Here is a 123,139-nt window from a genome sequence, read left to right as displayed (position 1 = left end):
CTTGTATTCATAAACCGCCAACCTAGGTCTCCAAAACTGTTGCCATAGATGTTTTGCAAAAGTGCTTTTATAAAAGTAATTTCGTAAAAGTGTTTTTGTAAAAAGTACTTCCATAAAAGTGATTTCATAAAAGTACTTTTATTAAAGTGTTTTCACAAAAGTACATTTATATAAGTACTTTTCTAAAATTTATAAAAGAGCTTTTGTAAAAATGCTTTCACAAAAGTACTTTTATATAAGTACTTTTATAAAAGTGCTTTTATAAAAATGCTTTCACAAAAGTGATTTAATGTAAAAATGCTTTCGTAAAAGTAATTTTTAAAAGTGCTTTTGTAAAAGTACTTTACTTTCACAAAAGTACTTTTCATAAATTTACTTTTATAAAAATGACTTCGTAAATGCTCTTTCATATAAAAGTACTTTTATAAAAGTGATTCCATAAAAATACTTTTGTGGAAGTACTTTTGTAAAAGTGCTTTCGTAAAAGTAAATATCTATGGCAGCAGTTTTGTGGGCAGAGTTCCCTCAAAGAATGAAAATGAGCAAAATGGGGCATGATTATTTTTCATATTGCATGCTACTCAATTTTTGTGCTATGGGGCTGATTTTTTATTCTAAAATGAATGTGACCCATGACAGGAATTTTATAATCAAACACTCTAATATTATTCATTCTTGCCCGTTCTTATTTAGAATGAACAAAAATTAAAAAAAAAAAAATGAAGCCCACAACAGTAAACAAAACATGGCCTAATCTCCGTGGGACAAATACACTCTGGTATATCATTTAAGAAGGGCTTGATTATATTAACCAGAATTGTTGCAATGATTTTGTAAATGATATTGTACAAAATAATAGATCTGTAATTTCCCACCTCTAGCATCGGTCTTCGGTCTTCGGGATTAGAGCCAGGAAAGTAGGATTGTTTTATTTGAATGCCTTGTCGTTCTCCCAAAATAAAAAATAAAAAAATAAAAAAAAATAAGTTTTTACCGTCTCTTCGACCAATTGGCCATGGCCAATGATTTCTTTGTACTTCTAAAAAAACATTTGACCCATTTGATCCAAGGGCTTCTAAGTCCCCCTATTGAATTTAGTGCTTCCCATATTTCCTCCAAGGAGACCTCTTTAATTTTCATTTTGTTCCTCTAATATAGTACCCCTTTATCCCCTCCAGAGACTTGTCAATATTAGCAGTTTCCCCCCTTCGTAAATCTATCTTCAAATTTTTCTCACAAAAAAAATCGTTGATTTCTCTTACACCCGTAATCCACCTCCCATTATCATCTTTTGTTTTGATTCCTTCTAATTTTGTATTTTTATTACCCAAATTTAGCCAATTTATTCTCATTTTTTGTCCAATGGATTTCTTCCCCTTTTGTAGTTTTTTTGGATTGTCATCTCCTCATTATTAACTATCACTATCTTGTCTAGATTTAGAATTCATTCCTCCTCGGTGCTTTTTAATAATTCCATCAGATTTTTCTTTTTTCCATTATATTTCCAAAAATCTTTATACAGGTTTTAATATTATTAGCTACTCTGTTTCTTTTTTTTTTTTTTTTGTTAATTGTTAGACCTTTCGAGCCATCATCTCTTTTGATCCAAGCAACTGTTATTATTCCCTCCAGGTCCTGGTTGTTACCCCATATAACTTCAAATCTGAAAGGCTTTGGGCCAAAGTCAACGTTTTGACCTGTACTCATCATCATGGGTATAATCAGAACTTAAGAAAGGCAGATTTTCAGTATTCTCCATAGAATATTAACTAATGCTAGATTAATTTTTTCAAAAATTAATTTATTTCTCCATGTGAATTAATTTACTCCCCATAGTTTCTAATTCTAACAGATTACAGTCGTTTCTATTCTCCAAGTTTATCATCTTTTGATCTAGCTGCATTGAAGTCACCAAGACCAACCATGACAGAAGATTAGGAAGGGGGAAGTACACAAATGTACACATCCAAATTAAATTAAGGGCACAAATGTTATTGGACGAACATAAGAAAGACTCGCGAGAGTCTCGGCTTGAAAGTCTTTATCCGAATCTATACCTGTTTTAGAAAGTCTCTTTTCTTTATGGATTAGGAATTTTGTTTTAGAAAGTTTTGGGAGCAAGGAACTCCTCCACCTTATGTATATAAATACCATAAGGATCAATGGAACGAGCATCGTTTTTGGGCTTCCGAAATTTTTCATGGTATCAAAGCAAGGTTCTGTTTCATGGAGACATGATCTCTCTCCAGGTCGGTCAGCCTCATTCTCATTCGAGCTACTCCGAGCCTCAGCTCCCTGTTCTCTCTTCTGACAGAGGCGTAGTTATCTCTTGGGGAGATCGTCCCGCTGCCGGCGCCACTGCTTGAGCGTTGGGGGAATTGGCCGTTGACTGAACCGAAGAAGAAATGATTGTGGCCTCCATTCATTGCATTTCGAAGTCTGATCTACTCGAAGTACAGCATCTGGACGGCCATTTGCACAGGCAGTCTTTCATTCTGAGCTGCATGGCTGCAGGCTTCCTGAGATAGCTTTTGACAATCAATGGTTTTACACAGTCGGTAGCATTCAGAATCCTTGATGCCATCGAAGTTCATCGTTCTAGAAGAGCAACTCCCAGATCATGCCCGCATCGTGAATGATGGGTTATACAGATCTGTTGATATCTGTTGATATCATACAGTGGATGGTAGTTGTTGTCGTGTGAGTTTGCATGTATAAGGATGTCTTCAAGGATAGCTTGATCCAGCTGCAGACCAATCCGCCTCTCTAAATCAGCTCTGCAAGTTGCAGAAGCCGACCCCATTATTCTAGTTTTCAACAGACTGGAAAGGAAGGTTATCGATACTGAACTCTTTCTTGACTGAGTTGGTAGAAAACTTACGATTGCTTCTACAATCACTTTTTGTTTCTTCTGCAACTCTGTATCCAACGAGCTTCCTTTAATTGATTGAGGGTCTTTGACCACGACACCCTGAAGAGAGTTATGTGTGTGGTTTATCAAGATCCTGCTGATTATGTCCTGCTTAAGGCCCTTCGACTTCACTGCAGACAGAACCCGTTGGAAGAAATCCAGGCTCAGAATTGTGATTGATTTTCCCCACCAGTCCAATGGTGAAAATTTTCGGGTACTTGGCGATCCCAGCGACCAAGCAGTGACCGTAGGGATGATCTCGGGTGCCCTCGTCGAAGGATCGGATGATGATGGCTTTCCTTCCGGCGTAACGCCCCTGCAAGATTATTAGCAGGGACTTCACCCTTCTTTTCTTGGTCCTTCCGCTTCACCTGGTTCTCGCTCGGTGTTGTGGGATCTGAGGAAACCAGGCAGGAGCTCGGGTTTGACTCAGAATCGGTGGGGTCACTTGTTCTGATTTCTTCGTGAGCCTCATCCATCTTCCTCTTAGAATCAAACTCGACGTGTTTTAATCAACTCAGACGAATCTTGTTGATCGGTCATCATGGCTGCCAACAATGACAGGAACGGTAAGAGCTCGAATAAGTCTATTGGACCCTCTGACGGACGTGGCTAAGGTACGGCAAAGGCTCATACTGCTCAGTCATCAGCGGTGCGTGAGGTGACTGCTAATGCAGTTGTGACTGACGAAGATAGGGCCGGACTGAACAGGCTTAATGACGAGCAATGGCAAACTCTTGTAAGCATGCTTAATGCTTACAAAACCAGGACTAATGAAAAACTCTCTGTTAAGAATTACTCCACTAAATGAATTGTTGACTCTGGGGCGTCACATCACATGACAGGGAATTTGAATGTGCTCGTTGACACCTATGATGTTGCACCTTGTCCTGTTAGCTTACCCAATGGTGCGCACACCAAGGCCGTGAAAGAAGGCACTATTGAACTTGGAAATAATTTTAAATTGCTGCACGTATTATATGTCCCAAAACTCAATTATAATTTATTATCAGTAGGCAGGTTACTTCATGACATAGATTGTATTGTGACGTTTACTAATAAGTTGTGTGTGATACAGGACCGCATCTCAAGGACTCTGATTGGTGCAGGTGAACAGCTTGATGGGGTCTACGTCTTCAAGGGTGTGGCGTCGGTTCGTGCTTATAAGATAGATGGAATTGGATCATGTGATTTGTGGCATCGAAGATTGGGACACCCTTCTTATCAAACGGTTAGTTTGCTTCTTAATACCAGTAATAGTAAGAACAAAACTTGTGATGTTTGTTTGAAGGCGAAGCAAACTAGAGATGTTTTTATTCAAAGTGGCAATAAAATAATTGATTGTATTGCATTGATTCATTGTGACTTATGGGGTGCTTATAGAGTACCTGCATCTTGTGGTGCTGTATATTTTTTGACAATTGTTGATGATTATTCTCGAGCGATTTGGATTTATTTGCTAGCTGAAAAAAGTGAAGTTGGTATAACACTCAAAAATTTCTGTGTCATGATTGAACGACAATTTAATAAGAAGGTTAAGGTGGTAAGAAGTGATAATGGAACAGAGTTTAAATCCTTGAAGCCATATTTTGACGAGCAAGGAATTTTATTTCAAACTTCCTGCGTTGGGACACCACAACAAAATGGTCATGTGGAGAGAAAGCATCGTCACATTTTGAATGTAGCCAGAGCACTCAGGTTTCAAGCACATCTTCTGATTGATTTTTGGGGTGAGTGTGTTTTGACTGCAGGATACTTGATTAACCAGACACCTTCGACCCTTCTTGGTGGTAAAACACCTTACGAGATGCTATTTGGACAAAGTCCTTCTTATAAACATCTGAGTTTTTGGTTGCTTATGTTTCTCGCATACTAGGGACTGTGACAAGTTTGCCGCTAGGAGTAGGAAATGTGTCTTTGTTGGGTACCCTTTTGGGAAAAAGGGGTAGAAATTGTACGACCTTGAGTCTGGTGATTACTTCATCTCACGAGACGTGGTGTTTAGTGAGGCCGAGTTTCCCTTTGCCACTCCAGAACATCAACCATCTATAACCAGTTCTCCCGTAGTCAAAGAAAATATTGGGTTGCCTTGGGCCACTCCTCCTGACATGGTATCTGAGTCACCTCATATAGAAGTTAGGGGAAGCAACACGATCAACGAAGAAGGACATCCGAACACAGGTAATGATGAGGAGGCAGGTCCCCTTGATGAGAAAGGGAGCCATACAGATTACAGAGATAATGAAACTCCAATTGCTCCTCAGCCCAGTCCTCAGGTACTCCTTATCCCATAACTAATTATGTGACGTATGATAATTTTTCTATGAAACACAGATATTTCTTGGCAGTTGTTACTACATGGCGAAAACCTACTCGTTTCTTTGAAGCAATGACTGATGCTCGGTGGCGTGAGGCTATGCGCCAAGAGATACAGGCTTTGGAAGACAATGGGACATGGACCTTGGAAGACCTCCCACCTAGAAAAAAGGCAATCGGGTGTAAATGGGTCTACAAAATCAAGTACAACTCTGATGAATCCATTGAAAGATTTAAAGCACAGTTGGTAGTCCTGGGCAACACTCAAGTTGAAGGTCTTGATTACAACGAGACCTTTGCCCCTGTGGCTAAAATAGTCACAGTTCGAACCTTCCTAGCAGTTGTTGTGGCCCAACATTGGGAATTGCATCAGATGGATGTCAACAATGCTTTTCTGCACGGTGATCTCCATGAGGAGGTCTATATGAAACCTCCTCCAGGTTTTTCGGCCTCCGGGACTGGAAAGTTATGCAAACTCCGAAAATCTTTGTATGGTCTGCGGCAAGCCCCCCGGAACTGGTTCTCTAAGTTAGGTGTTGCCTTGAAAACTTTTGGGTTTGAACAGTCCTGGTCCGATTATTCCTTATTTACATATCGCAAGAATGGGCTTGTCTTGCACGTCCTGGTTTATGTTGATGACTTAATCATTGGTGGGAATGACCCAGCATTCATCCACAAATTTAAGCAATATATGAACCGGTGCTTTCACATGAAGGACTTGGGTGCTCTTAAATACTTTTTGGGCATCGAAGTAACTCGCGGATCATCGGGGATATTCCTTTGCCAAAGAAAGTATGCCCTTGATATTATTGTCGAAACTAGCTTGTTAGGGTCCAAACCTGCTCACTTTCCTATTACTCAGAATCATAAACTTGCCCTTGCCGACGACAAGCTCCTGAATGACCCAGAACGAAATCGACGTCTTGTGGGCCGTTTGATTTATTTAACCATTACACGGTCGGAGCTCAGTTATTGCGTCCATGTCCTAGCTCAATTTATGCAGAGTCATCGAGTTGATCATTGGGATGCGGCCTTACGTGTGGTTCGTTATCTGAAAGGACGTCCTAGCCAAGGAATATTTTTGCGCTCTGATAGTGATCTGCAATTATATTGCCTACTGTGATTCTGTCTGCGCAAGTTGCCCTCTCACTCGTCGCTCTCTTACTGGGTATTTTATCATGTTCGGACATTCCCCCATCTCCTAGAAAACCAAGAAACAACATACTGTCTCTCGTTCCTCTGTCGAGGCTGAATACCGGTCAATGGCTACTGCTAGTTGTGAGTTGAAGTGGCTAAAAGGTCTGCTATCATCTTTGGGTATATCTCATCCTCAACCTATACGCCTGTTTTGTGACAATCAGGTTGCTCTGCACATTGCCGCGAACCCTGTTTTTCATGAGCGGACCAAACATATTGAAGTTGATTGTCATTTCATTCGCAATGAACTCCAAGCCGGCACTATTGCACCTGCCTATGTCCGTACCGGTCAACTACTTGCCGACATTTTCACCAAGGCCCTCGGACAACAACAATTTGATTCCTTCCTTCCCAAGTTGGGCATTCGCAATCCTCATGCACCACCTTGAGGGGGAGTGCTGGACGAAGATAAGAAAGACTCGCGAGAGTCCCGACTTGAAAGTCTTTATCCGAATCTGTACCTGTACTGATCTGTATAGAAAGTCTCTTTCCTTTCTGGATTAGAAACTTTGTTTTAGAAAGTCTTAGGGAGCAAGGAACTCCTCCACCGTATGTATATAAATACCATAAGGATCAATGGAACGAGCATCATTTTTGAGCTTCCGAAATTTTTCAAATATACTAACCGAGGGCTGACTCGTTGGTGTTTCAATTGGTTTGTTTTAACGATGACGTAGAATCAAATCCCACAACCAGTATTTTGGACAAAAAGGGTCAAGAAAGTTATTAATGGTGCATAGCACCGATTACCAAAAAATATAATAATAAGTCAATTCTCCGCCAACTGAGTGGTGGCTTGGTTGATATGTAAACTGGGTAGTTCCGGGTGAGATGCGGTTTTAAACAATTATAGAAACATCCCCTCAATTTTTACTTTAACAAAAACCTCTTCTGAACTTTTGAAAAACTCTACACATACCTCCCATCTATCATTGAACCAGACGGAATGTGTTCAATTGATGCATAACCATCCTAACCTTTTAAAGGATTATCGAGCCCTGTTGTCATTCCCGCTAATTGAAGGATTCTCAAGCTCTATTAGTGTGTTGTAGATTCTATTTTTCACATATAATTTTATTAAAATAATACTGATTTTAACTTGAAATAACCCATGTATCGTCCTTTTTTCTTTTCAGTCTCCTATAGTCAAGAAGAGAGGTAGCATTCAGCCACCACAGATTCTTTTACCCCTCAAGTTTTACGTCTCTAGTTTCATCTTGATAACGTGAAACCTGATCTACAACATGATAATGTAACCGCTTCTTTGTTTCTCCCTCAGCCTCACCCACTTCCACCCTCATCGGCCGCACAACAGTAAAATCTCCTTGGTCTCTCTCTCTCTCTCATACCCACACACTCTCTGGTGCCGCTGCCACCATTGCAACCTCCTCCGACACTGCTGCAACCGGTCATTCTAGAAAACATAAACTTGCATTTCAAAATTGAAATTTTATTGATACTTTGAGGAAACTATACAGTAACCATGGCTTACGATGTTAGAAAAAAAAAAGCACCTTCTGACAATTGAAACAACAAAGAAATAATAAAAATAATAAAATAATCATAAGACAATAAAGAGAGATAGTAAAAATAATTCGGCTAACCTTGCAGGTTATGGCCGATTGATGCTCTATTTATAATGGTAGAATTTGGACTACACTGGGATTTACAAGAGATAAGAACAAGGAGTCCATAGAGTCCACAAGATTTGGTATCTTGCACAAGAATTAGGTGAGGGTTATCTAGCATAGAATCTATCTTGCACAAGAATTAGAATTATCCTAGATAATACTAGATAGGGTAGCTATCTAGAAGAGTCCACAAGATTTGGTATCTTGAGAGAGATGGGCCTAGAGTCCATAGAGTCCATCGAGCTCGTGCATGGGCCATGCATGGGCCCATGATCTTGTACGTTAACATCCCCCCGCAAGTTGAACGAAACAACGTGAAGCTTGGATCGAAGGTGAGCAAATCATGTGGACGAGAGTGGTTTTGTGAAGACATCGACTATTTGATCTGTAGTAGGTATGTACCGAATGCGAAGCTTCTTCTGAGTGGTGAGATCCCGAAGAAAATGAAAATCCACTTCGACATGTTTGGTTCAGGCATGAAAGATAGGGTTTTCAGCCAAGTGAGTGGCTCCCATATTGTCGCACCAAAGGATTGGCGTGTGAGTGGAGTAGCCAATATCCTTGAGACGAGACTGAATCCATAGCAATTCTGTTATTGTATTTTGCAAGAGCCCGAAATTCAAATTTAGTGTTGGAGCGAGCTATTGTCTATTGCTTCTTGGAGCTCCAAGCAATGAGATTTGAGCCAAGATATATAGCATACCCGCCAGTTGATCACCGATCGTCTAGATAACTGGCCTAGTCAACATCAGTGTAAGCAACTAATTGGCGAAGAATCCTCTTAACTACTGTCCAGTGCTCATCAGTGGGAGAGTGAAGAAACTGGCACACCTTATTAACAACGAAGGAGATATCCGGCCAAGTGATTGTGACATACTAGAGAGCTCCAACTATGCTGTGATACTACTCTATGGGAGTAGGCAATGGATTCCCAGAATCCTGAGAGACGACTAGAGGTAGCCATCAACGAACTTTCTGGTTTGACACCTTCTAAGTTGGTCCTTTGTAATAAGTCCAGGATGTATCTCTGTTGAGAAAGGTACAAACTGCCAAAGGAGCAGTTTACCTCGATGCCAAAAAAATAGTGAAGAGGGCCTAAATCCTTCAGTGGAAAAACCGAAGATAGAGAACGTAGGAAGCCATTAATGGATTCAGAGGAGTTGCCAGTTAGAATGATGTCATCAACATATACCAAAAGCATCGATATGGTCTTGTCGAAGGTGAAAATAAAAAGAGATGGATCAGCCGTAGAGTTACAAAACCCCATCCGTTTAAGGACGGAGCTCAAACGCAAATACCATGCTCGAGGAGCCTATTTCAGTCCATAAAGAGCCCTGCACAGTTTGTAGACATGAGTGGGACAACTGGGATCGACAAACCCTTTGGGTTGATGCACATAAATGTCTTCATCAAGAAGGCCATGTAGGAAGGCATTATCTATATTCAACTGGTGCACCGGCTAGTTGTGAGAGAGAGCAATAGAGAGAATTGTTCGTATAGTTACCAGTTTGACAACCAGACCGAAGGTGTCAAAATAATCAAGTCCTAGAACCTGATGAAAGCCTTGGGCAACGAGCCTGGCTTTGTAACGATCAATGGTGCCATCATCCTTTTTCTTTATTTTGTAGATCCACTTAGTTCCGACAATGTTCATGGAAAGATCATATGGAACTAAGCGCCATGCGTCATTTTTAATTAGAGCCTGGTATTCCTTTTGCATAGCTAATTGCCAATTTTCTAATTTAGCTGCTTGGATGAAATTTTTGGGTTCTTGTTCCTCATTAGAGAGAAGAGTAAGAAGTGCTGAAGGAATAGGATACCTTGTGGCAAGTTGAGATCGAGGAAGAGTATCATCCATAGATCTGGTATGCATGGAGTGGGATCAAACAGGTGGGGGAACCGGATTGGTGTGATCCAACAACTCTTGAATGTTGTGGTATCGTTGTGGTTGATTAGATGAAGGCTGCTCCGGAGAGGGTGTAGTCGAACCGGAGCTTGTCGCAGGAGGAGTAGGAGAGGACTGCTGCTGTAATGGTGGCGGATATGAACTCTGTGAGATGGGTGCAGAAATGTAAACACCAAAGGGAGCGGTGGAGATGCTAGAAGCTGGTCCATCAATTCCTGGAAATGTGCTTTCATCAAATACAACATGGCGAGCAATAAACACATGCCCTGAAGGAACATGGAGACATTTGTACCCTTTGTGAGAGCTACTGTAGCCGATGAATATACATCTGAGGGAGCGAAACTATAGTTTGTTCTTGTTGTACAACTGCAAAAAATAAAAAAAAAATAGCAAACACACCCAAAACAACGAAGCAAAGAATAATCAGGTGTAGTCTGAAAGAGTTTCTCATAGGGGGACATACCATTTAGGATGGCGATTGGCAGTCAATTGATCAAGAAAATTACAGTTTCAGTCACATCAGCCCAGAAGGAGAAGGGGAGATTAGAGGAGGCCAGTAGAGACAAGGCAGATTCAATCACATGGCAGTGCTTCCGTTCAACAGAGCCATTCTGCTCATGCGTGTGAGGGCAAGCCAGTTAATGTGTGATGCCTTGAGAGTCGAGATACTTGGATATGGAACGATATTTGCCACTCCAATCAAATTGAAATGCTTTTATCTTTGCATCAAATAGAACTTGTGCATGTCTCTTGAACTTAAGAAATAATTCAAATTCATCTGATTTTCAAGCCGTAGGATATATCCAAGAAAATTTGGAAAAATCATCCATAAAAATGACATAATAAGAAAATCCACTATTTGACTTTACGGGAGAAGGTACCCATACATCAAAAAAAATTAAATCTAAAGGATGCTTGGACTGAGAACTAGAAGAATGCAAAGTTAACCTATGACTCCTACCCATCTGACACAACTCACAAACCAACTAACTAATAGTAGACCTATCAAACGAAAGACCAAATTTCTAAATAACCTGTCGTTCGATGTGCATAGCTGCATGACCAAATCAAAGATGCCATCCATGAACAGATATTCGTTCTCCAACAAGAGCTTCTGGAGTAATTTGGACTGAAGACGAGAAATTATATAAGCCTTCTCTACTGACCCCTTGAAGCAAGATTCTCTCCGAATAATCCTTCACATAGCAACAGTCACGGTGAAACTCAAAAAATAGATCATTGTCCTTTGTAAATCGACTGATAGATAATAAGTTTTTGTAGATAGATGGAACATGGCAGATATCTTTCAAAGAAAAAGCATACTGATTAAACAACATAGAAAATAATCTAATGTGTTGGATGTTCAAACCTTGACCATTTCTAACCTTAACCTAACCTGACTCGGTATGTTCAGTACAATTCTACAGATTATCTAGGTCTGGAGTCATGTGATGCGTGGCTCCTGAGTCCGGATACCAGTTGGGATCAAAACTACTATCACTGTACAAGTTCTAATACTAAGGAGTACTGACGCCTCCATGGAAGGCAGATGGCTCATTGTATGTGTTATCATTGGCAAAACTAAACACATATTTTGCTTTATGACATTGTAGAACACTATGTCCAACTTTATTACAGATTTGGCAAATTATATTACTCTTACCTCCACGACCACCAGAGAACTGTTGAGGCTAATTTGGGAAAGATTGATGATTATACTGTGGAGATCCATGACCACGTCCCCTCCCTCTATTATTACTAAAATTCGGTGAGAATTGTTGAGGCTTCTAAGAGTTACCTTTCTTGGGAGGTACACCAGCCAAATTTGCACTTAAAGGGTTAGAGACGTGTGAAAGTTCTTCAAGCCAGCTTTCATGATTAAGGAGGGCTCCCATAATGTCAGCAATGCCAAGATCTGTTGCATCTGGTCTATTGGTGAGAGTAGTGACTACTGATTCATATTCACTCCCTAGGCCAACAAGAATGTAAAATACTAGTTCTGATTTGAGAACAGGTTCAGCAATTGTAAATAGGCTATCAGCAATGGACTTAGCACGTTGAATATATGTAGAAATGGAAAGATACCCATTTTTGAGGCTTTGTAGTTGGCGGTGAAACTTCAGTATTCTAGAACGGGAGTGAGTAGAGTAACTATGTGCGAGTGAAGTCCATACCTCAGCTACTGTAGACAAACCTACCACTTGCGCCATAACTCCTTTTGTGAGAGAGGAGATCAACTAGCTCAACACAAGTTGGTCTATGTCTGTCCATTTTTCAAATTCTGGGTTGATAATTGTTCCCGTACTGTCTAGATTTAGAATAACTTTAGGCGGTGGTTTCTTCTTCCCCTCAACAAAGTCCATGAGATGATGATGTCGCAGAATAGGAAGGAACTGGGCACGCCATAACAAGTAGTTGTCACTTCCAAGCTTGATGGGTAGGTAGTGAGTGACGTTTTGGATTGAAGGGAGCGAGCTGCTTGTTGTCGACCCACTGTTGGATGGTGCAAGACTGCTACCGTGAGTTCCTATTTCTATTGACATGGCTCTGATACCAAGTTGAAACAGCAAATAAACAATAAAAATAATAAAATAATCACAAGACAATAAAAAGAGATAGTAAAAAAAATTCAGCTAACCTCGTAGGTTATGGCCAATTGATGCTTTATTTATAATGGTAGAGTTTGGATTACATTGGGAATTACAAGAGATAAGAACAAGGAAGATGTACATTATCTAGGTTAGATATATATCTTGCACAAGGATTAGAATTATCCTAAATAATCCCAAATAGGGTAGCTATCTAGAAGAGTCCACAAGATTTGGTGTCTTGAGAGAGATGGGCCTCGAGTCGACAGAGTCCATCGAGCTCGTGCTGAGCTAGTTGTACGTTAACACTGACTATAAATAATGGCTACAAAATAAAATTGTGTAGATCTGAACATGTCATTTCTCACCAAACTTTTGAAATTAGAGAATTCTAAGGAAAATAACCATGGACTAGCTTGATCTTGAGATTCCACTGACGTTTTGCCACCAAATCAGATCACATGCCTTATCAGAACCACTTCCTCAACATGAAAACCATAGATTTCGATGTTTCCATTTGCCGAGAGATCATCTCTTTGATTTTATAAGTAATCGTGAAGCAGGTCATTTTCTTCTTATTGATTTTGTCCGATAGCCGGTTTCTCATTCTCCTTTCTTTCTAAAATTGTTTTAGTTCGTTGGGCACAGTTCTCCTGCAACTTTGATCCGTTCATATACCATATCTCAGTCAATTATCTTGGTCGTTCCGATAAGCAAGATAAAAGTTCGTCAAGTTTCAGCTGACGAAGATGAAGAAAACAGACTTTTTATTGCCTGATTTTCAAGTATAAAATAAAAACGCTATCTTTTCTATATTATATCACAGATATGATACAATGAGCATAATTGGTCCAGAATACAAACTCACATCCTCTGCATAAAGTTCGCATATGGGTTGCCGAGAATCCTTTAAAAGGGTAGGATGGTTATTTTGAAAAAAAATAATGCATCAATTGAATGTAGATTTTCTAAAAGTTCAGGGGAAATTTTGTTAAATGTTAAGAGGAGGTTTTTATGATTGTCAGAAACTTTAAAAAAGGTTTTTGCATATTAACCAAAAAAAACCCTCAGCTTGCCCCGATCTTAATCATTTAACTTTTGGTCCTTATGTTGGTGGTGATAAGTCACTTAACCCCAGACCGAAAGGGGTGATTAGTTAAATAGTTAGATTAGAAGGATTATCTTCGCATTTGATCAAAATCTTAGGGATGTACAAGTAATTTATCTACTCAATAATTCTCCAAAGAAAGGGAGCGGTAGAGCGGCCCCCTACGTGGAAAACACTGAGACACTACACTCTCCGTAGACCAACGTACATCTCTCTCTCTCTCTCTCTCTCTCTCTCTCTGAGAGTAACAGTTCGGAGTAGGTAAGAGTTACTGGATAAGGAGTTGTTTGATCACCTGCTGACAAACTGGAAGACCATCACAAAGCAAGTCTGCAAATTCAAGTTCATATCTCCATAAGTTCATTAGCTATGTTTCTCCAAAAGGTAGTCTTTATCTTCTAAATCACTTTCCTTTGGTTTCATAATTTCCTGAAAATTTGTATCCTCTTCCGAGTTTTGGGGTTTCCGGAATTTGCCACAGTGGGTTTTCATTTGGTATGGCAGGCATGGAGATCGACGGCTTTCGGTGTTTGGGGATACTTTAGCTTCACAAAATCTGGCTTCATGTGAGTTGGAGTGAAATTGTTCTGTTCTTTTCATACTTATCACTTGTAAACTTCCGTGTGCTTAATTGATTGTTGAATTGAAAGCTGTCTGTTTATTGTTTAAGTGGAGATACATGTTTGCACTTCATCTTTTATTTTTTCTGGACTATATCTTGGTGGTTAACTCTTCTTTGACCAAGAATATTTCATTGATGTTACTAATAACCACATTTGTCAACCCATCAGCATTTGCCGTCATACACGACTACTAAAGGATGTAAGCATAGAAGTAATGATTTGATGGCTGGTTTAGAAACCCAAAATTGTGATTATAAAGAAAAAAACATAGCAAAGAAATGAGATAGCTGGCATGGAGGAAGAGAAGTGGAGTATAGAATTCTAATTACGCAGCAAATTAAGTACATAATAGGCAATGGGAATTCAACCTATTTATGGTTCAATAACTGGAACCCTTAATGGATAGATGTGGTGACCATATAAGATATAATGCAGGATTAATACAATGACTAAATTGAGTTTGGTTTTGAATGATAGCGAATGGAATCCATGTCCGGCCTCCTCTCCTTATATCCTTCAAGCTTGGGGTGTTCTCACCTCTATCTCTCATAGACACCAAACTGAAGACCTTATTTCATGGATGACTGTACTAATGGGGAATCTCCACTCGTCCTGATTTGTACCATATAAGAAGCCACATAAATAAAGTGCCTTGGATTGACTTAGTTTCATTCAAATATTACATTCACCTGAATACTTTTGCCCCCTGTTTGTCCTCAATTCTCATGCAAAACATACAAGTTCATTTCAACATGTCTTCTTCTAGCTGCACTTTTGCTTTAATCACAAGGACATTTGAATTACCCAATTAACTGATGAGAAGGAAATGGTAAGGAGAGGCAACTTAATATGAATTCAAAAAATAACTGGGTGCTCTCTTTGATTCCCATATTGGCTTTCTGTTGCGTGGTCTGCCATATATGGTTAGAGTACAACTCACAATCATTCTCCTAATGAACAAATACAAGTGATTCCATCTTCTTCAAAGTCGAATTTTAGGACAGACAGAGAAACATCTAGTTGAATAACCTTGTCCAAGTTTTTCTCTATTGCAATATATTGTTGGTGCATGGAACATTTGAAGATGCATTAACCAAGGAATCTCCAATAACTAGGTGTAAACATTTAAATGCCTCTATTTACTTACTTTTTTATTTGTCTAGGTTCCATGTTCTTCATTTTGCATGACTCCTTTTGATTGTTTGAATGATTTGGATCATTTTGGAGCTTCCTTAATAGCCATGATGACTTTGCTTTGTGATTACCCCTTGGTTTTTATTTATCTTCTAGGCATCTCTTGTATTCTTCTTTGTAATATAAATTGGTTAATACACCAAAAGAGAAAAGAACAAGGAAGGAAAAAGCTGGCATAGTTTCTCTTGTTACATTTATGGTCAGCATGTGTTGTGCCAAATAATGATCCAATCAGACCACTATTAGTTGAGCTGTTGACATCTTTATTCTTTTATGTGCCATGCATAACAGCTTCATTGACCTTTCTAGTTCTTCACCTAAGCTTTATTGTTGTTGTTATCCTTCCTGCTGTTACTGAGGGGCCTTTACTTGGTGTAATGGTAAAATTTTGGGCTGTCAAACATGAGAACACAGGTTCAGTGTGAGAATGGCCACTTTTGTGTGGAAAAAAAATGCCAAAGGCTAGGATCATATCCAGTCCATCCCTCCCAATACCCCGGATAACTGGGACAACATTGGATAATGGCCTTTTTGGCCTTCATGCTGTTAACAAATGACTATGTAGCTGGTTCCCACTTCCCAAATCTCCACTTTGGGGTGTTCATGAATCTACCCATGTATAGTTGTTGAGAATGATATCCTGCTTCTGGATTTTTTTGTTTTTCAATTGATAACAGTACAATTTTATTCATTGATATGAAAGAATGTTATATGTATATAATACATTTCATTGATGTTAGGCTAGCCCTCTCTACGTAACTCCCATTGATTCAGCAAAGCAAAAATAATTACATTAGTAATTCCATACAAACTTTCCCTGTTGACCCCTTGCCATGCAAGTGAATCCACTACATTGTTTGCGGATCCATGTAACCGTGCTCTGTGACTAGTAAACGTCTGAGTTGAAAATGGATGCCATCAAGGGAATCATCTAATCATCTAGTATTTTCTTGTGTTATAACTATTTTCCAGGGAACACTCAAAAAAATTTAAAGCAGAAGATATGCAAACACATATAGAAGGGAAAAACTGCATAGTTACAGGAGCAAATTCTGGGATTGGCTATGCAACTGCTGAGGCTCTTTCTTCACGGTATTGATTTTTTATGTGAATTCCAAATTATTCTCTTCTGTCAAACATATTTTTCTAATAAACATATATTCATCCTTCTCAGTGGAGCAACTGTCTATATGGTATGCCGTAATAAGGATAGGGGAGAAAATGCTCTATCTAAAATTCAGTCAACAACAGGCAACCCAAATGTATACCTGGAGGTATTTTGATTCCTTTCATTCTTGTGGATGTTCTTTCAGGAGCTTTGTGGAACCTAGATCTGTTATTATAGTTTTGGATATAACTGAACTTTTCTTGTCCCTAATACTTAATGATCTTTAACATGATGACCAGGTAATAATATTCTTTTTATTGCATTTTAAGTTTAAATTATTGTTTCCATTTTGTTATTATAGGTATGTGATCTTTCATCTGTCAATGATATCAAGTCATTTGCATCCAGATTTTCATCAAAGGATCAACCAATTCATGTCTTGGTAAGATTTTACAATATTATTCTGTCATTTATATTCCTTATGCATGATTTTTTTTGTAGTATGCACATTTTGATGAACATATGATATTCTAAATAAATTATCCTGGTAATTGAGATGTAATGTTTGATACTATGGCATTGACTGATTCAAATTGAGCATTGGCTTTGAATTGAGAAACCATATGTGGTGGAAGGTTTGTGCTAATGGACAGGTTATTGTCAAAAACATTTCTATATTGCAATTATTAGAATTTAGAAACCAGGTTAGGCAGTCTCAAATTAAAGGAGTTAATGGTACACCTCGAAGAGTGGAACCTTTTGAATGGTTGTTGTAATGTGTAATAGATCTGAGGAAGACCTTAGGAACTTACTCAGCACAAGGTGGTCTTTGATCTCTTTAAGCATCCAAAATTCTGTCCTATGCATCCTTATGAGATTATTTTCTCCACGGTTATCTTCCAATGGTGGAAAGAGATCAAAATTTTGTGTTGTACCATTGTCTTTGAATTCTTCTGTGGTATTTGAAATTAAAGAAATAGGAAATTTTTTGAAGGAAAACATCACAACAAAATGTTAGTGATTTATATAATTATATATGCTTAATGGAAGTAGATTGTTTGTTCATGCACCACAAAGTTGAAGACTTATCAGGGGTTCATTCAGATATGATTTTTGAGCTACACTTCAAATTGTGTCAGATGATGTTTAAGATTTGATTGTAGTGCATTTCTCGTTTTGTATCTAGTTGAGTCGCGTATCTTTCTGTTATGATTCGGCCTGCCTTGGAGTTCTATTTGTCTGAGATCGGTTATGTAGAAAGAGGTAGAAAGGTGGAAGAAAGAGAGAAAGAGAAAAGGAGAAAGTCTGGTTCGAACTAGAAGTCTCAAGAACATAACTCCCATTCGGCCAGACAATGCTTTATATTATTAAATAATTGAAAAGACATATGTGCCCTTATTTAAGGAAGGAGCACTGGTTCTAACACAACATTACAGATCAACAACCATAATATGGGTATAAGGACAGAAATACCCCTACGCTAACACTCCCCCTCAAGCTGGTGAGTATATATCATATACTCCCAGCTATACTCCCAGCTTGTTACATATGTAGTCCACTCTTCCCTGACTCAAGCCTTTTGTAAATAAGTCAGCCCACTGGTTTCCTGTATTAACATATGTAGTGTCTAGCTCTCCATTCAGCACCTTCACCCTCACAAAGTGACAGTCAACTTCAATGTGCTTGGTTCTTTCATGAAACACCGGATTAGAGGAAATATGAACTGCAGCCTGATTGTCACAATAGAGCTTCATTGAAGTATTGATGTTGTACCCTACTTCCTGTAGAAGGTTCCTTAGCCACACTAATTCACAAGCAGTGTGCGCCATAGCCCTATATTCTGCTTCTTACTTTTCCATGTCACCAGGTTACCTCCCAGGAAAGTGCAATAGCCTATGGTAGACCGCCTATCAGACATAGAACCGGCCCAATTAGCATTAGAATACCCTTCTATTTCAAGTTTTCCGCCACTCTTGTATATCAGACCGCGACCCGGAGCCCCTTTTAAATACCTCACAATTCTCAGAACTGCATTCCAATGAGGAATCAGAGGTTTCTGCATGAACTGGCTTACCACACTAACCGCAAATGAGATGTCTGGTCTAGTAATGGTTAGGTAGTTCAGTTTACCCACAAGTCGTCGATATCTGCCAGGGTCTTCAAACACTTCACCCATATCACTACTTAGCCTGGTATTTGTGTCCATAGGTGTTTCAGTTGGTTTAGCACCCAACAAGCCTGTTTCTTCCAGCAAATCAAGAACATATTTCCTCTGGCACAGATTAATACCATACTTGGGTCTTGCTACCTCTATCCCCAAGAAATATTTCAGTTTACCAAGATCCTTTGTCTGAAAATGATCCTGTAGAAAAGTCTTCAACCTGTCAATGCCCATTTTATCATTCCCGGTAATAACAATATCATCTACATACACCACCAATAGTATTTTTCCTGCCAAAGAGTCATGACTGAAGACTGAATGATCAACTTTGCACTGTTTCATACCAAACTTCTTTACTACCTCACTGAACCTACCAAACAATGCTTGAGGAGACTGTTTAAGCCCATATATAGCCTTCCTTAGTCTGCACACCTTACCATCCTCCCCCTGAGCAACAAATCCTGGAGGTTGCTCCATGTAGACCTCCTCGAGTAAGTCACCATGCAAAAAGGCATTCTTGATATCAAGCTGATATAGCGGCCAACCATACATGGCTGAAGAGAGATCACAACACGAACTGACCCTATCTTAGCAACCGGTGAGAAGGTCTCTATGTAGTCAATACCATAGGTTTGGGAGTACCTTTTTGCAACCAATCGCGCTTTCAGGTGTTCAACACTACCATCAGGCAGATACTTAACCGTATAAACCCATTTACAACCAACAACTTGCTTCCCAGGAGGAAGAGCGGTGAGGTCCCAAGTGTGATTATGATGAAGGGTAGAGAGTTCTTCCATCGCTCGGCACCACCCTGAAGAGGCAAGGGCTTCCTGGACATCCTTAGGGACAACAACTGATGATAACAAGGTGACAAACTGGCGATGGGAGGCGGAAAGGTGAGTAAGTGAAACATAATTAGAAATAGGATGAAGGGTGCAAGTACGTTTACCTTTCCGCAAGGCAATGGGGAGATCAAGCTCAGATGCTGAGTGCGGGTCTGGTGCCGGATCTGTCGACGGAGATGTAGCCGGAGTAGTAGTAGTTGGTACGCGTAGGCGATGTGTGTACACATGACAGATAGGTGGGCGTTCAACAAGTGATGGCACCGGCGGCAAGGGTTTGGTCACGGCTGGAACAAGGGGAAGAGGGTCGGCAACGGGAAGTGGAAGAGGATGAGGTGATGAGGAGGAGGAAGAAGCATCACCGGACCCCAAAAAGAACGGAGTAGACTCAAAGAAGGTGATATCAGCACACACAAAGGACCGTCGAGAGCTAGGATGGTAACACCTATACCCTTTCTGGGTCCGAGAATAGCCAAGGAAGATGCACTTGAGAGAACGGGCATCGAACTTGTCATTCCCGGGACCTAGATTATGGACAAAGCAGACACACCCAAATACCCTAGGCGTAAGAGGAAACAGAGACAAAGCGGGAAACAAGACCGTAAACGGAGAATGACCATCAAGGATGAACGTGAGCATCCGATTAATCAGAAAGCAAGAGGTAAGCACTGCATCACTCCAAAAGGGTTTGGGAACATTCATGTGATGCATTAGGGATCGTGTTGTTTCCAGGAGATGGCGATTATTTCTCTCAGCCACCCCATTTTGTTGTGGGGTGTAGGTACATGAGGTCTGATGTATAATGCCGTGTTGGTCCAGGTATTCTTGAAATGATGAGGATAAATATTCACGGCCATTATCAGAACGGAAAACTTTAATGTGGGTACCAAATTGATTACGAATCTCAGCATAAAATTTCTGAAAAATGGTAAACAATCACTTCTTTCTTTCATTAGATAGAGCCATGTCATCCTTGAAAAATCATCTACAAAAATGACAATATCTATATCCATTATATGACATCACTTTATAAGGACCCCAAACATCGGAATGAATCAAAGAAAAAGGACTCGACACATGGTTATCAACCCTAGAACTAAAGGGAACACGATGGTGTTTCCCAAACTGACACGACTCACAATCCAAAACAGAAAGTTGACTCAAAGACGGAACCAAAGACTTCAAAACTTTTAGCGACGGATGACCAAATCGGCAGTGCCACTGGAGAGGAGAAAGGGATGAATGGAGAGTTGTTGAAGTTCTGCCACCACCGTCAAGATAATACAGTCCACCAGCTTCATGCCCTCCACCAATCTTCATCCCCGTCTTGAGACCCTGAAAAACACACATAGAAGGATAAAAGGTAATGGAGCAGTTAAGTGATTTGGTCATCTTACTAACAGACATAAGATTAAAAGGAAATTTAGGAATATACAAAACTGAGGAGAGGGATACAGGGTCTAGGTCAACATTACCAACATCACAAATTGAGGATGTGGAACCATTAGCAAGGGTGACAAATTGTGATGTTGAGCAATGAGATAAGGAAGAAAACACACCTGGAGTTCTAGTCATGTGACCGGAGGCTCCAGAGTCAATGATCCAAGGATTGGGTGTGGATGCCAGACAAGCCATACCTGAGTGAGCGAAAGTCGACGTGTTCTACTGTGATTGGATAAACCTCTCATTCATCACGGGGAACACTCACCATCTCCTTCACGGGACCATCTGTGGATGTAGGAGGTATCTGATCAGATGAATGATTCTCCTATCTAAAGCTGGAACTGGAGTCACTAGTCGCGACATGATTGGCCCAGGTTGAGGGTGGACCATGTAGATCATAACAATAGTTAATGGTATGTCCATCCATACCATAATGAGTGCACTTCCTTGGGCCAGAGCCACGTCCTCTACCACGGGCTCCCCCTGAATCTCTGCCCCCAGTACGACCACCACCATGATTATAAGTAGGCCTACTATTGCCACTTCGGCCATACACAGGACCACTACTACCACCACGGCCAGACTGAACTCCCCGAGCTCCACCTCTAGCACCACTGCCTCTCGATACAGCAAAGGCAGATCTATCGGAGATATTAGAGTTCTCAGTAGATCCGATAGAAATCCTCCAGAGTCGAGCAAATACCTCTTCTAAAGAGGGGAGAGCTGATCCTCCTAATATCTGAGCCCGTACTGGTTCATATTCAGACTTCAGTCCCACCAAAAATCTAGTCACATCAAGCTGTTCTCTCTGTTGTTGCTGAATCTTGACATCAAAAGTGAGAGGGTGATAGACATTCAACTCATTTCGTATGTTTCTCATGCTGGCATAGTACTCCTCAAGACTCTGATTGCCCTGTTGTAGATTAAAGTACTCCTGATACAGCTGATATACTCTGGTTGTATTGTCCTGTCCCGAATACAATTTCTTTGCATGGTCCCACACATCTTTGGCAATGTCAAGAAACATGAAGTTTACAATAATCCTAGGTTCCATACTATTCCACAACCATGTGATGATCTGAGCATCCTCTTGCTCCCAGTCTTCATATTCGTGAGAGTCAGCGGAGGGTTTCTCCTCTCTTATGTGTTTTACCTTCTTCTTTGCCTTCAGAAAGACTTCGACGGATTTAGCCCAAGGCACATAATTCTCTCCATTTAGTTTAATGAAGGTCATCTGAACATTCAGGTAGTTAGGCACCATCACATTAGGTTTACAATCACTGTTATCTCCCATTCTGTTATCACCGATTCTGCACACTTGCTGAATTCTATTACCACTGAATTCTGCACACTGCACATGACTAGATCACACTCGTCACACTGATTTCAACACTTGTTGTTGCTGAAAAGTGTGCTCTTTACACCACAAACCCTACTCCTACGGCTACCTGAAATCTCACCACTATATGATCACAACTCTCCTTCGAAATATACAAAAACAGCATAAACCCTAGCACGCTACTGTCTGAAACCCCAGCATATGATCTGAAACACACTTCCTATTTGATCTATAACAGATATCATGCACAGAAATCTCTTACCTTATCACTGAAGGAACAACCACACGAGCAGGAAATCAGTCCACACAAGACAGCCACTGCACCACACAGATCGGCCCTCTATTCTTCATCGATTAGGGGAGGGTGATCTTAGAAACCACAGCAACCGACCATACAAGACCCGAATGGAGGCATAGAAACCTCAAGGGAAGAGGGCGATCACTCCTTTTCAGCCCTTTCTCTTATCTCCAGTTGAATGCAGAAAAATCAAGAGAAACTCTAGATAGGGTGCGCAGAGAATAGAAATCTAGGCAGACAGAAATCTAGGAAGATTCAAGTTGCTCTGATACCATGTTATGATTCGGCCTACCTTGGAGTTCTATTTGTCTGAGATCGGTTATGTAGAAAGAGGTAGAAAGGTGGAAGAAAGAGAGAAAGAGAAAAGGAGAAAGTCTGGTTCGAACTGGAAGTCTCAAGAACATAACTCCCATTCGGCCAGACAGTGCTTTATATTATTAAATAATTGAAAAGACATATGTGCCCTTATTTAAGGAAGGAGCACTGGTTCTAACACAACTTACAGATCAGCAACCATAATCTGGGTATAAGGACAGAAATACCCCTACACTAACACTTTCTTTGCAATTTAGATAACAAAAGCATGCCTGATTTCATTTCAACTACATTATCAAATTCACATGCTTGTGTAGGGTTGGGTAACTATAACTATGTCAATTCTGACAAGTCTCCCAAGCAAAGTTTTTACTTGCCTCTTTATTTCAAATTACTATTTTCTGTATGGAAACTTTGGTTTCTTTACATCCTTTCTTTTTTTCCTTCTATATTTTTGCAGTGTATTTCAATACTTTCCTCAGTATGATATTCACTCGGTACAATGAATCTTTAAATCTAGTGAACTGATATTTTGCTACATACTTGATGAGAAGTCTAATATTGACATACTTTGTTTCATTTAGGTTAACAACGCCGGTTTACTAGAGAATGACCGTATTACTACCCCAGAAGGGTGCATCCTTCTTCAAATAATCACCTTTGTTTTATGCATTTTCCCCACAATATGAAGTTGAGAAATGATCAAATGTTGCTTATATTTGCAGCTAGATTGATACCTTGCCTTAATTTTGTTTTTCCTGTTGACTGTATTTTCCCAGACTGGAGTTAAATTTTGCTGTAAATGTGATGGGTACGTATGCCATGACAGAATTGATGTTGCCAATGCTGGAGAAGGCATCTCCTGATGCTCGAGTCATAACAGTCTCCTCAGGTGGCATGTACACAACGCCTTTAACCAAAGATTTACAGGTAACTCATGTAGTGTATATTATGAGTTATCAGAACTCTGCCTCCCATTGCAATTAACTCAGGTTTTATGCTTCTATTGTGCAGTTTAGTGAAAGCAAATTTGATGGGATCCTACAGTATTCTCGAAACAAACGGGTTCAGGTCAGTAGAACTAATATTCACTAGATAGCATGACTGCAAGAGCAGGACAATTTTCTTTTTTTTTTTTTGAGAAATTGATTCTCTACTCTGATTATTATTAAATTTTTTTAATTGCTTTTTTACAATGGTACATTAGCACTTCCTTATATGTGGAGTAGAAGTACCCTTAAAAAAATTATTTATCTAAGAAAAACTCATGCACCCAGGCTGGAGGGTTACTAAATAATCCAACTAATAAGTTCGATTCCTTACCCCTGTATGCCTAAGAGAGGAAAACACTTGAAACTTTCTGATCCAATGACTGAACATCGGATGCATAAGTAAACAATTATCAAATTTATGATTCTTATTGTCTGGACCCAATATTCTTGTTGATTAAAATTAAAAATACCAAAAATCATAAAAGAGAAAAATAGAAAAGAAATCCATTTTGCCAAGTTTTTTCACTTCCCAAATCATATGAAGTTTAAAATAAAAATACGGATTATTTTCTTGACAAGCTCATCCTTCACGAATTATCATTTCTTTTGTAGGTAGCATTAACGGAAAAATGGGCAGAAATGTACAGTAAAACAGGTGTTGGGTTCTACTCAATGCATCCAGGTTGGGCCGAGACACCTGGTGTAGCGAAAAGTATGCCTAGTTTTGACAAAATGTAAGGAAAATCTCTTCGGTATATTATTTTCCTAGAATCACATTCTCCCTAATTTCAACATTTCATATTAATTCTCCCCTTTTAAATCCTCCCGGTGTATTGCAAAATAAAATTACATCATTTTTCCCAACCAATTCCATGCTTTGAAATTGCTTCCAGGTTATCGGGAAAACTTAGAACAAGTGAGGAAGGTGCTGACACAGTTATTTGGCTAGCTTTACAGCCTAAAGAAAAATTGGTTTCAGGTGCACTATATTTTGATAGGGCTGAAGCGCCCAAGCACTTGCTATTTGCAGGGACAGAGGGTTCCCATGCTGCTATCGATTTCATTATGGACAATCTTCGTTCCTTGTGTAGTCTTCCTTCATGAATTAAATTTTACTTAAGGAAAGAAAATAATGAAACATGTTTTTTTTCTTCGAACTTTGGAATCATGTATAAGTTAGAGTTGGGCATTTTTATGCTATTCAATATAACAACCGAGTTATGTATCTATTATATGAAAAGATCAAGGGATAGTTTGGGTGAAAGCTCATTTTCATTTCGGTAAATGATTTATCTAGGTAAATGCACTTGTTCGGGCAAGTGTTTGTTGGGAAACGCTTATCTGGATAAGAGCATTTAATAGTATTCTTTTATTCTCCAATTAAAGGTGTATAGTGATTGATTTATGATTTATCCAAAAAAGTGGTATTATTTAAAGGATAATATTGTCACGTGCATCAACAAGTAATTTATCCTCTGACGAGAGGATATAATTTGCAGTAAGAATGTTGTCACGTCTTTTTTCTGTAACTGAGCTATGAGTTCATTATGTGACAATTACCAGTTGTGCAGATTATATAATTTGCAGTAAGAATGTTTTCAAATTAAATCATGGTTAAACGTCAGTTGGGTAACGTGATATAGTATACTATACAACAGGTTCATACTCAGGCATGTCAGGCATTATAATAATGAATTTTTGGACTGAGGATCTTATTCATGGGTGATTGCCTGTATGAAAAAGCATCCCATGTAAATGCGATGATTGAATAAACCTTTGCGATGATCACCTAGTATGTACCTGGCTCATTCAGTTGTTGAGACATGGAAGGACTGAACTATGAATGTTACTATTGCCGTCAGCTTTCCTCAATGTGCAAAAAGGTCTATTATCACCCAAGGTTCAAAATATTGATTACGCCAATAGAGGCCCATCGGTAGTTTTTTTTCAAATTCGGTTCAGAGAGGCCAGTTTAAGGTCCATCCACCCCCTGAATCAGTCAAAACCCCAATACACCCTAAATAGTCCTAGATACAATACGTATTGACCGATACTTATCAATATTTTGAACCTTGTTATCACCTAAATAGTCCTAGATAAAGGCATTCTCTCCTACTTGAAAATAAACCCAAAGCTCGCATACATTGTGAATTGATACAAATCATCGAGTTGACAAATGAACATTCAATGACCAACATTTATAGAAGAAATTATTAACCACATAATTTTATAGATAAACTAGGATAAAAGAAAAGTTCAAGCGTACGATAGTTACAAAATTTGTACAGAAACTTTCACACAATTGCCTGCTCACTTGTGAAAAAGGCAACCAAGGATGCTCGGCTGCATATTCCAAAAGCCTCGATTTTACCTGTATTACACAAACTTCAGAGTATCTCAGTATGATTTTCAACCTCATTCACATTTCTGCGCTCTCCTGCCTGTGAGCCAAATATGTGGATTGTCAGCAGAAATTTCATACACAAACAAAGGTACACAGTTAGAAATCCATTCCTGTCAGTTGAAAAGGAATCAATTGGCATCAAGAACCCCAGTGGTGAAAATATGAAATATATTTATGATATATATCTTATATTTATATTACATAATATTGTTTATCAACAGAGGATGGGCCTAGGCACAACTGTTGGGTTGCTCTATTGCGACCAAGGTTCAAAGTATCGATACGGTACACCCCATATCGGGCGTATCGTATCGTATTGTATCTTTTGGTCTTGATACACCTATTTACAGGTGTTTTGGGACCCCCATTTATTTCAGTAAAAAAACACTTAAAGATCATCTCCAGAAATCAAGTTTTGAAAAAAAAAAAAAACTAAAAATAAGCATTGAGCGGTGAGTTTTTAGTACTGATACTCCCCTGCCAATACACAGGGGTGTATCAATACTTTGAACCATGATTGCGACCTGGGTGATCAGGGTTAAAATCTTGGAAACAGCTTCTGTATGTACAGGGGTAAGGCTGCATATAGCCCTCCCCAGACCCCACATTGGTGGGAGCCTCGTGCACTGGCCTGCCCTTAAATATTGTTTATCAGCAACAGTAAAATATGACTATTGAGATTTGAGACTTAGAGAGTGAGAAGAATGAGACAAAGCGAGAGACACCTGATATCATAAAACCAATGGCAGGCAACTAAACCCACAAACTCATAGGCACTTCACATCACCCACCATGGATGCCTGTATAACCTTAAAATTTTATGCTACAGAAAACAAGAATTGATTGTAAGGGATAGAAAGTAACCTTTTCTTCAGAATTGCTCCTTTAGAAAACATTGCTGGTGGCATGTTGTAGTTGATACCAACTTGTAGAGAATTGTACTCAAAAGATGCTTGGATGCTTCGAAAGGTTACAGCTAAGGATGCTTGGATGCAAATCCCAAAAGCTTGACCCAATTATATCACAATGTTCCACAATCACTTTCTCCAAATATCCTTCAACAGGATGTCCACCATTTTCCTCCATGCTCTCTTCCACCTGTGAGTTAATGCATGGAACATAATTAGATATCCCTTTTTCAGCTTGGCAAGCTACCAGCAGAAATATACAGGGAATTAAAATTTATCTTTGTCAATAGGAGAGCAATCAGTTTAGAATAATGAATTTATAGGGAGATGTAAACAAAATTATGTAAGATTATCAATTAAATGTGACAAGATGCATCCTATAATGGAACTTCAGGTTTCCCCTCCTAGACATGAGTTGCACCAAACACGATGAGATTCAGACTTTAATACATGACATTCTTATGGGTATGGCAACACATTATCTTGTGTTAATTTATAAGCCCAGTTGAAGAAATTGACCACCTAAAATTTTGGGAAAAGGAAGAACAATTAAAATAGTGATTTTTTGTGTCAAATGTGGTAGATGATTACTAAAACTGTAAGACTCAATCCATCCAAAAAACAGAAAACTGTTTAAGAGATCCATTGAATCATGGGTCTTACTACTCTGCAAGCCTGCCTGTATAAAATTTGGATCCTACCCTACAGGATAAAAGAATCCATTTGATGAAATAGGAAATAACCTTGTCGCTGAAGACACATGATCCTTTACGGAACATCACTGGCAGTGTATTGTAGACGATGCCAAACTGTTGCAGAAGCAGATCCTCTTTCTCTTGTGTTTGAGTACCCTGGAGTATTGGGGAATACAAGGATTAGGAATTATTAAGGCATACATTGTATAATTTAGGGTTAGGAAATAATGTGCAATCCTGAGTAAAACATCTGCTGAAGGTGGCTAGTTATTTATGGTAAGCCCACTTGGGGGCTAAGCCACTCAGCTAATGAGGATGCAAAGAGTGGGAAAGATGGCTGAACCAACATGCAAAGATTCAAACAAGTCCCACTGGCCATACCATGGAGTAATCAAATCTGCTACTCAACATGTTTTAACCCAGTTCTGCACAGGGTATTCCCCTGATGACTATCAGCATCATAGTTTAGAAAATTGGGATTTGAACAAAGTTCAGCTGCAAATCTTTAAATAGCAGAAACAATAACAACCTAATTTGAAATTCCAAATTAACATATTAAAAGAAAGAAATAATTTTGGTTGCAAAGAGTTTCTGAGCCTACTATTACTACTACTACCAACATTTTTATTAGCTGAAAAGAAAAGAATCATAAGTCTTCTGAACGTATAGGAGAAGACAAGTAGCCCCAAATAAATACAATACAAAGCTGAAAGGGAAAAATAATCAAAAGAAATAACTGGAAAGAGAGGGACCAAAATACAATCGAGACCATCCAACCCCTCCTCTCATAAGAATCAGCCAAAGAAATCGACAGGACTTGGCACTGATCTGAACAATACCTATTTTATTATTTTGAGTTTTAAATATGGCATTCATACTTTGGAAGTTACAATCAAGGTTCTAAATATCGGTACAGGCTGATATGCCCGGATGGGGTGTATCGGCCTGTATCTTTATCCGCTTTTACATTTTTTAGTTTTTTTTTCAAACCGGTTCAGGGGGATCGGTATAAAGTCTGTCTACCCCCTGAAACAGGTCAGACCATGAAACACTTACTGTAGGGGTGTATTGGCCGATACGCCCTGATACGTTGTGAAATTTTAATCCTTTGTTACATTTATTTCATCAAGTGAAATTTTAAACTAGATCACCTTGACGAGACTATTAAGTGGCAGTATCCGCTGCATGAAACCCATAACATGAATGTTCCTCTCAAGGAAATTTATTGACAAAAGTTACTCATGAACTACAAATGATGTCTATGGGATGTCATAATGGTAACAAAAAAGAACATGAAGATTGTAGAATATAACAAAGAAATATTGAAAATAATGGAATAAAATTGAAACAATGAATTTTTACAACTTAAGTAAAAGATTGCAGCGAAACTAGATTTCAATATGGAAAATTCAAAACTCCATACGGAAAACCTTCTTAAACAAGTAGAAATAACATCTTTTACACCTTTAAAATATGCTGAGCTTCACTTTTGGCCTTTCCTGACTTAACCAGCATCCAGAAACAAGTATTGTACTGATTGTTGATATGACCTACAGAGCAGGAAAACAAAATGGCAGTACATGTCATTACAGATCAGTTGCTGGGATGGAGGTGAAAATTTCGACATGCCAGACAAAAAACAGAATGCATGTGCAAGTGTCTTCACATGTCAAGTGAACTGAATACTCACAATCTACTTGTCTCCATGCCAGATAATCTTGAAGGATCTCAGCTGATGGGTAGCATATAGCCCGTCCATCAAAAGAAGGTGCATACTTCAATTCCTTTTGCAGGAAGAACTCTTTCCATTTCATTACATACATAGAAGAGAAGAATGATACAACACGGGAAACTATTTGGCTGCAAGGATGATTTGGCAGAAAGGCAGAGTTTCCATGACTAATTGCAACAGAATACTTCTCTAGGACTAGGAGGTATACTCGTAGGGATGGGAGGACCAGAAAATGTCTCTTGTTACAATGTGAAAAACATCCATTCATTTTAGACCCACAAATTGATGAGCTATAGTCAAAGAGATAGCCTATATCTCAGAGAGAGAGAGAGAGAGAGAGAGAGACTATATCAAAATTCATCCTCTGATCAACATAATTATTAGATCCTTAGGCATGCTATAAAAGTCTTAATTCAATTTCCAATTTCTGGTATCTTAACAAAAGATCACAAAACTAGGATCATATCCTCTGCTTTGATTTTGGTGCCAAAGAGCTCCAATATGTCTACAAGGAGACGAACTGAATGGTAGGGTCCAACTTCTCTGTGCACACCATGTGTAGTATGTACAAAGAATGGAGGAGGGTTGCTTCTTCTGGTCCTTCCAGCTTACCTTGAGCTGGTATTCCTAGATAATTACATTCACAAATACCCGGAGATTATAGAAGCCTTGGTTAAGAAATTGAAAGACAAACCTGGAATATCTTTCACAGAACTGAGATCCATCCTTGAAAACAAAGCTGAAAGAAAAAGTATCAACAATTTAAGAAGACCCAAATGCTGAAAGAAACCACTTGAATATTAATAACAGGAATATAAAACTTTGTGAGTTTGGTAGACAGGTATTCAATAAGGCCAACCAAAAATCATGGTAGAACGATATACTATAATATTCTTTTTTTTATTGGTAAAAGAAGATGTATATTAAAACTGAGCATATGTAGAAGATCATGGAACAGTGTTTTAAAAAGAAAACAAGGCTGAAGCCTTGAGGCTTACCTTGAGGTGAAGCTCAAGGAACATGCCTCAAGGCTCAGGCAGAAAGTATATAGCACATTCCTCACACCATAAAATGACCTTTGTACGTATTTGCAAGTGCATACACATATGCACATGAATATGTACTATGTATGGCTTTAAGTATGTGTATCTGTGCTTTAACATGTTTAAAGCCATTTGGAGTAATTATTTAACAGTTAGAATATTTGTAATATTTTATTAAATGATTTGTAAGAATGTGATAGCTTTCTCTACATAAACCAATAACCCATGAGGCTTAAGCCTTGTACCTAAGGCTCATGCCTCACACATCAAAAGGTCCTGGCTCCTTATCCCATGCCTCCATATTCTTAAAAATTGCTTAGAAGTGACACAGGGAGCCAATGGCAACCCAAGGCCATATAAATTGGCTCCCTATCTTATGATATGAAATAAATGCAATCTAACTCCGTTAAGTATTGGCCCAACATCAGATCATTCCTTGTTGCACCCCCTATTCCTGAGACAAAGGGATTCAATCTAGCTGATCTATGACCCTGTCCTTTTTGATCTACCCCTAGCTCTTCCAGTCCCTTCAACTTGCAACAGATTACAGGTGCTGTTGATGGTCTTCTATGCACATGACCAAACTATCCTAGTCTACTTTCTCTCATTCTATCACCTATTAGAGCTACTCCTAGGTTCCTTCCAATGACTTCATTTTTTATCCTACCCTTTCTAGTTTTTCCACTCATCCATCTCAGCATGCACATTTCTGCCACTCTATTTTTTTTTGACATGTTGCTTTTTGATTGCCAAACACTCCGCTCCATACAGCATTGGCCTTACAATTGTTTTATAGAATTTTCCTTTTAATCTAAGTGGTATCTGCTTATGTCATAAGACTTCCAGATGCACTCTCCATTTTGCCCATACTACTCTAATTTTTATGGGCGACATCCTCCTCAATCTCTCCCCTGTTATGAATTTTCGAACAAAAGTACCAGAAAAGGTCACATTGAGTTCTCCTGGTCGACAATCCTAATTGTATGATGATTTGCACTCATATTATTGTTAATAAATTTGCAATGAATATATTCTATTTTAAAACCGCTTGTTTTTAAGGTATTTGTGCATTGACTTAACTTTGCATTTAATCATAGTTGTCAAGGCGACGCCTAGGCGACAAGGTGCCTTTTGAGGCTCGCCTCGCCTAATCGCCAAGCAGTTTTGTACTATGCATTGTAAAATATTTTTTTATTCTTTATTTTTTGACATTATAATTATAAAATAGGCACTATTAAACTAAAATATTCATTTTTTGTGTTTATATACTAATTTGTTTTTATTATTTTCTTATTTGTTAGGATTTAATCAATACAAACATTGTTAAATGCTGTATTGAACCCTCAAAGACTTTAAAACCTGAACCAATAAGTAAGGAAGAACTTATAATTTTGTCTAATCAACACATTTTCCACTACTACTACTACTTTTTCTTTTATTCTTTTCCTATAACAAAAATAAGGGTTCAGCCCCTATATTTTTTGAATTTTCTTCTTTTTTTTTCTTCTCATGAATATGTTGATTTTCTATACTTTAACATGAACTCTATACTTTTCTTATGAAAATTATGAATAATTAGTAAGGAAATATGGCTATGGTACCTAGGGAACTACCCTAGGATCTATGTTTTCTATATAAAGAAATCCATCGCCTAGGCGACGCCTAGGCGCTCGCCTAAGTGACTAGGCGACAAGACGCCCCCCTGACACCCAGCCTCGCCTTGGAGCCTTGAAAACTATGCATTTAATCCTTCCTTAGTTTCATCAATTAAAACAATGACATTAGCAAACAACATGCACCATGGTACCTGAATAATTTTAGTCATTTTACCTATGATCAGCAAATAAATAAGGGCCACATGTTGAACCTTGGCAAAGAAAATCCGATGGCTCTCCCATAGGTGCTTTAACATTGGTTGTTGCACCCTCATGCATATCCTTGATTAGGTTTATATACCTTTTTGAAACCCTTTTCTTTTCAAAGACCAATCATATTTTCTCTCTAGGGATTCTATCATATGCTTTCTCTAGATCAATGAACACCAATGAAGATCTTTCTTCTTCTCTCTAAACTTTTCTATAATTGTCTCAAAAGAAAGATAGCTTCCATGGTTGATTTCCCTAGCATAAACCCAAATTGGTTTTCTGATATACTTGTTTTATGTCATAACCTTTGCTCAATTATTCTCTCCAAAAGTTTCATAGTGCAGATCATGAGTTTAATTCCCCAATATTTATTACTTATTATTAATTTTGTGTATCACCTTTTTTTTTAATATAGGCACTTATCCAACCTCTCCCGACTCCTCACATACTAAACACTTGCACACTAGATTGATGCTTTTTATTGGTAACCAGAATACACACTAGATTGATGTTTGTTTATTAGTAACCAGAATTCATGCTAGATTGATGTTCTAAGATTTCAATCAACTTTGTGTAAGAATTTTCTCTATAGCCAGAAAAAGCTTCCACTCTAGGCAGGTCTTAACTACCTCAGATCTTGGCTAAACCTCAAGTGTTCACCCACCGCTCTCAGCTTATCATAGAAAATTTTGAATGAGAATTCACCATTAGGATCATACACTGAAACATTTTGATCCTCACGAGCTAGTTGAATTGGTTCATCTTCCAAGATCCATAATAACCCCACACAGTAGCTCCTAATTAAGCAAAGGCATGCAAAAGGAGGAATTCCATACAATTTTTCAATCTCTTGGGTGTGAACGTTCTTAGCCTGGGCCTACAAATTTCCGGGCTAGGGCCTAGATTGAGTGCAGGGTCAGTATGGCCCAGAATATATATTATAATATGATATAAATAATATATAAGCCCTATTGTATACTATTCAATATTATATAACATATATTATATTTTTCTGATTGATTACATATCATATATTATAATTTATAATATATAAGCTTGTAAGCCAAGCCCATGATTGCCCCTAAAATCACTCATTCCATAACTTGTAATGTCTAAATATGGATATTGACATGGAAATAGATGCAAGAAATGGGCGTGACCCTCCATTTCGTAAGACAATAGATAAGGACACAAATATGGGTATCCCATCTAATATGCTTATTACTTCTAAATTGACCTTTGAAGCTAAGTGTCATTTTTCAACACTATAATAATATCTTGTAAATTTTAACTAAACTTCTAACCAGTGTTAAGTGCAAGGCGCAAAAAAGGCATAGTGGTCAATTTGCGCCTGAGGCACAATGTGCAAGGCAAGGCGCACGCCTTTTTGAAGCAAGGCGCAAAAATACAAAAAAAAAATGCCTACAAATTCAAAAAAAATCAAAAAATATTAAACATGATATTAATAAAAAATATAAACTTAAATTTTAAAATAATGTTTTAAAAAACCTATTATCTAAAATTAGAATACATAAACATAAGATGTAAAGCATATTCAAATGAGAATTTAAAAATAAAATCAAACATATAAAACATTTTCAAGCATGTAAAACCCCTAATCTCTTCTTTCACTCAATTGCATTACTTCAAGTAGCTAATGTAATGTAAAACATATTATATTCCTGATTCTACGAGCCACCTTTGTGCCACGCCCCTCGAGGCAAGCCCAAACAAGTGCACGTTAGGTCTTAAGTTCTTAGTTTTCACACAAAAAATAATGATTTTATTGTTTTAATTGCTTTTTAAGAAGACATTTTATTAGGATGAATGAATGAACAACATTACCAAATTGGGGGTTCTCGGAGCTTCGGTGAGCGAGCGAACTGGAGTGGAGTCCCTGGCCCAACCGCTATGTTCAAAAAAAGCAAAAAAGAGTCAAATTTTCAAAAGGTGCATGCCTTTTGAAAGGGTTGTGCCTAGGACCTAGGTGAGGCGCATACCCTGAAATGTGCCTCACCTGTGCGCCTAGGCGCGCCTTTTAAATCGCTGCTTCTAACATACAGGCCTTTCTAGTAAAAATTGTTAAATTAACCCAATTTAATATTTTAAAAGTGTTAACATGATAAATCATAATATATAAGTGTTAATCCAATATCCATAGTCATATCCAATGCTTACATTAAATAAGCATGAGAAAGCACTACAAAAATTCTTGCTGGCCTCTTTCCAAAATCTGATCCAGGCATCTGCCCCCACTTCAGATGTACAACCTATTATAAAATTTGAAAGCATCCTTTGTAATTGCTTCCCATATAGTAAAATTGAGGTTGCTGACCTTAAATCCCACCCAATAGCATGCCCCATTATTTTCCTCTACCACCCTCTTCCATAAGGCATTATGTTCTCTCCCAAACCTCCACAAGCATAACAAAGCTGCCAAGGGCCTCAAGACCAATCAAAATCTCTACCACCCTCTCCCAATCCAATCATTTACAATCTAAGGGTTTTCCTCTACAATAAGCCTCTAAAATCTCATGGCTATTGATAGGCATAGGCCTCACAACAAAAACAAAAGCTTATCACAATTGATAACATTATAGGCTTCACACCAAAGACAAAAGCTTGACTCTCATTGAGTCACCTGACCCACCAGCCCAAATTAGATGATAAGATAACCCGATAACCATAAATATCTGAAGGATTTGGGTTTCCCAAGGACAACCTATCAAAGATCAACTTTATATATGCAAAACATTAAAGAAAAGCCACTTCTCACAAAACCTTAATTACAACTACTCTAGTATATGTGTCAGGCCACTCTTCATTTGGTTGGTGGGGGGAGGCATTTTAACCTAACATTGAAGGCATAAAATGGTCATATTATCCTTATGAATCCACAATGGTTGATCTTATCAGGCCTTTCTATGTGTTAATCTTTGAAAAAGATTACTGTCAAGGACACATGTCAAGGTTCGCAATTACAACCCCCTTTCTAGGGTGGCATTGAAGAGCAAAATACATCCATGAGCACATAGAGACAGGCAATTCTTTATCTTGACAAGTTTGCTTTTGTATTGGCATTACACATCATAATTTCAAACAAAATTAGTTTCCAGGTAGCAGAAAGACACACAAACAGAAAATGATGACAATGATAATAGTTATATATTACTATCACTGTATCACATGAAAGGCATCAAGGTAATTAAAACTTTTTATAGTAAAAATACAATTTATTCAACAAGAATGCAAGGTGCACACGGAATGATATCCCTTAAAAGAGAAAAAGAAAGAAATGAACAGCATGGAAAAAAAAAAACAATCCTGCACAGAAATGAATATATCAGCCATTGTATGAATGATGCTTGTGCCCAAAAACAAAACAGAAAAAGCACACCAAAACCAAGATCACTACCATAAGACGCACTCACACGTCAAAAACAAGTTCTGATTTTCTTGAAATGTTTATTTAATTTGTGGTGTTTTGAGTTTATAATAACAAAATGAAAGTCCTATGCTAAAAGCAACCTATGGAAGAAATATACTACCTGTATTCATCACTGACCCCATAAGAGAAGACAACATCAGGAAACTCTTCTAGGACTGCTGCTGCACATGAGTTCATCAAATTCAAAGCTTTCTCATCATTTGGTTTCTCAAATTCATGGGCCTCAGAAAATCTACCAAAAGCAACAAAACAAAGGTTTATGCCCCTGGCGAAGCATCAAGCCAACCAAGCAATAAAACTCCACTTCATTAAAGATTTACTACTCTACAAAATCTGAACTTAAATACGTATGTAGGTAATAAAGACTTTTTTTTTGTTGCTATTATTTCCATTTTTAATCACCACATTAAGTGAAGATGATTGTGATATGATTGTCAACTGTCAAATTAGTCCATGAATTGGCCATTCTCCACAATCCAGGTACGTCATAGATGCACTTATGCATAGACTAAGGTCCTTGTTTTTTTTAATTTGTAACTGCTGTTAGTTTTTTTCTGTTAATATATACTTGATGTTACCAATCAAAGAAAATGGAAGAGAATGTTTCTTGAATTCTACCAATCTCCTTATCCAATCTGATTAAAAATAATATTTATTATGCAAAATGTTAAGGATGAAGATATAACATTCCAATAGAATGTTGTTCTATAGCACAGTCAACATTAACTGTCAGTGAAATATAAATGTTCCACCATGCAAAGAGGTTACTACGGATCAAGGTGTTGCATGTGCTACTGACAAGGTTTCCAGAAAGAAGAAATGCTACAAAATCCAGTAGCCAGTTGTAGTTTCAGAAAGCAGGAGACTGTTTTACAACCATGGTTGGTAAAATTGACTATGTCCTGAAATTTAAGGTATATAAAAGAGCATTTTTAAAGGTCCATGATACAAGATGGATCATAAATGCCATCATTCCACAGTCAAGGATGTGTAAGCCATGCTGAAAAGTGATTGAAGAGCATCTAACTGTGCAGAGGTTACAAGGGTGCAAGAGGTTGATTAGAGGGTGGATGGATGACTTTGATGGTTGATTGTAGGGTGGAAAAATGGTGATAGGAATTAGGGAGGTGAAGATGTGAGGGTGATGGATGGTGTGACCTAATCTAATGATCAGGATCCAACAGCCAGAAAAAACAAAAACATCTAGGTTTTCATTCTTTTTATTTTTTTGGGAATGGGGACCTATTTTTGGGCCATGTTTTGGTATCCCCTTTCACTTTTTCCTTTATGGTTAATGAAGAGTTTGTAATACCAGATAAAAAATTAAAATCTAGATTGTCTTTACCCGAAAAAAAAAATCAATGCACATTTGAATAAGATAATAGGAAAGAATCTTGTAGAACATGACAGATTGGTAAGGTAAATCCAATTCTTTTAACCATAATGAAGATTATTTAATGATCAAAAGGTAGATTATAAAGAAAGAGCACCCAATACAGAAGGGGTCCCATAAAAAGGGAAGGAAAACAAGTGCAAGAAGCAAAAGAAAGGACAAAACGCACTACATTGGAAGCACATTTCTACTAACACCCTCTTGAGTAAGCAAGTTCTCCATAGAGTTGGCAGATCTCGGGCCCAATAAAATAAGGGATTCAGCCTAGCCACCAATGATATTGCCTCTTTCATCAGATGTCTCAGCAGTCAGCACCTTTTAAGGCTGGAAGAACAACCAATCACCCACTTAAAATAACCTGACAATTACCCCCCCCTTCAAATAACCAATCCTCTAAGCTCATAGAAGAGAAAATTTTGAGATGTTAAGAAGGAAAGGAGCTCAGCTCTTGTGAAATCAGCCACTGTCATTGGTCCACAATAATCATAAGGATGGTTTAGAAAAATTCTCTATAAACCCCACTAGTGCCAGAGTTTGCTGCACATAAGTCCACCACAGGGTTAGACATCTCAGGAGAAACCAGAGTTTTCTAAACTGAAGGACATTTCCAATAAAAAAAAAATCAAAATTTGTTCTACTGTCGTAAGTGAAGAAAAAGGTTCCTTAGTCAGAGATACTTTGTACAGAATATTATCTTTCAACTTAAGGTCCTAATCTAGATGTTAGTATTTTCAATATATGGAAGATGGGGAGTGTGAGTGAATGTGATACAAACAAAATTTAAGCATATATATGTGATACAACTTAGGTGTGTATCATATATATATATATATATATGGAAGATGGGGGTGTGAGTGAATGTGATACAAACAAAATTTAAGCATATATATGTGATACAACTTAGGTGTGTATCATATATATACATGGAAGATGGGGGGTGTGAGTGAATGTGATACAAACAAAATTTAAGCATATATATGTGATACAACTTAGGTTTGTATCATATAACTAATCAAAAATAAGCACTTGCACAAACAAAATTTAAACAAATACCAGTGATAATATTCCTCATAATAACAGAATAATGCTAAATCTCTTTTTTTTATCAATAGCAAAGGCAATAATATTATTAAAACAAATATTAAGTACTAGAATAGAGTGAAAGGGGAAGGGATAAACTATCTTAGCCCCTCCCCAAATGAATTACATCATAGCCCTTCCCACCCCTTGTTTGGCAAGTGTATCAGCAAAAGCATTTGCATCTCTATTGACCCACTTATAAGTCACCTCTATCCCTTGTAGCCAATTAACAATTGTTGAAGTTTGACCTGCCATAGAATTCTGTCTTGTTCGTTGACTGTAGAGTAAAGTAGACAGCAAGAAGTAGGAGAGGAAAGAAGAAAAGAGAGAAGAGAGAAAAGAGAGAAAGGCTGGTTCGAATTAGGGAAAAAAGTTAAAACCCTTGATTCGGCCAGACCTATTATTATATTATTGACTTATTGAAAAAGACTTGAGTGCCCTTCTTTAAGTAAGAGGCACTCGAACTAACATAACAGTACACATCAGCACACTCAACAAGTACAAAGACTGAAATACCCCTTCACTAACACCACTAACACTCCCCCTCAAGCTGGTGAGTATATATCATATAATCCCAGCTTGTTACATATGTAGTCCACTCTCCCCCGACTCAAGCCTTTTGTAAACAAGTCTGCCCACTGGTTTCCCGTACTAACATATGCAGTTTCTATCACCCCATTCAGCACCTTCTCTCTCACAAAATGACAGTCAACTTCGATGTGCTTGGTTCTTTCATGAAACACTGGATTGGAAGAGATATGAACCGCTGTCTGATTGTCACAGTAGAGCTTCATTGGAGTACTGATGTCATATCCTATCTCCTGTAGAAGGTTCCTCAGCCACACTAGTTCACAAGCAGTATGTGCCATGGCCCTATATTCCGCTTCTGCACTGCTTCTTGCCACAACTGTTTGCTTCTTACTTTTCCATGTTACCAGGTTACCCCCCAGAAAGGTGCAATAGCCTGTGGTAGATCGTCTATCAGACATAGAACCTGCCCAATCAGCATCGGTGTATCCTTCTACTACCAGTTTTCCACCACTTCTGTACAGCAAACCACGACCAGGAGCTCCTTTCAGATACCTCACAATCCTTAGCACTGCATTCCAATGTGGGACCAAAGGTTTCTGCATGAACTGACTCACCACACTAACCGCAAATGAAATATCTGGCCGAGTAATGGTTAGATAGTTTAGTTTGCCTACAAGTCGTCGGTATCTGCCAGGCTCTTCAAACACTTCACCTATATCACTGCTCAGCCTCGTATTTGTTTCCATAGGTGTCTCAGCCGGTTTAGTACCCAACAATCCTGTTTCTTCCAGTAGATCAAGCACATATTTCCTCTGGCACAAATTAATGCCATGCTTAGATCTTGCTACCTCTATGCCCAAAAAGTATTTCAACTTGCCAAGGTCCTTTGTCTGAAAGTGTTCCTGTAGGAATGCCTTCAATCTGTCAATGCCCATTTTATCATTCCCAGTCACGACGATATCATCCACATACACCACCAATATTATTTTACCTGCCGAAGAGTCAAGACTGAAGACAGAGTGATCAACTTGGCACTGTTTCAGACCAAACTTCTTGACCACCTCACTGAACCTACCAAACCATGCTCGAGGGGACTGTTTAAGTCCATAAATAGCCTTCTTAAGTCTACATACCTTACCATCCTCCCCCTGAGCAACAAACCCAGGTGGTTGCTCCATGTAGACCTCCTCGAGCAAATCCCCATGCAAAAAGGCATTTTTGATATCGAGCTGATGGAGAGGCCAACCAGACATAGCTGCAAGAGAGATGACGACACGAACTGACCCTATCTTAGCAACCGGGGAGAACGTCTCCGTGTAGTCAATGCCATAGGTTTGGGAGTACCCTTTGGCAACCAGCCGCGCCTTCAGGCGCTCAACACGACCATCTGGCAAGTACTTAACACTATACACCCACTTACAACCGACAGCCTGCTTCCCAGGAGGAAGAGCGGTGAGATCCCAAGTGTGATTATGATGCAAAGCAGAGAGCTCTTCTTCCATAGCACGGCACCACTCTGGAGAGGTAAGGGCTTCCTGGACATCCTTAGGAACAACCACGGAGGATAACAAAGATATGAACTGGCGATGGGAAGCGGAGAGGTGGGTAAGTGAAACAAAATTGGAAATAGGGTGAAGGGTGCAAGTACGCTTACCTTTCCGTAAGGCAATAGGAAGATCTAGGTCGGAGGCTGGTGTCGAAGCTGGAGCTGGATCTGTCGACGGTGATGAAGCTGGAGGAGCTGCAGCCGGTACACGTGGGCGATGTGTATACACGTGACGGATGGGTGGACGGTCAACCAATGGTGGCACCGGAGGCAAGGACGTAGGCATGACTGGAACCAAAGGAGGTGGATCAGCCACAGGAAGAGGAAGAGGAGGTGGTGATGTGGGGGAAGCAGCAGCACCGGACCCCACGAAGAACGGAGTAGACTCAAAGAATGTAACATCAGCACATACCAAGGAACGACGAGAACTAGGATGATAACACTTGTACCCTTTCTGAGTTCGGGAATAACCAAGGAAGATACACTTCATGGAACGTGCATCTAACTTGTCAGTCCCGGGACTCAGATTATGAACGAAGCAGACACACCCAAATACCCGAGGAGAAAGCGGAAACGGAGACATGTTGGGGAATAAGACACTAAAAGGAGAACGACCATCAAGGATAGACGTGGGCATCCGATTAATTAAGAAACAAGAGGTGAGCATTGCATCGCTCCAAAAAGTTTTGGGAACATTCATGTGGTGCATGAGGGAGCGTGCCGTTTCTACAAGATGGCGGTTCTTTCTCTCAGCAACCCCATTTTGTTGCGGAGTATAGGTACATGAAGTTTGGTGTATAATGCCATGTTGGTCCAAGTATTCTCGAAAAGATGAAGACAAGTATTCACGACCATTATCAGAACGGAAAATTTTGATGTGAACACCAAATTGATTGCGGATCTCAGCATAAAATTTCTGGAAGATGGAAAATAATTCACTTCTTTCTTTCATTAAATAGAGCCACGTCATTCTTGAACAGTCATCAACAAAAATAACAAAATATCGGTATCCATTATATGACATCACTTTATAAGGACCCCAAACATCTGAATGAATTAAAGAAAAAAGACTCGACACACGGTTATCGACCCTAGAACGAAAGGGAACACGATGGTGTTTCCCAAATTGACAAGACTCACAATCTAAAACAGAAAGTTGACTCAATGAAGGGACTAAGGACTGCAACACTTTCAGCGAAGGATGACCAAATCTACAGTGCCACTGGAGAGGAGAAATGGATGACTGAAGAGCCGTTGACGTTCGTCCACCACCATCAAGATAATACAGTCCACCAGCTTCATGCCCTCCACCAATCTTCATCCCCGTCTTGAGATCCTGAAAAACACACATAGAAGGGTAAAAAGTGATGGAGCACTTAAGTGACTTGGTCAGCTTACTAACAGACATAAGATTAAATGGAAGCTTAGGTACATATAAAACAGAGGATAGGGATACAGGGTCTAGGTCAACATTACCAACACCACAGATAGATGACGTGGAGCCATTAGCAAGGGTAACAGATTGTGATGTTGAGCAATGAGTGAGAGATGAAAACACACCTGGAGTTCCCGTCATGTGATCGGAGGCTCCAGAGTCAATAATCCAGGGGTTGGGTGTGGATGCCAAACAAGCCATACCTGAGTGTGCAAAGGAAGCTGTGTTCTGCTACGACTTGGATTGAACAAACCTCTCATACTCATCACGAGGAACACTCACCATCTCCTTGCCTGGACCATCTGAGGGAGTAGAAGGCATCGGGTCAGCTGACCGTTTCTCCTGTGTAGGGCTGAAACTGGTGTCACTAGTCATGGCATGGTTGGCCCACGTCGAGGGAGGACCATGTAAGTCATAGCAGTAGTTAATGGTATGTCCATCCAAACCACAGTGAGTACACTTCCGTGGACCCGAGCCACGTCCTCTACCACGAGCTCCCCCTGAATCTCTGCCTCCAGTACGACCACCACCACGGATATGTGTAGATCCACCACTACCACTCCTGCCAGGCTGGGTTCCTCGAGTCCCACTTCTGCCACCTCGGCCTCTTGACACTGCAAATGCTGATTTATCGGAGACATTAGAGTCCATAGATCCAATGGAAGCCCTCCGAAGACGAGCAAACACCTCCTCTAAAGATGGAAGAGCAGATCCCCCTAGTATCTGGGCTCGTACTGGTTCATACTCAGACTTCAGCCCCACCAGAAACCGTGTTACATCAAGCTGCTCTCGCTGTTGCTGTTGAACTTTGACATCTGAAGTGAGAGGATGATAGACATTTAACTCATTACGGATATTCCTCACATTGGCATAATACTCCTCAAGGCTCTGATTTCCCTGTTGCAGATTGAAGTATTCCTGATACAGTTGATATACCCTAGTGGTATTATCCTGACCTGAATACAGTTTCTTGGCATGATCCCACACCTCTTTGGCTGTGTCAAGAAACATGAAGTTCACACTGATTTTGGGTTCCATGCTGTTCCACAACCATGTAATGATCTGTGCATCTTCCTGTTCCCAGTCTTCATACTCCTGAGAATTAGCGGGGGGTTTCTCCTCTCTTATATGCTTCACTTTCTTCTTCGCCTTCAGAAAAACCTCTACAGACTTGGCCCAAGGGACATAATTCTCTCCATTCAGTTTAATGGAGGTCATTTGGACATTCAGGTAGTCAGTAGATATCATGACACTAGGTTTACTATCACTGTTATCTGCCATTGCCGAACTCCCTTAATTCTGAGCACTGAATTAGGAGCACTACACACTGCACACTACACACAGACACTTCATCGAAATCTGCACACTGATTTCAACAGCTGAGAACTGCAACACCACAAACCCTACTCACCGAAGTCTGTACACTGATTTCAGCAGTATTAAATGTTGAAAACTACAACACCACAACCCCTACTCACCGAGGTCTACACACTGATTTCAGCGATATCAAAAGCTGAAAACCACACTTGTAACACCACCAACATTAATCCACAACTATAGGAAGCTTCACCATTAAGTAGACACTATTGCCATTCGAATCACACACAAACCAGAATAAACCCTAGCATAAACCCTAGCATACTGCAATCTGAGAACCCATCATGCGAACTGTACTACACCTCTCATGTATTCCATAACAAAAAAAATATATAAAAAAACTTTACCTCATCGCCTGAAGGCCAACCATACGAAGGGCTGAGACACCACTGCACCACACGTACCAGCCCTAACTAGGGCTTAGAAACCACAGCAACCAATCACCAACGACACAATCGGAGGCATAGAGACCTCCTAGGGAAGAGGGCGATCACTCCTTTTCAGCCCTTTTCCCAGTCTCCAACTCACAACTGAGAACCCCAAGTGAAACCCTAATTCGAATGCGCAGAAGGCAGAATTCTAGCAAGTCTGATTTGGTGAACCTAGCTCTGATACCATGTTGAAGTTTGACCTGCCATAGAATTCTGTCTTGTTCGTTGACTGTAGAGTAAAGTAGACAGCAAGAAGTAGGAGAGGAAAGAAGAAAAGAGAGAAGAGAGAAAAGAGAGAAAGGCTGGTTCGAATTAGGGAAAAAAGTTAAAACCCTTGATTCGGCCAGACCTATTATTATATTATTGACTTATTGAAAAAGACTTGAGTGCCCTTCTTTAAGTAAGAGGCACTCGAACTAACATAACAGTACACATCAGCACACTCAACAAGTACAAAGACTGAAATACCCCTTCACTAACACCACTAACAACAATTTTCCTCTTCTCATATATGTAGAACCACCATCCAGCCTCCTCTTCTTTCTGGAGCCAGCTTATAACAAGCTTTGAATCTCCCTCAATTAGCAAATTCCTGATGTTCAGCTCCTTAGCCTTTTTAATCCCTTCCATAACCGCCATATTTTCCACCCTCAAGAGTCTCCCACTCCAATAGAGCCTGAGTAGAATGCAATAACATTACCATCCTCATTCCTGAACACTCCTCCGATGCCTGACGGGCCCAGGTTCCCTTCACTACTACCATCAAAATTAAGCTTAACAACATCTGTAGGTGGTGGGAACCAAACTGACCCCAATTCCTCAACCACCCCCTGGAACATCCTTGAAGAGTTCCAAAGACTTCACCCGATGGATCACCTTGATGATAACAACTTTAATAATGGCTTCTCTACTTCAATCTTTTCCAAGAAATATTCATTGATTCCTCTCTTCCCAAATTGTCCAACACACTGCTGCCCGTGTGCATCTCCAAAGCAATCTTCCCCTCTTCCTTGGCCAGCTCTATATGTCATGACTCTTAAGAAATGGGCTTCCTCGACATGATCTATAAGAGCCTATTGGCCACCCAAGGTCCAATTTATTAGGCCTAGTTAGAGGTACAATAAATAGCCAAGTTTTAGGCCAATGGCCAATAACTGAGAATATGAGTTTTTACAACACTCATTTTCAAGAATTTCTTCTTTGTTAATGCTCTTGCATCTCTCTATAGGTCTTTATTATGACCAATCAGCCAGATTCTCCACATAAGGGAGGTCAAAAGTCCAGTTTCTATAATCATTGGAACTTCCACATATTGTAATTAGTGTTAGACAGTTATGCCCTTTAGCCCCAATCAAATTGATGTACCTTTTTGACATTTATTGTAAATGAATAAAGTACATAATTGATTCATGTCATTGTGGTGTGTTTCTGTGTAATACCCTTAAACTGGACACTTAATGAGACTCGTGTTAGTTCAGAATCTTCACAGCCATTGGATAGATCAGGGGAGATTTATCCTGCCAAGGCTGACACTGATGTGCCGCCAAGTTGGTTGGGGTGGCTTGTCTCAACTGCCAGGGTGAGACCTAAGGTACATGCATTGTGGGTTTTCTTGAAACCCTGAACTGGACCAAAATTTCAGTATTGCCCTAGACCTTGGAGATAGATGGGCAAAACTGGAATGTTACACCTGACCCCTAGACTCGATTATGATACTGCACTAGGTGTCAGATTGGGCTGCCTTTGATATGCCAATCAATGAGATCCTTAGAGAGGGTCAAAACCTGGGTATGTTGGGACAGTCCAAGAATTCACCTGAGTGGGTGATCATAGTGAAAGGATCAGCCCCTTTATTGGGCAAAGTGAACGATCGATGATGCACTCTCTCTAATGGAAACCTAAACTGCCGGCAGTTGATTTCAACCGTTGAAATTTGTTTTGCAAAATATATTTATATAAAGATATACATATATATTATGGTTTCAAAATGTTTGCAAAAAGTTTTAATGCCGGGATCCATGTGAGTAGAGAGTGTTGTTCCTTGCAGCCAAGTGATATACATATATAAAGATCAATGTTTGGGTCCCACGTCATACAAGGATAGCCAACTAGGCAACAGGTTAAGAGGTTAAGTGAGCACATAGACTTAATGGGCCTAAAGTCCATTCGAACTGGCTTAATAAGATTAATTAAATAGGGGGCGGTTCTGAGATTTGGATCAGCAGATAGGATAAGGGATTATCCCTATCCACTCAAAGAGTCCAGATCCAAATAAAGATTTGGATCAGGAAACTCCTAATTTGATTAGGAAGTTTGATCTTTATCTGCAGATAAGATAAGGGATTATCCTTATCTCTTAAAGAGAGTCCAGATCCAAATACAACATTTGGATTAGGAAACTCCTAATAGGATTAGGAGAGCCTCTCTTTAAGGCTATAAATAGGAGAGTTGGGCAGACCTCCAAACACACTCACTGTCTGCTGAATTAAGAAAAAAGACAACACACAGTTTGACTACTCCCGTCTTCTGCTCTTTTCTTCCTGTTCTTGTCGCCCCTACCCAGTTTGATATCCACCAGTGGGAGTGATCAAAAACCATTATTGATATTTCTTCTTGCTAGAAGAGGCAATCTGAAATTGTGCTCACCATCCCTTTACTACATTCTTGCTAAAGAATTCGGTTCTTGTTGAAGAGTCGTCTTGCTGATTCTACTTCACATCACACTGTGTCATCTTCAGTGGGAGCAGATTTTGGTTTTCTCCTTGGGTGTTAACACCTTCGTTGGGAGTTATTGTTACTCCGTATCAGGTATATCCCTCTCCTCCCTTTTGGTTTCAGATCTGATCCGGTTTGTTTCAATATTGATCTTTGAAAATGCAATTTTCTAAAATAGGGAATGTCATTCCCAGAGAAATTTTTGAAATTCCGCCCAACCTTCTTGCAGGGTTCAGCCATCCATACGATGGATCTCTCATCCCTTCAGTTAGTTCCATCAAACTTTGTAGGGAGAAAATCAACCTTTTCAGCCATCATAAATAGCAAAAAAAACAACCCAAAATAGCAGCACTGATGTTGGACAAGCACTCAAATCAGCAATGAACAAGGCAGAAAATTACTACAGCCGAACACAGTATTCTTCAGAAAAGTATAATGAGGGCTGAAGCATGAAATACAGACAAATCCAAGGCAACTTCAGCAGGAAACTAATCCTCCAATAAACACCACAGAATTAGGGCAACACAAACTAGGGTTCCAAGGAAATGATAACCAAGAGAGGAAAATACCCTAGGGCAGCACAAAAACTAGGGTTCCAAGGACTGATAACAGTCGATTATGACAATAGTGTGATGCACCACCATGAATGAGAAGTTTTTCAGATCAGCTTGAAGAGAGGACCTGATGTCTGTTGAAGTTCCTCAGTCAGGAGCAAAAGAAACCAGGTTCGAAACTGCTGCTGTTGTGGAAGGAAGAAACCAAACTGTTGAGATTCCTTAATCTGTGACTATTCAAAACTAAACCACGAGAAAAGCTGCTGCTGGAGAAATCAGTACACAGACGGAGGAAGAGAACAAATCTGCTGCCACCTAGGAGAGAAGATCAGAACTCCTCCAAGACTTGTCAGTTTCCGCTGATTTTCTGAGAGAAAGAAGAAGGTTTTGGGCAACACAGCTGGTCAGAAATCCTTCCAGACAAAAGCTTTCAAGAGGAACAAGGGTTAGGATTAAAGAGAACAGCCCTAACACTAGCCAAAACACCCTAAGAACAAAAAACCCTAATATGCCCAATGAATGAGCAAGGAAAGAGCAGAGATTATAGAGCAGCCTGCTCTAATACCATGTCAACAGACCCAGAGTAGATAACAAAATTTTGGGGATGAAGCGAAAATAATAATAATAATAATAATAATAAAATGGTACATCAGGGAGTTTCTTCACACCTACGACAGCGTAGGGAGGTTGATTCCCCATCAAAAGAACCTACGTCACTCCCTTTTGAAAATTTGACAATTTTTTGCTTTTTTTGAACATAGAGGTTGGGCCGAGGGCTCTACCCCCGGACCCCCGTGCCCCTCAAGGCAAGCCCAAACAAATCCACGTTAGGTCTTAAATTCTTAGTTTTCATTCGCTCACCTAACGTGGACTTGTTTGAGCTTGCCTCGAGGGGCGTGGCACAAAGGCAGCTCGTAGAATCAGGAATGTAATATGTTTTACATTACATTAGCTACTTGAAGTAATGCAACTGAGTGAAAAAAGAGATTAGAGGTTTTACATGCTTAAAAATGTAATATGTTTTGAATATGCTTTACATCTTATGTTTATGTATTTTAATTTTAGATAATAGGTTTTTTAAAACATTATTTTAAAATTTAAGTTTATATTTTTTATTAATATTATGTTTAATATTTTTTTTGAATTTTTTGGCATTTCTTTTAATTTTCTGACTTTTTTTTATTTTTACAATTTTTTAGTATTTTTGCGCCTTGCTTCAAAAAGGCATGCGCCTCAGGCGCAAATTGACCCTTGCGCTTTTAAAACACTGAGTTCCATTTTGATTTCTATGTTGAGGGAAAGGAACTTGAAGGTTACTTGAATGGGACTGTATGTAAACCTGATGAGGTTGAGGCTTGTAGTAAAGTCTATACACAATGGAAGCTAGACAATAGAAAGTTATTCTCCTGGATTTTGAGCTCCATTGTGCCTCACATTAGTGTCCCTATGAGAAGACTGAGGACTACCTATAAGATGTATGCCTATTTGAAAAAGGTTTATAATCAGTCCAATATGTCATGGCAATACCATATTGAATCTAAAATCTTTGCTTATTTCCAGGGGGACAAAAAGATACAAGAATACTATTCATGCTTTATTGATCTCTAGCTGAATATGAACTTGTTCATATTGAACCATCTGATCTCGTTGAATGTGTCAAGTATTTGCAAAAACATTTTGAATATAGGAAAGTTAACAAGTTTCTCATGAGGCTGAGACCTGAGTATGAAATAATCAAGTCAAATATTTTAAGGAACTCTTCCCAACTTAGACTCTGTGATGGGAGAGTTGTTGAGAGAAGAAACTAGACTCCTAACTACTGCAAACATAGAAGGGAAACATCCTAATTCAAGGATCGGTACAGTTTTCTTGCTTGAGGGAATAAGAAATCTGGTGGAAAAGACCCTTCTAAAACTCAATGCTATGAATGTAAAGGATATGGACATATAGCCTCTCATTGCAAAAAGAAGAATGTCTACACATTGCAAACAACAAGGATATATCATTCCAAATTGCCCAATTCGTCCACCCAAGGGGCCCATGAAGAAGAATCAACCACGAGCTTATCAAGCATCTAAGGGACGAGTGTCTGATACCCCTATTTCCAAGGGAGAATCCTCTGCTTCCATGAATAAGGAAGAGATACAACAACCGGTATCCTCTACCATCTCATCTGCCTTTTCTGCTATCAGCCTATTTGGTGAGTTCTCCAATTATTGCTCTTCTCCCTCTCACGTTTGGATAATTGATTCTGGTGCTACAAATCATATGACTGGAGCCTATCCTGAACCTTCAAACAGACTGTCTGAGACGAACCATAGACATATTGTCACTGCTAATGGTGAGAAACTTGACATCATTGGGAGTGATGACTTGTGTATCAAACCTTCCCCCTCAAATTCCTTGTCCCTTGCTAAAACCTTCCTTGTTCCGCCTTTTGAAATTATTCATAGTGATGTTTGGACTTCATCTGTTGTTTCTCGGATGGGATACAAGTAGTTTGTGCTATTCATTGATGATTGTACCAGATACAATTGGATCTACTTTCTCAAATGCAAATCAGAAGTTTTTCCAACCTTTAGGTTGCTTCATAACATGGTTCGAGTTTGTTTCCAAGTGAATGTGCAAACCTTACACTTAAACTCAAAGGGAGAATATAGTGACGGAGAATTTTTGGCTTACCTGAAACATCATGGCATACAAATCCAACAATGCTGCCCAAACACTCCTCAGCAAAATGGTGTGGCAGAAAGAAAGAATGGTCACATTCTCAATGTTGTAAGGACTCTCATACAAGAACCACATGTGCCTTCCACATTCTAGGTTAAGGTTGTTAGCAATATATCTGATCAATTGTATCCCATCTTTTGTGCTTGCTAACAGTTCTCCTCATCAAAAGATGTTTGGATACCCCCTCGATCTTTCCCATCTTCATGTCTATGTTGTGTTCATCTTCCTCCTCGTGAATGTTCAAAGCTTTCAGCTCAATCTGTCATGTGCGCTTTTGTGAGGTATAGCCCTAACCACAAGGGATTCATTTGTTACGATCCCTCAGCACGTCGTATTCGTATTTCTCGAAATGTGATTTTTCTTGAGCATATCTCCTTTTTTCAAGAATTGCCAAGTTATTTGCACCCTCTATTTCAGTTTTGCATGATTTTGAACAACAGGGTACCCCATCATCCACTGTTGAGAAGGAACTTCTCGTCTTCTCTGGCAAGCGGGTTCGTGACTAGTGTGAACAAGAAAGGGGAGAGTAGGTCACCTTATCTTAGGCCCTTGCAAGTTGGGTAGAAGTCATTTACTACTCCATTTACCAAAACTAAGTAATGACAAGAAGTAACGCAACCAGTAACCCAATTACACCACTTGTTCCCAAAACCACACTTCTGTAAAACCTCTAACAAGAAACTCCAGTCCACTAAATCATAAGCCTTCTCCAAGTCCAGCTTGCAGACAAAGCCTTGATTGCCTGATCTTTTCATCTCTTCTACACATTCATTTGCTATTAGAATCTGATCAATTATTTGTCGGCCTTGCACAAAGGCGCCTTGAGCTTGACTGATGAGGGGAGGACCTTTTTAATCCTCAAAAACAATACCTTAGCCAAAATCTTGTAGATGCTAGTCACCAGACTAATTGGTCTAAAGTCTTTAGGGTGAGTAGCCTCTTTCTTCTTTGGAATCAAAACGAGAAAAGTAGCATTAACTCCAAGGCTAACAACACAATTATCCTCGAATTCTTTAAAAACCTCAACCAAATCCTTTTTCACTATAATCCAACAATCTTGATAAAAAGCTATAGTAAATCCATCTGGCCCAAGTGACTTAGATCTATCCATTGAAAACACTGCATGCTTAATTTCCTCCTCAAAATTCCTTTCCAACCAGCTCTTATCCATTTCAGAAAGTCCCAGCCAATCCAACCCTTCCAACTCCTCTCTACTTCCTAGTGGCATCCTTAGGATGGATTTAAAGTGATCTACAAAACATCTAGCTATCTCATCATAAGATTCAACTTCCACACCATCCACTTCCAGCTTACTCACCAAGTTTTTTCTCCTTCTCTCGTTAGCCACTTCATGGAAAAATTTAGTGTTCCCATCACCTTCCTTGATCCATTTAACCCTAGGTTTTTGCCTCCAAAAGATTTCTTCCCACAATAAGACCTCTTCTAGTTCCTGCTTTAATCTTCTTCTTGACCCCCTTTCCTATTCATTCAAGGTATTTTGAGATTCCTTTAAATCTAGTTCCTCAATTTGGGCCACTATATTAGATTTTACTTACTCTAATCTCCCAAGTTAATCCCTATTCCATTCTTTTAATTTTGCTCTCAGTCTTTTCAACTTCTTGTGGAATTTCACCCCTTTCCATCTCACCCCTCATCTCTTCTCTCCACCACTCCTCAACCTTGTTCACAAAATCTGGATGTGTCCACATATTTTCAAATCTAAAAGGTCTCGATCCATGACTAAAAGGTTCCTGCCCTATCTCAATAGGGCAATGGTTGGAGGTGACACTAGGCAAAGCTTTGACCAACAAACCTCACCAGTGACTTTCCAAACTCTCATTAAAGAGAAATCTATCCAACTTTGAGCAAATTGGAACATCATGGAAGTGGGACCAAGTGAATTGAGCTTGCAAAAGGGAAATCTCCTTCAACTCACAACTATTTGTGAGCTTGAGAGTTGTACTCGAAGTAGAGAAGAGGAGAAGAACACCACTGATATGTTGTGAATGTCGAACTGTACTAGCTAGTCGACCATGCTATTATTTATATTTGAATGTAGTACAATGATGCAAGTAATTACTGGAATGCCCCTGATTAGTGATGGGACACCCAGTTAACTTAAAACATTAAACAGGCTTAGGCCCATTAACACAGGCCCAGTTATAGGATAACTTAAACTTAAGTATGGGCTAATAAGAACTCTTATCAGCCGAACACTCATACAAAGAGACTTCATTCTAACATTCTAACATTCTAACACTCCCCCTCAAGCTAAGCATGGATATCAATCATGTTTAGCTTGCCAAGTATGTCCCTGAACTTTGATGCTGCCAGCCCTTTAGTCAATACATATGCAATTTGCATCTCTGATGGAGTATAAGGCACACAGAGCTCTCCCGAGACAATTCTCTCTCTAACAAAGTGTCGATCAATTTCAATATGTTTTGTCCTGTCATGCTGTACGGGACTGTTGGCAATGTTGATAGCAGCTTTATTATCACAATACAGCCTGAGAGGACCCTCAACCTTAATACCAAGCTCATTAAGAAGAGTTCTAAGCCATAAGAGTTCAGCAACCCCATGTGCCATAGCTCGGTATTCTACTTCTGCACTTGATCTAGCCACAACATTATGCTTCTTACTGCGCCATGTGACCAGGTTTCCTCACAAGAATGTACAGTAACCTGAGGTTGATTTTCTATCTCCAACAGACCCAGCCCAATCTGCATCAGTGTAGGCTTCAATTTCAAGTCTGCAAGTACCTGAGAATTCTTTCCACTGCTCTCATATGAGGGATCTTTGGTGAGTGCATGAATTGACTAACAACATGCATTGCATAGGCAATGTCTGGCCGAGTAAGGGATAAGTATATCAGCTTTCCTACCAATTTTTGGTACCACTCTTTATCACAGTATTCCTCACCCATTGATTCTTATAGTCCATGGTTCGGTTCTATTGGAGTGTCTGTTGGCCTGCACCCCATCATGCCTGTTTCCTCTAGGAGATCTAGCACATATTTCCGTTGACATATGTAGATTCCTTCTCTTGATCTAGCAACTTCAATCCCAAGAAAATATCTCAGATTTCCCAGGTCTTTGATCTCAAATTCTAAAGCTAAGAACTCCTTCAGCCTCTTCATCTCTTCCACGTCATTTTCGGTAATCACCATATCATCCACATAAACAATGAGTGTCGTAAGTTTGTAATCCTGTCTCCTTGTAAACAATGTATGATCTGCACTGCTCTGAGTGTACCCCACTTTCTTCATGGCCATACAAAGTCTCTCGAACCATGCCCGGGGAGATTGCTTCAAACCATATAATGCTTTCCTTAGTTTACACACCTTCTTTCCAACATCATAGCCTGGTGGGGGTTCCATGAATACCTCTTCATGAAGATCACCATTTAGAAAGGCATTCTTCACATCCAACTAATGGAGTTCCCAAGAGAAATTTGCTGCTAGTGACAGTAGAACCCTGATTGTGTTGAGCTTTGCTACTGGGGCAAAGGTTTCTTTGTAGTCAATTCCTTCCTTTTGTGTAAATCCCTTTGCCACAAGTCTAGCCTTGTACCTCTCGATTGACCCATCTTCCCTGTGCTTTACTGTGAATACCCACTTGCACCCAACAGTGCCTTTCCCCTCTGGCAGGTCCACCAATTCCTACGTTCTTGCTTTCATTAGGGCTTTCATCTCTTCATTCATGGCTTCTTTCCACCTTGGATCAGATGTCGCCTCTGAGTACCTGGAAGGGACACATACAGAGGAAAGAACAGACACAAAGGAGTGATAGGCAGGAGATAAGTGTGAGTAAGAAACAAAATCAACTATGGGATGTCGGGTGGTACAAGAACGAACAGGCTTACGAAGAGCAATAGGAAGATCCAAATCCGAAGTGAGTGAGTCAGAATTACCTTGGATTGCAGAGACAGATTGATTTGAGTTCAACTGGTTGCAATCATGAGGTTGAGGGCCCTTCTTCCTTCTACTGTATGTAAGTATCTCTTTCTCTTGCCTACTGGAATCCTTAGGAGCATCTACTGTATCAGGAGAAGTAACTGGCACAGTGGGAGCCTCACTAGGTTGACCCGGAATGTCACAGCTAGGAGTAGTGGAAGGTGATGAAAGGGGAACAAAAAAGAAGGGCGAATGAGAATCCTCTTCCAACCCACTAGTCTCCCCCTGAAGAGGATTCTGAGAAGACTGGAAATAGGGTTGAGACTCAAAAAAGACTACATCTCTGGTGACATACTTTTTCTTGGAGACGGGATCATAACACTTGTACCCTTTTTGTGTAGGAGAGTACCCCAAAAATATTCCCTTCGTAGCCTTGGGATCCAGCTTGGTTTTCTTTGGATCCTTCACATGTATGAAGCATGTACAGCCAAAAACCCATGGGGGAAGAGGAAATTCTGGAAGAGTGGAACACAAAACAGAGAAAGGAGTCGTCATACCCAATACCTTAGATGGCATCCGATTTATCAGGTATGATGCAGTGAGTATAGCTTGAGACCAATATTGCTTGGGCACTTTGTGCTGGAATAGTAGGGCTCGAGCTGTCTCCAATAGGTGCCTATTCTTGCGCTCAGCAACCCCATTTTGCTGAGGGGTGTTAGCACAGGATGATTGATGTATCATGCCTGCATCTTCCATGAATGAGTTCAGGGATCTTTCAAAGTATTCAGCCGCATTGTCTGACCGGAATTGCTTAATCTTCTTATCAAAATGTGTTTCAATCATCCTGCAAAAAACCATAGTTACCTGTGGTACTTCATCACGTCCTTTTAACAGATAAATTCAAGTGCACCGAGAATAATGGTCAATAAAACTGATAAAGTAACGAAAGCCATCAATGGAAACAATGGGTGAAGGTCCCCAAACATCAGAATGAACCAAATCAAAAGGAGCTCGAATTTCATTACTAGAAATTGGATACACTGTTCTACATTGTTTTGACATTTGACACACATCACAAATTATACTTTGACTTGGATTTCCCTTAAACAATTCGGGAAACAACATTGCTAAAGAAGAGAAAGACATATGACCTAGCCTAGCATGCCACGGGTGCAGCCTAGCTATTGACTCCACACTTTCCGGACTAGTAGTAGCAGAAGCTTGTAGGGTTGAGCCGATGTCTGCATCAAAATAGTAGAGGCCCCCATACTCATGACCACTCCCAATCGTTCTCCTCGTCAATCTGTCCTGGAAGACACAATGAGAAGGAAAAAAAGTTATATTGCAGTTCAAATTTTTTGTAAGCTTTGAAACAGACAAAAGATTTGAGGTAAGACTAGGAACATGTAGGACTGATTTAAGAGAGAGATCATTGCTTAGGTCAACCACCCCCTTTCCAGAAATGGGGGAGAGAGACCCATCAGCCACTCTCATCTTATCCTGGCCAGACAACAAATGATATGAAGAGGATAAGGAGAACATATGTGTCATATGGTCAGTGGCCCCGGAATCAATCACCCAAGAGGTGGAATTAATGGAGCTAGTTGCACTAAATGCAGAGACTGTACCTGATTTGGCAAGAGAGGTGGAAGCTAAAGAATTGTTCTTCAGATGGGTTAATGCCCGGCTAAGAACCTCTACCTCACTAGCTGTGAAGCCCAAAGTACTTGGTCCAGAGGAGCCGGCAGCCTGCCCTGTGGAGGAAGAGGACACTGTCGGAGTACTCTGTGAGTTGTCACTACTGTTGTTGGTGGCAAGATTCCCACTTGTTGTGTGACCCTTATGTTGCCTTTTGTCCTTTCTCAAAGCAGTTGGCTTCAGATGAGGATACAACACCCAACATTTCTCCTTTGTGTGTTTCTCACCACCACAATGGGTACACTTGAGGAACTTCTTGTCTGGATATCTATTTCCCTTAGTGGAGACTAGGGCTGAATGTTCTCCAGATAATCCAATTGACTATGTCTAGGAGTCAACTTACATCTCCCTTCTCCTAACTTCTTCATTCCTCACTAGGTAATAGACATGGTGAAGCTCCGGTAATTCATCTCTCCCTAGAATTTGTGACCTTATACCCTCATACACTGGGTCTAGACCATCCAGAAACTTAAAGGCTTTGCTCTCTTCAATTTGCTTATCATGTCTCTCCTTGTCCCTGGCATTTTCCCAATCCAATATCAAGTGATGATCAAGCTCTTCCCAAAGACCTTCAAGGATTGCAAAATATGTTGCCACGGACATGTCTCCTTGCCTTAAAGCTGCAATATCTTGGTTCAATCTGTAGATTCTAGCATTGTTCTTTTTCTGGCCGTAGGTCTTGGATACTTTCTCCCAAATCTTCACGGTTGTGGGGAAATGATGAACAGTTCTAGGCACCCGAGGAGTCATGGAGGCCAGCAACCAAGACATGACTGTGGCATTCTCCTTGCACCACACGACATGTTCAGGACTGCCAACTTCAGGTTCTTTCTTGTCTCCATCCAGATAGCCGGTGAGATCACGAGAAGTAATGAACAGCCTTGCTGATAGTGAGGACATGCTGACTTCTGTCTTAAAGTAATTCGGGTACAGTGCTGGACAATCTGGAGCAGGCAGCTCCCCTAGGTAATCTTCACTTGAGCTGAAGCAGTTCGGGTACAGCAATGGAGAGAGGTTCCAGACTGAAAACCAACCTGAACTTGGAGCTGTTTGCCACTGTGCTATGCTGGTTTTGCTGGGGCTTCAAAGCTGCAGTTGTGGAGAAGCTCTTCCCCTTTCGGCTAGGGCTAGGACTGCTGAAATCAGTCCTCAACTAGGTCTGTCCTATACAGACCTCTCTTAGTAGCCAAATAGCTACTATTTGCTGAAAAAAAAAACCTAGTAGGACATCCACTTCTGGGCCTTACCTCCCTTGAGCCCTACAACCAAGGGAAACCCTAGGTTCGAATCTGCTTTGTTCTATTACAACCCTAGTTTTTCAGCAACCCAGAAAAGAAGAAGGAAGAAGATGGAAAGAACAGTAAGAGAAGAGAGAATAGAAGCTAGTGCACCTGCTGAAACCAAAGAGAAGCTAGTGCTCTGATACCATGTGAGCTTGAGAGCTGTACTCGAAGTAGAGAAGAGGAGAACACCACTGATATGCTGTGAATGTCGAACTGTACTAGCTAGTCGACCATGCTATTATTTATATTTGAATGTAGTACAATGATACAAGTAATTACTGGAATGCCCCTGATCAGTGATGGGACACCCAGTTAACTTAAAACATTAAACAGGCTTAGGCCCATTAACACAGGCCCAGTTACAGGATAACTTAAACTTAAGTATGGGCTAATAAGAACTCTTATCAGCCGAACACTCATACAAAGAGACTTCATTCTAACATTCTAACACTATTAATGAGATCATTGAACTTTCTCATGCTGGTAGTGATGGACTGTTGCGGGTTATTTGATTCATCAGTAAATCGAAATACATTGAAATCCCCCCCAAACACCAGGGACCCTCCCATAACCCTTGGATACCGTATAGTTCTTCCTAGAACTCATTTCTCTCTCTATAGCTGTTTGGCCCGTACATATTGATTAACACCCATGTGAAACCATCCTCCACCATCCTAAACTTCAAAGACATCGAAAAGTTACCTATTAACTCCTCCACGGCTCCACAAAATCTTCTCTCAAAAAAGTGACTATACCCCCTGAAGCCCCCCAAGAAGGTGTGGAAACCCATCTTACTCCTCTACTCTTCCAAACACTTCTCGCCCACCTTCTGTCAATTTCAGCTAATTTGGTCTCTTGTATCATCACAATATCAGGCTTCTCTCTTAAGGAGGTCCTTAATTAGCCTTCTCTTCCTTGCGCTGCCTAAACCCCTCACATTCTAGCTAATAATTTTCATAAGAGCAATTGTTTGAGAGCCCACCTAGAGTTGCCACCCATTACTTGGAACTCTTCCTTCTCTCCCCTCTCCCACTGAACTCGATGTTCTCTTCGATGTCTGAGATCAATCTTTCCACTTCAGTTCTTTTCTTTTTCCTCTAGTTGTTTTCTACCCCAAGTTTTCCTTGATGCTCCCTAGGAACTTTTATTTTCTCAGCCCTTTTTTCACTTTCCTCCAAAGAAATTTCTTTCTTCTTGTACTCCTCAAGGAGAGCACATATTAGTTCCCATATCCTCTCTAATTCCTCCTCTTGCTCCTTTTTGCAAGATAAGTCCTCCTCTTCCTTTTCACAACCCTTAACCATATTGTCTCTTTCCCCTTCCTTCACCCTAAATTTAGGTGGGCCGTCTAAAAGATCTGTAACTTCCTCGGCCTGTTCAGAGTTTTCCACCATTAATTCCTCTTACTGCTCATACTTCTCAAGAAGATCGCAGATTTGACCCCCAGATTCTCTCTAATTCCTCCTGCCTCTTTTCCAATGGTAAAACTCCCACTCCCCCTACACAACCACTTCCTACTTTCTTGGAGATTCCTCTAGTGGTTGTTCCTTCAAGTTGGGACGCTGGAATACCTGTTCCAGGCAAAGAGCCCTCATTAGTAACCAAAATTGAATTGACAAACATACCTGGCCCAAAGGGTGAGGACTGAAAGGTAGGGGAACTGAGGTTCCAGAGATTGGAATTGGGTCTAGGCCCAATCCTTTTTCATGAGGGAGTTGTGGAAGTGAACCAGGATCGACTGACTGTGTTGAACATGGCATCCAAGTCCACCTTAGAGTGTTTTCCCCTAACCGCTGACTCTGTGTTCAAAAGTCAGAGTGATTCCTATTCCTCTAATTCATTGGTGCAAAAGGGCTGCACTTCTGGATAGGGATCACTTGTTGTTGGGTAGGGTGTACCCTGCAAATCCTCTGCAACTTCTGCTAATTTCACCGCATCTCTTGGTGACATACGAACTTGAGACTATCGTCTGCTAAGGGATCACATGCAGCATCCTCTAAGAACAACAGCTCTGTGCTTAGACTATCCTCTTCATAGAAATCCTTCAACTGCCGCAAATCCACACTTCCCAGACTAACAGTATCCTCAGTTTCAGAGTCAGATATTGCTTCTTCCTCCGTTGAGAAATCCAGCTCAATCTTTTCAAACTTGCTGTGTTTAATACTGGGTGGGTTACGTCGATCTGTCGAGAGTCCTTTTGAGTTTTTTGGTTGGAATCCACTGGATAGAACTGCCGTTCTGAGAGGGCTCTCGATCGAGGCTTCACGCATTTGAGGACGATGATAGATGGTTGGTACCATCTGGTAAAAACTCTCTCCCTCACGTGAGGCTTTAAGATATCATGTGCCTTTGGCACAGATGGGCCTTCTACCCCCGGCCCATTAATCAACCCAAAAATCTTTTTAAATGGTCCAGCTCCAATCTCAGGAGCAATGGGTCCTGGCAGTACATTAGATCCAGAGGTCTCATCTTGGGCCGGCATGTAACCCTTTAAGTTAACCCCTCCTTTGGTTTGACCCAGCAGTTCACCCCTTTTCGATACCAACCCATCCGTTTTATTCTTCCTGCTCCCTTCTTTTACCATGGAGATGTTTAAACCATTCAAAACCCCTCTTTTGGCGCCATCCATAGTCACCTGAGCATAGGTCCTAGTAGGTGCCAGTCTAGTTTCTTCAGCCACATGTCTTTCATTTGCCATATTTCCATAAACATTCGAAGAGCCTAAAGCTTGTTTATCCATTTTTGTGTAATCTCTGTCCAACCACTGATTCTCTAATCCCAAATTTCCATGTAGCATTTGTGTTTCCATCCTCTCATCTTCTTCCTTTCTCCCCTCCTTCCACAATGCCACTTCAATGGAAGAAACCAGCCACACTGAGATAAACAATTCATCCACATAGAAAGTCACCTTCCTGGGGATCTCTTCTGGTTTAACTCCACTCAAGAGAAGTGCTCCTGATCAAAGGTCCCCCCCCCCCAAATTCCCCATCAAGACGAGCTCCACATAAGACTGCAATGGAGGCTACAACTTCATGGGTCCAAAGATGGAAAGGCAGCCCAATTACCCTAACTACCACCCCATCTTCAACTGAAAAAAAAAATTTAGAGTTTGATGATGGAATCCACTTAAACACACTAAAGGATCACCAAGCTTCTTGAAAATTCAGAGTTGTACTTTCTACCACATTGTCAAGAGGGTCAAGCACTGCTTTAATGATATCAAAGGGAGTTAGTATGAAAGTGTTTCTAAGTTTTAACTTACACTGCACAAGATTAGCAACTTCCTTCCAATCGGAGACTGGTTTCTTGGCTTCAACAATTAGCATGCTTTACCAATAATCTTTCCTCCTGATAATAGTGACAGTGGGGTTGGTTGTTCTGTGCACCATGGCTGGGATGTCCTGTATAAGGCCAAGAAAATCAGAGCGGGTGTCTGCTGCTTCGACTACTTTAACCTCCTGATTTCCTATCTTCCAGTGGTTAAGAATAGCATTCAGCTCTGCTGCAACCCTTTGCCATCCTTGACTCCTTTTACCTTCAGGAAAGCACACCATTTGTTTCTTCCTTTTGGCAAAAAACTCAGAAAGGGCAATGAAGGATCCTCTTGTATTTCTCTTGCACTCCAGTACATACCTTCTTCCTGTCAGAGTGAGATTTCTTTCCAGCTTGGTTTCTTTCCCTTTGCTGCAGCCTTGACCATAAAGTCCTTGAGCCATTCCACCATCTCTGAACCTTCCACCAAAACTGTTGCCAACTTCATTTCCCTTACCTTCAAACTGGGGCGCCCCTTGATTCTCATCTCCTCAAGCAGAAAGTCCTTAGCCTCCACTTTCAGATATTTTCTCCACCTTGAGAATGTCACGAAGTTTACTTCTCTTCCAACCATGTTTTTTCTTCTCCCCCCTGATGAGAAAATTTAATGTAACACTGGTCAATCTGGATTTGAAAGATAGACATTGTGCCTCTAATGCAATGGAGAAGAAGCCACGGACTGGACAAAACATCTCCTCTCTCAACAACCATCCAATTACCACTTGGGAATCACCCTCAATTTCCAGACCTGTAAAGCCCAATGAGAAAGCCAGCCTCAACCCATGAAGTAAAGACTAAACTCATCACTGAAATGCTATCCCCAACTGGGCCTAAGAAGATTAATAAGATTCTTCTTCTTGATTTCTAAAAGCTCCTCCAATACCCAAAGGTCTTGGGGTTGCCCAAGCTACATCCATCAAAACTGAGTTTAATGAAGCATGGCTTTTAGGGAGACAGAACTTAGAACCTTTCCTCTTCTAATTGTTAGGAGAAGCCACTATGTTCCACCCTTGAAGTTGGATATTATAGTAGATGACAGAGACATATACTTGTCTTTCATGTATACTCTCTGTATGGAAGACACGTTTGTTTTTCATGGGTGTTCTCTCAGCACCTTATATCCTCTTTGTAGTAAATCTTCTCTTTATTGAATGTTACTTTTACTAATTCAAAAAAAAAAACATCAGGGAGTTGCATCTGCAGAAATACATATTTGCAGCTAGGATCTTCCAAGGTGTGATTCATTAAGTGATAAATTCAACTCCTTTGCACCATGCATTCTTCCTAAACATCTAAACCAATGGAAATTGATCAATGTAATCCATGATGGTTTCATAAAAATCACCATTCACAATAATTTAATTTATTATCTTTCAACGCAATGGAAAATTTTCTTTTCTAAGGAAATGATAGACCCTAAAATTAATTCCTTCTTTGAAGCAAAAAAGCCATTTACCTGTGAAAATGGCGGCCATCAATTCTAACCACAACCCATGTGGACGGCATCAAACTATTTTTCACTTCAAAAGATTTCACATTCTCGCATTTGGTTGACCAAACTTTGCTCAAAGTTTCTCTATGAGATTCAGGTACTCCCAATTCATCCAAAAGACTTGGATGCTTAGTCCAAAAGTTTGGTGAATCTAGATTGAAATGGCCCACCATCACCTTCTTCCGTAATCTTTTAACAGGATCTCCACTTCTATTGTACTTGATAATTTCTTCCACCTAACAAGGGAAAAGAAAGAAAATATATTGGTTTTTTACTCAGCATGCCAGAAAATTTAAAGAGAAGAGTTGCATGCAAGGTGATGTAGCCATAAATATGAAATGAAGTATCATATCATCACATCCAATGTGCACTGAATTGTTCCCATTGTAAAAAGGTTTATGGAAGAAAACACAGAGAAGGGAGAGGATGATAAAATCAGCCATCCATGAAACCTTCCTATTGAAAAGTGAATCACCTTGAGTATGACCAAACTATTCAGATATTTACAAAAAAAGTCTCTCCTACCCTCCAAAGAAAAGCTAAAAACCATGTGAGTGAATTTATTATTTTTATTTCAAGTTTCCATTTGTTGGTTTTATGAATTGCAATGATCTATACAATTTACATTAGTTTAAACTGGTATTCAAATGCTCCTGGTCTCTTTTTTTCGGAGGGAGAATTTTGTATAAGCTACCTTTGCTAAGTTGGAGAAAGGTACGAGTTCTAAGCAGAAAGTTGTTGCTGAGTATGTAGAGTGGAACCCAAGTTCCAAGATGGAAGAAATCCCTGTGGCTGTAGAAAATTGTACTAAAGGGTTCAAATTGTGTAGCTCCAGCTGGGACAAGCCAATTATGGTTAGAGGCAACATAAGAAAAAGACCAACTTTCTAAGATAGATTGTTACTTCCTAAGGCGGCTAGAGGATCTAAGGAAAGTACAAGAGGTAAAGGAAGTGAGGATTCTGAAGTCTGATTGGTGCATCATCCTCAGCTGTTGTTCTTAAGCAGCAGTTGCATTTTTGTGTGTGCCATGAAGAGGGAATTTTAATCAAAAATCTTTATTTTATTTCATCATCATCATCCATGCCTGATCCCAACTATATGGGGTTGTGATGCAGGAGCTGAAGAGGCAAAATTGGAATTTTATGAAATTTTATGTATTTCTGTATTTTTTAACAGTAGGGGTATTTTTGTCATTTTGCAATTTTCTGTGAAGTCCAATGATAGGGTTTACTTTGTCTAGCTATAGTTTGCTTATGTTTAAAATTTCAGAGTCATTACATAAGTAGGATTAGAGTTATTGAGTCTTCTTTGAATTGAAATAGGATATGACAGCTTAGTTTGAGTCCTACTAGGATTATCAAGTCTAGCAGTTTGATTCCTAAGACTATTATGAGTCCAACAGTTTGACTCCTAGGATTATTATGAGTTTAGAGTCTATAAATCTGTATGGACGTTTTACACAAAGGCAATGAAGTTTATTGAGTTTTCTTCAGCTTATGCTAGCTATGGTGAGTAATTCCCATGCCCTAGAGTGATTCTAGGCACCCTGTGAGTGATTCCAGGTATTTTCTCTCCCTATTTTCTCTCTTATTCCTTCAAGAAATCATTACAGCCATCAATAGCCATAAAATTCTGATCCAACAAGACCATTCACATTCTCTAAGGACAAGAACTGAGCTAGTCCTATATCAGGTTGGCTACATGAATCCTGTTTCGCCAATCCGTTCTATTTAAAGCCATATCCACTGTTAAATTATTAGTGCTTAAATCATTACTTACTGCTTCTACTCATGCCCTTTTTGGTCTACCTCTAGCTCTTCTACCCCCTTGCACTTGTAACAAATCACTTCTAACTGGAACTGTTGCTGGTTTTCTATGCACGTGACAATACCATCTTAGCCTACTCTATCTCTCATTTTATCACTTAATGGAGCTACTCATAAGTTTTCATGAATGGCTTCATTGCTGGTCCTATCCTTTTTAGTTTTTCCACTCATCCATCTTAGCATTTGTATTTCTGCCACACTCAATTTCTGAACATGCTGTTTCTTGACTGCCCAACACTCTGCTCCATACAACATAGCTGACCTTACAACTGTTTCTCGACAGCCCAGATGCACCCCTCCATTTTGCCCAACCTGCTAATTCTTTATTTTATTTACTATCCAAAAATCTATAGTATTAAATATAAAACAGGTGATTCTAGAATCTGATATTGGTGGACCATGCAAGGACAATAAGATGCTTGGCATTCTTAAAATACTTGAAGATGGCATAACTTTCACTTGATAGGATTGAAAAAAACCTTGTGCCTTAAAACACAGGATCCTTTGCGGAACATAATTGGTAGTTTGTCGTAGTTGATACCAAACTGTTGGAAAAGTAGTTCATTTTTCTCCTGTTTTTGAGTACCCTGCAGAATTAAAGAATACAACATTTAAGTGTGGGCAAAAACTAGCATTTGCTACAAGAACATTTTGGATCCTTGAGCAAGTGACTTCACAATCCAAAAGCTTAATAAGAATTCATATTTAAGAATGTTAAATGAGAAAAGTGGATCATAGAAAAGAAAGGCTAAAGTGGAGAATAAACACAAAATATTGCTCATAAACAGTATGCAAAACTAGAAAGCAATATAAATTTTCCACCAACAAAAGGTAGAAATATGAAGCAAATTTAAAGGAAAAAAAAAAGCTTGTACATTTTCCAATTGACTGAGCTGAAAATAGTGCTTATTTGTGCTAAACTTTAATCATAATATTCTAATCACCAGGTGCAAAATGGTCTCAATCAACAATCTTGTAAGAAGATCCATTACGAAAAGGGCAAAAGCAAAATATAGAGACGGGTTGCATGAGAAAAAACATACAACACAACTTCTATATAAGGGTTGCAAATGCATGGGCTAGAGTGAAGAATATACAGCAGAAGAATTTCTACATAAAAATGATCATTCAGTAATGAAAATCCTTGTACTTTTGCTGCAAATATCCATTTTTTCCAAACATGTTTTTAATTCCGTGATTTGTGTCATATACCCACTGCACCTTTGCCAAATCTTCTGGCATTAGATGTTGAATAATAGTTAAGACCCATCAATGTAACTTTATTCACTTAGAGGCATGTTTATGATTAAAAATATATGATGTAAAAAAAATAAAATAATATAAATAAATAAAGCTTGAGGGGGGGCAGATTTGACAGCTGGCCCACTCCACATAAGTTCAAATTTTAAGTTCTGGTTATGGGGGGGAGTTAAGCAACCACCCCACGTATGAAGAGTGGGGAGGTTGCTTACCCCATAACTGTCTCCCTCTATATAAGAGGGAGAGGAGAAGAGAATTGGGCGGCATATAGGAGAGAGAAGAGAAAGAGATAAGAAAGAAAAAAAAAAGGAGAGAAGAGAGAGGAAGAGAAGAAATAGAGGAGGGAATTTGAAGTTCGGCTGATTGAGGTGTAAGGATAGGCTTACATAGGTATAAATCATATCATTTTCCTCTATCCTTTGAAAATTTTATCTACTTCAATCCTTATCTTATTCTCTCTCTTTCTCTCTCTCTCTCTCTCTCTCTCTCTAGAGTTCTATTAAAACTCTAAATCTTATCACTAGAGTTTTATTAGAGTTCTTTCTCTCACTCTTTCTTTAATTGGTTGTATTATGTCCGGTGGATTCTATCACCATAAAAGAAATATTAAAATAGATAAAAATTTAATTAATACTTGGGAATCACTGCCCTGTTCAGTGGATCTTATTCACCTCAAAGAACAGGATTAGCAATGGATTTCTCAGTTTGTTAACAGCATATTACAAATAAAGCTGTACCTGGGACCCACTGTCTGGTTCGATGGATCTTATCCACAAAGTATTTAAGTTTAAAACCTTAAAGTGGGCCATGCCCACTATCAAATCAAACTAGTGGGTCCCACCTGTCAGCGGGGCCCACTGTCAAATATTTAAGTTTAAAACATTAAAGTGGGCCATGTCCACTATCAAATCAAACTAGTGGGTCTCACCTGTCAGCGGGACCCACTGTCAAAATATTTAAGTTCAAAACATTAAAGTGGGTCATGCCCACCATCAAATCAAACTAGTGGGTCCCACCTATCAACGGGGCCCACTGTCAAAATATTTGTTTAAAATATTAAGGTGGATCATGCCCACCACCAAATCAGTATAGTGGGTCCCACTTTTTACCGATTAACGGGACCCACTGTTAAGATGTATAAGTTTAAATACATAAGTACCCAATGGTGTATGGGTCCCATGACCTATCTACCAATTGTGGGGCCCACTCATGGGTATAACCCGCTAAGAGTTCAAGCTGATGGCACTACTTGTACCTGTTATTGGGTTTAACCCTTACAAAGTAGCTATTTCATATAAAATCAAAATCAAAGGATATTTCCTCTAAGGAATATAATTAAGGGGTTTTAGCAAACATTGTGCATACTTGTACTTATACCTCTAAGGAATATAATCAAAATCAAGTTCTTTCTTTTTTGTGAATTATGATCAAAACAAGGCACAATCTCCATATCAAAGTGTGAGTTCCCTTGAGTGGGTTAGAAGACCAGCAAATGTGTTTGGATGTATTTTATCTATTAATATGGGGCTAATATGTACCAGGGTACTAAATTTTAGCATGTGAGAAACCAAGGGTGGCTGTCTGGTTGAGCAAGCTATGGCTCTGTTTTACTGGAGCTCTTCGCATCCCTGATTTTTTCATATTTGAATTATCTAATATCTAATAAAGATATTTTATCTGTTAATGATAAAAAAATAAAGGCTAAGCTACTATATCTGGCCAATAGAGAATTTCTCTGTAAAATCTCTCAAATAGAACTTCCCCACTTCATATGCTTTAAACCATGGGGAGGCTACCATATCTTCTGGATGCTCTTTATAGGAAGACATAGAAGACATTAACCTTTGTTAAACACATCAAGTACATTAATGATAATGGATTTGGAGGGAAATCTCATATGATGAAATGGACTCTAATGGAAATTCTCCCCACCATTTTTGACATGGTCAAGGATGAAGGAGGCTTGGGTAGTAGATCTCAACAAAGCGTCATGGACAAAAGACAATCTCAATTCAGTGATGAAAAAAAGACGACCTCAATTCTAACTTTACAATTTTGAAAATATAGATGTATGGCCCATCAGAAACATTTTCAGCCGTGTCATTTTGAAGTTGATAATCTTTGAATATGGTGTCCTCTGAATTAATGAAATGCCAAATGTCTCACTGGGGACAAGCTGATTAGAAGCATGATGAATACACACCATATGTGTACTATGCTTGTGCTAGCAGGAGGCAGAGTGGATGAATCATTGCTCCTGTCTCCTCCTTCCAGTACCAAGTCATGGGCCCATTTATTTTTTACTCTATTTGGAGCTAGCTTGTGATTGAAAACCTAACTCCAGACTTTGTTGTTTGACCTGATAAATCAAAGTCCTTACAAGGGGTAGGGCAGCATTGAGTATCTCTTTGCCATCATCAAATCTGGTGCTTGCCATCCCAAGGATTTTAGGCCAATCAGTTTGATAACAAGCCAATATAAGATCCTTGCCAAGGTCCTTTCTTTGAGGCTAAAAAGGTCCTCCCAGCAATTATCTCTCAGTCTCAAGGGGCCTTCATCCAAGAAAGGCAAATCTCCAATCAAATCCTAATAGCTAATGAATGTGTGGAGGATTTCAGAAAGTCTAGAAAGAAAGGCATTGTGTGCAAATTAGATTTAAAGAAAGCCTATAACTTTGTGGATTGGGAGTTTCTGTTGGAGGCTCTTAGGAATTGTGGATTTGGAGCAAGATGGTGTAGGTGGATTAAAGGTTTTCTACAGTCTTGTCATTTCCCAGTACTAGTCAATGGAGTGGTAAAGGATTTCTTTAATGCTAAGAAAAGAGTTAGACAAGGAGATCCCCTTTCCCCCTTCCTCTTCACGATTCTAGCAGAAGTGTTTAGCAAATTGATTTCGAAGGCAGATGCAACAGGTATGTTAAAGGGTTGGAGAGTAGGAAGGGAGAGTCTTGTAGTTACTCATCTTCAATTTGCGGATGACATCATCATTTTTTGTGAAAATGAAGATGAGTTGGTAGCAAGGAACCTTAGGTTGGTTGTTAACCTTTCTGAAAAAGTGACAAACCTGAAAGTGAACCTCAACAAGAGTGTGACAGCCGAAATTAACCTAAACCAAGAAGAGATCAATTTTTGGACAGAGGAATTAGGTTGTTTGTGGAGTGAGTGGCCTTTGAAATATCTAGGACTCCCTCTAGGTGCAAACCCAAAAAACTTAGGTTTCTAGGAACCAGTAATAGAGGGGTTTGAAAAGAAGTTGGCAGCATGGAAGAGAAATTATGTCTCATTGGGGGGAAGAATTATTCTTATCAAAGCCACCTTAGCAAATCTCCCAGTTTACTATCTCTCGGTGTTTAGTATGCCTCAAGCTATTGGGAAGAAATTAGAGAAGATAATGAGGGATTTTCTGTGGGAACCTGATGAGAAGAAGAGAGATCATCTAGTTAGATGGGAAGTAGTGACTAGAAGGAAGGATTTAGGAGGGTTGGGCATTGGAAGACTTAAGGAGAGGAATGAAGCTCTCTTGGGCAAGTGGTTATGGAGATTCCTAGGTGAGACAGATAGGCTTTGGCACAAAGTGGTAGCCAGTACACATGGGCTCTTAGAGAATGGATGGGATGTTGGAGTTTCCAGCAGGGCATCGAGCTATTCACCATGGAAGGCAATTCACAAACTTCTCCCCTCATTTCTTAATCATATCAGATTTGATCTTAATTCAGGTAATAAAATCAAATTCTGGGAAGATATTTGGGTGGGGGAGTCTTCTTTAAAAACCCTCTTTCCCTCCATTTTTGCTCTTTCATCCCTCAAAGGTAGACCCATTGCTGAATTTCTTGCCCCCTCCCCACCCTTGTCTGGTCCGACTTGGAACCTGGGACTTCACAGAAATGTCAGGGACTCAGAACTGGAGTCTTTGTCTTCTCTACTTCAGGTGCTTGATGGGGTGTGGCTTGACACCTCGAAACAAGACACTAGACTTTGGTCTCCCCATCCTTCAGGTGCTTTCAAGTGTGCTTCTTTCTTCAAGTCTTTGTCTTCTCCTGCCCAACCTGGGGAACCCTTCCCTTTACAAGAAGTTTGGTGTCGACCTGTCCCTCACAAAGTGGGTGCTTTTTGTTGGGAAGTATATCAAAGTGCAATTAACACTAGTGATCTATTGCAAAGGAAAAGACCCGGTTGGTGCTTTTCACAAAATTGGTGCTATTTATGTAAGTTAAATGGTGAGAATGCTTTTCATATTCTTGCTTCCTGTCCTCTTGCTAGCAGCATTTGGGATTGGTTTTTCTACCTATTTGGATGCAGGTGGGACACCCCGATGAGCTTGGAAAGATTGTTTGTGCCATCTACTTTTAGATGGCCAAAGCGAAGAGGGAGAATGATGTGGAGATGCACAAGGGCAGCAGTACTATGGGAACTATGGGAGGAAAGCAATCGGAGATTATTTGAAGATAAGGAAAGATGCAAGGCAGAAATGATAGAAACTATTATGATGAAGGTGATCTCATGGGTGAAAACACTGAACTTATTTTCAAATTTTACAGTGGATGATATGATTAGGAATTGGAGGCTAGTTGCTTTCTCTTCCTTGGCAAAAAAGAAGATCCTAAAGGAGTGGGTGCCCCTGAACCAGGATTTGTCAAATTGAACTTTGATGGCAGCAGTTTCGGAAACCCAAGAAGATCTGGAATTGGAGGGGTTATAAGAAATGAAAGAGGAAATGTGTTGGGGATGTATTTGGGTCCCATTGGAATGGGTAATTCCATTACAGCTGAACTGAAGGCAATGGTATATGGGATACAAAAAGCTAAGGAGATGGGGGTGGAAAGGTTGGTTGTGGAAGAGGATTCCAAAGTTATTATCAGTTGGCTAAAACAACATGACAGCACACCCTGTATCATCAGAAATGACATCAAGAAGATTAAAAGTCTATCCAAGGATATGCAGCTTTCAATTCAGTGGACCCATAGAGCAGCAAACGGATTTGCAGACCAGCTAGCCAAACAAGGGGTGAACAGGGATCAATGTTTCTGGGACCAACTGTAAAAGGGAAAAGTAAATTTCTTAGTGGATGCACTGTAGTGGGGTAGCCGAGGCTACTCATAAACTATAACCCCTGTAATTTCTCTACGTTAATGAAATTTGTTTTTACTGATCAAAAAAAATTATATATACTTATTTATAATATATGTTATAAATATAAAAAACCAAAGAACCAAACCAGTCAAAAACCGAAACCAGTCAACCGGTGGTACCGGTTTGATTTCAAAAAAAAAAAAAAACATAGTTTGGTTAACCAAACCGTGAGCACCCCTACTAGGCTGCCCTTTTAATCAAGTTTCAACAACCCAAAAATAAAAGTTAAGGAAACCTTTTAAGAAAAATTTTACCTTATTAAATCATCATTGTTTTTCCTATGATTTTCTTTTCATGTGAAGAACATAAATTTAATCTTTGCCACTATTCAGCTATTCATTTACCTGGGCAGTACTTGTAGATATTTTTACATTCTAATATAAAAAATAAAAAAAAAATACCTTCCTTTAGTGATCATGTGAAATTCTTGCAAGAACATTTCCCCTAATGTGATTGAGTTGCTGTTCTCAAGTTTCCAAAAGTTCTGCATATTTGTGACAACAGACACCCCCCATAGAACTTTTTCAATGGTAAATCAAGAGAAATTATAATTAAAATTAAAAAAGAAGGTGCAATAAGTGAAAGGGTGATGACTGATGAGACAGCACCCAACACAAAGAACTGCAATCCGATCAACAAAGAAAAGAGCAGCATTTACAAGCAGAATAACAAATAAAAGAGCGCAGACTCCAACTAGATATGCAAAACCTTATTGTGATACAGACCCACATACACACACACACATGCTGCTGTCACTCCCATAGAATGTTATCATGACATAAATACTCACCCATGAGCAAAAGGGGAGGGGGGAAAATTCCTTTCAAGAATTCAAATATAATGTCAACAAATGACACATGGAAAGATTCAAGAGAACAAAAATATAGCAATGAGTGGTTGAAATTGGAAGTACAATATTAATGCAACAAATTTCAAGGGGAAGAATCTTTTTCAAAAAACATAAACAATATTTTGACACCTCTAGAATATTTTGCGCTGCCTGTTTGGTCTGTCCTGATTTAACCAGCATCCACAAACAAGTGTTGTACTGATTACCAGTATGACCTATAAAACAAGAAAGAAGGAAGACAGGTTTATAACCATTGAGTTAAATCAAACTTATATGCCAGAAATAAATGGAAATTATGCAATTAGTTCCCTTCTAAAAGTCTTTTGTCCATGTTAAAAAGCAAAGTGATTCAAATACTCACAATCTGCTTGCCTCCACATCAGATAATCTTTAAGTATCTTAACTGATGGACAGCAAAAAACCTGTCCATCAAAAGAAGGTGGGTACTTTAATGCTTTCTCAGGGAAGAATTCTTTCCATTTCATAACATAAACAGCAGAGAAGAATGACACAGAGACGGACACTAATTTACTGCAAAAAAAAAATGATTTAAGGAACAAGTTAACACTGGATTAAGTAGAACATTATATAGCAAATAGTAAAAGAATAAAAACTCATGAAATATCCAAGTCAAAGGAATATATAATAATTTTAGTATATAATTTCAGTTTCTGATCAATGTTTTAAAAGTGAGAGGCACAAATGCAAGTGCCTTCTACCCCTGAGGTGCAAGGTGCAGGATGAGGCACACACCTGAACAAAGCAATGTGCAAATTTTTGGAAAAAAGAAAAAAGAAATATAAAGTGTTGATGCATTAAAAATATGCAAACATGAATTAAAAAATAAATGTTTTAAAAAGTTAATTGACTCAAGTCAAAATACATAATAAATTGGATAAAAACATTGCAAATCTTTGAGCAATTTACAAAGGATGATATTTTTAGGGACTCAAAGCAGGTGGAAGATTCTTCTACCTCTAAACCAATCATTTTAAAGGACTGGTCTCCACCATTAGAACCATTGGAAGCTAAACTTTAATGGTTGTAGCATAGAAAATCCAGGACTTGTAGAAATTGATAAGTTATAAGAAATATGAACTGGAGTTCATTGCTATCTTCTTGGAACCAATAGGAGAGGAAGACTCTGCAACAGAAGAACTGGTTTGTAAAAGGATGAGTCTGGGCAGCATTGAGATGGAAAGAGATTCCCGGAATGTAGTAGGTTGGTTAAAGAGGGAGACACTGAGGCACATGGTAATATAGACATACTTGGGGGGGAGAGCTAAAATTAGTTAGAAAACTGGGTGTAGTTTGGAGAGGACTTATAGATCAGCTAACAATGTGGCTGACACACTGGCAAAACAAGAAATCAATAGGGATTATTTGTATTAGGGAGTAATCTCATGATATTCTTATTTTCATTTATACGGTTTTAGGTTAGGTAGATGAGGCTAGTCGAAATCTTGTGATTACTCTTTACATATTAAATTTAATAAATGAATATACTTTTCCTGTTGCCTATGGAAAAAATCGAAATATATAAGCATGATACGTAAAACAAATTCAAAGTGAAGGAAGAAGCAAACAGATGTGAATCATATGAAAGTGCTTCAAGCACTCAACAATTCAAGCATATGAAACTCCCAACATGTTTGTAGATCTCTTAGTTGCATTGTTTCAAGTAGCTAGTATGATGTTAAACCTCCTGCATTCCAAACCCTAGGAGGTTGGGGCCTTTTGGAAGCAGAGGACCAATGGACCTGGGCAACCCAAGTTTTTGGCCCATATATAAGGCATCAGATTTGTGATTTTTGCTGTAGTTTATTCTATTTCAGGTAAGGGATTAAAGATCAGTTGATTGTTGTTGGTTCTTTGGTGGAACTTTTTCTATTTGAGATCCTATCCGCAACAACTAGGGCTTCAGGCATTCAAAAGGTCTCTATTTTTGTTTCTTTTAAAAGTTAATAGGACCATTATTAGTGCATAAGCACCAATTAAAGGTAACTTAGAAGTTGATAGACCATTTCAAAAGTGTAAAACGCATAAATATGTATAAAAAATAACCAAATAAGCAAACTAAAAAAAGATGCACACCTGGGCTAGATGCAAGGCAACCCAGGTGTATGCCTTTTGAAAGGGGTGTTACCTAGGTACAAATGAGACTCATGCTTTATAATGCACCTCACCTGCACACCTAGACACACCTTGTAACACTATTTCTGATAAAAAAATGTTTTCTTTTCCTAGGCCTTGTTTTAAGTTCTTTAAACTTGGATTACTTATGCATTCTTCATCCATTCAGGTCAATCTTCAGTTTCTATTGATTGGTTTGCAACTGCTTCATCCTGTCCTCCCTATCCTGATGTATGTGGTTTCTTCCGGACATTTAAACATCACAAAAATGAAAACTATAAAATCTAAAAAGAATAGAGATTGGGCAAGAAACCTGGCACGCCTTTGGTAGAACTCAGACGCCTCCTTCAAAATAAAGCTGGGGGCCATAACATAACTAACAGAGTAAGAATCTTCAAATGCTGAAACTTTTTAGCAAATACCACATGAATATGAAAGCTGTATTGCAATGGTACCTGTACTCATCTCTAAAACCATACGCAAGTACCATATCTGGATATTCCTCTAACATAGCCATGGCACAAGAGTTCATCAGATTCAAAGCTTGCTCATCATTTGGCTTCATAAATTCATGGACTTCAGAAAATCTAAAAAGCACCAACAAAGAGAATTCTTGAAGTTCAAGGTGCAGCAAAATTTGGTAACTAGAAATCCAAATTGTCAGGTATCTGATCAAGCAAAAATAGTTAACCAAAATGATATATGGATATATGGATGTATTTCAGGATTATAAGTATCATTTTTCCATCATTTTACTATTTGTTTGATGCAGGTTCAACACCTCTAACTTTCAGACATATAAAAACAAGGAGAAAAAGTTGACTCTTCAAAACCTCCTTAACGGTGTATTATGAGGAAAGAGTACTTAAGATTCTGCTCCAATAAGCTCATTTGAAGTGGTTTTGTTGCTACAAATGGCACACATCCACCAGATTCACCAAGGAGATATGAGTTCACTCAATTTTTCTCTTCTGGGTCTCAGAAGGGTTTGTTGAGAGTTTCTCTTCTGATATCTTCTGATACATAACAAGCTGGATATAGTTGAGACTTGAGATTTTGTCCACACGGAGGCATGATAATTTTACTACAACCTCAAACTTGCATTTTTCTGCATTCAACATGGAAATGCTGCACAATATATTCATGATTATAGTGTTTTGGATTGCTTAAGTTGATTTAGTGGGTTCAATTATAGTAACCAAGAGATCCTACTTGGATAGAGATGAGTGCCAACACCGACCCACTTATACCTCTGTTCAAAACTTCCTTTGCGTTACCATTCCGTGCAAACCCTTTATTTGGTAATTAGTGCAAACACATTAAGAGCAATGTTATGGATCAGTATGTTAGAAGGCTCCACCTTTTCTGTAGCACCAATAGTCAATTTCAACTAGCAAAGAAAAGAATGTAACTTACCTGGTAAAATCATGGCCACCGATTTTAATAACAATCCAAGTGTTTGGCAACAACTTGTCTTCGGCTTCGAAGGACTTCACGTACTCGTATTTGCTATTAGCCATTACCAACCCAATTGAGCTAACTTCGCTAAAAAATTACCGCCTTCAGTTTGTGAACGAAAAAGCACTTGATGGAATTAAGTCTGCAGGTAAAGATTTTTTGTCATGGATCAGTGAACGAACATGAGCTCGGTCCGGACAAATCTCGCCAAGGCAAAAAGTAGTAAAGAGTATTTGACCGAGAACCGGAATGAATTGAAAGTGTAAAATCACAATTTTTTTTATAGCATAAATAGCACACGCAGATTAGAGTTCTACAAAGGCTAAAGCATCCCTTAGTATCCAACAAAGTACATAAAAGATAAAAGATAAACTTAACTGCACTCCACTGCAGACTTGTAACCATTCAAAATTTCAAATACCTCCACCTAAACATCAATACCCGCGCATGTACCAATTCTACCCGAAGTAGTGACAAATGCGTGGATTTGGTAAGGGTTGAATACCAACCAACTCATGTTAATCCACCAACGCATCATCCGTCATAACCCATCTTTACACTAACCCACCTATATATAGATCGATCCATATTAATTCTTAATCACTCTCATCCATACTAATTATTAATCCACTTATTCTTATTTATAAATACAAAAATAGGTAAAGATGGCCCTTATAACTAAATAATAAATTTTGAAAGAATAATCTCTCTCAATACTATCACGTTACAAAAACGAATAACTCAACTCATGTATCCAAAAATGCAAAAATTATAGATAAATGCATAAAATAGTAAAAACTTTACAAAAAATGTAAAAAAAGATACTGTAGAAAATACAAAAAATAGTAAAATTTTATGGTTAGAACTTTTGTAGAAAAATTCAGAAAATATGCAAAAAAATGTAGAAAATACATGAAAAACACCAAAAAATGTAAAAATTATGCAGAAAAGCACCAAAATTTTGTAGAAAATGCAGAAAATAACAAAAAAATAGAAAAATGTAGAAAATTACCAAAAATTGAAAAAATGCATAAAATTACAGAAAATGCAGAAAATAACGGGAAAATGTAGAAAATGCAAAAAAATGCATAACTTTCATAAAAGTGCTTTCGCAAACGTACTTTTATGAAAGTACTTCTGTAAAAGTGCTTTCATAAAAGTACTTTCATAAAAGCACTTTTATAAAATAGCTTTTATGCTTTCATAAAAATACATTTAAAAGTATTTTTATTAAAGTGTTTTTGTGCTTTCATAAAAGTGTTTTCGTAAAAGTACTTTTATAAAGTGCTTTTGTGTAAAAGTGTTTTTGTAAATGTGTAAAAGTACATTTGTAAAAGTGCTTTCAAAAAGTCTTTTCATAAAACTACTTTATAAAATTGTTTTTGTAAAAGTTCTTTTATATAAAATTGCATGTGAACACGAAAGTTAATAAAATCTATTTTATTTCACTTTTAGGCCCTATTCACTTTTCGTTAAGATATTTACCTAGATAAATGGAATTACTTGAGTAATTTTTTCCTGTGAAACACTTACACGGGTAAGTGCATTTGCCCATGTTCTTTTATTTCTAAAGTAAATAAGATAATGACCATTTTAGTCATAAAAATCCATTATTAAAATAGGCATTTTTATACCATTCAAGTGTTAGCAACTTTCCTCCAAGGTGGAAAAGTTATTTACCCACCCTAAATGGGTATCACTTTATTGGGTAAGTGGCACTTAGGAAAATAAACTTTCCTTGATCCCCACATTAATCTAAAAAATGAATATGGGATTCTTAGTCAATGGGAACCAAAATCCCAAAACAAGAACGCCCCCTTAATTTCAAAATGAAATGTGGCATGATGATTTGGAAGTATAATAAGATGTGGGGTGGGCACACTATGAAGTTTAAGTTCAAATCATTGCAACTTCTCTTTTTTGAGATTTAGTGAATATAGATAAATTTGACTTTGACCCAACTTATTTTGACTAACGCGACCCAACCCATCATAATCTTAATGGGTACCTCAACCCAACCCACCCTGACCCTTTTCCACTAACCCAATGGGCTACTCAACCCGTATTGAGCCACCAATAGATTGGGTGGGTATAAGTGGGTTCCAAGCAACGTTCAAAGTATCGATACAATATGCCCTGTATTGGACATATTGTATTGTTTCTTTTGGGATCTAAAACGCCTATTCGGGCCCCCACTATTTTTTTTAATAAAAAATATGTTAAAATATATTCCCAAAAACCAAATTTTGAAAAAAAAAACCATTTCCGCTTGTATCTAAGTATTGATACGCCTTTGCTGATACATAGAGGCGTATCGATACTTTGAACCTTGGTTCCAAGGTGGGTGGGTTGGGTTAAGATTGCCAGCCCTACCCAAGTGTACGGTACCATGGAGCTATAATTTGTGGGGGTGGACTGAACAATAAAAAACCCATATTTATTTTGTTATTTTTACTTTAAAAATCGTTTTGGTATGATTTGTGGGGGTAGAATTAACACTAAAAATCATTTGGGTAGAAAATTTAAAAATGTAATGCTTTTCAAAACAAAAAATATAATTTTCTGTTTGATAAAAATAATCAATTTGTACTTTTGGTGACGGTTTTCATTAGTTTCAAGGTCCAAGATTGATGATAGCAGCTCGACTCTAACAATAGCGAGCAGAGGTAGAGTCGAGAGTTTTATTGAAGGGTGGTCAAATTCACACGAAAAGTACAAATTTGCTAAAAGCACAAAGTATAAAAAGCTAGCTTCATGTTTTTAGGGTTTTTCATACTTTTAAAAATATGAAAGAAAAAGGTAGAGTATATAATAGAAATTCTATGTCTTGATTTTGTAATTTTGATATTTTCGAAATTATGAAAATATTTTATAAAAGTTTATCCAAAAAGCGCCTAATTACTGATTTTATTCGAAACACAAGTAAAAATGGTAAAAAAACTAATTAAAAAGAACAATAGAGATTTGGATTTTACAATCCGTCGAAGTTTAGTGATACGTGTTATCTTTCTTGTCCTCAACTTTTGTTTGAGTTTCGTTTCTGAATTTAATTTCTAAGTTCTAACATGATTAGCCCGAAATACTATCAGAGAGTGACGTGTTTGGACTTTTTTGTTTGGGGGAAAAGGACTAATTCCCTGACGTTTCATAAATTGATGTGGCGTTTGACAATACTTTTCAGCTAACGTGAAGGGGCAATTTCTAATATTTAAAAATATACCAAAAAAAAAAAACATCTGAAATGGTAATACCTTCATGTCATACCAAAATAAGACATTTCATAAAGGATAAAATGATGTTAAATTGTTAATGTCCTTATTATTGTCATATATTTAAAAAATAATAATAAATGATGTTTTTAAATATTTATTATTAATTAAATAAGATAGTATTATTATTTATTTACAAAAATAATAATATTTATTTAATAAATAATAATTCTTGAAGTAATATTTCTTAATATTAAAAAAGTATTATTTAATAATAACAACAATAAATAATATTATGAAATATTTAAATAATTTTATTAAATATCATAATAACAATATTTATTTAAATAGTATTGTTAACTATTACAAAATATTACTTAATAATAAATGAATAAATATTATATTTCTTTATTTAAAGAAATAATAATATTTAGTGATAAGAATATTTAATAATATGTTTATTACTTATAATAATTAAAATTTTTTATTTTTTATGAGTTAATAATAATAATAGATAAATTCAATAAATAACAAATAATTCTTTATTTCAACAAATCATAATATTATTTTTATTATCTATAATATTATCAAGCATTCTACTTCTAAGGGCAAGATAGTAAATTTCACAATTTCAGATGTTAAAATATACGATGAATTTTTCAAATTCATATGGTTAGCGGACATATTGGTAAAAAACGCAAAGCACAACAGATTTCCAACCCCTAACAATAGGATGGAAAAAGAAAATGCATAAAAAAAAAAACATGATAGTGCATACTGAAATTTTATTAATTTTCAATTTGTGATCCCATCTTATCTCTAACTTCAACTTGCCGGAGATAAGAAACATGCTAATACTAACATCTTACACAAAGGTATATCTTTGGGCAAGAGGGACGAAACTTGAAAATTCAAGCAATCATTCCCAATCTTTCAATTCATCAAATCCATAATATCAAATGGAATAAATCCCCCTATTTTTCACCGGTATTTAATTATTCTTTTTTACTCCCATCCCATGTTATTTCTTCTTCTTCTTCTACCTCACTTCTCTTGTTTTTTGCCCAATAAAGGGAGTAAGGGTTTCACTTTGATAGGGTCTGTATAGGAAGGGCTGAAGCTTTGGCCAAGCTGCTTTCTCTAAGCTGTTTGGAGAAGCCATGTTGCATAAGTTACTAAAACTAGTTTCACGGGAAAGTTCGATTTAATAACTCGATCAAAGCATATTCTAGCTTTCCCAGTTTTTTACCAGATATAGCTTTTAGGCTTTTCCGTGTGGAACCGGCCTTGCAAAGACAGATTCTGTGTGAAAGCCCTCGGGAACAGACACTAGATAGACACTAGTGTCTAGTGCTCATGTAGGAAGGCCTTCTGACTTTCTGAGGTGGGCCCACGTGGACAACTTGATAAAATCTGGAGAACTCAAATTGACTGTCAGTCGGTCATTTAAAAATTTGGGGGTTTTTATACTTCAGTCCACCCCTAGTAAGATATAGGTAGGATTTTTAGGAGTGGATTGAATTCTTCCCATGGATTGATGCCAAATTTACGGGTAGGATGCAGTTTATTAGGAGGGCTATTAATAGATTAAGAGGGGACTGCAATTCAGATTTCTAAGGTAGATTATTTTAGGGATAAATGGACTGCAATCCACCTCAGAAATCTGAACTATAAAAATCCCAAATTTTAAATAGATAGCTTATTAGGAGGGTTTCTAGCTCAGCCCAGCCCTTGCAATCCGGAGAACCCAAAGTTGGCTGGGCCTTATTAACTTGAGCATTGTTCATAAATTCCACTAGGACTGTGAGTCTAAAGCATATCTTATCCTTATGTCTATATAACCGCAAATGGCTAGTAGGCCTGGAATCCATTCTAGGACAGCGTGAAGGGGAAGTGGTGGAGGGGCAGGGAACAAGGTTTTTAAAATTGACCCGAACAACAAACCGGTTAGGGGTCTGGTTCCCCAGTCGAACGGTTGGCCCGTTCTGACAAAAAAATTAAAAAAAAGGTCAAAACCATTGAACGGTTCAAATGGTTCAATTGCCTGGGTCAGCGGTTTGCTGACCAATTCAATGTTTTTTTGGCAAAAATCTGATTTTGGCGAAAAACGAAACCGGTCACTTGACCGGTTCCCAGTTTTTCCGATCTGACCATCCAATCCGGTTTTGAAAACCATGGCTGGGAGACAAACAACATATACTCCACAATGACACAATATTTTAAGTTTTCAGTTGTTAGGGTAGGTGTTATGTTTGTGCCTTGAATTCTTTGTAGCGACCCGTTTCATGAATCTGCTCTGAATTCTTTTGAGAAAAACCTGAAGGCAAAATTTCATAGTAGTTTGTGGTGGATGTGTAGCAGGCCCTGTGGCGGTATGAACCCAATCCAAATTCATGTTATAGGTCCAAACCGAATATGAAAAGTTATGTATTTTTAGGGGTTTTCTCTCTTGTATATAGAGTCTTAGTCTTGTGAGAGACGAGTGAGACATTGGGTGTATTTGGGGCTTAGGGTTTTCTGTGATGGCGCAACTCTGCATTTCTTCTCCATTACCAACTTCATAGTGGATTTCTGTTCTTCCTCCACCCGTGGACGTAGGCTATAAGACAAACCACGTAAATCTGTGTGTTCACTGTGCTTGTTTCTCTTTATCTCTGTTTTACTTTCATTCTTGAGTGCCATTCAATTTCTTGGGTTATTCCGCAACAGTAGGTTTTCCTGCTGTCAAAGCTGAAAAAGACTTCTTTTAACTGAAAATTGAAACAAGCAACAAGTAATAATTGAAAACATAGAATACTATTCTCTACTGAATCCAGTTAGGATGTTTCATCAATGGCTGATCAATTTTACAGCAAGATCATTATTCCCCTCAAGTAAAGTTGTAAGGCATCACTGGAATGAATTCATTTTTACTAGTAACTGATGACATCAAAAATATTCACATGATGGAAGAAATATGAACACCATCTTCAGGTATTACTAACTAACTACATTTACACAATCATCATTGGATGCTTCTGAAGAAGACATCAGTGTAGGCTTCCTCAGCCAGTACTGCCGAAACCTCTGCCTTGCATACTCCATGTAATCAAAGTCGATGTCATTTACGTGGTCCTGAAGATGATGGAAAACTGTATTAGGGTTCAATTTAAATTCAGATAAAACAATGCACAAATTCCTCAATTATGCCATGTAGTAGGGAGACATGCAAAAGCATGGTTACCACCACTTCATCAGGGGGATGGGGGACACATGTAGACATTTAACTAATCTGGATAAGCTGAAATTTTAACTTCGGAATATTTCAAGAATGACCCATTTAATTATCAACATGATGTCATGAACAATATGCAATATGGCAATACTAAGAGGAAGTACCCATTTTCCAAAGAATCTCCATATGTGTGTGTGTATTGTGTAGTATGTGCATATGTGTGCTCTGTAGTAATCACTAATCACGAAAGGAAAAATGGGAGTTCCTACCGATATTATTCCCCATAATCCCCAAAGCAGATGGTTAGCAAGAGTGTATTTCTCAGCTTCTTGTAGTAAATGCTCAACTTCCAGGTTGCTGGGTTCATTGCCTACATAAAGATGAAGCTTAAGTTAATAACTAGAACTCATTTAACATCTTAGAAGATTACTAGTTTACAACCATAACGCCAGAATATTACCTTAGTAAAATTCAAAAAGTGATAAACGGATTCAGTTTATCTGTATTAAGAAAATTTATATTAATTCATTCATCACGGAAAAGGACAACAGCCTCTTTGTTGGGAGAATGGAGATACCCAACCAATGTTTTCAAATAGATACCTCATACGCTTTATTGTTAGAACTTTTCTCAAATTCATGATGATAAAATTTGAAAAACAAGAAATCCAAGTGCACCTGAGGCTCTCAGAAATCTATTTATGGGAGAATAAGGGTTGGTTTGAATATATTTTGTTCTAAAGCCATAGGAGTCTGTCACCGTTCAAGCATGTGTTATTTCTTGTATTAAGTTGACAAAACATGTCCCATAGTCTAATACCTATATCCATGACTGTATACAAAGCCATAACCCGAGATAGCTTACCTGAAGAGCTAAGATATGCATGCACAAATCTCTGACGCTCTTCCAAATCTGTAGCCATAGGCAGGTGAAGAAGAAAGTGGTCTTAGTAAGCCAGATAGAAGGCTATCTTGTGGTGTACCTAACACTAACAGTAATTGCTTTTTGGTAAATAAATGAAGTCGAAGCACATAGAATCATTAACAACAACAGCTACTAACCTGGGTATTTACTGTAGTCTAAGATATGAGGTGTTTCAGAATGATAATTCGCTGCCATCTCACAGAAGTGATTTGCAAGATCATAGGCAACAGGATTGTAACTTGCATACTCATAATCCTGTACAATAGGGATATGATAAAGATTAGTTACTTTTACATTCTAAATAACTTTGGAGGTAATCTGACAACAAATTGAATCTGAGGAAGGGCCAAGAGGGTTGGGTCATCACAAATCAGGAACAACAATAGTCCCCTGCAGAATTGACCACCTTGCTGTGTGTTTATATATATAAAAAATAAGAGCTGAAGGGAAAGGTTACATGAAAAATATAGTTGAACAGAACAAAGGAAAACCAAGTTTAAGAGTATACTGCCATGAAAACCAAGTTAGAATGATATGTTTTATTCTAATCTATATTAATCTATTAAAATGGAATGCTGTACTGTCATTCTGTCAAGGGCTGAGCGTGCGAGGAATGGAATCACACAGTAACTGCCCTTTAGAATTGCCATTAAAATGTCTTTTGTTTATGGAGAAACTGATAAGAGGAATATAAGCGTACGGCCAGATTCGGTGGTGAGGACAGGACACAGAGGTAGCATGTGTCAGGTATCAAACCTCGCTGTTTATTTTATGGATTCGGGAAGCTCTGCTTTTTTTTTCTGTTTTTTGTTAATTTTAACATTTTCTTATTATTTCAACTTTATTTTTAATAATGCTCTACTTTTTGTAAATGCACGTTGCCCGTGCTAGTATACCATATATAGGAAAAGGTAAAGCCATTATTTAATCATTGCATAATCTCAATAAAATAAAAAATGCAATCAATCTCCCTCTATAACTAAGTCACCAAATCATGAAGAAAATGTAAAAAGTTGGTTGAGTGACCCTCTTCAGTTTTTATTAGATGAGCAAAAATGTTCAATTCAGTTGGCCTTCAATGCTGAGTTTTCTGATTTTGGTCAAATCTTCCCAGAGAAGCAGATAATCTTCTCTAGTTAAGTTTACAAATACAAAGCTTGCACCGGTTTTTCATAGCTAAGAGAGAAAGGAACCTACAATTTCATGGCTGCTATGCAGAGCAGAATGTCACCAACTTGATCAATGGGTTGCTTTATTACAAAAATGAAAATAAAACAGGAAAGTAGACAAAATTTCTTCCATCATTTGGAAAGAAAAGAGATGTGAAATTTCCACATTTTCCTACTTGTGCATGGAATTGGTATAAGTATTGGTAGACAATACAAACAACAAAATTGACAACTTGTCATACTAGTCATAAATAGATGATCATGATGACAATACACAGAGGAAAGATCTAGAGATATAACTGCTAACCCAATCTCTCCATCAACTATTATATGTCCATGCTCAAGACACCACCTATTGATTTTCTCCAAAGTTTCTTTACCTAATACCAGGCTCTCTTCCATGGGATAGAAAGGGAAATTCATATATTGGAAAAGAGCTATGATAATAAAACACCAGGAAAGGGTTTCTTGTAATTATAGAGGTCATACACATATGTATTGTTTAATTGGCTGTTTGGAGGATCCTGGATCTTCTGGTTACCTATTTGCTAGATCCATTTCTAGATCCCCAATAGTGATGCTCCACATGTCCTAGACCCATGTGAATGCAGATCACATGTTCAAGATTCCCTCATTCAAGGGGGAAAGAATAAAACTTCGCATGCAGTCTGCATTCACATGGACAGAGGACAGTTGGTGCATTTTTATTAGGGAACCAGCACTAGATCCAGCTAATAGGTAATTAACCCAGATCCTTTGGTAGGACATGTACATAATTAAGCAGATATAAAGTAGAAAACTTACAATTATAGTAATTGATCTGGTGTCCTCATCTATCATAATGTTTCCATACTGCAAGTCATTGTGGCAAAATCCAATGAGTTGATTATCCACTGAAAATTCCCTTTCTATTATTTGGATCTCATTCTCTAAAGCATCCAAGCAGAATTCTTTTGCTTCTTCAGGAGAACTCAAACTTATGGCCACTTTAAGCCATTTTCTGTAGAAGGAAAATCTCAGCTTAGTGTCTTTAATGGTAAATGCAATCCTAAACTTTTCCAACAAGTATCAGTACATTAACAAAATAATGTGCAGATACCTCAGTCTGTCCCACAGAAAAACATCCTTTGGACCAGGCATATCAAGATCATGGAACTCCTTCAACTTAGCTGCTACCAAGGTAGATATTTCAGGGTCATGCAAGTCGTCTGCTGACAGTGTCTGAAATTTTCAAATAAAGATGATAAAAGGAACTGTTATCAGCTTAAGATATGTAAGTAAACTAATATTCTTTCCTAACCAGTTATGAAGTTGGCTGATATTATATAACATATGAAGCTCTCGAGTATTCAAGCCTCGGAAGTTACCAATGCTAGAAACTTCTCTCAAGATGATAAAAGCAGAGAATTTTAAGGCTATGAACCCTACACTTTTTTGCATCCATCTAGAAGGATAGAAAAAATTGGTGAATTGTCCCCAAATAGATCACAGTTGGATGGTTATGACCATCTAAGCAGATCAACTTCAGAACATGAAACTTCCTGGATAGTACCTATTGAACAGTGGTTCCTTTGTTATGTCTAAGATTGAAAATAATATTCTTAGTTCAAATATATGGTTAAGTGTGCATATGTGCTATTAACTTGTTCATTTCTAGCTATTTCCGGCAGTGTAATAATTTTAAAGTAAATTTTCATGTTCATTCCTGCAGTTCTAAAAAATTCCCAATTTTCAGAGTATCCATTATATTTCAGTATCTGCTAATTCTTTTTTTTTTCCAGCTCCCTATGATGTTTCATATCTTCTCATGCATGTTTTCTATCTTTAAGGACATGAATACAGCTGGTAAAATAATTATAAAAACAAGCTTTAAATTAGAATTCAGGGTGATCCTTTTAGTTTTCAGTTAGATGGTCATCCATGAACCTCTTTTCAATCTGAAAAGTGTCCTATTGTTGAATAACCAGTCTCTAACCTTCCGAGTTCCAACATTGCTTTAGATAACTTGACAAGGACACTTTCTTAAAAGTAATTGAACAGTCTTTGCTTTCTAATTTCCCCCAACTGTAATTATAAAATTTTATGTTTCCATCAAGGACATTAAGTCCATATTCATAAAATTTGGCCGGTGTCTTTCTAAATCAACAATTTCTACAAGTGCAATATGCACTTCAATATGGTTTTACTTTATATATCAAGCTTGCTGGGACAACCAAAATCCTTATATGTGAGAAGAGAATACTTTCCCATTTATGTAAAAAAGAAAAATGTGTCACTGCTATCAATCTTGATCACAACCAGAAGTGGTGAAGAATAAAGTAATCTTAACAAGATATAAGAAAACAGTATAATGAAATAGAGAGACAATAGTTCCAAGTTGTTGAAGTTTTGTTTCCTAAGCTAGGGGGAGAGATGCAATATTCCTGTTGCTTGGAGACAGCAACGAATACTCAATTTTTTTCAAAGACTTGTCCCAAATAATGTGATTGGCTACATGAGCATATGTGGTTTACAAATAAATGGTGAAGCCTTGCCTACATTCTTGTGCCATCATGGAGATAAAAGAAACTCAGAAGATCCATTGAAAAATAGCCTGAAGACGTGTTGATCTTTGATCATTCTGTTCTTTTGTTTCTCCTGACAGACGCACAGAAGTTTTTTGATACAACAAAACTAGCAAAGCTGATTTTGCAATCTAAAATTCAAAATTGTCTGTAGCAGTAAAATAACATGCAATTCAGATATAATGATCTTAAGGCTTCAGGAAGATGGAATTTAAGAGGCTCCTCAATTTTAAATGAAATCTTGGAGATTCAAAGACACCACGATTAAGAATCACGACTGTTTAATGGACCTGGGTGTTGCCAGAGACCTTTCTATGACTGTTTAAAAGAAATCTTGAAGTCATGCAAGTAGCACATACCCGTGCATGAATGAACTCTTCAATCCGTCCATTCGGAAAGCGCCCCAGAAGACGAGGCCCCTGTCCATGCTTTGACATGCACTCAAATGTTCTGATCTCATCACCGCGGTCGAAGAAAACGTCTACTCCTTCCCCGTAAACTCGAAGAAGAACCTTCCGAGGAAATTCTCCTGTTTGTGTCGGCCAAATGATCTGGTAAACCTCGTTAGTCATTGCACCCTTTAGTGGAATCACTTCCAAGGTATTTGGGTCGATGACATCTCCCCAGCTTGAAGCCAGTGACTTAAGAAGCTTCTTCACTTCTCCTGGAAGATGATCTTCATTGCCATTTGAGACATTTTCATTTTTCACTGCCATCATATAATGGGTCAAATTTTCCTCTGTGAATTGTAAAATCACTATTGCAGACGCCTCAATATCAAAACCTTCAACCTTGGGATGAAAAAAGAGAAAAAGAAGCTCACTCAATTCAGAAGTTCCAACCCCTCGATCAACAAAAAAAAAATTCTTCTATTTAAAAGTGTCAGCATAAAATACTTTGAAATTAAAATACGTCAATTGAACCCTTCTCAATCTTTTCAAGAACTATAGGTAGCGAGCAACTAGCTTTCAAATTAAAGGGAAAAAAAGGATCGTGACAGACTATAATAAAAGAACAGAGAAGAAAGGTAACAAGATCGATAAAACAGGGTACCAATACTACGTCTTAATCTTCCTACTGAGAAACCCAGAGCAACTCATTCACTCCAATTCCACAAACTAATACAGTAAGAAGAGTTCGTTGAAAAAGACGATCACCGAAGTCAAATAAACAGAAGATCTTTCCACCGTTGAAGCAGGATACGAATTAAATTGACAGGAAAAAGAAACCGACCTATAAGACCTAACCAAGATTCGCAAACTCCAACAAAATCAACAAGAGACGAAAACCCACAGCCAGCTGACGAAATTGTGACGAAGAACACAGAAATGAAAAGCCCTAACTTCGAAAGGAATACCAGAAACGAGAGAAAAAATCTTGCAGAAACACAGATACTCTGTTACGTCGCAGACTCGCAGGCTCTCTGCTCCCCTCCTATATATGGAAGTCGAAGGGAATCGCATGCTTGGGTTTGCGTGCCAGTCAATAGTTCACAGTACGTTGACACGTGTCTTCTGTCACAGTCTCACAGAGTATTTCCAGCGTAATCTCCTTCGAGCTGTGAAAATGGAAATTTCAGACAAGTGAGAAACAGAGATTGTTTACAGCAAATTCCAAACTGACTGGTTTTTGCTGGCAACAGAAGCAACCGAAAGATAGATAGATAATACAAACAGAAGACTAGTTGTTCTTGGTACGAATATACGGCATTCATTGAGATCCCTACACGTGTAAGGTTGACTGGGAACGTGTGGGACCCGCAGCTACGTAGTGCGTTGAAAATCCCTTTTGCATGCATCATCAGCAAGGCAACATGAGTGATCACCGTCTCTATGGACCATGCCGATTGCCGGCCATAAAGATACACGGAACGTTAGTAAGTTAAGCCACCGTTATTCCGTTAGCTTTTTTATGCTGAAAATCTCGAGGCGCCGTTATTCGCCGTTCCTTCTACGGTGCCCGAAAAGTTTCGGCCTTCCGGGTTATTTGGAGTTAAAGCGGCGTTTGGCAAGACTTTCTATGTCATCTTTTGGCTTTGACACCCGAGGTCGAAAATTGGTCTTTTGGGCTTTGACAAACTTCATACATTGAAAATTAGGAAGATAGAAGATGTGCATCCTAAAAAGATTCGAAAAGGTTAAGGCAGCATTTGGCAAGTCTTTTTGTACAGTTTTCTGGGTTTTCAGTGTTTTTTGTTTGATAATTAAAAGTTAGAAAGATGAAAGAATGTATGTACAAAATGATCCAAAAAGACTGAAAATGCTGAATTTTAGGAAGCTTCAAATAATTTTTTTATTCTTTTTATATGATAAATAGTCTCTAAACACAGTTTTTAAAAATCAATAGATAGTATTTTGCCCCATCTGGCAAGTCTTTTTGCGTGGGCGTTGGGCTGTTTAGAGGTTCAGAAGTCTGAATTCTGAGCTTTTTCTGTTTGGCAAAAAAAATATCTATTGGGAAAAAACTCCGGCCCAAAAAAGATGTCAACAACTTGAATTTGAGCTTTTTTAGGAAGCTTCAAATGAAGCTTTTACAATCTTTTAGCATCCTATCTTCTTCGAATGTGTGGTAGAATGTACACACTTGTTTGAAAAATGGGTTATCTTTCCACAAAAAATTATTTGAATGTGTAAGTGGGACCTATCAATGGTATGTGGGGGCCACCTTGAAAAATGTATGTGCGCTCACATACATGTCCACACATAGATCCACATGCATGTCCACTGAAGAAGCACGATCTGGGCACTCCTAGCTGGCTGAAACTTGGCTCCTACCTGTGACAAACGACACCTGAGATAAAGAGGAACGTGAAGGGTTCCCGGGGAGCTCTCCCGGCGGGAACACTCCACTGGCTAAGTTAGAACTCTGAGGAAAACTCAAAGAAAACACAGAGAGTTAAGAGTGCTGAAAGTGCTAGCTTCAATACCTTTGTTTCGTGAGGGTCGAGGTCCTCTTATACCGGAGCTTAGTCACATCAAGCGTAACCGCCACTACCCTAGCCATTACTGTCAGGGCTGAGGTGGCAGGTGTAGGCTGCTGCTGCAGGGTATGGACTCGTCAGGCGTGCCATGCTTTTCAGAGATGACAGGCACAACGCCGCCCGGCAAGGGATGCAGGCACTGCCACCGGATCTGGTAGGTACTAATGTAAGGAGGATCTCCCCTGCAGGCTGCCAAGCTACTTTGCATCGAACCTCCTGGAGCTGGTTTGCCTTGCACCGAGGTGCCAAGGTACGCCGAGGTGCTCGCACTGGAGGCGAGCCTTAAGCAAGTACGAACAGGAGTCTCAACGGTGCTGTCCCGAGGTGTTTCTCCCAAGGGACACTTAGCCAAAAGCCGGGGTGCTCCCTTCTTAGAAAGGGAGAGCTCGGAGTCCCTTAGGAGGAGCTCGGGTCCCTTTGCACGGGGGAGCTCGGACGCTCCACCCTCAGGCTTGGGGCAAGCTGGGCCTTGCTTCTCGGCGAGTTGTCACACCCGCCGAGTAGTTTGGTTGGGCCTCGGCAAGCTTGTTATGTCGAGTTGTGGCCAGGCTGTCGCGCTGAGTTGTCACTTATGCCAGGTCATGTCCACGTGTCCCCATTCTACGAGGTTGGGCCAAATCACCCTACATCAATTGCCCCCCACTCCCCGTGCTAGGGGTTCTGGCCCAACGCGGGGAGTCCGCGGTCTGCTGGGTGGATTTGGCTCGGGGCCTGAGCTTTCTTTTTTGCCAGCTCATCGGTTGGACCGGTTCTCTACTCGGATTTACCAGGCGCACTTGGGTCGCATACAGTCTACACGCGGACGTCACGCGACTTATGGACTCCGCGGACGTCAAAAAATGTGCTAAACCGATTTTGCCTCGAAGGTCGCGCAATCGGTTTTCATGAGGACCGTCAGATCGTTTCGATCTCAACCGTTGACGCCCGCGTATAGTGGATATAAATAGCGGGGGTCTTGGCCATTTTCCTTCGCCACAAATCCTCAGTCGTAGTTTTGAGCTCGCGTCCAAAGCCTCCAGCTCGGGTCAGTTCTTCCCAGTCCGGTCCATCTCTCTTTGGTGAGTCACCCTAGCTCTTCTTCAGTTCTGTTAGTTATGTCTTCCTTTGATAGCCGGCTAGATGAGCCCGAGGTGGGTACCTCAGCTCAGGGTGACCCTACTAGAGTCCAGTTCCCTGAGGTGCGGGAGGCCTCGGGTAACTTGGCGTCCACCTCTCACCAAGGTCGGATGCCGAACAGGTTTGGACCCTACACCATGACCCTGAGAGGCTCCGCTACCTCATTCAGCAGTACAACCTGCTCGGGGAGTACACCTACAGTTTACCTGCAGGTAACTTCCCATGGGAGCACGACCCTGACGAGGTCGTAATCTTTCGGGAGTAGCTCATAGTCGGGCTCCGCCTTCCCTTCCACCCACTCATAGTGGAGGTCCTGAACCACTTTAATGTTACGATATACCAGCTTCACCCGAACTCGGTCTGTAACGTGGTCGGAACCATCTCCCTCTTCTACGAGTATGTCCTCCCCCTTGACTTGGACATATTCTGTTCCATCCTCACAATCAAGAATAGCGCTTCATGCGTTCTCCCCGAGCACAGGAGGGCCTATTACTTGTCCCCTCGCCCGGGCTTCAAGTTAATGCATAAGCTTCCAAGCAAGATCCCTGCCTGGAAGCAGGACTACTTCCTAGTCCGGAACCCTGCGGGGTGGCCCTTCCCTACTCACTGGAAGGCGGCTATCCAAGACCCCGGCATCATCCTTGACAAGAAGACAAGGGAGACATTCAAATCGTGGGCTAAGGTCGGGTGTAGTTACAAGGATTACATCTCCGAGAGCATGCTCATCCAGGCCGGCTTGAGCCCGAGTAGGTAGTTAGTACCTTAGTTGTTTGGCCTACTTCTTTCTTTTACTCGAGTACTAATGGTGAGCTCTATTGCAGGTCCCATGGAGGTGGATAAGCTTAAGGGAGAAAGGCTCTTCAAGCACATGAAGGGGAGGAAGAAGCGGGCTGCTAAGAGAGCTCGTGTCGAGTCACCGCCAGCCCCCACTCCCAAGCCCAAGCTTCCACCAGCTCCATCTTCCGAGCCCGAGCTCCCTGGCGCTCCTCCAATCATTGACTTGGAGGATCCCATACCACCTCGGGAGCCTGAGACCTCGGCCAAGCCCGCTACGAGGGCAGCAGCTGAGCCCGAGGTTGCCACTGGGGCTGCTAACGTAGCAACTGAGGTCTCCGCCGAGCCCATTCGTACAGCCGAGATGGCGGTCTCCAGCTCGGGGAGCCCAGATGGGGGCCAAAGTATCTTGGTCCCTCAGTGCAGCCTTCGGAAAAGCAAAGGGGCCGTTTACTCAGAGGAAATCTCAGTCTGGACCGATATGCTCAACCCTGCTCAGCTCAGAGCCCGGGCTGCTACTCACACTATGGTGGTAAGTTCTCCTTTTATTTCTCATGGCTTTCTTATATGTATGTTTCTTCAGTACTAACCAACTTTCTTTGTCAGGCGAACTCTGCCGTGCACGCCCTAGCTCTTCAGTCCGAGAGGAACCTGAAGTGGGCTCTGATCACCGAGGAGTCATCCCGCGCTGCCCATATCGATTTGAGGGCAGTTCGCGAGTAGATCCACCGGATGGAGAGCAGCGCCATGGCCCAGAGGGGCGTTTTTACGGCGTTGACGGCGGAGAAGGATGAGCTAGAACGTGAGAAGGACATGTTGAGGGGTGAGGTGGAGGACCTCAAAGCAAAACTGGAACGTGAGAAGGGTGCGTTGAGGGGCGAGCTGGACGCCCTCAGGGTAGAGGCGGAAGGCCTTAAGGAGAAGAAGAAGGCCCTCCTGCACGAGGTGGAGTTCCTTAAGGCTGACATCGAGGAGAAGACTGAAATTTTTACTCAGGCTATAGAAGAGACGAAGATCAAGGCTGTCGCGGAGTACATCCAGTCTGACAAATTCGATGTCATTCTAGGGGAGGCCTACCGCAAGGGGTTTAAGCTCAACAGGTGGCTGATAAGGCACACGTACCTCGAGCTTGACACGAGCACCATGACCACCTCGCTAATCACGGATGAGATAGCTTGTCAAGCCATAGAGGACCCGGATTCAGAGGAGGAGGACGGTGACAAAGAAGCAGACACCCCTAATCAGCCCGAACCTCCCAAGGAGGTCTCGCGCGGAGATGAAGAGCCCCCGAAGTGATTGCCTTTGTATTCCGAGCGTGCGAGCTCAGTCTTTATTGTTAATGAAATTGACTTTTCTTTTCCAAGTGTTGTTTCATCCGAGCTATCATAGTTGAGTGTGCAAAGTGATTGACATAGTAAGGCATAGTGATGCATATGCCCGAACTGTCTTGTGGAGTACACCGAGGTGACTGACATAGTAAGGCGTAGTAATGCATATGCCCGAACTGTCTTCTGGTTGTTAGTCGAGGTGAGCTAAGCATCACAGAATCTACTGGTCTACTTGCACCCTCGATACATTATGTATTGTGGTGCCGAGCTCCTTGGTCAGCTCGGTGTTTTATCTCCTTGGCCAGGAGGGGAGTGTCCTCAGCCACCCTTAGAATTTGTTCGTGTCATAGAGGCGGCTAGGTTATTATGCCAGAGTCTATTAGTTCGGCATTATGGCCCTTACGCCCTGAGAGTGACTCATGGTCTGTTCTTGGAGTTCATCCATGTCATAGAAGCGACTGGGTTTTATTGCGCCGAGGTCTCTGTTAGCTCGACATTTTGGCCCTTAGGCTCTGAGAGTGATACGTGGTCCACTTGGTTATTTATAGGTAATACTGCCTTAGGTTGACAATATTCCATGCCCAAGGTACTTGTTTCCCTTCCAGGGTTTCGAGCTCATATGTTCCTTCCCCGAGTACTAGCTTTACTCAATAGGGTCCTTCCCAGTTTGGACAGAGCTTACTAACACCCGGCTCAGGCACCATAACCTTACGGAGAACCAGGTCGCCAACGCGGAGAGTCCACTTTTTGACTCTGGTGTTATAGTACTGAGCTACCCTCTGCTGGTAGGCTGCGGTCCTGATGTATGCGAGGTCTCGTACTTCGACAAGTAAGTCGAGGTTGGTACGTAGCTCATCTTCATTTGCCTCGTCATCATACGCTTCTACTCTCAGCGAGGGAACTTCGATCTCGGCTGGAATGAAAGCTTTGGTGCCGTTGGTGAGGTTAAAGGGGGTTTCTCCTGTGGTGGTTTTTTCCGTGGTACGATAGGCCCATAATACACTGGGCAGCTCATCTGCCCATAGTCCCTTAGCTCGGTCCAGGCGCGCCTTTAGTCCACGGAGAATAGCTCGGTTCGTGACTTCCGTCTGACCGTTTGCCTGAGGGTGCGCCACTAAGGTGAAGTTCTGCTGAATTCCCATGTCTTGGCACCAGTTTTGGAATTTGATGTCTTCGAACTGCTTACCATTGTCGGATATCCCATTGTGCAAATGGCCACAGGCTAGTGAGGTATTTTTGGTCGGCGGCAGGCCGATGGTGGATGTTGGCGTGCTTATGACACTTGTCGCATTTTTTGACGAGCTTGGTCGCATCTGCCTTCATTGTTGGCGAGTAATACCCCTATCGTAGCGCTTTCTGAGCGAGGGCTCTGCCCCACAAGTGTCCACTGCACAGGACCTCATGAGCATCGCAGAGGACAAGCCCGACTTCAGAGGGTCACAGGCAATGCAGGTAGGATTTTCGGTACAGCCGTCCATCTATCATGACGTATTTGGCTGCTTGACGCTCTACCCTACTGGCGGCATTATGATTTGCGGGGAGGGTCCCATGTAGCAGGAAGCTCGTGAGCGGATCAATCCAGCTCGGCTTTGCTTGAACAGTGGGAGCGACCTCCTCTGCCCCCCTGAGAATGCTAAGCTGAGGCAAGTTCTCTATAAACACAGTCCTCATGGTGTTATCACCAGTGCTGGCTAACCGAGATAGGGCATCGGCCTCAGCGTTCTCTGACCTCGGGATCTGCTAGACAAAGTGTGACCGGAAGTTGAGCAGAGCCTCTCTTGCTTTGGCTAAGTAAGCTATCATGGTTGGTTCGCGAGCTTCGTACTCACCCGTAACTTGGTTGACCACGAGCTGAGAATCACTGCAGACGACAATGTGCTTGGCTTTCGCTTCCTTTTCCAGATCCAGCCTGGCTAGTAGCGCCTCGTACTCTACTTCATTGTTGGATGCCGCAAACTCAAAGCACAGTGCATACTCTAGTTTCGCACCGCTGGGTCCGTACAGAACGATCCTAGCCCCGCTGCCCTGCTGGTTTGATGAGCCATCTACGTGAAGGATCCAGGTTTCCTCGTTCCAATTCGCGCTTGGCCTAACTAGGAGAGATGCCGCGCTGGTTGCAACTTCACGGCGCTCGAGTTCAACCGACCTGGGAACACCGGGGTCGCTCGCACTGGGGGCCTCGCGTTCCACCGACCTAGGGACTTCGGAGCTAAAGGTGCATTCTGCGACGTAATCCGCTAAGGCTTGGGCCTCGATAACAGTTCGCGGCTTGTACTGGAGTTCGTACTCGCTGAGCTCGATGACCCACTTTGTCAACCTTCCCGAGTCCTCGGGCTTGAGCAAAACTTTCCTCAGAGGTTTGTTGGTGAGGACAACGATGGTGTGAGCTTGGAAGTATGGGCGGAGCTTCCGGGCTGCTATGACTAGTGCATAGGCTAACTTTTCTTTCTCTGGGTACTTTGTCTCTACCCCTGCAACACTTTACTAACATAATAAACGAGCTATTGGACCCGATCTACTTCTCTTATTAGTACCGAGCTGACCACCCCGTCACTCGTTGAGAGGTATAGCTCTAAAACATCATCCTCTTTGGGTCAGGTTAAGACTGGGATGCTGGCGAGGTGTTTTTTGAGCTTGTCGAACGCGAGCTGGCACTCTTCGGTCCATTCAAAGCCTTTGCTCTTTATGGCCTTAAAGAAGGGCAGGCAGCGATCTGCTGATTTGGACAAGAAGCGGCTAACTGGCCGTTCAACTTCTAAACCTCCTTCAATTTCCGGGGTGGTCTCATTTCTAGGATGGCTTTGATTTTTTCCGGGTTGACCTCAATGTCTCGTCGGTTAACGATGTACCCTAGGAACTTACCCGATGTGAAACCGAAGACACACTTGTTCGGATTTAGTTTCATATTAAATCTACGCAAGATTTCAAAAACTGAATGTAATTCTTGTATTAAATCATGTGGAAATTGAGTTTTGACGACCTTGTTGTCTACATAACATTCTACCTTTTTGCAAATTAGTGGCTCAAACAGTTTATTTACAAGTCTTTGAAAAGTGGCCCCTGCGTTTTTCAACCCGAAGGGCATGACCTTGTAATAGTACAGGCCGAACTCGGTTATGAAGGCAGTTTTCTCTTTATTAGTTGGGTCCATCCTGATCTGATTGTAGCCCGAATAGGCGTCCAGGAAGCTCAGCAACTCGTGCCCCGAGGTCACATCCACTAGACAGTCGATCCTGGGAAGTGGGAAGCAGTCCTTTGGGAAAGCCCGGTTCAGGTCGATGTAGTCGACGCACATGCACCATTTACCGTTAGCCCTTTTCACCAGAACGGGGTTGGCCACCCAGCTCGGGTAATGAACTTCCCGGATAAAATCGGCTGCAAGGAGCTTCCCGACCTCCTCGTCGACTGCCCTCCATCGCTCTTGGGCTAGGTTGCGTTTCTTCTGTCTAACGGGCCTAACTACAGGATCAGTGTTGAGCCTATGAGTTATAATGCTGGGGTCTATGTCGGGCATTTCTGCCGCTAACAATGCAAAAACATCTAAATTTTTTAGTAAGAAATTTACCAGTTGAGACCGCAGGGGTTCCTCAATAGAAATGCCGATCTGAAGTACCCGAGCTGGGTCCTCTGCCGAAGCCGGGATGGGGATGGTCTCTTCGATAGGCGCGGCTCGCTCCGTGAACTACTCCGTAGTTCGCTCTAGCTCGAGATCGTCTGCTACCTTGGCCTTTCCTTTGAGGGTGGCTACGTAGCACTTGCGGGAGTTGAGTTGATCGCCCCGCGTCACTCTGACTCCAAAGTCTGTTGGGAACTTCATCGCCAAGTGGTAGGTGGAGACTACGGCTCGTAAGGCATGGGTGATGGGCCGACCTACTATTGCGTTGTACGGGGAGGGGGTTGCGACCACTAGGAACTCATGATTGAGCCTTACCACACTAGGCCAGGTGCCGACCTCCACCGGTACAGTGACTCTCCCTAAAGGCCTGACCTCCTCACCATTGAATCCCACAAGCGGCGTGTTTGCGGGCTTCGGGTCACTTTCCTGGAGCTGGAGCTGATCGAAGGCCACCTTGAAGAGAATGTCTTCCGAGCTGCCCGAGTCGACTAGGACACGCCTGACCACGAAGTCGTTGATATTTATCTTTATGACGAGCGCGTCATCATGGGGATAATGGACCCCTCGCGTATCGTTTTCTGTGAAGAAGATCGGTTCCTCCATCATTGGCCGCTTTAGGGGGTTAAGCTCTTCCCTGGCGGCCTCGCGGGCTGATGACCGAGCTGCAGCTGAAGTGCAGCCCGTGACAATCGATCCTCCGACAATTACATGGATGGTCCCCCAGACTGGTCTCTCGTCTGGATGTTGCCTCTGCAGCTGTACTGCTTGTCTGCTGGACTCGGGAGCCTCTTTACTTTGCTCCCCCTGCCGACTTGCTTTATTATTATTATTGTTCTGTACAAAATTTCTCAGATATCCGCGACGAATAAGTTCTTCTATCTCGTCGCAGAGGTTTTAACAATTTTCGGTACTATGACCGTGATCTCTATGAAAACTACAATACAAATTTTTATTCCTAGCATTGGGATCAGCCTTAAGCTGAGGTGGCCACTTCACATATGGGGCGTCCTTGATCACAATGAGGATCTCGGCCCGCTTTGCGTTGAGGGGCGTATAGTTCCTTTCTACTGAGGGAGCTCGAAAAGGCTGAGTTGGCTTTGCCCCCCGAGCTTGGTCCTTCTTCTTCTTGCTGTCACTTGGAGCTGGGGTCTCGACTCCCTTTTTCTTTTTTCAAGGGCCAGCTCGCCTTTCTGGTTGATCTCCTCCTCTGTCCCTATGAACCGATCTGCGAGTTCAAGGAACTCGGTCACGGTCTTGGGTTGGTTGACAACCACGTGCAACTTGAACTCCTTGTGGGTGATGCCCCGCTTGGCCGCAGTGAGCCGAATTACAGGGTCTAGGTCGGGTATCTGCAAGCAAGCATCATTAAACCGCTTGATGTAGTTCCGGATGGACTCTCCTTCCCTCTGGATTATGCTAAGGAGGCTCTCTAGGGTCCTCGGGCACCTTTTACTGGTGACGAAGTGGGAGGTGAAGACCTGCACGAACTGCGCCCAGCTCCTTATTGAACCTGGCACGAGGTTTCGGTACCAAGTGCGGGCTACTCCTTTGAAAGTGGTGGAGAAGGCCACGCACATGCAAGACTCGTTCGCTCTGGCCAGATGCATCTGGGACTAAAAGACGTCCACGTGGTCATTGGGATCGAAGGACCCATCGTACTTGTCCAACGAGGGGAGCTTGAAGTCCCTTGGCATGGGGACAACAAGGAGCTCTGGTGACAGGGGGGAGGGAACTGAAAGAAGTGGTGTAGCTTTTACCTCGCCCAAAATTACCTCTACCTTACCTCTGAGTTTGGGCAGATCGCGGGTGGCAATTCGGCGAGCTCGGCGACGCCTTCGCTGCTTCTTAGCCGGCTCGGCGTTTGTGTTGCTGGCCTCGGTATTACTGAGCTCGACGGGCCCAGAGAAAGGCTCGGACGACTGTTGATAGTTGCGAACAGAGGGACCTTGTTCTAGGTCGTTGGCCAACACTTCGAACCGGTTTTCGGAAAGTGGAGGTTCGAACTGTGAACGCTGAAGTGATACTGGCCTAATCGGCTGGGAAGCCCCCGACCTAACTGCAAGCCGTGAGGCGGGGTAGGGGGTCTTTCCTTCCTTCCATGGAACGATACCGAGGTCTCTCCTCGACGGGAAGGAAGTTCGCTTCGGCGGTGAGGCTTGGTTGGCTGCCCAGCTGGATGCCGAGGTGGGAGTGAAGGAAACTGTTGCTGATACTGGTATTGGGAAACCTGGTGCAGCACTTGCTACTGGTGGAACTGGAGTTGGTGGAACTGTTGCATCTGAGCCTGCATGGCTCGCATGCACTGCATCAGATCCTCAAGCTGACCTTGGCTGGCCACCGGAGGGAGGATGGTGGGTTTAGCGAAGGTTGTTCCGACTGTAGAGGGTAGTGGAACAGTCACTAGTGCCACCGTCTAAGGCACATTCAGACTAGGAACCCCGTCCACAGAGAGGGGGACGGTGAACTACCCGATGTAGGCGGTGGGTAACTGGGGTTGTTCCTCAGGGGTGTTCCAGCGTTTAGCGTTGCTGGAGGAAGCCATAGGTGTCGGTGATACTGATGAATTCTTTGGAGAGAGTTGCACAAAACTTAGAGGAAGGCCTTTTGAAGCGTTCCCACAGACGACGCCAAATGATGCAGCACAATCTAGGCACTCCTAGCTGGCTGAAACTTGGCTCCTAGTTGTGACGGACGACACCTGAGGTAAAGAGGAACGTGAAGGGTTCCCGGGGAGCTCTCCTGACGGGAACACTCCGATGGCTAAGTTAGAACTCTGAGGAAAACTCAAAGAAAACACAAAGAGTTAAGAGTGTTGAAAGTGCTAGCTTCATTACCTTTGCTTCGTGAGGGTCAGGGTCCTCTTATACCGGAGCTCAGTCACATCAGGCGTAAGCGCCACTGCCCTAGCCGTTACTGTCAGGGCTGAGGTGGCAGGTGCAGGTTGCTGCTGAAGGGTACGGACTCGTCAGGCGTGCCATGCTTTTAAGAGACGGCAGGCACAACGCCGCCTGGCAAGGGATGCAGGCACTGCCACCGGATCCGGTAGGTACGGATGTCAGGCGGATCTCCCCTACAGGCTGCCGAGCTACTTTGCATCGAACCGCCTGGGGATGGTTTGCCTTGCACCGAGGTGCCAAGGTACGCCGAGGTGCTCGCACTGGAGGCGAGCCTTAAGCAAGTACGAACAAGAGTCTCGACGGTGTTGTTCCGAGGTTTTTCTCCCTCGGGACACTTAGCCAAAAGCCGGGGTGCTCCCTTCTTTGGAAGGGAGAGCTCGGAGTCCCTTAGGAGGATCTCGGGTCCCTTTGCACGGGGGAGCTCGGGGCGCTCCACCCTCAGGCTTGGGGCGAGCTGGGCCTTGCTTCTCGGTGAGTTGTCACACCCGCCAAGTCGTTTGGTCGGGCCTCGGCGAGCTTGTTACGCCGAGTTGTGGCCAGGCTGTCGTGCTGAGTTATCACTTATGCCAGGTCATGTCCACATGTCCTCGTGCTACGAGGTCGGGACCAATGGCATATGGGGCCATCTTGTAAAATGTATGTGGACCCTACATACATGTCCCCACATGGACCCCACTTGTTTGTCCAATGGTATGTGAGGCCCACATTAAAAAATGTACATGGGCCCCACATACATATCCACCAATGATATGTGGGGCCACCTTGAAAAATGTATGTGAGCCCACATACTTGCCCAACAGGCACTTTGTCTTTACATACAAAACCAAAAATTTTAGTCATCTATGCTGCTGTAAAATCTTCGGATTTGTTAAAATGTCTTCCTCTTTATGCTCATTTCGGAAGAAGGACAAATACAAATTTATACTGTACAAATACAAACAAATTATAAGTTTTTTCACTCTATACTTTTGTATTTATACTTCTTCCAAACTGAGCCTTAAATGATAGACTCCCAAAAGTAATACTGTACTATTGAAAGATCTTAAAAAAAGGCTTACCAAACAATAAGTTGTACTTCACATGCTGGGATGTGTAACCGTGCGAGTCCTAATGCATCCAAGGTGCAACCCATCAGATACGAAGAAAGTAGGAAGTGAAGGATTAGAGCTCAGATTTTGTTAGTTTGTCGATTTCACCTTCTCACTGCAAATTCACATTGATTGGATGCTGATGGGATTTGCAAATTGGAGTATTTCATTTCTGCTTGATACGTAGACCTAGTTTATAAAGTAGACCTATTTTATAAAGAATAAACAAGTACCATCAAAGATCTCATCTAATGTTTTGAAAGCCGAACCGAATCATGGACCACTTGGCGCGGGGTTCCAAGATTTGACATATTGGGCAGCAATTTGGATGGCTCTAATTGTGCCATCAATATAAAATTACAAATATTAGTTAAGAAAGTGGGGCCTCATAATTTTTTTCTTTTTTATGAAAAATTATACACTAAATTTCAATTAACTGCTGACTGCTGAGGATTGAATCTTAAGCTCAAACTTATAATGCATATTATTTAAAATAATTATTTTTTATATTGTTAAATTATATTATTTATTAGCACAAATAATGATTCGTTACAAATTGAGGTGTTAGAAGAAGTGGGGGAAAGACCATGACTTTGTTGGCAATAATGTCAGATGAACCTCTCTATGTACCCTGCTCCTGATTTCAGATCTTCAGATGACAGCACATTGTTTGTCATGTTCATCCAGCCGCACATTTTTTTTGTACTTTATTATCATTGAAATTCGCAATGTGCGGCTGGATAAACGTGACCAACAATATATTGTTTAGTAAATCCAAAATCTTCTAAGGCTGTAATGTATATCACCCTGCCCCAGGGGTCCTAACCATGGTTTTTAAAAACGAACTGGTGACCGAATCGGTCAGGGGTCGGTTATCGATTCGAAAGGTCTAACCGTTTGACTCGAATGACTAGCTCGTTCTGATAAAAAAATAAAAAAATAAAAAAATGGACAACGATCAAAACCGTTTGAACGGTTAATCGGCTGGTTCAGCGGTTTGTTGATCAAAATCAACGTTTTTGAGGGAAAAAGCGGTTTTGGAGGAAAACGGAACCGGTCAAGTGACTGATTCCTGGTTTTTTCGGTTCGACCATCTGGTCTGGTCCGATTTTGAAAACAGTGGTCCTAACATAATACAAAAAAAAATGTGCTTTTTTGTTTGCTTTTGTATGGAAAAAAAATTATTAGGCATTAACAAAATAAAAAAATTATAAGCAAAATTGAAATTAGTATGTATTAAAAAAAATCTTGTTAACTCTAGGAGTCCATTCGGTTTGCAATTGGATTCGGAATCAAAATCCTTTAGAATGGGAATGGGAATAATCTATTCCCAATTTTCCATAGTCTATTTAATCCAAACAGGAATGAGAATGAGAATTGGAATTAGCATGAATGAGATTTCATTCTCAACGAAAAGGCAAGGAATGACCATTCCTTCAAATGGGAGAATGTAATTCTAGCAAGAATGGAAATGAAATTTTGATTCCGCTTAACCAAACAATTGGAATTGAAATAGTCCATTCCAACTCTGATTCCAGATCCTGAATCCTATATAACAAACGGAGCCTAAGGTTATTTATTTTACAAAAGTTTAAGCATAAACTACTGAATACAATTAAAAAAAGATTATTAAATAATTAGGCAAGTTTCAATGCCCCTTTCACAAATTTTGTTGGATAGTCATGCCCTTAGCTCCAATCAGATTGATGTATCTTTTGACATTTATTGTAAATGAATAAAGTACATAATTGATTCATGTCATTGTGGTGTGTTTCTGTATTTTTACCCATAAACTAGACACTTATGAGACTCGTGTTAGTTTACAATCTTCACAGCCGTTGGATAGATCTATGGAGGTCTATACTGTCAAGTCTGACACTGATGTGCCACCAAGTTGGTTGGGGTAGTTTGTCTCAACTGCCAGGGTGAGACATGCGGTACATGCAGTGTGAGTTTTTTTGAAACTCTGAACCAGACCAATTTCTAATATTGCCTTGGACTTTGGAGACATATGGGCAAAACTGGAAAGTTACACTTGACCCCTAAACTCGATTATGGTACTGCACTACGTGTCGGATTGGGCTATCTTTGATATGCCAATCAGTGAGATCCTTAGAGGGGGGCAAAACCTGGGTATGTTGGGGCAGTTTGAGAATTCACCTGAGTGGGTGATCATAGTGACAGAATCAGCCTCGTTGTTGGACAAAGTGAATGATCGGGTAATGCACTATCTCTGATAGAACCTAAACTGTCGGTACTTGATTTCAAATGTTGATATTTGTTTTTGCAAAATATATATTTATATAGTGATGTACATGTATATATTATGGTTTCAAAATGTTTGTAAAATGTTTTAATTCCTGTGATCCATGTGAGTAGAGAGTGCAACACTGTACCTTGCAGCCGAGGGAGAGATCCTCTCTTGTTAGGCAGTGTATGATCATTAAAGGTTGAGAGGTTAAATGTAAGACCATTGAGAGTAATACCCGATGGGCTAATTTTGCATCTGCCCACAGTTCTTGGGTTCTAGATCCAAGAACCATTTAATGTAAATGTTGGGCCATTAAGAGCCCATGGTGATGGACTCAAGGGTTTACTGTCTCCTACAGTGAATTTGGCCAGGCCTTGTAACAGAGGTTGGGCTGAACCTATGTGGCTGATGTTTAGATCAATGTTATGGTCCCACGCCATACAAAGAGAGCCAAATTAGCAACAAATTAAAGAGTAAGTGAGCACATAAACTTAATAGGCCTAAGGCCCAATTCGAACTGGGCTTAAGTTAGTTAAATTAAAAGGGGGGAATTCAGCTTTTAAGCTGATTAGGATTAGCTGAAGGACAAGAGAAGTCTTATCCATTTAAGAGTCCAGATCCAAATATAAGATTTGGATTAGTAAACTCTCTCCTAATTAGATTAGGAGGTTTATCCAAAGAAGGCTATAAATAGGGGGCGAATTCTTCAGATTTTACACACAACAGAAAACTGCAGAATTTTTCCCCAGTTCTTGCCACCCCTACCCAGTTCAATCTCCACTTGTGGATCTGATCAAGAAAAGTTATTGATATTGTTTCTTGGTAGAAGAAACAATATAAAGTTGTGCTCATCAGCCCTTGCTCAATTCTTGCTGAAGAATTTAGGTTCTTGCTGAAGAACCATCCTGTTGATCCTAGTTCACTACACATTGTGTCATATTCAGTGGATGCGGGTTTTGGTATTCTCTTTGGGCATGAACACCTGTGTTGGGAGTTACTATTATTTCGTATCAGGTACATCCCTCACTTTCATTTGGTTTCAGATCTGGTACGGTTTTGGATTCAAGAACGAACCCTGAAAATGCAGTTTTTTCTAAATCTGGGAATCGAATTCTTGGGAAGAAAAAATGAAAATTTTTAAAAATTTGCCTAACCTTTCTGCATGGTTCGGCCATCCATTCGATAGATCTCCCTTTTCCTTTAAATTTCTCCTACAATTCAATTCCAATTATACCCTCAAGCTTCTTTTATCAACCATGTTTCCTCTTCATGTTGTAAGTCCTACTTTTCCTCACTTTTGATGTTTTTGCATTACTTTGATACTTTCCTCTTCCCTTTAAACAATACGTCCTATGCGTTCTTTTTTTTTCTTTGATAATTAAACGGATTAAATTACATACCAAAAGTAGTTACAAAGTTACCCAAGAGGGGTAACTATCAAAAGAGAAAAAGTCCTGGTTCAAGCTTTTTGCTTAACAATTAAGCTGGCTAGGATATTAAGCTTTTGACTAAAATGACAAAAAGAAAAGGAGCTGAATTGGCACAAAAGCCAAAGACAAGACAGGGAAGAGTAAACATGATTGCAAAGCCTGTATCACATTATTGGAACCGAGCAAATGAATATATTCCCTGTCCAAAATTGAGCAGCATATTGGATTCCTTGCTATTTAATAGCATAAAGTTCAGTTTTCTCCACGGATCCCAAGCTTCGAGCCTTTCCACCACCATACCTATTACCTAGACACGACAGGGAATTAGATAAGCAAAGACCTCAAAAAAAAACAAGTTTTTGAGCTGCGTTTGGAAAAGGTGTAAAACGCCGTCAATGTAAAAATGTAGTGATGATGTTTTACATTGAACTGTATATATAACGACTTACATTTTGAAAATAGATGTAAAAAAGGTAAAGTTTTATATCGGTAAAATTGATGTAGTTTTTATATTAATTATCGACGTAAAACTTTAAAGATGATGAGGTTTTACATCTATTGTCGATGTAAAACTATACTTCATCCAAATGTATGCAAAACTGAATTAGAGTTTAATTTGACGTCGATAATAGTTATACTCTTTTACCAAATGCATACGAAATTAAATCAGTAAACCTTATTTATACGTGAGACTTCAAATGCAATGTGTGCTTAATGTGTGCCACATTTAATTTCTTCACTAGGACATTAATGTATGCCACATTTCATGTTGCCACAATTTGCTTCTCTCTTCTTTCTCTATTTTATCAATACTCTTTTGAGTTTGGGTCTACTCCCAACAGTCAAAGTTTCAAAAGGGGTGTATGGACACTTTGAGCGTTGCACTTATTTATTTATTTTTTAATTTGAGTTTTAGCCTATTTTATGAGTTATAATTATTAAAAACAAGTTTTCTTTCAAAAGCCCGTTAAACAGGTGTATCAACACCTAAAAGATATAATGCATACATTACATCCGATATGGGGTGTGTCATATTGAAATTTTTAACCTTACCAACAGTCCATCAGTAATTACAGCATAAATCAGTCATTGAGTATTAAGAACATCTCCTTTATCCATTAAGGCGAAATATGTTCCTTAAGCTCAGTTTAGAAACAGAACAAATATATACAAAACAATACAAAATACATAAATTTGCATTTTATATATTTGTATTTGTACTCCTTCCAAACCAAGCCTTATGTACAGTTGCAATGGCTGTTGTGAGTTTTGGGACCCTGTATTGGGATTAAGTCCGGACTCCTTGTTTCATAGCAGGAAGCGGAGTAGAGTTCTAACCAACAAGATGCTTGCTACAAGATTACAGCATTAGGAACATCTCTCATACTTTATGTTATCATTGATGGGGAGATGTTCTTGGCTGCAATGTATTATTAATAATTAAAATAATTAATAACAAATAATATAATAATATAATTAAAATAAAATTAACAAATATTATTAAATGGTATAATAGTCAGCTCTAAGTTTGACTATTAAAGAGCCTACAATCTCAACAACTTGTTCACTAAAACACAAAAAACACGTCATTCAATTCATAGTTTCAAACCCTTGACAGCTATTCTCTTGTTAGTGTTGTAGAGGCAATAGAGCATGATGATGATGATCCTTTAAGCCAATATTCGGTTTGAAGGAAAAAGTAGGAAAAGCAAAGGGAAGGTGGAGAAACCTTTACAAATCTCGTATGAATTCCCCTACCTTTTCCTTTCTTACCCTGCTTTCTTTTAAATCAAACATAGCTTTAGGGTTTTGAATAAGTCCAAGTTGTTTAAAGGATTCAAGCAAAAACATCTATTAAGGCTTTTTAGTTAGGCTGTGTTTGAATCCTGTGTGATTTGCAAACTTGTGAAGATTGGTACTCTCAGCTTGGCCCCTAATTCTTTTTTTACTATATGCCTAAATCCAAACACAGCCTAAAAGAAAGGACGACCGACGCTAACAGTGTTGTTGCTTTCAAGTTGTAAACATTTAATGCTTATTATTCAACGTAAGGTTGCAATTTTACTAAAGCAAAATTAATCACATCCAATGTTTTGAAAATTGCACGGGACAAATGTTATAAGACTTTTTTCCCCAATTGCCCTTAAGGCTGAGTTTGGAACAAGTACAAATGTAAATATGTAGAGTGCAAAATCTTATATTTTGTATGTATTTATGATGTACATATTTGCATTTGTACTCTTAAAGTTGTAATTGGTTTGAATGAAAAGTAACTTCATTTACTTGCACGGGACAAGGGTCATAAGACTCCTTTTTCCTCAATTTCTCTTAGGTTGTGTTTGGGCTTAATGATAGACGTGTTTCACAAGGGTGCTAAATAGTCCCTAAGTTATTTTTATAAGGGTGATTTTTACACAATAATACATGGGGAGTTAGAAATTTTTATGAGAAGGGGCCAAAACCTAAGATGGATTGGGGGGATGGGAAAATAAATATGGATGGTCATAGGGGGCAACTCATTGGGGTGAAGAGTATGGGACTGGGAAATTTATATGGAATAGTGCGGGGGGCCATGGCTCCCCTGGTCCCCCCGGCTCCACCCTTGCTTCTACATGGAACAAGTGACCATTGATCAATGTGGCTGATGATTTGCTAGAGGAGATTGAGGCTTTGGCATTCTGAGATGGTATTATTTTTGCTCAACAATTGGGGATTAAAGCTGCATTTGACATTTTTTATTTTAAGGATTAGTTTTTTTTTTATAATTAAAAATTCATGGAAGCATTTTAACTAAAAAAAGAGATAAATCCTTAAAATGATGAATGCCAACTGCAGCCAAAGTCTATTTGCATTGAGGGAGATGCACAAAAGATTATTTGAGACCTGTTGGATCCATCACTTGAGATCCCTTGGGAAATTCATCTTTGTTGGTCGTTGCTAATTTTCTCCCTATGCTTTATTCATTGTACGGGTAGTAGTGTAGCGGACAGTACTGCTAGGCATAATGTATCCTTATACCGTAGGCCTGTTACATGGTATTTCTCCATAATTACCTACACCCAGGGTTGAAAGTATACACCTGATAGTTGATACCACAAATATGGATGTTGGCGTTTTATGTGAGTAAAATACTAAGGCGTTGTTTGGATAAATTTTTACTTTTGTACTGAAGTATAAAATATTTTTACTTTATTATTTTTGCTTTTTAAAATAAAAGTACTATTTTTTGTTTGACAAAAGCACATCAGTTCGTGCTTATTGGTAACGATTTCCGAGGAGTTTGACGGTTTGAGACTGACGTGACGGTTCAACTCTAGCAGGGGATTGAGAGTTTTATCGAACCACCCATTCACACAAAAACGGAAGCACTGTTTTGCCAATTCTGCTTTTGGGGATTTTTTTATATATTTTTTTCTCTCATACTTTCACTAGGGCTGATATTAATGATATTTAACATATAAAAATGACTTTTTGTAAATGCCTTAAAAATTAAAATGGTGTTTCGGTGTATTAATGTGGGGCATATCATATCAAAATTTTGAACCTTACTTGTACTTCTAAAAGATGTGATGCACGACATGTCAAGTGTCAACCAGGAATTCGGATTAGCTGATTGCTTTAGTGTGAGACAAACAGTGGAACCAATGACAAAATACATGGGACCCACACTATTAGGTTGAATGTTGTAGGTCTCATGTATTTTATGACTAGGAGTGAAAAAAAATTGAACCGACCAAAAATGAACTGAAAATTTGGTTAACCGAATTAGTTGGTTTGGTGTTTTAAAAAAACTGAAGGTATCGATTCAATTTCGGTTAACCAATACAGAAAAATGACAGTTAACCGAACCGATCGGTATACATATATTTCTATATAATTTATACATTTTTATATATATTATATGTATTTTTATATATTTTTATATATTATAAATTAATAAATATGCACTATATATAAATATATATTTATAATATATGATATATTATTTATAATTTTTATTATATATTTATATATTTTTTATAATATATATTATAAAATTAAAAAACCAAAAAACCATCAGTTAACCAAACCGGTCAACAGGTTAACCGATAGATTTCGGTTATTGATTACGGGTTTTTCAAAAACCGGTACTACCAGTTTGATTACAAAATAAGCCCCATGAGCACCCCTATTTATGACTGGAGTAGAGTGTTATTATTGGTTCAAAAGCCTGTTTAGCAACTATTGAGTTTAGTTAATCCTTGCTCTTAGACTCGCCAACTGACTGGGTTGATAAGGCGTTTCTATCAAAATCCCTTGGAGTCAAAAAAACAAAAAAAAAATAGTAATACAATGAAATTACCCATGGTCTTTCACAAAAAAAGGAAATAGTGTACATAATATTTTTCAGAAATGAGAATAAGAAACTAGCTAGTTCAAACATTTTTTATCAATCAATGGGAGGTGATACACAGTTAAAAGACCCGTCTTGTTTATGGTTAACCATCCAGCCAAGCATGTCTAAATATCTATTGAATAATGGTTAAGAAATGCTGGAAATAAATACTAATACCATGCTGATTCCCTGAATGGTACACTTACAGATACATGGGCCGGAGTGGAACCCATGAAAAGACATCCAAATTCATCTCGTAGTCTAATCTTTTCATAGGTCCAACCATGTCGTTACGATGGATCCCACCACTTAATAAAATAAAAAAAAAAACGGAAAAATATGGACAGGTCTAATGCAGATATTTGAATGACCCTGCAAATCTATAAATATTCAAAAGGTTTAAAACTCACACTCTATGCATCTATAGTCATTTATGAATTGGCATCAATTCCAATATAATATCTATCCAACTGAGCTTATGAATTCTGACCCTGGGCTGAAATGATGATGTCAAACTTTATTGATTTCTGAATTGTATTCGGAGCAACTTATCATCAAGGCAATGTTTGGTTTAACATAAAATGAGAGAAAAAAGCTATTAACAAATATTGTAAAATCCCTTGGGTCCGCTTTGTTTGCAAAGTGATTTCATTTAGGCTGATGCAAAAGTATAGAATTGCAAATGAATTGAATTCAAATTCTACTTTTATTTTTTGTCTTAAGTTTTATCTTTTCTTGTTTATTTATGGTGTAAATGGTGGCATTGCAAACAGGACTTAGAATCTGTCAAATCAAACACAACTGATTTTGCTTTTTAAATAAAAGTAAATTGACTTAGCGGTAGCTTTTGTTTTTCGAAAACAAAATCATACAAATAGGACAATGGCCCCGTAAAAGCTGAATTCTGCACTAATTGATGGTTATTATAAAACCCAATATCATATATATTGGAGCATGGGAATCCCAAGTTTGTGGATCATGTTTTTTTCGTATTTTTATGTTTATTTTTACATTTTTATTAAGAGCAAAAGGTAAGTTTTGACATTATGAAGGAATAAAGGTTTTTCTTTTCTTAAATAAAGAGATATTAGAGGTTGAATTGGCATGAGACATTGAGACCTCTTGCCAAAGGCAATATTTTTTTGTAAGACCAAAGAAGTTTTAGCTTTACATATTATAAAAAAAGAGTTGGCACATGGTGTAGATACTTCCTTACAACCGTCAAATAAAAAAACAGATAATTCCATTTTTTAATTAAAAAACAAATTGCTGATGCATCAATATTTTATTGGGAAAGGGGACGCAAAAATAAAGTGATGCAACCGATGTGGCAATTGCTTTTATTTCGAAACACAATGTCATACATGTTGGTCAACACCCTATTGAGTCTTGACAATTGCTTTTCTTGCTCTAATTTTTCATTCGTCTATGATTCAGCTACGAAAAATAAACATCAATCTTTATTGAAGAGTGGCAATTCAAGAGATTTAAACTAATAGTCGGGACCCATGTGATGTGAGGACTTTGTTAACAGAGAATTAAATATAAGAATCTTATATCATTCTTAATTGAGTCAATAATTAAGCCAAATTGGATTCATCCCAAGCGTTGTCGGATAAAGTTTCATTATTTTTTATTAATATTTATTAGAAAAAATTTCTGATAGGTATCTTGCATTTTAGGCGAGTGTCAATTTATTACTCGAATTTTAAAACATGACAATCTAGTATTTGAACTTTTATTTTGTGATGATTTAGTATTTTGCATTAATCAACCATTAAGTGGAATGCAAAATGATAAAAATGCCCATCAAATGTTATCTTATTTTCTTTATTAACCATCCGATAAATCCAGACCAGCAGTATTGCCTATTCATCGTCTCGTCTTTCCTCACTCTTTCCTCCTCTCTGCCCCTCTAATTTGCTAGTCTAAGAATGCTGCCATAGATTCCTTGCTTGGGTTGCTCCATGAGGATGATAAGAACGTTCTAATCGTTGTTGCACAAGGTGTAGTTCCAGTTCTTGTTCAGTTACTCAATTCGATCTTCTAGAAAATAAAGGAGAAATCCGTTGTGGCGATTTCAAGGATTTCGGTTGCAGATTCTAGCAAGCATGTTTTGATTGCCCAAGGGGGTTCTACTACTGAATCATCTTATTTGGGTTCTTGAATCAGGAAGTGGGTTTGCAAAGGAGAACGCTTGCATTACCCTTCAAGCTCTTAGTTTCTCCTAGGAGAATGTGAGAACCATTGTCTCTAGAGGTGGGATTTCTTTTCTTCTGGAAAATTTCCAGGCCGGGACACCTGGTTTTCAGGCCTTCGCTACTGGGGTGTTGAGAAATCTTGCTACACTCGCCGAAATCAGGCAGAATTTTATCGATTGCAGTGCCAGTTCTGTTTCAAAGAGAATAATTGTTCATTACTTTATTTCCTCAGACAAACCCCGCGGTTTCAGTTTGTTTGTGCTCTCTTGGGCGCCTTGACTCCATCTTACCCGTAGGTTTTCGTACCACAAAATGGCTACCACTGTCCCAACTGTCGGAGCTATTAATAGGGCATCGATACTAGGGTTGTTCATAAGAAGACCCAACCTGACTAAACCGACCGACCCAACCCGAGTTGGTTGGGTTTTCTTCAATACCGGTTGGTTTCGGGTTGTAAAAAATTATAAACCGATGGTTCGGGTCGGTTTCGGTTTTTATAGTAGTTAGTTCTTAGTTAGTAGTTACAACCTAATTAGTTCCTACTTAACTAAATTGTCTCTATCCTAATTACAACCTAACTTAATTTCTAGTCTTCTAGTCAGTAATGACATTAATGGCAAGTATTGTAAGACAATTAGACAAAGAATATTTTTGGAAAAGTTTAAAGAAAATAATCAAATGATCCTAGTTTCTATGGTCTTTTACACCAAATAGGCAACCAATTACAATTATAATTAGGTGTCATTTTTTACTTAGATTAGAAGGTTTCTTGAAATATACAAATTCCAGTCTTCTTTCTCTAATACAGTTTGACTTTCTATTTTCTTGATAACTTCTATTCTAACTTGGTCCGCCCCCCTTAGCCCCTCAACTCAAGCACAATCTCTAATACAATTTGACTATCAAGCATGGTTGAACTTAGAGCCGAAATCGACCCAAACCAACCCAACCTGACTCAAATCGATCAGGTTGGTTTTGCTTAACACAAGGCTGATTTTGGTTTCAATTTTAGGTAACTCGACCAGGTTGGGTCGGTTGGAAAAATCTCAGTAAACTGACCCAACCCGACCCATGAACAACCCTAACTGATACAGTGGTTTTCCCGCCCTTTCTCCCTTTTTTTTTCTTCTTGCTTCATGGTTGCTTATTATCTCCTTTCTACATTGTTTTAGTTGTACATCTATTTTGCTTTATGGGTTTATGTATTTGGTTTTAAAAGATTCCAATTCTAAGCTTTGTTTTATTTTCTTTTTCACATTAAGGGATTTTGTGTTATGAAGGGTGATCATTTGAATTCAGAGCCTTTGACTTGATTTATGAGAATTAGGTTTTCTAGGTTTGATTTAAAATCAGTATAAAGACGGGGGTTACCTTCGATGCAGTTGAGCTTGCACAGCTCTGGTGCTGGAACATCAGTGCTTAGCTCAGCCTTCTTCGGAAACAGTTTGAAGAAGGTAAGTTCTGGGTTCAGCCATCCAAAGGTTTCATCGGGAAACTTCAAGGTGGTCGCGAAAGTCGATGAGTAAAAGCAGACCAACAAAGATAGATGGAGGGGCCTTGCTTACGACATATCCTATGACCAGCACTACATCACCAGAGGAGAGGGTATGGTGGATTCTCTCTCTTTCGTTTTCTCCCCCTCCCTCAAATGCGTACAGAGAGCTTGAGCTCTGTTTTATTTTCTTGCGAAAGAAGATGATCATTTTTAAGAGTAATTTTGATATTTTCAAAAGTTTTAAATTACACATGAAGTCATGTGATATACATAACTGACAGTCCATTAAGGTACTAAATTGTCACGTTTTAAAGTTCGGGTATTAAATTGGCACTTGGCCTAAAGTATAAGGTACCTATCGGGAATCTTCCCTACTTATTAAATTTATTATTTTTAGGTAAATATTATTGAATTCTAATAATTTTATTATTTTTAAATTAAATTTTAATGGATTATATTTTTATTAATTATGTTTCAAAATGCATGGGCTTGGCTAAATGAAATTAAATATAAGGAGGCTTAAGACATCTTCATTTAGAGATAACCGATCAAAGTCCAATCCAAGTATTATTTTTGGGTAATGTATTTTAGATAAATTTATATTATTTTTAGATGGTTTTCAAAATAAAAAGTACTTTTATAATTAACATTCTTTTATTATTTTAAATGGAATCTAAATGGATTTTTAAATTTTAGACATATTTGTTAATTATTCATTTCATTGATATTTTATGTATATTAGTTTTTATTATTTTTAAATTGTTATTGTTTTATTAATTTATGTGCATGAATTATATATGATTGGCATATACATGAATATATGTGGTTTGGGCCTGAAGTATTGGGCCTAGGCTCAACCTTGAAATTTGAGGAATTTGTTTATCTCTTATTTTCTATGAAACCAAAGATAGCCTAAACTTCCTCTGCTATTTGTCATCCTATTTTCATTTCAGAAATCTATACTTTTACAATTGTTTTTTTTTTTACAATTTTATTATTCATGCATGTTGGCTCTCATGCTAGGTAAAACATATGTGCTTATCTACACAGATACAAACACACTTATATACATGTAAGTATATATAGATAGATAGATAGATAGATAGATAGATAGATGGATGAGGCATAGTCTGACCTATTCAACCTAGATGGTCAAACTAGTGATCTATGGCCTAGAGGAAAAAATGGTTCAACCTTTGGGTTGGTTTTTAAAACACTGACTCTGACCTGTTCCCATGTTCACAACCAACAAAAAAACTAAGAAACTTATATGAAAACCTGAAATTGCAACAAATAAATTGAGATAAATTGATTGGAAATAAAAATTATTTGGTATTATAATATAATTATTTGAACTGAAGTTGTTAAGTTATCTAAGTTAAATTATTGAGCTTTATTAAGATAATTAATTTAACTAAGTTAATTATGATAAGTTAAGTTAAATTAATGTGATTTTTTAATTAAGTTATTTAAGAAAATTTGATTAAGTTAATTAAGGTTGTAAGTTAGTTATTAATCTTTTTCATTATTTATTTATTTGATTAATCTTTTTTAGTTATGTAAACAACTTTTAATTGCTTAATCATTTTTTTTTATTTTATCAAGCTTAGTTAATTAAGTTGATCAATTTAAGTTAATTAATTTAACTTAGGAACTAAGTAATTTTTTGGTGATTAAGCTAAGTCAAAGTAAAATTTTAACTTAATTATTAATTTAATTAGGTTATCTTATGTGATAGAATTTTCTATTTTGCCTAATCATGAGAACTGTTCACACACACAAGCCTAGGGGGTGGATTCAAGCTAGAAATGCTAACTCGAATTTGATTAAACTCAAAATCTCATATTTTTTAGCTTGGCTCAACTTGAACTCAAACCCACCCAAAAAAATTAAAATATATGTATAAGCCTTATATATAAAAATTATATATATATATAGAAAAAAATATACATGTATGTATATTCATATAAGTTCAATTAGGCTCGCAAGTTTCACAAGTTGAGCTTCATTAGATTCAATCTCAGATTGATTAGCAAACAAGCCTATATTTAGATTCGAGCTTGGCTTGGCTCAAATCAAGTTTTTATTGAGCTTTGCTCAAATAGCTCATCGATTCGTATCCACCCTTGGAGATTTCTATAATGACTATAAGTTTAGGAGAGGGAGATATTTTAGGAGAGAGAGATTTTAGATAATTGGGTAGGAATGGCAACGGGGCGGGTTCAGGGCGAGGATCATATTCCCCATCCCTGACCCCGATTATGAAATTGACCCCCATCCCTATCCCCGATCCCCGTCGGGGATAAAATTTGTCCTCCATCCCCGATCCCTGACGGGGATGGGTTCCCCGCGGGGACCCAAATCCCCAAGTTTTTTTAAATAATAGTATTTATTTAAAAAAATACTTAAATTAAATAAAAATTTTGAATTATAAATAAATTTTTAAATATGTTTTGATATATATATATATATATTTATATATATAATATAAATAATATAATAATATATATACATAATCGGGGTCAGGGTGGGGCGGGGACCTCAATCCCCATCCCCGACCCGATGCCCATTAGGGTTGGGAATATTTAATGTATGTTTGCACGTTGCACTTGTTATATCATTAGGATGAGGATTTTGGAGTAAAAATAGTTAATGTGATGTGGCACAAGTTTTTAGTATATAGTAATAGATATATTTGATTAAAAAAAGAAAAAAAATAAAAAAATATTAGAACTCTTTCAAGTAAGAATGTAAGAAAGTCAAGCCAACTTGCAAGCTACTCGGGCTGGACTCAAAGATTATGGAGTTGAGTTGATCCTAACTCGAATTGAATAGTTAATCAAGCTGAGTTCAAGCTTCGTAATACCTGGCTCGAGCAGCTCACGAGCCTAATAAAATATTATTTTATATATATTCAAGTTTTATTTATAATATTTTAAATATTAGTTTATTTGTACTTTTTAATAGCAATTTATTTATAATTGGTTCAAGTCAAGTCAGGCTTGAATAGCTCATGAGTATTGACTTGAATTGAGTTTGAGTATCTTACTCAAAACTTGATATAGCTCTGGTCCAGTTTCAAGCTTTGAGTTTTTGGGACAAGCTCAAGCTCAAGCTCAAGCCACCCAAAACTTGGCTGAATTACACCCCTACTCTCAAGGATCAAAGATTCAAAATATCTATACACCCAACACCAAAAATTGGGTATTGGTCCATATCAATAAGACCGATGCTCTTTTTTTCTTTGATTTTATCATACTAAGAGGGATGCCTTCTACAATCTCAATCTTTCAAAACCCACAGCCCTATGTTTATATAGGCGTATCATGAGTCTCCATGACCTTGGATACAGATTCGATATATCCAATATGAAGCTCAATACTTTGACCTTTGCTTTCCCTCAATTTTCCTCTGCTATTTGTCATCCTATTTTCATTTCAGAAATCTATACTTTTGAATTTTTTTTTTTATTTTTACAATTTTATTACTCATGCATGTTGGCTCTCCTGCTAGGTAAAACTTATGTCTGCATCACATCAGTTTGACAATTTGCTTATGTACAGTACGAAACATCAATTTTGTTTTTCTCAACAGGTGTAGCCATCCTCCATCCCCTTAACCACTCCAACCCTGGTAGCAACAGGATTTGATCCTAGGTCTCTACCATCTCATTGGAGTTTATCAATCTCTCTTTCTTTTTCCTCTCTGACATGGTGGATTTATAGGCTACAAGGGAGATCCTGACAGGAAAATGTTTCCTTCGCAGGAAGGTAATGGATTTGAGGGTTGTTGAGTTGGGCTTCTTTAGGCCCAAGTCGAATATGATTATCATGGATTTCATCTTGTTGGCTTGTCTCCTACACCAAAAAATCAATGGCACCGTCGCGCCAATAGCATGGCAAATATAGAAGATCCTCCCTAACCGACATGGATTCTTGCAGAATTGAGTGGGCATTGTGCAAATGAAAAAGATCTTGGAACTTTCAAATAAAAATGGAATTTAAAAAATTATAAAATTAAAGATAAAATTAATAATATGAAGGAGAACAAAATGTCTGACAATCATCAAAGTGATAATTGTATATGACTATATTCAATAATGATAATTTATTAACAAAGTCATAAAATATAGTAGAACATCATATAAATTATGCCCTATATTTCTCATTTTCATAATCGCTGGCCTACCTCCCACAAACCACTGACATAGATTTTTACCGGCACATAGCTGGCGATTAATGTCCGTCGGCATAAGGTTTCACAATAGCAATGGCCGATAGACAGTAACTGTCAGCCCCTCCATCGGTAAAATCTATGTTGGCGGTTTGTAAGATCTGGGCCAACAGTGTATGACCATTGGCATAGAGCTTGTTTGAAAAATGAAAATGAACAACATGGAGGGTTGTTAATTTTAGTATTGCAAATTACTTAATTTTTTGTGTTGTAGACTCGTTGTCCATTCTAAAATGAAAGAAGCTCATGGTAAGATTGACTACGAATGACTAAGAATTGAAAGAATGAGGCCTATGACAGCGAGCAAAATATGGCCTAATTTACCATGTCATCATTCCATGTGACTTAATCAATATAGTGATGTAGATTGCACATTAGGAGCACGAGTTCGGATAAATGTTTTCAACCCGTTTGTTGACTGGTTAGTCGAATCATTCAAATTGTCACCTACCCATGGTTCTATCATTGGTTCTCATAAAACCCAATGATCGATCAAAAACCATTTTTGACTTGGGTGGTTGAATCATTGACCCATTCGACTTGGTGACCATGTTGCGGTTGCACACTAAAAGTGTATGCAAACTTTTAAAGATCATAACTTTGTGCTTGGATGTCCAATTGGGGCGATCTTTTTTTTTTAATTTTGGGTAATTTTTCAAGATCTATGTGTTGGCTATTTCACTATTTTAGTGGAAGAAAAAACCTTTTGGACCTAAATCACAATTTTTAATATTTAAAACTGATTTAAAACATATAAATTGAATAATATAAAATAATACATATGTTAAGTGTAGAATATAATTATACATCATTTATTGATAAAATATGTGCTTATCTACACACATACACACACATATATACATATATATATATATATATATATATATAGCTTAGACAGTCGAACTAGTGATATGTGGCCCAGAGGAAAAAACGGTTCAACCTTTGGGTTGGTTTTTAGAATATGTATTCTGACGTGTTAACAACCAACAATGTACTTATTAACCTGTGTTTGGTGGGCTTCTAAATAAGTACTTTTTGAATAAATATTTATTAGATAAACATTGTTTAATGTGATGTTCTTAATGGGATTTGAATTTCTTACCAACCAGTTGCCCGGATCACCTAATGTGGCGCCGATTTCTTAACATGCTTTCAAACAACTAAGCCACCTTGTGTGTGTGTGTGTGTGTGTGTGTGCTTCTTCTAAATACAATTTTCAGTTATTTTGGGTGTGAAAAAAATGTTCTCACCACCATCAAACGATATTTCTAATTTTTTGAGGTGCTTTTATTTAAAATGCAATAAGCTACATAAACAATTGTTAGGTTAGGGGTGTTATTAGGACTGAGAAAAATCATTATGGTCTTGATGTGATTGATGAATGGTTTTTTACATTTCCATGTAATCCTATCACAATAAATCATTGTCTCCTTCCAACTATAGTAAGATAGTTCACACGTTATATGTTGCTTTAGGGTAGCGGCAATTGTGAATTACCCCCTAAACTTTCATTTGTGATCATTGATTAAGTAAGGTAATAATTATAACCATTTATGACTTTTAGGTGCCATTAGGCACCATATCAGCGTAACAGTTAAAAAATGCCTAACTGTTTGTAGAAGCTTTAAAAAATAACTTCCCCAAACGGTAGGTGTGCACAAAAACCGAAATTCACTTTTGCCATTCTAGATTGTGATAAAGGCCTTCCTTTTTCCTTAAATTCATTAATGGAAGAAGTTAATTTATCAAAACATTCACTAAAAAAGCTTATGTAACATGGAAATTGCAACAAACAGAAAAGGGTGAATCACAAAAACCCCCTTATACTATGGGGTCAATAATAAATACCACATTGTACTTTCATTTGTGTCAAAGACCCCTTGAACTTTTATGTTGCAAGTTGCGGCAAAGACCCCCTCCTAACTTCAAAAAAGATTATCATTTAACTATTTGAAGCTTTTTAAATCCTAAAATTTTCCTTTTATTATTTGCTTGGATGATTTTACCCTTTCACTTACACATTGATAATCCAACAATTATTGAAAATATTGGTTCTCATATGGTTAAAATAGCTAATGTGGCATTTGTGTGTACTAGTAATTAAGTGCGTGCATTTGCACGTGAAAATTTTAAATTATGAAAACTATTATCATCATCATTATTATTATTATTATTAAACATTGTATTCCATTTGTAGAATAAATAAAATTAATTTTTATTTTAATAATTATTTTTATTTAATATGATGAATATACACCATTAAATGTTCCCAAATGTTTTCAATAAAATTCTATACTTTTTCATTTTTCTGTGTTTTATCTTTTTTTTTTTAAATATTTATTATTCAATTATCACATCATGGGTTTCTTTGAAAAGTTGGATCATTGACCCACCATATAAATAATAAAATAGCTTCACTTTTTTATTAGTTTTAAATTATATATTTCATCTATATTATATAAATAATTACTTATCACACTTAATTTTTGTTTGGCATAATTAATATATATATTTTTATATATTATTTTGATTATTTGTACTTTTTTATTTTTTAAATATATATTATTTAACTATCATATCATCGATTAATCTATTAGACCCAAACCCCAAACCCACTACCCGAAAAAAAAAGTTTGATTTCTAGGTTGACATTAAATTTTGTATTACATCTACGTCATTGATAAAATTATTTCCTATGTATAATACTTATTTTTGTTCAATATAATGATTGCACAATAATATAGATTTACCCAGTATTTTATTTTTTATAAATATATAACATTAAATATGTGCCCAATTTTTTCTCTATTCTTTTATTTTAGTGATTCTTTGTATTTTTTGTTTTTAAAAAGTTATTATTTGATTGTGACATCATTTTATTTCTATTTTGATTTTAAATTTGGCATTCCATTTTGATAATTAATAAAAACACTTCTTAAATTTCATACTTATTTTTGTTTAGTATAATGAATATACAATATTAAAGATATGCCCAATTCTTTTTTTGTATTACATATTTTATTATTTAATTATAGCATTATTTATTAACCCATTTGACCCCAAATGTTTAAATACTTGAATTGATCACCCACCACTGGGAGGGAAGAAAATGGTTTTGTTTTCAAATTACTTTTCAATATATTTATTTTTATACTATTAAAATCAATATTGTAGATTTAATTAATTTAATTTAATGATAAGAAAAAATATCTTAAATATAGGATTTAATGAGGGAGAATAGGAAAATAATTTTATTTTCAATTGGTTTTAAATTTTACATTCCATTTCCATCAGTAATAAAAACATTTATTATTTATCATACTTATTATTGTTTCATATGTTGAGTATATGATGTTAAAAATGTTTCCATTTTTTGAAGTTCAATTTTTTTTTTCATTTTATCTATTATTGAATTTTATCATTTAATTTTGACAACATGGATTGGCCCATTTGACCGAAAGTGGTTTCATTTCTTACCACAACTTAGACGAAAACACTAATTTTTTGAGGTAAATTTTAAAAGTATAAGGTTTTATGTTATTGCAATTATTAGTTTGTTAGGTATTAATTTAATTAATAGAATTTAATGATGAGAAGAAACAAAAATGCCTTAAATATATGATTAAATGAAGGTGAATGCAAGTTAATACCTTAAATGTTGGATTTAATGAGAGGGGATTGAATACATTAAATATCTTAAAATTACCTTTTTTTCAACTCATTTAATATCAATTACAAATACCCTATTTGCCATCATTTTTTATCAATAAATTTAAAGATGGAGGGGTAAATATTGTCCTAAGAAAATTCCTGAAATATTTTTAAGGTTGTTCGTGCTTTTTAAAGTAGTATAGATATGTTCATTAAAATTACATTCTTCTATGACACTGACGTAAAAGATACAAATGATTTTTTTGGTATCATCTAAGATTTTTATGTATCTTACGATTGTGTACTAGACAACTCTTCACCAGTGAGATAGTGGTATCAATTTCCGACGAAGATCAATGTAGGGTTCTTGTCAAATGGTTATTTGACAATATGCTTGTGTAGGTTAGGGTTTTAAACCAGAAATGGGCGAGGGATAGACAAAAGGGTGAATGGTTTTCCTCTTTTTGTTGTCATTTTGGTAATTTATTGTTTTTTATAAATTGACTAACGGTCAAAGGGGTCTTTGTCGTAACATAAAAGCCCACGGGGTCTTCATCACAAATAAAACTAAAGGGAGTCTTTGTAGTTTACACAATGTAAAAATGCAATTAACATCAATTAAACCACTAATAAAGGGAAACGGAAAAAGGGTAAAAAGACTTAAACCTGCCTTGATATTTCATTTAAATACTAAAACATCCCATACCTTTTCAAATTGGACTTAGACCTCATTTCTTAGATTTCTAAACCGTTATCTCTAAGGCTATGTTTGGTTTGAAGGAAAAAGTAGGGAAAGGAATGAAAAGGTAGGGGAACCTTTATAAATCTTATATAGGTTTCCTTACCTTTCCCTACATTTTCCTTCAAACCAAATATAGTCTAAAAGAACAAGGAAAATGACTAATTTACCCAAGTTAAGTTTGGAATTAAACTGATTTGTAATTAATTTAAAGAAAAAACCCATCATCTTCAACTTTAATGAACACTTGAGCGCTGATGGAGTTGCATCTAACCACCAATCCACCTATTTTCTTGCGTGCAAATTAAATAAAAATAATCTTAAATAAGAAATATAACTGCATAAGGGTGCACTTGACATTTAATTTGTTTGTATATATTTTAAAAAATGTTTGCAAAACCATAAATGAGTAACCAACCGAGGGCACATTTGACATTTAATTTGGCCATGTGTGTGACACAATTGACTAAGCAAATATGCATTAAAGGGCAAAATTGGTTTTCCAAAAAGCCTAAATTGTACATGATGTTATGTGCTAACAAATACGGAGGGAGAGTTAACATATGAGTAATTAACCAACCGAGGGGTGGCTCGTTGTTATATTAACTGATTTGGGGGGAATACCAAAAAGAAAAGTTAGCATATGATATGAGTGGTTTGTTTATGCTGATCATTGGTGTCATCTAACATGTGTTTGGAAGTGTGGGCGCTTTTTGGGATTGATTTTCTAGAAAAATTGTTTATGCTTTCAAGACCCGTTTTTTATAAAAAAGCGTTTTTGCCATGTAGGCAGTGAGCAATACTATACTGTTTGGTAAGGTGATTTTCATCAATGTTTTTCATGTATGTGCTGACAGGTAAGCACCACATAGGATACACATTAGTTAGCCATTGGGGGAAATGGGTCACCACATAGGATACACATCAGTCCCGATTTTCAAGGCATGCCCGATTTTTTAATAATCGGTTGAACCAAACAATGAGACACATGTGCGTTCGCTAAAATGCCTATGTTGATATGACGTGGCACAGTTTTTTTTTTTTTTTTGAAAAATGGTCATTGATGGAGGGCGATTTGGCCTGACCTCGTAGCACGGGTACACGTGGGCGTGACCTTGCTCAAGCGATGACTCAGCGTGACAGCACAGAAGGCACAACTACAACCCGGTGGGAAAGTCACACCGAGTTCAGTCCAGCAAATTGGCGGGATAGACTACTCGCCGGGAGCCGCCTAGCTCGCACCTCCTCCCCGGGACTAAGGTACCCCAAGCTGCCTCCGAGCTCGGAGCCCCCTAACCTCTCCTAATATCTGAGCTCCTCCTAGTGGAACTCAGGCCACTCCCAGACAGAAACACACCGATTCGCTTATAGATACCCCGAGGTGAAGGCACCTCGGGCTAGACAGCTCGGCTTAGCATGCCATAGGCAGCTCGTCACTTATAAGTTAGCCCAGCACGGGGTAACTCGTGGAAGGGTAGCTCGGCATATCGCAGGAGGATCTTCTACCCGACCACCGTACCCGACAAATCTGGGGGCAGCAACCATATCCCTCGTCAGACAGCGTCGTGCCTGCAACCTTTAGAGGGTGCCTTACACCTGACAGGCATGTACCCTGCGGTGATGGCCCCGTGCGTGCCACCTCAGCCCAGCCAGAAGCGGCTGTGGCAGACTGACAGTGGCGGTTCTACCTGCCCTGTCAGAGGCCAGTGGGCCTGATGCAACGGATTTCTGCTATAAGGAGCTTAGTATCAAGGAGGACAGGTATCATCTTCTACTCTCGCGCTATCTGCACTCTTAACCTTCATTTTTTAACTTAAGCATCGGAGTGTTCCCGCTGGGCAAGCCCCCAGGGATTCTTCTTCTTCTCCATCTCAGGTACCTTCCAGGAGCCATGTAAGCGCCAACTAGGAGTGACCGGATTGCACACTATCATTTGGCGCCGTCTGTGGGAAACACTTCTAAAAGCCTTCCACTAAACCTTCACAGTTCTTCCTTCTCTGAAAAATTCGGCACTCATGGCTTTCTCAAGCAACGTTGGACGAAGCATGGAGATGGGTAACTCCAGGGAACAACCCCAGGTTCCCACGGTCTGCATTGGGCAGTTCACCATTCCCCTCTCAGTGGACGAAGTCCCTAGCTTGAGCATGCCGCGAGCAATGGCGCCTGTGGGTGTTCCCCTGCCTGCCTCGGTCGAAACGACCTTTTCTGAACCAACTGTCATCCCTCTAGCGACCAGCCAAAGCCAGCTCGATTATTTGATGCAGTGAATGCGGGCCATGCAAGCCCAAGTGCAGCAGCTCCAGCAACACCAGCTTTATCAGCAGCAAGTGCTGCATCACGTCTCCCAGTACAGGTATCAGCAACAATTCCCTCAGCTGCCTCAACCTCAGTTTCAGCAGCCGCAACTCCCTCCTCGGCACCCAGTCTCACCACGAGCTAGGTCCCGCCGCCAGGAGGAGCACCTTTCTCGCCAAGGGGAGGCCCACCAGAACCATCCTAAGAGCCAGGCTTCCTCCCGCGGCAGACAAGAAAGACCGGCCACTCCGATCTCACCGCGGGCAGTCAGGTCGGGAGAACCTTAGCTCACCAGGTCCACGTCGCCACAATCCTCAAAGCCCGATACCCCATTCCTAGAAAACCAGTTCGAGATCCGGGCCGCAGGTTCCATGCAGGATCCCTCTGCCCACAGCCATCACCAGCGGCCTAAGCTACTTCCTGCACACACCATTCCTGACAGCATAGAGGTGAGCGGCACGAACGCCGAGCCCACCAAGAAGCAGAGACGCCGCCACCGAGCTCGCCGATCTGCCACCCACAACTTGCCCGAGCTCGGAGGTAGAGAAGAAGTAAGCTCGGGCGAAGCTAAGGCTCCCTACCTTTCAGTTCCACCCCCCTGTCTTCCGAACTCCTGGCAGTCCCAATGCCTAAAGACTTCAAGTTCCCCCCTCTTGACAAGTATGACGGGTCGTTTGACCCAAATGACCATGTAGATGCCTTCTAGTCGCAGATGCACCTGGCGAGAGCCAATGAGTCATGCATGTGTGTGGCCTTATCCACCACTTTTAGAGGAGTAGCCTGCACCTGGTACCGGAACCTGGCACCCGGATCAATAAGAAGTTGGGCGCAGTTCGTGCAAGCCTTCACGTCCCAGCAAGCGGTGCCCGCGAACTGAAGAAAGCCTCCTCAACATAGTGCAGAGAGGGAGAGTCCATCTGAGGCTATATCAAGCGGTTCAACGATGCATGCATGCAGATACCACGCCTAGACCCCGTCGTGCGCCTCGTGGCAGCCAAGAAAGGCGTGACGCAACAAGAGTTCAAATGGCATATGGTTGTCAACCAACCGGCGACTATAACCGAATTCCTTAAGCTCGCGGGCAGTTTTATAGCCACGGAGGAAGAGATAAACCAAAAGGGCGAAGGCGCGCCCGAGAAGAGAAAAAGGGAAGGAGAGCCTTCTAGTCAAGGGGACAGCCGAGAGAAAAAAGATGCAGCTCGGGGGGCCAAGTCGGGTCAGTCGTTCCGAGCTCCTGTAGCAGACCGAACTGATTACACCTCACTAAACGCGAAGCGGGCTGAAATCCTGATGGCGATCAAGGACGCCCCGTATGTGAAGTGGCCACCCCGTTTGAGGTGGAATCCCAATGAGAGAAATAAGAACTTGTACTGTAGTTTTCACAAAAATCACGG

At 39.2% G+C, this 123,139-nt stretch overlaps 3 protein-coding genes across 17 annotated transcripts; 1 reads left to right on the top strand and 2 right to left on the bottom strand.

Annotated features, from left to right (window-relative positions):
• The first annotated feature begins 13,812 nt into the window (after nucleotides 1-13,812).
• Nucleotides 13,813-25,236, top strand: LOC104605506 (NAD(P)-binding Rossmann-fold superfamily protein). The gene is made up of 10 exons (XM_010270302.3): nucleotides 13,813-14,041; nucleotides 14,162-14,223; nucleotides 16,447-16,566; nucleotides 16,649-16,748; nucleotides 16,944-17,024; nucleotides 23,565-23,614; nucleotides 23,760-23,910; nucleotides 23,995-24,051; nucleotides 24,585-24,706; nucleotides 24,866-25,236. The coding sequence occupies exons 1-10, from the start codon at nucleotides 14,027-14,029 to the stop codon at nucleotides 25,074-25,076; spliced, it is 969 nt and encodes a 322-aa protein (XP_010268604.1). The 5' UTR covers nucleotides 13,813-14,026; the 3' UTR covers nucleotides 25,077-25,236.
• An 852-nt stretch (nucleotides 25,237-26,088) lies between these two features.
• Nucleotides 26,089-74,781, bottom strand: LOC104605504 (tRNA(His) guanylyltransferase 2-like). Of its 7 annotated transcripts, none has more exons than XM_010270300.3 (15): nucleotides 74,575-74,779; nucleotides 74,155-74,338; nucleotides 73,194-73,325; nucleotides 73,052-73,096; nucleotides 70,967-71,136; nucleotides 70,735-70,820; nucleotides 63,846-63,953; nucleotides 61,504-61,775; nucleotides 36,168-36,299; nucleotides 30,406-30,450; nucleotides 29,670-29,839; nucleotides 29,444-29,529; nucleotides 28,028-28,135; nucleotides 27,241-27,474; nucleotides 26,089-26,413 (listed from the first exon to the last, which is right to left on the bottom strand). In XM_010270300.3, the coding sequence occupies exons 2-14, from the start codon at nucleotides 74,256-74,258 to the stop codon at nucleotides 27,319-27,321; spliced, it is 1,614 nt and encodes a 537-aa protein (XP_010268602.1). In that variant the 5' UTR covers nucleotides 74,259-74,338; nucleotides 74,575-74,779; the 3' UTR covers nucleotides 26,089-26,413; nucleotides 27,241-27,318. The 7 variants fall into 7 exon arrangements, with proteins under 7 accessions (XP_010268602.1, XP_088745093.1, XP_088745097.1 ...); XM_088888967.1 differs by having other exon boundaries at nucleotides 74,155-74,343; nucleotides 74,579-74,779; XM_088888971.1 differs by having other exon boundaries at nucleotides 74,618-74,771.
• A 5,404-nt stretch (nucleotides 74,782-80,185) lies between these two features.
• Nucleotides 80,186-86,892, bottom strand: LOC104605503 (putative choline kinase 1). Of its 9 annotated transcripts, none has more exons than XR_016076696.1 (8): nucleotides 86,634-86,892; nucleotides 85,636-85,985; nucleotides 83,812-83,933; nucleotides 83,517-83,712; nucleotides 81,681-81,798; nucleotides 81,484-81,607; nucleotides 80,889-80,989; nucleotides 80,186-80,519 (listed from the first exon to the last, which is right to left on the bottom strand). XR_016076696.1 is itself a non-coding variant. In XM_088888924.1 (8 exons), the coding sequence occupies exons 1-8, from the start codon at nucleotides 86,737-86,739 to the stop codon at nucleotides 80,385-80,387; spliced, it is 1,176 nt and encodes a 391-aa protein (XP_088745050.1). In that variant the 5' UTR covers nucleotides 86,740-86,887; the 3' UTR covers nucleotides 80,186-80,384. The 9 variants fall into 9 exon arrangements, 8 of the variants coding, with proteins under 8 accessions (XP_088745050.1, XP_010268600.1, XP_088745057.1 ...); XM_088888924.1 differs by having other exon boundaries at nucleotides 81,484-81,531; nucleotides 86,634-86,887; XM_010270298.3 differs by having other exon boundaries at nucleotides 81,484-81,531; nucleotides 85,636-86,067; nucleotides 86,510-86,760.
• Nucleotides 86,893-123,139: the final 36,247 nt, after the last annotated feature.

The sequence above is a fragment of the Nelumbo nucifera genome, chromosome 1, assembly GCF_055504915.1.
Source record: "Nelumbo nucifera cultivar China Antique chromosome 1, China Antique-T2T, whole genome shotgun sequence".
Lineage (NCBI taxonomy): Eukaryota > Viridiplantae > Streptophyta > Magnoliopsida > Proteales > Nelumbonaceae > Nelumbo > Nelumbo nucifera.
The sequence above is the reverse complement of the archived record's forward strand: the minus strand, read 5'-3'. Positions and strand labels throughout refer to the sequence as shown.

Bases quoted from the DNA above. Each gene is read 5' to 3' on its own strand.
- LOC104605504 (XM_010270300.3), bottom strand. From the start codon at position 74,258: ATGGCTAATAGCAAATACGAGTACGTGAAGTCCTTCGAAGCCGAAGAC. The intron at 70,821-70,966 runs GTGAGTATTTGA...CTTGTTTTATAG, and splicing joins GATGTGGAGGCAAGCAGATT to GTCATACTGGTAATCAGTAC. The intron at 29,840-30,405 runs GTTTGTCTTTCA...TCATCCTTGCAG, and splicing joins TTCTGTGAAAGATATTCCAG to CCAAATAGTTTCCCGTGTTG.
- LOC104605506 (XM_010270302.3), top strand. The intron at 14,224-16,446 runs GTGAGTTGGAGT...ACTATTTTCCAG, and splicing joins TTCACAAAATCTGGCTTCAT to GGAACACTCAAAAAAATTTA. The intron at 17,025-23,564 runs GTAAGATTTTAC...TGTTTCATTTAG, and splicing joins ATCAACCAATTCATGTCTTG to GTTAACAACGCCGGTTTACT.
- LOC104605503 (XM_088888924.1), bottom strand. From the start codon at position 86,739: ATGCGATTCCCTTCGACTTCCATATATAGGAGGGGAGCAGAGAGCCTG. The intron at 83,713-83,811 runs GTATCTGCACAT...TTCCTTCTACAG, and splicing joins TTTCTGTGGGACAGACTGAG to AAAATGGCTTAAAGTGGCCA. The intron at 80,990-81,483 runs GTAAGCTATCTC...ATCTTTATGTAG, and splicing joins TGCATATCTTAGCTCTTCAG to GCAATGAACCCAGCAACCTG.